Source organism: Diceros bicornis, chromosome 41 (genome assembly GCF_020826845.1).
Source record: "Diceros bicornis minor isolate mBicDic1 chromosome 41, mDicBic1.mat.cur, whole genome shotgun sequence".
Taxonomy (NCBI): domain Eukaryota; kingdom Metazoa; phylum Chordata; class Mammalia; order Perissodactyla; family Rhinocerotidae; genus Diceros; species Diceros bicornis.
The window spans coordinates 6,726,804-6,848,699 of record NC_080780.1 but is presented as its reverse complement, the minus strand read 5'-3'; the positions used below and the strand labels follow the sequence as shown (position 1 = coordinate 6,848,699).

The 121,896-nt window shown below is 43.1% G+C and overlaps 2 protein-coding genes and 1 long non-coding RNA gene across 4 annotated transcripts; 2 read left to right on the top strand and 1 right to left on the bottom strand.

Annotated features, from left to right (window-relative positions):
• Positions 1 to 306: 306 nt before the first annotated feature.
• Positions 307 to 83,987, top strand: DDC (dopa decarboxylase). The gene is made up of 13 exons (XM_058534798.1): positions 307 to 529; positions 3,896 to 4,009; positions 6,491 to 6,610; positions 13,331 to 13,465; positions 16,604 to 16,747; positions 48,256 to 48,322; positions 53,837 to 53,931; positions 58,681 to 58,748; positions 69,515 to 69,591; positions 75,058 to 75,077; positions 77,206 to 77,304; positions 79,420 to 79,521; positions 83,774 to 83,987. The coding sequence occupies exons 1-13, from the start codon at positions 329 to 331 to the stop codon at positions 83,972 to 83,974; spliced, it is 1,443 nt and encodes a 480-aa protein (XP_058390781.1). The 5' UTR covers positions 307 to 328; the 3' UTR covers positions 83,975 to 83,987.
• A 6,565-nt stretch (positions 83,988 to 90,552) lies between these two features.
• On the bottom strand, positions 90,553 to 94,772 carry LOC131400087 (uncharacterized). Its single transcript, XR_009217291.1, has 3 exons — positions 94,349 to 94,772; positions 91,361 to 91,444; positions 90,553 to 90,934 (listed from the first exon to the last, which is right to left on the bottom strand). It is a non-coding gene; the product is annotated as an uncharacterized LOC131400087 (long non-coding RNA).
• Positions 94,163 to 99,800, top strand: FIGNL1 (fidgetin like 1). Of its 2 annotated transcripts, XM_058534796.1 has the most exons (3): positions 94,179 to 94,249; positions 96,554 to 96,642; positions 97,009 to 99,800. In XM_058534796.1, exon 3 carries the CDS (start codon positions 97,019 to 97,021, stop codon positions 99,050 to 99,052), a length of 2,034 nt encoding a protein of 677 aa, XP_058390779.1. In that variant the 5' UTR covers positions 94,179 to 94,249; positions 96,554 to 96,642; positions 97,009 to 97,018; the 3' UTR covers positions 99,053 to 99,800. The 2 variants fall into 2 exon arrangements, with proteins under 2 accessions (XP_058390780.1, XP_058390779.1); XM_058534797.1 differs by lacking the exon at positions 96,554 to 96,642 and having other exon boundaries at positions 94,163 to 94,249.
• Positions 99,801 to 121,896: the final 22,096 nt, after the last annotated feature.

Here is a 121,896-nt window from a genome sequence, read left to right as displayed (position 1 = left end):
ATAAATGTGTGCTTCTAGTCCGTTTTACTGACACAGACAATGAAAAATGATGAGGCATTGTCTTCAGTTGAATAGCAGGTGAATACTAGAATAAGCATTTTCCTGCCGTCTCCAAATTCAGTGTCATTTCCACCCCATCCAGACATGGAAGAAAAGTGCTCCCAACTTGGGATCTGGCGGTCACCAGGGTATTTGGGTCACAGCCCAGGTGGCCCTAGCAGTCAGCTTGCTTGGAATTGCCCCACTCCAGTTTAAAAGCTGTCATGGTTGCCAATCGATTTCTTTTCTCTCTCTGTGTAGTTTTCACCTCCAACCAAGCCCAGTCACCATGAATGCAAGTGAATTCCGAAGGAGAGGGAAAGAGATGGTGGATTATGTGGCTGACTACATGGAAGGCATCGAGGAACGCCAGGTCTATCCCGACGTGGAGCCTGGCTACCTTCGCCCCCTGGTCCCCACCACCGCCCCCCAGGAGCCAGACACATTTGAGGATATCATTAATGACGTCGAGAAGATAATCATGCCGGGGGTAAGTCTATGTCCAAGATCAGAGAACGGGAGCGCTAATGTAGCACCTACTGGGCATCGGGCATTCATATGCATTATTTCACTTAATCCTCACAACTATCTCATGGGAGACGAATTTTATCATTTCTATTACGGCTGAGGCAACTGTGGCCAGAGAGAGGTTAGGTGATCAGCCTAAGGTCACACAGCTAGTAAATGTTGGAGCCAGGACTGCAGCGCAGATGGTGTGGGCTCCAAGGGCAGTGAGTGTGCCTTCCTCACAGCCCCCTAGATCAGTCGCCTGCCCTGAGACCCTGATACATGAGAAAGTCATCATATGACCGTTGGAGGAAACGAACCTCTGGTGGCTGGTTTCAAGTACGCTAATTGCTCAAAATAAAGAATATTCCTAACCATTTTGTGTTTAGCAGAGAGTAAATCGCATGAGTGGAGGAAATGTTTTATTTACTTTATTTGAGAACAGGCATGTGGTAGTGCTTCTGCCCAGAGCCTCTTGATCTGAAGCCAGTGAGTCACAGCTCAGCATGCGGTGCCCAGAGGGGCCGCAGACAGGAAATAAGAGGACCCCGGAAGGTTGTCCTCAGAGGAGAGCAGACTCTTTACATTCAAAGGAAACTCGCTGCACTTTATGGTCCACAAGAAGATTTTCCCTGACAAAGAATTCACCGAAAAGCCCGTATGTGAATGTGGCAGGAGGGATCTCTGATCCTCGAGTCCACTCCTGCATTTTCAGATGGGACACAGAGGCCCCAGGTCACAGAGCCACAGACCACGGGGCGGGGCTGGGCCTCAGGCCCTCGGACCTCGTGGATCCATTCCTCAAGACCAGAGCACCTCTCTCATAGCTGCTGCTCCCGTCTCATCCTCCCAGGAAAGTTTCCTTTGACATTTGTGCTTTGAGTGAAGCACAGGATTCCAGTTCTCGCCTAGAGGTTGTGCAAATACACTAAGCTGCTGAGCATCCCGCCCCTCCAGGGAGAATTGTGGTTAAATGTCAGGCAGAGGGGGGCCTCGTCTGTTCTGCTGCCTTACCAGATACCGAAGGCTGGGCAGCTTAGACGACAAACATTGACTTCTCACAGTTCTGAGCCTGGGAATCTGCCATCAAGGTGCCGACAGATTCGGTTGCTGGTGAGAGTTCACATCCTGGCTTCCCCCTGTGTCCTCATGTGGCCTTTCCTCCTTGCAGAGGTCCCACCCTCAGGATCTAACCTAACCCTAATCACCTCCCAAAGGCCCCGCCTCCAATACCATCACCTTGGGGATTGGGGCTTCAACATGGGAATCTGGGGGGACACAAACATGCAGTCCAGAACAGGGGGAATATGGAAGACTGTGGAATTTGACATCTTCCTGCTTTGATAGACGAGGCGTTCCCTGCACAGAGCTGTGCTGGGAAGTGTAAGGGCTTTAGGGCAGGGTCTCTGGGTGGGAATTCGAGCCCTGACACTTGCTAGCTCTGTGATTGCAGGGAAGGTGGAGAAGCTCTCCAGGCCCCACCTGCAGAGGGAGGGTAGGAACATCTGTCTTGGGGGTCTTAGTTGAGTCTTAGTTGAGAACGATGCAAAGGCACATATGTCCCCAGGCAAGAACCACTCTTGTCCTTTCTTAGGTCTTAGGGTGGGTAGGGAGGGGACACAGTGAGGGGCCTGCAGGTGCCTGAAGGGGAGGAAGGCCCAGGGCCGCACCCTCACTCCTGTGGGCCCCTTAGAAGCATAGAATATTATGCTTTCTAAATGCATTGGCATAAAGATAAATATATTAACATTACAGATAACATTTTTTTCTTTAACCAGAAAGTTCGTTTTTGTTTCTGATTTAAAAAAAAAATTAAAAGGTTTTCTAGACCCCTGAAAGTATCCTGGGCCCTGGCCAAAAGGCCTGCTGCTCCTCGTGGTCCTCAGCCTCACCACCAGCCTCTCTCCCTGAGCCCGCCAACCTCCGACTGTGCCGAGCATCTCCCTCTCTCCAGACCATTCCCTGGCCCTTCACCGGCCCACAACTTCACCTGCCCTGTCCCTCTGAGATGCCCACTGCCCCTGGCCACCTCCCCCCCAAAACACATAAGCTGAATAGCTTGGTCTTCTCCGGGCTCCTGAGTATGTGTGCATCCCTCACCTCTAGTACGCCAGGAGCCTCTGTGCTGACTCCTCATCCTCCCAAGGGCCTTCCCTGCCCTTGCCCTGCAGACGTGGGCGTGGCTGCGTTGCAGTGACCTCGGCTTAAGTCCCCATGACCGCACAAATCCTGCTGAGCACTCTCAGTTCTTGGAGAGTTCCCAGTCGGCTACCTTCGCAATCTGGGGATCTCTCGTCCAACATCTTGACAATGGACAGTTAACAGCTATTATCAAGGAAGAAATGTTTGCATTTTGCCCCAGACTATGAAAATGATTAATGTTGGGAGAACCTCTCTACAGCCTTGGGGATGCTGGAGAAGGTTAGAGGAGGAAGAAACACTGGGTTACTTGTTTTGCTTTTGTCTGAGGCGAGGTTGGAGTTCTGAGAGGAGCAGTCAGTCCCCAAGGTAACCCAGAAAGCCCGAAAGGCTGCCAGACTTCCCAGACTTGCCGTCCAGGGCGCTCCCAGCACACCTGCAGTTGATGTGCGCTGCATGAAGAGCACCGAGGGGGGAAGACGGGGAGCGGGGCGTGTCTCCTGCACACGCTTTAAGGTGTTACAACCCCAACTGGTGACTGAATGACAATCCCTGTACCTTCTCTCCTCCACAGATGGCTGGGAGGGTCTTAAGGGCTTTACTCTGTTCTCACATAACAGGCATGTCACCAGCAAGAACAAATTAAAGGAGCAAAACTGGGCCCCACCCCCATTTTCTCTCCCCCTCGATCTTCTTCCCACACTCTGAGATGTCCCAGCCTGTCCTACGTGACCACTCTTAGATCTTCCCCCCAGCCGGGCTTGCAGAGCTCCTGGCCCCAAAACAGAGGTGTCCTTGCTCATCCTCTCCTCCTCCTGATGCCCCAAGTGGCCTCACTGCTGTCCTGGCTTCAGGCACCCCTGCAGGGCTGGGCGACTGAGGAGACATGAGATCTGGGGGATGACAGAGCCATGCTTGGCTGGAGGGGACGGGTGGTACAGGAGAGTGAGGAGGGGGCGGCAGTAAGACCAGCTGGAGAAACCTTGAAAATCAGGCCTTTTTTGGAGCAGTTTTAGGAAAACCAGTCTTCTAACACAAAGAGATGGGGCCTCAGGCATGGCTCCTTCACTGACAAGCGGCCGCTGGCCAGAATTTAAAACACAGTGTTGTTTTTAGAAACTTCATTTGCTGTGGCAAAAGGAGGGTGCTGGGGCCTCCACTGGTGGGGCTGGCTTCCCTTGCACCCAAGTGACCGCTCCATCTCCCACAGGTGACCCACTGGCATAGCCCCTACTTCTTCGCCTACTTTCCCACAGCCAGCTCATACCCGGCCATGCTTGCGGACATGCTGTGCGGGGCCATCGGCTGCATCGGCTTCTCTTGGGTGAGTGTTGGGGTGATCCTGGGGGGTCCTGGTAGTGGTGGGGTCTGGCCATGGGGATGTGGCATCTGTACTCATAGGACGTGAGCAGGTGACAGTGCCACCTGTGTGAGGGGAGAAGGATTCAGCCCTGGAGAGGGTGCCTCATAAAGGAATAGAAATTTGGAACACAGGGAAATAGGGAGAGTCTTTTCTGGAAAGGTATCAAAAACCAAAAGCCAATTCTGCACAGCAGTGCTTTTTCAGAGGGACTTGGTATGAATTAAAATTACAGTCCAGGCTGGAGTTTCTGCAGCCCATGCCTGGGCATCTGCATTTCTATCAAGCAGCCCAGAGGATTTTGGTATAATCTGCAGAGAAACACAGCTGCCTATGTCCCATCCCATCTGTTCTCAGGCAGGGCTACTGCCCCGAGAGAGGCTCCAGCCCATCAGAAGTGCCAAGAGATGCAAAGCAGGCAGCTCGACAAATGGCGCCAGCTCCTGCGTGCACACCGCCAGCCCAGTTCCACCTTATCTGGGGATAAAATGCCTAGAAAGGTCTCTGCTGAGAAGGGCAGGCTGGGCTGACTCTGCCTTGTGGCTCACTGCTCCCAGCACAGTGCTACAGGGAAGCTTCCTGCCTTCCCAAACGCAGAGTGCTCAGAAGTAGAGCTGCTGCCCACTGTGGCAGGGTCCCCGGGCTGCCCACACTGTGGGGACTTCTTCAAAAGCCAAGATCTGATCCAGAGTGTCCACCTGCTTGTGCCTTGGGGCTGAGTGGACTCATGGGTGTTGACTCATGCTGAATATGGGCTTAGGCATATAAAGGAGATGTTGGGTTAGGAATGCACAGCACTGAGCAGCAGGACCCAGCAGAGCTGACCACTGCCCCCTGCACTGTGCCTCCTGCTCACTCTTCTTTAGGCTAGGGTGTCAGCAGCTCCAAGGGGAAGGGTTGGAGGGGTCCTCGCCGGTTTCCTGCTGCAGATGTCTGAGCTGCTCCTCTGTCAGGTGCCCCGAGGCCTCCCTCTCCACTGGGAGACAGAAAGGGCATAACAAATGTGTCCTTGGTGACCTCCCTTTGTCTCTGCTGGGCACACCCCTTCTAAAGGACATTTTCTTTCATTGGATACTGCAACAGATTTTGTTTAGCTCTGCTGGTCCAGAGCTGTCCTGTCCCTTCAGGGTGACTTGGCATCTATCCTACTGTGTCTATTCTTTTTGAGGACAGTCTGATATCTCTGGGGCCTTGGAAGGCTACCTCGCTGTCTCTAGGCTGCCCTGGCCGAGACTTGGGTCCCTAACAGCGAGTGCAGGTTCCTATGCCTGGAATACAACCCTCTGGATGGGACTGACTAGCAGGAGAAAGTGCTGCTTGTTCTCACGAGCAGTGTGTCATGAGCTGTGTGCACGAGGAGGCAGAGAGCACTCCCGAGCACCACAGTGAGATCCACAGGGAGGTGGAGGCTCAGTCCATCTTCAGGTGGGGCCCAAGGCCAACATGCCTCCCCCTGTGCAATGAGAGGGGAGAGTCTGCAGAGCACCATCTTGAGAGCCTAAAAAGCAAGGTCCATGATCCATGACCTGCCAAGCGGCTCCCAGAGGATTCAAGCGGCCCAAAGCCCACGTCCTCAGTCTAGTCTTATTCCATTCACTTGTGACTATGGAGGAAGGTCCACCAGTAAGCCTTTCTAGATCCTTCTGTAAATAAACAAATGGCTAAATGAGCCAGCAGACAGTGCCAGTGTAGCACAGCACAGTGGAAAAGTTTATTATTACAGGCTATGCCTTCCTTCCCAACCATTCTCGCTTGAGTCTTGGTCAAGGAGCATATGTTTGAAACTTGTTTCAGGCATTTGAATAGCATCTGAGATTGGGCAATTTTAATCTGGGGTTCCGTGGAAGATTAAACCCTGTTGCTGCTCTCAAAATTCTGCAAGACCTGGCCCCTTGCTCTGGCACCAGCCCCTAGAGAATTGGAGTGGAGAAGGGTGGAGAGAAGAGGGTGACATCTCCAGAGACCCAAGTCTGTGGGTGGAGGACACGAGGTCACCAAGAGAGGCGTGCAAACCCTTGCATCCAGTGAGCACATCGCGTCCTGTGGCTGACATGGGATCTGGGAGTGTGGTTCCCCCTGTTCTCCAAGTGCGGGAAAGAGGAGGGATCTTCTGTGTGCCAAGCTCTCAGCACCACATCTGCCCAGAGAGGCCCTCAGTAATGCCTTAGAGCTGCTGGGAGGGAGGGGTCCTGCTGCCGTGCCCCAGCTGGGGGTCCAGTCTCCGCCGCTGGACCGGGGAACTCTGTGATGGAAAAGTACACCATCACATTAATTCCACCCAGGGATAGGCCTTTTGAAAATGTTTAAAACCTTTTGTTAAATTGATAAAATCTAAGTGACAGAAGTAACAAAGTTATCCTCTTTGTCATACCCCTTTGTAACAAGCTGACAGGAAGCTGAGGGCAGCTGCCCTGTGGGTAATTCCTTTCCTCCCTCCCACGACAGGCTGCAAGCCCGGCGTGCACAGAGCTGGAGACAGTGATGATGGACTGGCTTGGGAAGATGCTGCAGCTGCCAGAGGCGTTTTTGGCTGAGAAAGCTGGAGAAGGCGGTGGAGTGATCCAGGTGAGGCATGAGGCTGGGGGAGTCCAGCTTTCTGGGATGCATGGGTTCCACATAGGGACCACCGCTGTAGGTGGGAAAAGAGGCCCTTGTGCTTCTTGTTGCATCCTCACATCTCTTCCGGAGAATAAGCGGAGATGAGCTGTTAGGAGAACTCTGGATCTGGATTTGGATGCCGGTGCCGCCTCTCACTCACCCTATTTACGGTAGGTAGAGCAGTGGTTATCACTTAGCAGGTGCGTAGTAATAAAAACAACTGACATTTGTGTTGTGTTCCCTGTGTCCAGCCACCATGCCTGAGTGCTTTTCAGGCTTTAACTCATTTAATTCTCCCAACAACATTCTGAATTAGGGGCTATTTTAATACCCCGATTGGACAGGTGAGGAAACTGAGGCACAGAGCAGTCAGGTAACTTGCCCATAGGTTCCCAGCTGATAAGTTCTAGAGCTGGGGTCTGAGCCCACATCTCTCTGATTGCAGAGCCACGATCTTCACCACCAGTCAGGGACGTCCTCAGTAATAGTCGCAGCTGTGACCATGTGTTTTGAAGGCTTCTAGAAAGTGCTCCATCTATGGGAACCAATAGTTCACCTAGAGATGCTGCCTTTTCCAATTTAATTCATTCTTTTCACTTGACATGTACCGTTGACAGCAACCATCAGGGGACATGACAGACACAAATGACAGTCACAGTGGAGCATCTGTTCCACCAGGGTCTGCAGGACAAATTCCACTAGGAAGACGGGTTTTGTGCTTTTTGTTATTTCTAGCGTGGAAGATGCACTCTGTTGAGCCCACCACCCTCCCTGATATTTTTCTCATGTCAAGTAAACGATACTAATGTTGGGAAAGCAGTGTTAACTTCGGGGAAAAAAAGGATTTCCTTTTTCAGATAGCAACTTCTCAAAGGCTGTGAGAATTCATTAAGGCAGCTATTATTCTGCCCATTCCACTGATGAGAACACCGAGGCATGAATGCCTTTGTATGTGATCACCTGGCAGGGCCAAACTAAACTAGGAAGCAAGCTCCCAATTTCCAGTCCTGAGACTGCTCAACCAGACCAGGATTTTTAAACTCCCATGTGTCAGTTTTCTGTTGCTGCTGTAACAGATTTTGTGGCTTAAAAAATACAAACTGGGCCGGCCCCGTGGTGTAGCCGTTAAGTGCGCACGCTCCACTGCTGGCGGCCCAGGTTCAGATCCCGGGTGTGCACCGATGCACCACTTGTCAGGCCATGCCGTGGCGGCGTCCCATATAAAGTGGAGGAAGATGGGCATGGATGTTAGCCCAGGGCCAGTCTTCCTCGGCAAAAAAAGAGGAGCATTGGCAGATGTTAGCACAGGGCTGATCTTCCTCGCAAAAACAAAAAAACAAAACACAAACTTATTGTCCTACAGTTCTGTAGGTCAGGAGTCTGACAGGGGTCTTATTGGGCTAAAATCAAGGTTGACACCTTGGAGGATCCAGGCAAGAATCTTCCCTTGCCTTTTCTAGTTTCTAGAAGCTTCCCACATTCCTTGGCCATGACCTCCTCCTACATCTTCAAAGCCAGCAGTGTTCCTCTCTCTTCCCCTTCTTTCATAGTCACTTCTCCCTCTGACTATAGACGAGAAAGGTTCTCCTCCTTTAAGGACCCATGTGATTAGATTGGGTCCATCCATATAATCCAAAATGATCTCCCCATGTCAGTGTCAAGGTTCTTAACTTCATGTCAGTTCAGCAAGGTCCCTTTTCCCACGTAAGGTGAATATTCACAGGTTCCAGGATGAAGACATGGACATCTCTGGGGGCCCTTATTGTGCCGCCCACATGCAATATGTGTCAGAGCCGTGGAGGGAGTCCCAGACTCCACCCCTAGAGATGCAGACTTGACAGGTGTTGGGGGGCCCAGGAATATGCATTCTAATGTGTGCCTCAGGTCTTTCTGACGTAGAGAACCCAGACCCACTTTGATAACCAGGCCATGTGCCATGACTGACGGCTGACTTCTCTGTGGGCAGCAGGCCAAGGTCACTAGGCTCAGACCATTCCCTCTGTCCTCTCCTGCCTCACAGTCTTTGGTTATCACACTTTCTATCCTACATCAGTGATTCTGAGTGGGGAGCTGATGAAAATGAAACGTTAGCCATGTTGTAAGCAAAGCTTCAATATGATACTGTGAACCGGACTTAAACACAGCAGCAAATGCCAAATATTTCAGCTCCCTTGGACGGTTTTCCTCTTGTCAGAGGTCATGCAGCCCGGCCAACCTCCTTGGCAAAGACCACACACAAAGAGAAGATGTCCACGCGCCCTTCTGGCCTTGAGGAGGGAGGCTGCTGCACAGGGTCCTCCACATCCCCGTCAGCTGCACCTCATGTTGGTGGAGGTCGGGCAGCTTTCCAATCTCCAGTACACTTGTCCTGACTCTCCAGGGATGCCACTGGCATCCTTCTGTGGTGAAGAGCAGAGCCGGCTGTTGACAGAAGAGAAAGCAGTAACAGTGAGGCAGAAGGAGAGGGTGCTGGGGGCTGGGGGCGCTTTGGTTTTGAATTCTGTTTGACTTGATTCCAGGCCTGGAGGTGACTTAACACTTCAACAGCCTAGATGCTTGCAGCAGACTCACTTTGCCTTTGTAATTCCACACATGTTACTAAGATCAACTTTTTTCATTTGTTCCATTCTTTTGACCCCACCTCCCAGCGTTTGTAAACCCTATTAATCCGAGACTCAGCATTTCTTCACCCGGGACGTTTTTCTTCTCCGACACCTTAGTTATAGTTCATGGGCCACTTCTGCTCTGTTTCTCAGGAGCTTCAATTATCCACAGTTTGGGTACCCCTTCCATAATTTCTAGCTTTATTTTGTTATTTTCCCCTTTCTTGTCACTTTCTATATTTTGGAGGAATTTCTCGTGGTTTTCTTTACATCGTTTAGTTTTCCACACTGCCAATTTATTGCCTTCAATGTCAATTTTGGTTCTGTTGTTCCACTTAAAAAAAAGTATTGTCCCCTTTCTACTTGTGAAAACTGGGTGTCCATTTTAAAAATAGAAAATACTCAGGAACTTTTTGGGGCATACTTCCTCCCAGTATTATTTCAATACCTCCGAGTGTGTGTGTGTGTGTGTGTAAACAAAATTGGGATAATACAATACACACACACAGATTTTCTGTTTGGTGTTTTAGTTACTGTTTATTGTGAGCATTTCCCATTCGAATATTCTTTGAGAATATCATTATTTCATGATTTCTATGATATGTCACAATTTATGTAAATAATATATGAGATACTTCTGCTGTATTGATTCTTCTCTCTTATAAATAATATTTCAGAGGACACTTAGGATGAGGTGCAACAATCTAAGGTCATCAGCCTCCTTCTGGAGCTCTCCTAGTTGAGTCCATATTCACCATTCATGCTCCACCAAAAATCAAAACAAAACAAAAATAAAAAGAGAGTGTTTCTAGGTCATCAGATCTTACAACTCAAACAGTTTCAACATTCAGTTCTTTTCAGCAGCCCAAGATGATTCCTCTAATTTGATACTTCTCAAAAATCTTACAAATACCCCGTAGTCTAAGATGTGTCTATTATAATAATAGTTACTTTTCATTGAATGCCTACTCTGAGCTAGGCTCTGTGTTGGCTTATTTCTTGTGCTTTATGTTATCATTTTTCAGCCTCCAAATATGGATGAGGATTGATTGCATTATTGACAATCTTTTCTGTAGATGAGGAAACTGAGGCCCCGAAAGGTCGTGTATCACGCCCAAGAGCACAAGCTAGTTAGAGGCAAAGCCAGCACAAATGCAAATGGGACATATGAGCGTTACACCAGCTCACCCCTGACCGTTTGCATGGGTTAGAGTCTCCAGAGGTGTGCATACTGCCACGAGTTCAATCTTTCAGTTATCTTTTCTTTAAAGACAATCCCATTTTCCAGAGACAACGGAAGGCCTAGCATTTGGTTGGGAATAATCCTGGCACCTCTCGGCCCAGGATTCAACACAGACCCCCTTGGAGCCCAATCCATTCAGTGTGCTGGATGGAGGCAGGCAATGTGTCTGTGTTAGCAGTAGAAGACCTGCCCTCCCCGGCTGACAAGGCTGATTATCCATAATTTTCAAGGCCCCAGAGAGCACCCAAGCTTGGTGACAGCTGTGGGGCCCTAGCTGGACACTGAGCGCCTCAGAGCTGTAATCGAAGCTGCCAGGCATTGGCTCAGTGACGGGCATCTGAGTTAAATGGCAAATCAGCCTCTGAGCTGGACAAACAGGGCCGCAAAAATGGTCTCTTAATTGGGTTTGAAAGCTCTCCTGGAAGAAAAGCCAATTTCCTGCTGTCTGTGGGGTGACACTTGAAAAACCCAGATGAAAGGACATGTCTGCTCACAGCATCAGCAGCCCAGCGTCAGCCCCACCAGCGCTTCCTTCTGCCTCTTAGCAGGCTTGCCATGGCAACGTTTGTCTGCTGCTATACAGCAAAGGTATCATTATGCTCTCTTAGCACAAGAGCAGTCACCCCCTACTCCTCCCTCCCTAAGATCTGCTTCCAACAAACGGCCGAGAAACCCGCTTGTCTTCCGGCTCCCGTCGGCCAAACCATGCTGTCGGCCTCGGAGCTGCTGTGTTCTCGATGCTCCACTGACAATTTCTTTCATTGGGCATTTTTTTTTTTAAATCGCCTTGTTGCCTGAAGGAGGTGAGTTTTCTGTCAGGATGTGGACAGAGCCCAAAGGAAAACCCATAGTGACTTGGCATGGTGACTGAAAGCCTTCAGTTAGAATGTGGTTCAGAGAATGAAAGTTTTGAGGGTACTGTGAGTTCTAAGGTCTCAGACAGGGGTTTAGAGAAGGGGCCACAATGCCATGTGACTGTTTGGGTGGGAACATGGACTCTGGTCCCAGGAGCTGTGCCTTTCAATAAGCGTTTCACGTTCCATTTCCGTTGAGAACGAATGGGGCGATTGACAGATCCATGATACCAGAGGTGGGCTAACGGGAGGACAGCGGCCATGCGGGAGGGAGGAGTGTGAAATCCAGTGCCTGCCCTCGCGGAGCTTGGGTTTCACGGGATAGCTGAGTTAGCTTTGCCAGCCCAATTTCTTTAACCATATCCAAAGCCATTTGGTCTAAAACCATATCTAAAAGCATTACTAATGAAAATATGACTTGAATAAATGTAAAACCCATTTGAGAGGCTGAATTAAGACTATATACATGTGTATTTGTGTCTATGCGTTAAAGCTACAGAACTATGGGTAAATGCATTTATCTTTAAATTTCCCGTCTTTCCAAAGGATGTGAGTTGGCTTAAAAGAATAAGTAAAGGCATTAAAATGGCAAAATAAAATAGGATGTCAGGATCAATGAAGGGAGAATAGAATGTTAATGAGAGAGGTTGACCTCTCTAGTTATTTTATTGTGTATTTCTCTGTAAACCTCTAAAATCTTATAAATCTCTTTCTCATAGTCAACAAAAAGCTACCCTCTTTTATTTTTTCTCTCTAATGTTAATACTGTTCAGTTCACGGGTTTCTTCAAGGATTCACTTGACTCGGTGATCATGAGTGGGGAGAATGGGGGAAGGGAGGCCCCACCAGCCTGAAGAGACGGATTTGGGCTCACTCCTCGCCATGCCACTCACTAGCCGCTGACTTGGGGCAAGTTAGTTAACTTCTCTGAGCATCAGTTTTCCACCTGAAGAAGACAAAATTTAAAAACAGGATTATTTTGCAAATTAAATGGGATAACATGGTGGGTGCTGAATTCATGCTCTTTTTCACCCACTCCCAACCTCAGAGGAGTGAAGTTTGCACTATTCTGTACTACTTTGCCAAAATAAGTTGTTGACATTAGTTGTATTCGTTTTCCAGGGCTGCCATAACAAAATACTACAGACTAGGGGGCTTAAACAACAGATAGTTATTCTCTCACAGTTCCGGAAGCTGGAAGTCTGAGATCAAGGTGGCAGCAGGGTTGGTTTCCTGTAGGCCTCTCTTCTTGGTGTATAGACGGCTGTCTCCTCACTGTGTCCTTGCGTGAACTCTCCTCTGTGTACAGGCACGTTTGAGTCCTCATCTCCTCTCCTTACACGGACACCAGCCAGAGTAGATTAGGGCCAACTCTGAAGACCTCATTTTAACTTAATGTTCTCTTTAAAGATCTTATCTCCAAAAACAGTCACATTCTGAGGTAATGGGGGTTAGGACTTCAACATATGAGATTTGCGAGGACACAATTCGGCTTATAACATTAGTGATTGAGGGAAATCCTCCAAGGCAATTTCTGAGTCTTGAGGAAAAAGCACTCCATTTATAAACAAATACAAATTTCTCTGTCCAAGTTGCTATGCGTGCAGAGCTGGGCTTAGATGCTGGTACCCTGGGATCCATCTCCTCCTCCAATAGACATAGGAGTAGCACCTCCTAGGCCAGACTGTAAGGATTGCGTGGGAAAATGCCTGCGAAGCAGGTCTCACCATACCTGGTACCTGCTAAGTGCTCAGAAATGCTGGCTATTCTGTTACTTGAAATAGACAAAACAATGTTGAAATAATAAGAGCTAAAAGGTGGGAGCCACAGGTTTCCGATGTTTCCTGTGCATAAGAGAACGAACTTTGCAATTTCAGATTCATCGTTTAAGAAAAATATGGAGACCCAATAATACGTCTCCCAACAGTTTAGATACTGATTCCTTTGCTGCACTCTGAAGCTCATTTCAACCTTTTCTTTGACTTAGGGAAGTGCCAGTGAAGCCACTCTGGTGGCCTTGCTGGCCGCTCGGACTAAAGTGACCCGACGCCTGCAGGCTGCCTCTCCAGGGCTGACACAAGCCGCCATCGTGGAGAAGTTGGTGGCCTACTCCTCGGATCAAGTGAGTGTGTTGGCTGTGTGTGTTGTCCTGAAGCCCCACCGAGCCTCCAAGATCCAAATGTTTTGTTTCATGTCAAATCAAAACACAATAAAACTATGCAGCCTCATTTCAAATCCAGGAACAGTTCCTCTGATATCACTAAGACGTCTATAGACCCCTGTACTAAAGAGAAGGAAGGTGTGGGTTGCAGGTGAGGACTTAGTAAATCAAGTTGAAAAGAAAATAACTGTGCTGCAAGATTGCCATGCCTGGCTCTGCTGCCAGTCCCACCTGCTCTGGCTTACAATGAGGTCTGCTAGGCTACCTCCAGAGTGGCGTGGTCGAGACCTTGGACATGGGGCTCAAAGACCTGGGGTCATAGCCCAGCTCTCTGGCAAATCATGTAAATTCTCTGAGGCTTTTTTTTTTTACCATCAAACAGGGACAAAAGCCCCTGTGTTGCTGCTCAGCCAGCTGGTGGCTGAAGTAAGACAAAGGAAACGGAGGTGATTAGTAAGATTTAGAGAGCTCTGCAAGTAGGAGCATCTGGTAGGATTCCATTGACCGGCCCACTCGAAAAAGGTTAAAAAACAAAAAGAATTGCGTGAGAAGGAGCAGAAGGAAAGAGAACTGAGCAGCATGCAGAAAGTAACTCCATGGGGGAAATTATAGTCAAGAGGGCACAAAAAAGTGTACAGTGTACCACGCTCAAGAGTCTGGATTCCACGAGGAATAGCTGATTCAGCTTTGCTGACTTATTCATCTTTAATGAATTTCTTAAGCCAGGCATTTCAACTGTGACAGCTTTGTCCTAGTTAATAAAGATAGATACGTAGCCTGAAATAAATAGAGTGCTTATATTTCGATGCTTAATCAGGAGGATTATATCTCTCTGTGTGTATTCTAACTCCATGCATTAGTGCTACCTACACATGAAGAAAATTATTCATTTATATTTATACTTCCTTGGTTCCCAGAAGGACATGAGGAGACTTAAAAAAATGCACCTGTCAGTACTCAATAAATATATGTTGAGATAAGTTGCTATGAATGTTAGAATGTAGCCTTTCCAGAGGGCGGTTCTGTGAGGGAATCTAGCCCCAGAGAAAATGATTTGTGATGTTTTCTCGATTCTCCCAAGAAGGGTGTCTGGCTAGTAGCATTCTAGGTGCACAGGAGTTAGGTGAATTCATTATACCCAGTGCGTGGCCTTGGGCTCCAGGGCGTAATTCTTCTGTGGTTCTCCAGTACGGTTCCCCAGGAGCGGGCCTGACGCAGGGCCTTAGGTGTTCGCCATTCGTTGAGAGGTGCTCTCTGGGGAAACCTGTAGGAGTTAGGGAAGCAGGATGAGGCAGGGAAGGAGCAAGCAAGGATGTGGTCTCTGGGAAAGTCCAGTTGTAGCCTGGTGCATGGGGGCTCCACTGCTGCATGAACCACCACAGAACTGCCCCTCCTCGTGGCAAGGAGCCCGCCTTTCATACATCTGCACAGTCAGTCCTGTGGGGGTGGGGGAGTGGCAGGGTACAGAAGGCAGCTCTCCAGAGAAGGGGGCAGCTGGGAGCCATGATCAGCCAACATTCACTGCAACTGGGGGTGGACACCCAGGCCACACCAAGCGGGCCTGGACAAGACACAAAAGGCTTCTATTCCAGGAGGCAGGTGCACGTGAAGAGAACCATCTCTCATGGACAATCTAAAACACCAGTGGCTTTAGTGACAGCCCCCGTTGTCACTGCTCCCCAGGCCCCTGTCCATTGCCACACCAGCCCTCCTGAGACTTCTTACCTCTGATTGCCTCATCCTGAGTCAAATCTACATTTCAGGCCGGCGTTAACCCCAGGAAGCATAGGGTCAAGGTGTTGGCTGTAAATTTATAACCTGACCATCTCAGTCCTCATCTGAAGTTGAAGACAATGCACAAAGTTCATGAAGAGAACAGCTTCCTGGAGTTGTCATAAGTTTCATAGGTGATTCTAGAGCCTCACACGAGAAGAGGAAGAATAGCTTATTAAGTGCCCTCTACACCAGGCACCCTACCAGGGCTTCACGTTGTTATCATTTTTACAGCTAAGCTTTGCCGTGAACATTGGTTATTGTCTCATGGTGCACATGAGGCCGTGGAGGTTCACTGTGCTAGCCTGCTGGGGTCACAGGGAAAGGGCCGGAGTCTGCCCAGGCCTGCACGGCTCCAAAGCCTGCACTTCCTGCTAGGCCCGCCCCCTCAGCCGGAGGTTGACCATTGGGAGCTGCACCGCAGCAGCAGCAGTGAGACCCCAGGACAGGGTCAATCATAAGACAGTGATGGTGGGGGCTGGCCCAGTGGCTTAGCGGTTAAGTGCGCATGCTCCACTACTGGCAGCCTGGGTTCGGATCCCGGGCATGCACCGACGCACTGCTTCTCCGGCCATGCTGAGGCCGCGTCCCACATACAGCAACTAGAAAGATGTGCGACTATGACATACAACTATCTACTGGGGCTTTGGGGGGAAAAAAAAGGAAGAGGATTGGCAATAGATGTTAGCTCAGAGCAGGTCTTCCTCAGCAAAAAAAAAAAAAAAAGAGGAAGATTAGCACGGATGTTAGCTCAGGGCTGATCTTCCCCACAAAACAAAAACAAAAACAAAAAAAGACAGTGATGGTGGGGGCTGCAGGGCAGAGGGTGGTGACTTCAGTAAGAGTTGGCTCTCCTGGGAGTCCCTGAGAGAGGACGGGTCTGCCATCCAGTGCTGGTGCCATGTCTTGGCTTCCTTTCTGCACACACTGTTTACTGAGCATCTGTTTGCCGAGCTTGGCCGCCACGCTCGCTGCCCAGGGCCCGCAGGGAGAGGCGGGGCCCGGATATGAAGGCAGCTGTTCTAGCTCCACTTCTGGGGTGTGCTTTCCAAGATCTCACTGCTTGCTCTAGAGTCAAACCAGGGAATGAAAAACGTCACCAACATTAACCCAGCACTTTGCCTTCTAAGTGTCTGATTCATTAAACTGAAAAGCAAGATTCCGCGTGACCTGAAACAACTCCAGGAACGACGGTGCAGGGAGATGGAGGAAAGGAGAGTACTTCTGCCTCCGTCAGGAGTGAAAGGAGCTCCCTGCAGAGCCAGGGGCTTATAGCTACATGTGGAGCTCGCCCATGCGAATCTAACTATGCTGCTTTCTTTCCAGGCACACTCTTCGGTGGAAAGAGCCGGATTAATTGGGGGAGTGAAATTGAAAGCGATCCCTTCAGATGGCAAGTTTGCCATGCGTGCTTCTGCCCTGCAGGAGGCCCTGGAGAGAGACAAGGCTGCTGGCTTGATTCCTTTTTTTGTAAGTTCAATAGCACTTGCTGCACATGGAGCCGTGGGAGTATCTGAGCCCGGCCTGGGGTGGGATCAGGGGTGCCAGGGCCACTTTCCAGGCTGCTTGGTGGTCACAGGCCAGGTGGTACGTACACTGTTAGCCTTCCTCAAGGAGAGGAAGGCTGCAGGAAGACTCCATTTATTTTCCCTTTCGCTTGCGTTAATCTCAGAAAGAAGGAGGCAGAGAACCCCAGCCTGGAGGATTCTGCTCCCTGTTAAAAGTGGCACCATACGATGGCCCCTTGACAGCCCTTTGTGCCTTGAGGAGTGTATGGACGAATGAACTGTGTTAAGAATAAAAGAAGGCCTCGCCGCCTAGACCCGTGTTCTCAGTAGATGCTGACTAGTCATGTTTTTTTTTTTTTTTTGCTGAGGAAGATTGGCCCTGGGATAACATCTGTGCCCATCTTCCTCTACTTTATATGGGACGCTGCCACAGCATGGCCTGACAAGCAGTGCGTCAGTCCGCACCCGGGATCCGAACCTGTGAACCCGGGGCTGCCACAGCGGAGCAAGCGAGCTTAACCACTACGCCACTGGGCTGGCCCCAAGACTTGTCATTTGTGAGACGTGTGTTGCAAGCAAGCAGTAACTAATTATAAAATATCTAACTAGCCAGATAGCAGCTGATTTTCTCGTGCACAGAGAGGCATTTTCCAGTGGGGAAGGAATAGCTGGCATTGTAGCTAGGACCGGGCCTTGTCATACCCAGTGTGGCCATGGCAACGCGTGGTGCCTGGGACTGATGCTTCCTGTGTGAGGGCAATTAAAAGGTGTGATCGCAGACCAGCCCCGGGCTCACCTGCTGCACTTTGTAGTCACCTGAGGAGCTGTGAAAAAATACTGATGCCCAGGCCCTGTTCCAGTTTAATTTTACCAGAATTTCTAGGGATGGAGCCAGGCTGGAAACGTTTCACAGCAACTTCAAGATCCTCATATGCATCCAGGGTTGAGAAACACTGCCCAGGTGGACACCCTTCAGTATCTGGGCATTTCCTAGTTGTTAGAGCATTCTAGGTTTGAGAGACTTTATGGACCACATGTTAATAACATCCACTGCATTTACTTATAAGTAATCTTTGAGACAAGCTTTTTTCCTCCAAAAAATTGTTTTGGTCAATTCACATTAACTACCACTTGTTGAATATCTAACGCGTGACTGGGGAAGGCATGGACGGTACTATTTTGTACAAAATTTGATCCAGATTCAAGGTGTCCCCACAGGAATCAAGACCGTAAACAAATAACTGTCACGCATGAGGATCAACAAGCTTCAGAGGTCGCACGTAGAATGGCTGATGGCCGAGTCATTTTGGCGGGTGAGGCAGGCGTCAGCCAGCGGATCCAGGCTGAGCTGTCACCTTCCCCAACGTCTGTCTTAGTCACCCCACACTGCTTCTTTTTCTCGATTGCGTGTGTTACCGCCTGACACACGTATTTATTTTTACGTTTGTTTGCTGTCTTCCTCCTCCTGTCAGAGTGGGAGCTACGTGAGGGAGGGTCGGTTTAATCACAGCTCTATTCTCAGCTCCTGGAGCCTCTGCCTGACACTTAGCGGGGCTCAATAAACGTTTGTCAAATAAATAAAGATTTGGAAGGAAGATCATTCCAGGTAGAGGGAAAGGTTACCCTTATAATTTCCACACATAATTTCACCACAATGTGGAAGGATTCTATTTAAACGAGGTAAAATTTTTTGGACCTATACCACCAATATTAAGACTCACTAGACTGGCCTGTCTAGGGAAAAAGAAATATGTTGAAACACACTCTTTTAGATTGAAGAATGAAGGCAATGGAGGAAACATCATATGAAATGATGAGAAGACTTTATTTTATAAAAATTACAAAACTCGTAAACAAGATTAAAAGACAAATGCTGGCAATTAAATACAGTGTATATTATAAAGTAAATCTTAAAAAGAAGGCTTATAAATCAATAAGCAAAAAGGCAAAGTTCCGCTGGGAAAACAGACAAAATATATAAATAGTTGGTTCCAAATTCAATCACAAAAAAACAGTAAGAACATAAAACCAATTCCAACCCTCCAATAACCAAAGAAGTGCAAATTAGTCCCTGAGAGAGGTATGTTAAACCCTCATACTGTGGGTGTAGGTATGTCCGTTTCTTCTTTTATATCTGTCGAGTTTCATTTAACATACTTTGAAGGTTAGTGACCGGGTGCGTGGGGATTTAGAATTGTTATTTCTTCCTGGTGAATGATCCGTTGGCCGTTAGGAAATGCGTTGTCTCTAACAATGCTTCTTTAACTGACTTACCTATAATTACACTAGTGTTCTATTGGTTAGTGTTCACATGATGCATTTTTCCATTCTTTTACTTTCAACCTTATTGTTCTCTTATATTTAAGGTGTGTCTCTTGTAAGTGGCATATGGTTGTTGCTGTTTTTTTTCCTACTATTTGTGTATAAATCCCTCATGATAGTTGTTCTCTATTTTGTCCGTTTACACTGAAGGTAATTATTGATCCATTAAATGTGTATCTACCATCTTACTATTTGTTTTCTCTCCGGCCCACCTCTTATATGATTGTTTTTTCTCTTCTTTCTTGCCTTTTCTTAGATTAATCAAATGTTTTATATTATTCCATTTTCTTCATTTTTAGCTTATTAGTTTTGTATTCTTTTATTATTATGCCTCCCCCCTCACCTTTTGTATTATTAGTCAGACATTTTAATTTTACATATACTCAAAACCCCATGAGACATTAGTGTTATTTTATATAGCAAATATTTATTTAGATAAATCTACCTATTTCTCTTTCCGTTGATCTTCAGTCCTTCCTGCATTTTCTTATTTTCATCTGAGATCCTTTTCTTCCATCTTAAAAAGTCCCTTTAGAATTTCTTTTAGGGCCGGCCCCGTGGCTTAGCAGTTAAGTACACGCACTCCGCTACTGGCGGCCCGGGTTCGGATCCCTGGCACGCACCGACGCACCGCTTCTCCAGCCATGCTGAGGCCGCATCCCACATACAGCAACTAGAAGGATGTGCAGCTATGACGTACAACTATCTACTGGGGCTTTGGGGGGGGGGGGAAGGAGGAGGATTGGCAATAGATGTTAGCTCAGAGCTGGTTTTCCTCAGCAAAAAGAGGAGGATTAGCATGGATGTTAGCTCAGGGCTGATCTTCCTCACAAAAAAAAAAGAATTTCTTTTACATTCTGTTTAATTATCTCAGTTCTTATATTTCTGAAAATGTCTGTATTTTGCCTTCACTTTTGAAAGATATTTTTGCCTGGGCTGGAATTCTAGGGAGGAAGCTATTTTCTTTGGGCACTTTAAATACATAAGTCCATTGACTTCTTTCGTCCACGATTTCTGTTGCGATGTCAGTCATCAGTCTTAGTGTGGCTTGTATGAAGATAATGTGACAATGTGACTTTCTCCCCTGGCTGCTTGTAGCATTTTCTTTTTGTCTTTGCTTTTAGGCAGTTTTACTATGATGCAATAGAATTGTTTTCTTTGGCTTATTCTGCTTGGGTTTCACAGAACTTCTTGTATCTGTAATTTTTTGTCTCCCATCAGCTTTGGAAAATTCTCATCCATTGTCCTTTCCACGTTTGCTTCTGCCCATTTTCTCTCTCCCCTCATTCAGAAACTCTGATTACACACGTTAAATCTTTCCACTGAGGCCAAATATCTCTCATGCTCTTTTACATGTTTTCCATCCATTTTTTTCCCTCCATGCTCAGTCTGACCTATTTACAATTTACCAGTTCTCCCTTTAGCCATGTCCAGCTGATAAATGAATATATATTGTTCTTAATTTTAGACATTGAAAAGTTTTAACTTTTTATTTTGAAATAATTGTCAGTTCAAGGAAATTACAAAACTGGTGCACAGAGGTCCTTGTGCCCTTCACCCAGTTTCCCCTAGTTGTTGCATCTTCCATAAGTATAGTCCAATAACAAAGCCAGAGCCCTGCTACTGGTGCAATGTGTGTGGATAGTCCTACGTCACTGATCGCATGTGTGGATTCATGTAACCACCACTGCAATCAGAGCACAGAACTGCTCCATCACCACAAAGACCTCCCTCATGCTACCCATCTGTGGTCATTCCCACCTTCTCCTCTCCCACCATTCCTAACCCCTGGCAACCACTAATCTGTTTTCTCTCTCTACACTTTTGTCATTTTGAGAATGTTATATAAATTGAATCATAAGGCACGTGGCCTTTAGAGATTGGCTTTTTTCGCTCAGCATAATGTCCTTGAGATCCCTCCAAGTTGCCATATGTGTCAATAGTTGGTTCGTTTTTGTTGCTGCCCCATACAGATTTGGTTCCACATTATTGGTACCACAGTTTGTTTAACCATTTACCTTTTGAAGGACATTATAGTTGTTTCTGGCTATTACAAATAAAGCTTCCATGAACATCCATGTACAGGTATTTGAGTGGACATACATTTTCATTTCTTTGAGATAAATCCCAACAGTGCACTTGACGGTCATATGGTAGTTATACGTTTACTTTTTATTTTTTTATTTTTATTTTTTCTGAAGGCTGAAGACTTTTTTTTGTTGCTGAGGAAAATGAGTCCTGAGCTAACATCTGTTGCCAATCTTCCTCTTTATTTGCTTGAGCAAAATCTCAAGATTTGCTTGTGCCAGTCTTCCTTCACTTTATATGTGGGTTACCACCACAGCAAGGCTGATGAGTGGTGTAGATCCGTACCCGGGATCCAAACCTTGGATCTGAACCAGGCTGCTGAAGTGGAGCTCACTGAACTTAACCACTATGCCACAGGGTTGGCCCTGTATGTTTACTTTTTAAAGAAACTACCAAACAGTTTTGCAGAGTGGCTATACCATTTACATTTCCACTAGCAATACATGAGAAACTCAAGCAAGGTCTTTGCATCTTCACTAGTATTTGTCACTATTTTTTTTTTTTTTGCTGAGGAAGATTAGCCCTGAGCTAACATCTGTGCCAATCTGCCTCCACTTTATCTGTGGGTCGCTACCACAGCATGGCCAACGAGTGGTGGAGGTCCACACCCGGGATGTGAACCCGTGAACCCGGGCCACCGAAGCAGAGTACACTGAACTTAACCACTATGCCACAGGGCCGGCCCCACTATTTTTAAATTTTAGACGTTTTGATAGGTGTGTAGTGATACCTCATCATGGTCTTAATTTATGTTTCCCTGATGACTAATGATGTTGAACATCTTACCATGTGCTTTTTTGCCAACCATATATGCTCTTCAGTGAAATGTATCTTCATGGTTTTTGCTCATTTTCCAAATAGACAGATGCATTATTTTTAAATGAATAGACTTTATTTTTTAGAGCAGTTTTAGGTTTAGAGGAAAATGAGCAGAAAGTACAGAGAATTCTCATATACCTTCTCATTCTCTACTCTCCAGTTTCCCCTATTATTAACATCTTACATTAGTGTGGTACGTTTGTCATAATTGATGTACCAATATCAATTGAAGCCCATAGTTTACATTAGGGTGCACTCTTTGTGGTGTACTTGCTATGGGTTTTGACGAATGTCAAATAACATGTACACACTATTTCAGTATCATACAGAATAGTTCCACTGCTGTAAGAATCCCCTGTACTCCACCTATTCACCTCTCCATCTCTCCAACCTAGCCACTGGCAATCACTGATCTTTTTACTCTCTCCATAGCTCTGCTTTTGCCAGAATGTTATTTCTGGCAATCATACAATACGTAGGCTGTTTGTATAGGCTCCTTTCATTTAGCAACATGGATTAAGGATTCTTCCATATCTTTTAGGGTCTCTATAGCTCCTTTTGTATCACTGAATAGTATTCCATCTTCTGGATGTACCATAATTTACTGAAAGACCACCTATGGAAGGACATCTTCCTTGCTTCTAAGTTTTGGCAATTATTTAAATAGTGCTATAAACATTTATGTGCAGGTTTTTGTGTGGACATAAGTTTTCAACTCATTTGGGTAAATACCAAATAGTGCAATTGATGGATCATATGGTAAGAGTGTGTTTAGTTTTATAAGAAACTGCCAAATTTTTTCCCAAAGTGGCTGTACCATTTTGCATTTCCACAAGCAATGAATGCGAGTTTCTGTTGCTCCACATTCTCACCAGCATTTGGTGTTGTTACTGTTCGGGATTTTGGCCATTCTAATAGGTGTAGAGTGGTATCTTAATGTTTTAATTTTCAATTCTCTAATGAGATATTATGTTGAGGATCTTTTCATATGCTTATTTGCTATCTAAATATCTTCTTTGGTGAGGTGTCTGTTCTGCCCTTTTGCCAACTTTTTTTTTCCCTGAGGAAGATCCGCCCTGAGCTAGCATCTGTGCCAATCTTCCTCTATTTTGTACGTGGGTTGCTGCCACAGCATGGCCACCGATGAGTGGTGCAGGTCTGCGCCTGGGAACTGAAACCAGGCTGCTGAAGTGGAGTGGGCCAAACTTAATCATTAGGCCAGGGGGCCGGCCCCTTTTGCCAACTTTTTAATTGGATTGTTTATTTTTATTATTGTTGAGTTTTAAGTGTTCTTTGTATAGTTTGGATACCAGTCCTTTATCAAGAGACATGTTTTACAAATGTTTTCTCCTGTGGCTTATTGTTTCATTCTCTGAAGTGTCTTTCACAGAACAGAAGTTTTTAATTTTAAGGAAGTCCATCTTATCAATTTTTTCTTTCATGGATTATCCCTTTGGTGTTGTACCTAATTATTCATGGCCAAACTCAAGATGATCTAGATTTTCTCATATAAAATTTCTAGGAGTTTTGGGGCCAGCCCCGTGGCCAAGTGGTTAAAGTTCCACAAGCTCTGCTTCAGTGGCCTGGGTTCGTGGGTTCGGATCCCAGGCGTGGACCTACACCACTTTCCAGCCATGCTGTGGAGGTGTCCCACAGGCAAAATAGAGAAAGATTGGTACAGATGTTAGCTCAGGGCAAATCTTCCTTACCAAAAAAAATAAAAATAAAATTCTAGGAGTTTTATAGTTTTTCATTTTACATTTAGGTCTATGATCCATTTTGAGTTAATTGTGAAAGATGTAAAGTCTGTTTCTAGATTCATTTTTTGGCATGTAGTTGTCTAGTTATTCCGGCATCATTTGTTGAAAAGACTATCCTTTCTTCATTGAATTGCCTTTGCTCCTTTGTTAAAGATCAGTTGACCGTATTTGTTTGGGTCTATTTCTAGACTGTCTACTCTGTTCTGTTGATCTATTTGTCTATTCTTTTGCCAATACCACATTGTCTTGATTATTTTAGCTTTTTAGTAAGTCTTGAAGTTGGATAGTGTCAGTCTTCTGACTTTGTTATTCTCTTTTAAAATTGTGTTGGCTCTTCTGGACCTTTGGTTCTCCATATAAACTTTAGACTTGGTTTGACAATTTCCATAATATAACTTTCTGAAAATTTTAATGAGATTACATTGAATTTATACGTCAAGTTGGGAAGAACTGACATCTTGACAATACTGAGTCTTTTTATCCATGTACATAAAATATCTTTCCACATATATAGATCTTTTTGACTGCTTTCATAAGTTTTATAGTTTTCATTATATAGATCTTATTCACATTTTCTTAGATTTATACCTAAGTATTTAATTTTTTGATGATAATATACATGGCATTATGTTTTTAATTTCAAATTCCAATTTTTCACTACTGGAATATAAGAAAGCAATTGACTTTTGTATATTAAACTTTTGTCCTCCACTTACATCAAGGGCTAGATCATCTAGATAGAAAGTCAACAAAGAAATAGCAGATTTAAACAAAAAACTAGAGCAGATGGACTTAATAGATATATATATAGAACACTCCATCCAAAAACAGCAGCATACACATTCTTCTCAAGTGCACATGGAATGTCCTCAAGGATAGACCATATATTGGGAAAGAAGGCAAGCCTCAATAAATTTAAGAAGGTTGAAATCATATCAAGCATCCTTTCCAACCATAATGCTATGAAACCAGAAATCAACTACAAGGAAAATCTAGGAAAGTGACAAATATGTGGCGACAAATAAACAACATGCTACTGAACAAGCATGGATCACTGAAGAAATTAAAGGAGAAATCAGAAAATATCTGGAGACAAATAAAAATGAAAATATACCATAACAACTCATATGGGATGCAGCAACAGCTGTCCTAAGAGGGAAATTCATAGCAATATAGGCCCACCTTAACAAACAAGAAAAATCACAAACAAGCAATCTTAAATTATACCTAATAGAATTAGAAAAAGAACAAACAAAGCCCAAAGTCAGCAGAAGGAGGGAAATAATAAAAATTAGAGCAGAAATAAATGAAATTGTAACAAAAAAACAGTAGAAAAGATCAATGAAACAAAGAGCTGGTTCTTTGAGAAGATAAACAAAATTGACAAACTCTTAGCCAGACTCACTAAGAAAAAAAGAGAGAAGGCTCAAATAAATAAAATTAGAAATGAAAGAGGAGAAATTACAATGGACACCACAAATACAAAGGATTATAAGAGAATACTATGAAAAAACTATATGTCAACAAATGGGACAATCTAGAAGAAATGGATAAACTCTTTAGACTCATACAACCTCCCCAAACTGAATCTGAATAGACCTGAATCAAATAGAGAATCTGAATAGACCAATCACAAGTAAAGAGATTGAAACAGTAGTCAAAAACCTCCCCAAAATAAAAGTCCAGGACCAGAGGGCTTCTCTGGAGAATTCTACCAAACATTCAAAGAAGATTTAATGCCTATCCTTCTCAAACTATTCCAAATAGTTAAAGAAGATGGAACACTTCCTAACACATTTTACAAGGCAACATCATCCTGATCCACTCAAAGACGACACAAAGAAGGAAAATTGCAGGCCAATACCACTGATGAACATAGATGCAAAAATCCTCAACAAAATATTGGCAAATGCATTAAATACAGCAATGCATTAAAAAGATCATACAGGACCAGCCCCGTGGCTTAGCAGTTAAGTGTGCATGCTCCGCTGCTGGCGGCCCAGGTTCAGATCCCGGGCACGTACCGATGCACTGCTTCTCTGGCCATGCTGAGGCCGCGTCCCATGTACAGCAACTAGAAGGATGTGCAGCTATGACATACAACTATCTACTGGGGCTTTGGTGGAAAAAATAAATAAATAAATAAAATTATTAAAAAGCTCATACACCATGATCAAGTGGGATTTATACCAGGGATGCGAGGATGGTTCAACATCCACAAATCAATCAATGTGATACACCACATTAACAAAAACCACATGATCATCTCAATAGACACAGAGAAAGTATTTGAGACATCCCACAACTATTTATGATAAAAACTCCCAATAAAATGGGTATAGAAACACAGCAAAGGAAACCATCAACAAAAGGAAAAGACAACCTAACAATTGGGAGAAGATATTTGCAAACCATACATCTGATAAGGGCTTAATCTCCAAAATATATAAAGAACTCATGCATCTCAACAACAAAAAACCTACCAACCCAATTAAAAAATGGGCAAAAGACCTGAACAGACATTTCTCCAAAGAAGATATACAGATGGCCAACAGACACATGAAAAGATGTTCAAAATCATTAACTATCAGGGAAATGCAAATCAAAACTACAATGAGATATCACCTCACGCCCGTCAGAATGGCTATAATTAACAAGACAGGAAACAACATGTGTTGGAGAGGATGTGGAGAGAAGGGAACTCTCATACACTGCTGGTGGGAGTGCAAACTGGTGCAGCCACTATGGAAAACAGCATGGCGATTCCTCAAAAAATCAAGGATAGAACTACCATATGATCCAGCTATTCCACTGTTGGGTATTTATCCAAAGAACTTGAAAACACCAATTTGTAAAGGTACATGCACCCCTGTGTTCATTGCAGCGTTATTCACAATAGCCAAGACTTGGAAGCAACCTAAGTGCCCATCAAGAGACGAATGGATAAAGAAGATGTGGTATATATACACAATGGAATACTACTCAGCCATAAGAAATGATGAAATCCAGCCATTTGTGACAACATGGATGGACATTGAGGATATAATGCAAAGTGAAATAAGTCAGAGGGAGAAGGTCAAATACCATATGATTTCCTTCATTAAGTGGTAGATAATAACAACAATAAACAAACACATAGGGACAGAGATTGGATTGGTGGTTACCAGAGGGGAATGGGGGGGGAGGGAGAAAGGGATAATTTGGTACATGTGTGTGGTGATGGGTTGTAATTAGTATTTGGGTGGTGAACATGATGTAATCTATGCAGAAATAGAAGTATAATGATGTACACCTGAAATTTTTACAATGTTATAAACCAATGTTACTGCAATAAACAAAAAATTTATTTAAAAAATGGGTATAGAAAGAAAGTACCTCAGCATAATAAAGGCCGTATATGATACACCCACAGCCAACATCCTACTCAAAGGGGAAAAACTGAAAGCCATCCCTCTGAGAACAGGAACAAGACAAGGGTGCCCACTCTTGCCACTCTTATTCAACATAGTACTGGATGTTTTGGCCAGAGCAATTAGGCAAGAAAAAGAAATAAAAGGTATTCAAATAGGCAATGAAGAAGTAAAATTCTCACTGTTTGCAGAGGACATGATTTAATATATAGAAAACTCTAAAGAATCCATCAGAGAACTATTAGAAATAATCAACAACTACAGCAAAGTTGCAAGGTACAAAATCAACTTACAAAAATCAGTTGCAGTTCTATACTCTAATAACAAACTAACAGAAAGAGAACTCAAGAATATAATCCCATTTACAATCGCAGCAAAGAGAATAAAATATCTAGTAATAAATTTAACCAAGGAGGTGAAAAACCTACACAATGAAAACTATAAGATATTATTGAAAGAAATCAATGATGACATAAAGAAATGGAAAGATATCCCTGGGCATGGATTGGAAGAATAAACATAGTTAAAGTGTCCATACTACCTAAAGCAATCTACAGATTCAATGCAATCCCAATCAGAATCCAATGACATTCTTCGTGGAAATAGAACAAAGAATCCTAAAATTCAAATGGGGCAACAAAAGACCCCAAATAGCTAATGCAATCCTGAGAAAAAAGAATAACTCTGGAGGCATCACAATCCCTGACTTCAAGATATGCTACAAAACTATAGTAATCAAAACAGCATGGCACTGGTACAAAAACAGACCCACAGATCAATGGACCAGAATTGAAAGCCCAGAAATAAAATCACACATCTACGGACAGTTATTCTTCAACAAAGGAGCTAAGAACATACAATGGAAAAAGGAAAGTCTCTTCAATAAATGGTGCTGGGAAAATGGGAGAGCCACATGCAAAAGAATGAAAGTAGACCATTAGCTTTTGCCATACACAAAAATTAACTCAAAATGGATCAAAGACTTGAAGGTAAGACCTGAAATCATAAAACTCCTAGAAGAAAATATAGGAAGTACACTCTTTGACATCAGTCTTGGCAGGATCTTTTTGAATACCGTGTCTACTCAGACAACGGAAACAAAAGAAAAAATAAACAAGTGGGAATTCATCAGACTAAAGAGCTTCTGCAAGGCAAAGGAAACCAGGAACAAAATGAAAAGACAACCCACCAACTGGGAGAAAATATTTGCAAATCATATATCCAACAAGGGGTTAATCTCCAAAATCTATAAAGAACTCACACAACTCAACAACAACAAAACAACCTGATCAAAAAATGGGCAGAGAATATGGACAGACACTTTTCCAAAGAAGATATACAGATGGACAATAAGCACATGAAAAGATGCTCAACATCGCTAATCATCAGGGAAATGCAAATCAAAACTACACTAAGATATCACCTTGCACCCGTTAGAACGGCTTTAATCACCAAGACAAAAAATAACAAATGTTGGAGAGGATGTGGAGAAAAGAGAACCCTTGTACACTGTTGGTGGGAATGCAAAGTGGTGCAGCCACTATGGAAAACAGTATGGAGATTCCTCAAAAAATTAAAAATAGTAATACCATATGACCCAGCTATCCTACTACTGGGTATTTACCCAAAGAACTTGAAATCAACAATTCAAAGTGACTTGTGCACCCCTATGTTCATTGCAGCATTATTCACTATAGCCAAGAAGTGGAAGCAACCCAAGTGCCCATCGACTGATGAGTGGATTGAGAAGATGTGGTGTATATATACAATGGAATACTACGCAGCCATAACAAAAGACAAAATCGTCCCATTCACAACAACATGGATGGACCTTGAGGGTATTGTGTTAAGCAAAATAAGCCAGACAGAGAAAGACAAACATGGTACGATTTCACTCATATGTGGAAGATAAACTAACACATGGACAAAGAGAATTGTTTAATGGTTACCAGAGGGGAAGGGGGTTGGGGGGTGGGCACAAGGGGTGAAGGGGCACATTTATATGGTGACTGACAAATAATAATGTATAACTGAAATTTCACAATGTTATAAACTACTATGACCTCAATCAAGTAAAAAAAATTAAAAAACACTTTTTGGCCTGTACCTTGTTATAATTGCTTATTAGATCCAGGAGGTTTTTGGTTTTGACTTCTTTTTTGGTTTATTCTTTGGGATTTCTATATAGGCAATCATGTCATCTTCAACCAAAGACAGCTTTCTTTCTTTCCTATCAACATTTATATATTTTATTTCCTTTTATTGTTTTATTTCATTATTGAGAATTTCAGTACGATGTTGAATAGGGATAGTTAGAGCAGACGTCTTTGCCTTGTTCCTGATCTTAGTAGGAAAGCTTCTGTTTTCTCACTATTAAATATAATGTTTGGTTTTTAATAGATATTCTTTATCAAATTGAGGAAAAGTAATCCTACTTTGCTAAGAGTTTCTATCATGAATAGATGTTAGATTTTGTCAACACTTTTTCTGTATCTATCAATATGATCATGTGATTTTTCTTCTTTAGCCTTTTGATATGATAGGTTATAGTAATTGATTTTCAATGTTGAATCAGCCTTGCATACCTGGAATAAATCTCACTCGGCTGTGATGCGTAAACTTTTTATATATTGTTGGATTCAATTTGATATTTTGTTGAGGATTTTTGCATCTATATTCATGAGTGATATTTGTCTATAGTTTCTTTCTTATAATGTAATTTCTTTCTTAAATGCTTAGTAGATTTCACCAGTGAACTCAACGGGGATTGTTGCTCTCTGTTTTGGAAGGTTATTATTTTATTGACCAATTTCTTTAATAGATATAAGGTGTCTTAGTCCATTCAGGCTGCTATAACTAAATACCACAGACTAAGTGGCTTATGAACAACAGAAATTTATTTCTCACAGTTCTGGAGGCTGGAAATCCAAGACCAGGATGCCAGCATGCTCGGGTTCTGATGAGAGCCCTCTTCTAGCTGCAGACTGCTGACTTCTTGCTGTGTCCTTATATGATGGGAGGAGCTGGGGAGCCCTGTGGGGTCTCTTTTATAACAGCACTAATCCCATTCATGAGGGTTCTATTCTCATGACCTAAGCACCTCCCAAAGGCCTCACTTCCTAATATTATCACCCTGGGCATTAGGTGTTCAACATATGAATTTAGGGAGGGTAGACAAAAACATTCAGACTGTAGCATAGGACTGTTGAGATTGTCTATTTTTCTTTGTGTGAGTTTTTGTAGATTGTGTCTTTCAAGGAATTGGTCCATTTCATTTAGGTTATCAAATTGGTGGGCATAGAATTGTTCATAATATTCCTTTATTAGCCTTTTAATGTCCATGAGATCACTAGTGATGTCCCTTCTTTTATTTCTGGTATTAGTAATTTGTGTCTTCTCTCTTTTTTCTTTAACCTGGTTAGAGGTTTCCCATTTTTATTGATCTTTTCAAAGAAAGAGCTTTTGGTTTCATTGATTTTCTCCATTGATTTCTTGTTTTCAATTTCATTGATTTTTTTACTCTAATTTTTATTATTTCTTTTCTTTCACTTACTTTGGATTTAATTTGTTCTTCTTCTTCTAGTTTCCTAAGGTGGAAATTTACGTTATAAATTTTAGATTTTCTTTCTTTTCTAATATATGCGTTCAATGCTATAAATTTCTCTCTAAGCACTACTTTCACTAAATCCCACAAATTTTGATGTCATATTTTCATTTTCATTGAGTTCAAAATATTTTTTTAATTTCTCTTGAGACTTCTCCCTTTGACGCATATATTATTTAGAAGTGTATTATTTTATCTTTAAACATTTGGGGATTTTCCAGCTATCTTTCTGTTATTGATTTCTAATTTAATTCCATTGTGATCTGAGAGCATATTTTGTGTAATTTTTACTCTTTTAAATTTGCTGAGGTGTGTTTTATGGCCCAGAATGTGGTCTATCTTGGTGAATGTTCCATGTGAGCTGGAAAAGAATATATAATCTGCTTTCATTGGATGAGATATGAAGTATTTTAGAGACGTCAGTTAGATCCATTTGATTGATGGTACAGTTCAACTGCATTCTTCCTGGTTTTCTGCCAGCTGGATCTGTCAATTACTGATAAAGGAATGTTGAAGTCTCAAACTATAAGAGTAGATTCATCTACTTCCCTTTAAAGTTCCATCAGTTTTTGTTTTCTATACTGTGATAAACCACCTAATGACATTTTGGTCAGCAATGGACCACATATATGATGGTGGTCCCATAGGATTAGTACTAGATAGCCTAGGTGTGTGGTAGGCTATACCACCTAGGTTTGTGCAATTACACTCCATGATGTTTGCACAATGATGAAGTTGCCTGAAGATGCATTTCTCAGAACATATCTCCATCGTTAGGTGATGCATGACTGTATTTTGATGATCTGTTGTCAGGCACATATACATTAAGGGATTTTGTCTCCTAAGAGAACTGACCTCTTTATTAAGCTCCTCGTAATAATTCTGATAATTTTTGTTGACCTGAAATATGCTTTGTCTGAAATTAATATAGCACTGTCTGTGTCTTTATATTTAAAGTGGATTTGTTGTAGAAAAAACATAGTTGGGTCTTGTTTTTTTATCCATTCTGACAGTCTCTGGCTTTTAATTAGTGTATTTAGACCATTGAAATTTAAAGTGATGATTGATATAGTTGGATTAATATCTACCATATTTGTTGGTTTCTATTTGTTTTCTTTGTTCTTTGTTTCTTTTTTGATCTTCTTCTGCCTTCTCTTGTTTTAATTGAACCTTTTATATAATACCATTTTTCTCTCCCTCTCTTGGCATATTAATTATACTCCTTTTTTCACTCTCTTTAGTGGTTGCTTTTGAGTTTGCAGTACACTTACAACTAATCCATGTCCTTTTTCAAATAGCCCTATACCACTCATGGGTAGTACAAGTACCTTACAGCACAGCATTTCCAGTTCCTCCTGCCCGTCTCTTACAACATTGCTGTCATTTATTTCACTTACTTGTAAGCGACAATCCCTGAATATACTGTTAATATTATTGTTTTGAACAAACTGTTATCTGTTAGATCAGTTAAGAATAAGAACAATAAAATATTTTACTTATCTTTATTTATTCCTTCTCTAATGCTCTTCCTTTCATTACGTAGATCCAAACATCTGACCTATACCATTTTCATTCCTTCTGAATTATTTCTTTTAACATTTGTTGGAAGACAGATCCATAGGTGACAAACTCCCTCAGATTTTATCTAAGAAAGTCTTTATTCCTTCTTCACTTTTGAGGGATAATTTCACTAAATACGGAATTCTAGGTTGATGGGTTTTTACTTTCAGCATTTTAAATATTTCTCTCCACTTTCTTTTTGGTTGCATGATTTCTAAAGAGAAGCTCACTGTAATTCTTATCCCTGCTCCTCTGTAGGTCAGGTGTTTTTTTCCTCTGGCTTCTTTGTTTTCTATTTTCTGCAGCTTGAATGTGATATGCCATGTTGTAAATTTTGTGTTATTTATCCTCCTTGGTATTCTCTGAGCTTCCTGAATTTCTGATTTGGTGTCTATCACTAATTTTAAGAAATTCTCAGTCATTATTGCTTCAAATATATTTTCTTTCCTGTCTCTCTTTATTCTCCTTCTGGTATTCCCGTTACGCATATGTTACACCATTTGTATTTGTCCCACGATTCTTGAATATTCTGTGCTCTCTTTTTCATTTTTCTCTTTGCATATCAGTTTTGGAAGTTTCTCACTGACTCCTTTTTCAGCCATGTCCTGTCTATTGATGTGTGCATAAGAGGCATTTTTTATTTCTGTGACAGTGGGTTTTTTGTTTGTTTGGGTTTTTTTGCTGAGGAAGATTCACCCTGAGCTAACATCTGTGCCAATCGTCCTTTACTTTGTATGTGGGTACTGCCACAGCATGGCCGCCAACAAGTAGTGTAGGTCCATGCCTGGGAACTGAACACAGGCTGCTGAAGCAGAGCATGCTGAATTTAACCACTAGGCCACGGGCCCAGCCCCTGTTACAGTGTTTTTGATTTCTAGCATTTCTTTTTTATTCTTTCTTAGGGTTTCTATGTCTCTTCTTACATAACCCATCTTTTCTTGCATGTTCTCCACCCTTTCTATTAGAGTCTTTAGTATATTAATCATAGTTGTTTTAAATTCCTGGCTTGATAATTCCAATATCTCTGCCGTATATGAGTCTGGTTCAGATCTTTGTCTGTTTATTCAAACTGTATTTTTTGTCTTTTAGTATGCTTTTTAATTTTTTGTTGAAAGCTGGACATAATGTACTGGGCAAAAGGAATTGAGACGAATAGCTGTTAGTGTGAAGTTTTATGTTCATCTGTCTAGGAGTTAGACTGTGTTTACTGTTTGTTATAGCTATAGATGTCAGAGGCTAAAATTTTCTTTGTTGTCTTTGTGTCTCCCCTACTGTCTTTGGGGTTCCATAGAGTCTTTTCCTTAAATAAGGTCTCTGATGTGCTGTTTTATCAACTGTATTCCCTTGTTATCATTCAAAAGCCATGTTGATGTGGTGGTACAATGTGCAGCAGGGGAAGTGTTCTTTATCTCCTTAAGTCCTATGATTATTTCTCAGTCTTTTGATGAGCCTCTGCTCCTGGGCTGTGACCTTCACTAGTACTTCTCAGTCACTCACCTGCACCTTAAGGTGAGACAGAAAGGCTTACAAGGACTGGAGTTGGGTATTTTCCCTTCTCCCACTTTGAAGGCTAGCATGAACTGGAGTTGCTTATTTCCCTTCTCTCAAGTTGATGAGCCTTTAGTAAATCCCCAGTAGGTTAGGCTCTGACAGATAGTTTCTTTTGAGGGTAGGCCTTGTTTAGAGGAACCAAATGCCCTGGCCATATTTCAAAATGTCTGCTTTCCCCCTTCCCTGCCAGAAGCATGGGAGGATTTTCCTCCAGTCTTCACTGTGATAATCCATTAGAGCTCCTGGAGTTAAAACTCACAAAAGTGTGGGCCCCCCCTCAGACTGGACCTACCTACCCTGGAATTTTTCACTCTCAAACTTGTCCACATGGAGCCTCCTGCTATTAGTCAAGTACAGTTTAGGTTTTCCTACCCCTGAACTAGTTCCTGCAGATATTTCTGCTCATGGGTTTCTGCTATGATTCTCTGTATCTGCCTGTCTCTCTCCAATTTGAGGGGCACTGGTTTTGCCCTGTGACTTCAATTCTCTGATGAATCTAAGAAGAGTTGTTGATTTTCAGCTTTTAAATTTTTTCGTATTGTGTTTACATGAGTGATGACTTCCAAGCTCTTTACATGCTGGACCAGAAACTGGAAGTCCAATTGATTATTTTCTCACTGTTAAGTTTTGAGAGTTCTTTATATATTTTAGATGTGAGTCCTTTGTCAGATATGTGGTTTGCAAATATTTTCTCCCAGCCTGTGGCTTGTCTTTTCATCCCCTTAATGGGGTATTTCACAAGACAAAAATTTTTTAATTTTGATAATATCCTATTTATTGATATTTTTCTTTTGTGGATTCTATTTTTGGTGTCATGTATATGAACTCTTCAACAAGCTCCAAATCCTGAAGATCTTCTCTAATGTTTTCTTCTAAAAGATTTATAATTTTATGTCTTATATGTAAATCTATGATTCGTATTGGCTTAATTTTTATACAGTGAGGTCTGAGTTTCTTTTTTTTTTTTTTTGCCAATGGATATCCAATTGCTCCATGACCATTTTTTAAAAGACTATCCTTCTTCCATTGATTTGCTCTTGTACTTTTATCAAAAAGTAGTCGGCCATAATTGTGTGAGACTATTTCTGGTTCTCTATTCTGTTCCATTATTCTGTATCTGCATCCCTCTAACAATACCACATAGTCTTGATTACTGTAGCTATTTAAGTATTGAAGTCAAGTAGATTGATTCCTCCTACTTTTTTTCAAAATTGTTTTAGCTATTTTTTTTTAAATCCAGCTCTGATGTTTTTTTAATTGACAGCTTTTTTTTTAATGAGAGAGGTGTTTTTGTTTTTGAGGAAGATTGGCCCTGAGCTAACATCTGTTGCCAATCTTCCTCCTTTTTTTCCTTTTTCTCCCCAAAGCCCTGGTAGATAGTTGTATGTCATAGCTGCACATCCTTCTAGTTGCTCTATGTGGGACGCTGCCTCAGCATGGCTTGACGAGCGGTGTGTAGGTCCACAGCCAGAATCCGAACCAGCAGACCCCTGGCTGCTGAAGCGGAGTGTGTGAACTTAACTGCTGCACCACCAGGCCAGTCCCTGTTTTAACTGTTTTAATTTCTTTGACTTCTATATACATTTTAGAATAATCTTATCTGTATCTACCAGTTATATTGCGAGGATTTGGGTAGGGATTCCATAAACCTATATGTTAATTTGGGGAGAATTGAAATCTTTACTGTGTTGAGTCTTCCAAGCCAAGAACATGTGGTATGTCTCTCCATTTGTTTAAATCTTCTTTGATTTCTTTCAACATACAAGCCTATACATGCTTTATTAGATTTACACCTACATATTTCTTTTTTTTGAACAATTGTAAATGCTATTGTATGTTTAATTTTGGTGTCCTTTTGTTTGTTGTAGCTTAACGAAATACAATTAATTTTTGTATGTTGGTCCTATGTTCTGTAACCTTGCTGAATTTACTTTTTAGTTCTAAGAATTTTTTTTTATGGATTCTTTGGAGTTTTCTATGTAAATAATCATGTCACATGCAAATAAGTACAGTTTTATCTCTTCCTTTTTGATCTGTATGCATTTTATTTCCTTTTCTGCATTCTTGCACTGGCTAGAATTTCCAATACTATGTTGAATAGCAGTGGTGAGTGTGGACATTCTTATCTGTTCCCAATGTTAAGGTAAATATATTTAGTTTTTCACCATTAAGTATGATGTCAGCTGTAGGTTTTTTATAGATCTTCTTTATCAAGTTGAGAAAGTTTCTCTCTATTCCTAAAATTCTTAGAATTTTTATCATGAATAGGCGTTGAATTTTTTCAAATGATTTTTCGGCATCAATTTATGTGATCATGTGGTTTTCTTTGTTAGTCTGTTAATAAGGTGTGTTACATTGATTGAATTTCAAATATTGAACCAGCCTTGCATCCTGGAATAAATCCCACTTGTTCATAGCCTATAATTCCTTTTATATTTTGCTGGATTCTAAATGCTAATATTTTAAGGATTTTTGCTTCTATATTCATGAGTGATATTGGTTTATTGTTTTCCCTTTTTACTGTCTTGTTCTGGTTTTAATATTAGGTTAGTATTGCCTTCATAAAATGACTTAGGAAGTAGTTCCCTCCTCTTCTGTTTTCTGGAAGAGATTGTATAGAATTGATGTTAATTCTTGTTTAAACATCTGGTATTATTCTTCAATGAAACCATCTGGACCAGGAGATATATTTGTTGGGAGAATTTTAAATTGTTAATTCAATTTCCTTAGTAAGTATAGGTCTATTCAAATTATCTATTTCATAATGAATTTGTTGTGGTGGTTTGCAATTTTTGAAGGTTTGATCCATTTTATCCAAGCTGTGAACAAATTTGGATAAAATTGTTTATAGTATTCCTTTACTACCCTTTTGACGCATGGGGTTTATACTGATATCTCCATTCATTCCTAATATTTATCTCTTTCCTCTTTATTTCTTTGTAAGTCTTAATAGAGTTTTGATCTTTATAAAGGATCAGCTTTTAGTTTCATTATTTTATTCTATTTTTTAAAAATTTAATTTATTTCTGTTCTTATCTTTATTACTTCTTTTTATCTGCTTGCTTTGGGCTTATTTTGTTCTTTTTCTAGTTTCTTGAGGCTTAGATTGTTGATTTGAGACTTTTTTCTTTTCTAATGTAAGTATGTAGTGCTACAAATTTCTGTGTCAACACTTTTTTAAGCTATGGTCCACACATTTTGATATATTTTGTTTTCATCTTCATTTAGTTCAAATACATTTAAAAATTTATCTTGAGGCTTCCTTTTTGACCCATGGGTTGTTTTGAAGTATATAATTTTGTTTCCAAGTGTTGGGAATTTTCCCTGTTATATTGACATGCAGTTGTTTAGAAGTGTGTTATTTCCAAGTGTTTGGAGATTTTCTTTACTATATTTCTGTCATTGATTTCTAGTTTGATTCCATTGTGGTCATAGAACACATTCTATATGATTTCAATTAAATCTTCAATTTATTGAAGATTTTTTATGGCTCAAGATACAGCCTATCTTGGTATATGATCCATAGGTGCTTAAAAAGAATGTGTATTCTCCTGTGGGGTGGAGTGTTCTACAAATGTGTATTAGATCCTCTTGGTTGATGGTCTTATTGAGTTTTTCTGTATCCTTGCTGATTTTCTGTCTAGATGTTCTGTCAATTATTGAAAGAGGAGTATTATAGTATTTGACCAATATTGTGAATTTGTCTATTTCTCCTTTCAAATCTATAAATTTTGGATTCACAAATTTTGCAGCCTTTTTGTTTGGTGCATACACACTAAGGATGAATAGGTCATCTTGATTGACTCTATTATTGATTAATATCCTTTTCTGCTCTGATAATATTCTTTGCTCTGAAGTCTACTTTATCTGATTTAATATAACCACCACTTTTTTTGATTAACGTTTGCATGATATATTTTTTCAATTATTTTACTTTCAAACTACATATATCATTATATTTGCAGTAAACTGAGGCATTTAGACGGTTTATATTTAATGTAATTATTTGTATGTTAGGCCTAAGCCTGCCTTTTTAAAAATTTTCTGTTTGTTCTCTCTGTTTTTCGTTTCTCCATTTTGTTTTTTCTTCCTTCCTGTTGGCTACTTGAACATTCTTTAGAATTTTATTTGGATTTATCTATAGATTTTTTGAGCGTATCTCTACAGCTTTTTTAGTGGTTGCTCTAATTATTATATTATATACATGTGACTTATCAAAGTCTACCGGTGTCATCATCTTACCAATTTGAATAAAAACTGACGCATAACCTTCCGTAGTTCCTTTACACTTTCCCATGTATAATATAATGGTTTTAAATATTGCTTCTACTTCTGTCGAGAACCACATCAGACAGTGTTATACTTTTTTTGCTTCAGCCATCAAATTAAAATACTGAAGAGAAGGAAAGTCAATGGTACTTACTCATATTTTTGTTATTTCCATTCTTCATTCTTCCTTCTCAATGTTCCAAGATTCCTTTTTTCTTTTTTATCATTTTCTTTTTGTCTAGATAATTTTCTTTAGCCATTATTAGAGAAGTCTGCTGCTGAGAAATTTTCTTAGTTTTTCTTCATCTGAAAATGTCTTAATTTCCACCTAATTGTGAGGGATAATAAATATTAAAAATTTTAATTCTAGACTTTTCATTTGATTCCTTTAATAGATTCTTGTTCTCTGGTGAAATTTTCCATCTTTTTTATTGAACATATTAATCATAATTATTTTACAGTGCATCATCTGCTAACTCCAATGTCTGTACATCTGTGCATCTACTTTCTATTTTTTTGTTTCTCTTGTTCTTCTAGTTCTGTTTCTTGATATAGCTGGTATTTTTTTCAGTGTCAAACATGGTGTATAAAAAGTTATGGAGATTTTGGGTTATGTTATTTTTCTCTAGAGAGGACTCACCTTGGCCTCTGGTAGGAAGCTATAGAAATGAAAGACTCCTTTAAGCCAGGAAGCTATGGAAATGAAAGACTCCTTCAAGTCAGCGAGGGTCTGAGCTTGCACACAGCTGCGCTCTGGCTTCCTCAACTCTGACTACCTCTGCTTTGCTCCTCTTCCCGTCGTGTTGCCCTCCTAACAGTGTGGTGTCTGCCAGGGCCCCTTGTCATCGGTAGGTCTAGACTCCAATTTCTGTCTTCCCACTTCATCAGACTGTTGAAAATTTTGCTTGGCTTTTCATCTCTTTTCTTGCTTTTCCTCTTGGCCTCTTTCTTTCTCAGCGCAAGAAGTAGAAAATACCTTGATGGGCAGTGTAGTGCAGCACCTCAGGAGCAATTCTCTGAATCTCTTTCCTGCTGGCATCTTGGCCCCTCAAGTCCTCGCTGTCACGGCAGGCTCAGGCTCCAATGTGTCTCCTGCCCTGGGAAGTTCTCAAAAGCCCTGCTGGCCTCTCGGCTTCTACGCCAGGCCCTTCACCTCACGTCACAGCCTCTCAGCACAGGGAGGCTTGAGAATCAGCACAGGCCCAGAGGGGAAAGTAGTGGGCAGAATGTCAGGCTCACTAGTGAGTTTCGCTTCTCTCTTGGATCTTGGCTCCTCAATTCTTGGCTGCCTCTGCAGTTCTTTGATGCCTTCACTCTGATGTGGTTTGGATTTTCCAGCTGCTTGTTCTGGAACTGGTAGTTTGCTATAAGCTTCTTCATCAGTTAGCTGAAAGCTAAACTGGAAATGCAAATTAAAACAATGGTATATTATTAATGAAGAAAAAGTTTTGTTTTTAAAATTATTGTATCAATTTTTCTTACTATAAGGGTATTAATCACCTCATAAAATTTGATAATCATAGGAGAATCTAAAAAGGCATATAAAAATTAAAGGAAAAACGCCTTTACCATTTTGGTTTATATCCTTTTAGACTGTTTCTCTGCACACATTTACATATAGTTATTTTAAACAAAATTAAGATCGTGTTGTGGACACTGATTTGTAAATTTATTTTTTCACTTCATATATTATGAGAATTTCTTCAGGTCCTTATATATTATCTCTCTCTCTCTCTATATGTGTGTGTGTAATACACACACACACACACATATCCATGTAATGTAAATAAGTGAAATATAATGCCTTTGAGAGGAATTCAAATATATACATATATATTCTAGCAATATCCTAGTGTTAAACATTTGGGTTATCGATCTTCTATTCTTTCTGGTAGTTACTGGTGCATTTAAAAAATTAATTAATTAATTAATCTTACATCTGTCAGTAATTCCTTAGGAACAATTACTAGTGGGGGAATTGTTTGATCAAAAGTATAGTTTTTCCCAAGGCTTTTGAAACTGCCATATTCTTCGCCAGAAAGGTCACACAAATTTACCTCAAAAGTTGCTTTATAAAAGTTATTAAAAATATTCTAAAATAGAGACTTCTACTGAAGGAAATCTAATGGTGGTGATATTGGTGAGCAGGAGACTGTTGTATTATTTATTAGGAATTTCCCCTGCTCCCTTTTGCCCATTTTTGTGTTCTCTCATTAGAATCTAAGTTTTTACTTACATTAAAATTCATGTTTTAATTAAAGTTGTATATACACCTGGCTTCATAGTTAATTAGTTCTGTGTGTCCTTCAACAGTAACACCAAAACCAGGGGTCTACTGAACAATACCATCCTCCTCAGCTGTGATATTCCCTCTCCAAAGTCAATAGCTTTAATCTCTTTTAGTATTTTTTTCTTCATCTTTGATAAAAATTCAAATGTATGTAGTGAGTAATACAACGATATAGAAAGTTGTAGGGATTCTGAGAAAGAAGGAGAGAGAAATTTGTCTCTTCTTTCCAAATTATTTTATAAAATATAAGCTTTCGTGGTCTGCGCTCAGGAATCATTAGAAAATAAGTTTTGTTATCTCTGTTGTTCAGATATTTTCTATAAAAAGTTATACTAAAAACACATACATATTTATCACATATTTACGATTCTACACAAAGGAAAGAAGAATCGAATGCTCTCATGATTCCATGATGGGGTTTCAGAAGACGGTGTGGTCTTTCACTTTGGCCACTACTCTGTGCCTCTGTGTTTACGAGTACTTTGAAATAAAGCATCATTTGTGAGATCTTCAGGGTGCCCAAGGCCCTTGTTGGGACATTTTATATATGTCGTTTAGGAGGCATCTACATTGACTACGTTTTATAATCCTCATTTGTGGGCTCTCAAGCCAGATGTGGACAAATCCATGGCCTTAGCAGTAGGTGCCAGATCCTTCCACTCATTATATTTCTAAGCTTATCATGATGGAATATGCAACAATTCCATGTTTATTCACTTAGTCAGTCATTCATGTGACAAATATTTATTGAGCATCTGCTACCTGCCGGGCCAGTGGGTACTGAGATGAAGGGGGGCTCTCAAGGATCTTATTGGCTAGATGGAGACGTTAAGTGAACGGTCGTTTGCAACAAAGTACAGTGTGATCTGTGCTAGAAGCAATCTCAGCAATTTCACTGTGGGAAGATAGGGTCAGGGAAAAGTTGCCACAGGAGCAATAGTCTTGAAAGAGTGAGGGATGGAGGTCAAGAGAAGGGGTGTGGGGGCAGCTTAGGCAAAAAAAGGCTTCTAGTGAAAGGAAATAGCAATGACAATCTACTGTATCCCAGCCCACTGACGCAGAGAGAGAGTTCAGAACTTGTGAAGGCAGTAAAGTGGGCAGGTTGCGCTGTGATGTGATTCCAAAGCTCCTGTTTCAATCACTGCATCGCACTGCTGTCCTTAGAAGGGCAGGGAGAGAGCCACTGGCAGGTCTGAGCAACTGTGAGGGTCTTCATTGCCTGGAGATGAGGTGAATGGCGGGATGTAGGAGGTGGGCGGTGAGGAGGCCATGCAGGGACCAGCACATGATGATGATGGGCTTTTCCGTAAGAGCAGTGTGCAGTCACTGAAGGAGTTTTAGGCTGAAGAGAGCCACGACCATATTTGTATTTTCACTGTGCCGAGGGGCACATTATGGGGCTGTGAAGCCCTGGCACATAGAGCTTCATAGTGAAATGTGCCTCAAGTTGTCCATTTTAATAAAGGCCTAAAATTGGGGTGATTTTTTTCAGTTTGCATCAGTTCGAAGTTACCCTATAAACATAACATTGCACATTTGACACATTTGAATGGCTTTATTTGGGTGGGAACGGGGGAAGTGGAGCTGCTGTCACTCTCATGGCCTATCTTACTGATCCTTCAGCCGTTATGAGTGGTCATTAGCAATTAACGGGCAACATGTGTAGAGATTATGAATTATTTTAGAACGTTACTTATTTGAAAAATATTCATTGAGTCCTATCAGAATCTGGATTTGCCTGTGGGTGTGTATTTATGATGTAAAAGTTACTCATCACGTGTGTCAGGGCAAAAAAAATGATTAAGGATGGTTGGTGTGATGGACAGATTGGTGAGAGGTGAGACAAGAAGCAGAGAGATTAAATCCTCTGTGACAATTAGTTGAGGATTGTGAGGATGTGAATGAAAATCATGGCAATGGATATGACATGAAAGGAATGGATTTGAGAAACATTGACGAAGGAATTGGTAACTAACTGAATGCAGGAAGTGAAGGAGGAGATCAGAATGACTTCCACATCTCTCCCTTAGATGGTTCTGCTATTCCATTCCTTGAGATATGAGATATAGAGAGAGCTAAGAAAGAGAAGGAGCACAGGCTTGGGAGAGAAGATGATAAGCTCATTCTCATACAAGTTGAAGGTTTGCACATCTAAGCAGAGATGTCACCCAAGATAGTTGAGTTCACATAAGAAGAGAGGTCTGAACCAGACACACAGATGAGTTTGGGTGGTTCCAATGTCACTGGGAATGATGAGGCAGCCCACGGAGTCTGCTTGAGAGAAGAGGCCTAGGAGAGAACACCAACAGCTAAAGATGGGTCGAGAGAGAGGAGCCCAGGAAGGAAACTGAGAAAGAGAATCAGGGAGGTGGGGGATCCAAGCCCCACAGGATAGTGTCCTGAAGGCAGGAGATGCTGAGTGATATTAGGACTGACAGATGCCTTATTTGTTTTGCTAAGAGGAGGTAATTGGTGAACTTCGTAGAAGTAGGTTTACTAGGGTGGCCGGGGTGAAATTCAGATTCCACTGAGCTAATGAAGGAATGAGAAATGGAGGAATAGATTTCTTTGTAAAGAAGTTGCCTGTGAAGGAAAGGAGAGAAATAGTCAGTGGCTGTAAGGGTGGGACAACGGAAGGTGTGCTGAAATGAAGGCTGATGATATTTATATGCTCAAGTGAAGAAGCCAGGTGAGAAGGAGAGAGACAAGTATTGAAGAGAAGACCACACCTTTATCCAGAGCAACAAAACCAAATTTTTATTTATTTATTCATTTATTTTTGCTGAGGAAGATTCTCCCTTAGATAGCATCTGTTGCCAATCTTCCTATTTTTTTTTTTTTTTTTTGCTTGAGGAAGATTTGCCCTGAGATAACATCCATGCCAATCTTCCTCTATTTTGTATGTGGGTTGCTGCCACAGCATGACTGATGAGTGGTGTAGGTCCATGCCCGGGATCCAAACCCATGAACCCAGGCTGCTGAAGCAGAGCACACTGAACTTAACCACTATACCAAGGGGCCGGCCCCCAAATTTTTATTTTTTTAAAAGAAGGTGGGGCACTCAATGAATGCACCACTGTTGGAATTTTGCTCTAAAGACCAAAATTCCGGAATATATTTGGGGCATCTGTGACATTCTGCTGACAGAAACCACAGACAAGGGCCAGTCCTGTGTTTTGGAGCAGAGGGAAGTTTCCTGGCTCATCCGTGCACACGTTCCTACATTATCAAATATGTTTCCTTCAGACCACCTCCTGTGCCAGCCCCTGGGGCTTTGTAAAGAGCCATGGTCCCCTTCTTCATGGGACGGTTCTTAGCGGGAAGACAAATGTGTTCCCCAATCTTTGCACCATTTGATGAGAAACTATGCACGCAGATGAGGGGTAGAGGGTGCGTGCGCTTAGCTCTGTAGAGGGGATCAGGGAAGGCTTTCACTAACAGATAACACATAAGCCCTGCCCTAGAGGGTAGGCAGGCAGCGCTCATGAGGGACGTGCCTTTCTTGTTGAAGAAAAGAGTACTGCAGAGGTAGAGCTGTGCAATATCACAGCATAGTCAAGGAGCGGCAGCCGGTTTGTTAGTTTGAACAGGCAGCCAAGAGACAGTGAAGCCAAAGAGAGGCCCGCCCAGACCGGTAGGGGCTGTAGCTTTCCCTTTGCCTTATTGCCCTGTTGTTCCGTTGAAACTGTATATCTAGTGGTTATAATTCTGCACACGCATAATCACTCTATGCACAGTTCTGAGATGCAGACCCTTAGCCTTCACTACATTCCCAAAGGGGTTGCAGACCCCTCAAACTTCAAGACCCACTGCTGACAGCAAGGGGCACATTTGGCAAGTTTGAACCGAGAAAGCTGAATCTCTGCGCCTCCATGAACTCGCTTGGGGCTTGTGACAGTTTCCCTTTCTTCCTTGTGATATTCATCTTCTCTACTTGATAAGGTCAGGCCAAAGGCAGAGGGCTTTGCCTGCGAGGCGCATATCTGAGCAAAGCAGGCCGGTTGACAGGAAGGAAGGCAGGAGAGGAGGCTCTGCCTCCAGAAGGGGATGCGTACTGGGCAGTAGGAATGCCGCCGCGGGCTCTTGGAGATGGGGCGCCTGCACCGTCCCCCTCCCTCCCTCCTCCTGCACAAATTTGATTATGCCTCTGCAGAGCGGCTGAAATCAGGTTAGCGTCACTGAGCTGAGCTGGGGTAATCAGAGCCCCGAGCAGAGCAGGTGCTGGGCTTTAAAGTGGCTTCTGAGAATTAGGACAAGCTGACTCTTAGTCATCTAGAACACTGAGCACACAGGGAGGGCCTTGCCACCTCGCCAGCCTGGCACATCCTTGCTGAGAGCCTGGATCACTACCCTCTCCCATGGGCCTCCCTTGTGGGCTGCCAAGGGCTTGGGTTGGTTGGAAAGGCCTCTGGCATGGCCCTGGGCACTGGGTCATTTAACTGGCAGGACAAGAAGTGCTAACCACACCTGGGTTCACATCTTGGTCTGCTCCTGTCTGTCCTGAAGGACCCAGCTTCGGGGGTCTCACTTAGGTCAACTGTAAAGTAGGGATCACACACGCATCTTGTAAGGTTGTTGTGACGACTGAATATAATATCTGCAAAGCTCCCAGCGCCAGGCCTGGCAGAACAGGCCCTTGGAAAATATCACCTATTCTTATGTTCAACGAAGGCCACTCCAAGGACAAGGCAGGATTTTATTGTTTTTATAAATATGCTCCATGCCCAGAGCAAAGACGTCAATAATCACACAAAAATCTAAGAATAAAGGTTTATGTTAACCAAAATCTCATCTTAAGAGATAAGCAGTATTAATATTTGGTGAACATCATTTTAGACACTCTTCTGTGCACACAGTAATAGGCAGAAAATAATTTTAACAAGAGGATATTTAGGGCCGGCCCCGTGGCTTAGCGGTTGGGTGTGTGCGCTCCGCTGCTGGCGGCCGGGGTTGGGATTCCGGGCGCGCACCGACACACTGCTTCTCCGGCCATGCTGAGGCCGCGTCCCACATACAGCAACTAGAAGGATGTGCAGCTATGACGTACAACTATCTACTAGGGCTTCGGGGGGAAAAAAATTGAAAAAAAAAAAAAGGATATTTAATATATGTGTACTTTTAAAAACAGAAGTTATTGCATTTAATTCAATTCCGATTTAACTGAGGAAGATAAGATGATACTGAAGGAATTGCCGACCTACAGATATGTCATTCCTAAGAGACTCTGAAGATGAAGAAAATAAATTGCAAGCAATATTCAGTGGTTGAATCATCCTGTGGTTTTTCTAAACTACATAATTTTTACTATTCTTTTAAGAACATAGACAAAGCATCTTAACAGTCCCATGCTCTACCCACTAAGCCAGGCGCCTTAGACAAAGCACTTTGGTATTTAGTTATGTATCAGGAAGAAATTGCAAATACCAGAGAAAAATACCACACTGACTTGAATTCCCATTAAATTACTCATCTTGTCAAAATGTAGCAAGTGTGGAGAATGCTTGAAGCTTGAAATGGGGAGGGCGCGCACAGAGGTGAAGAGGAAGAGGGCCGAGGGCGCCACGGAAGGAGTGGAGGCGCGGAGCTGAAACTACTGAGACCTCACAGACTGGGCAGGGCCCACGTGAGGTGCCCTGTGTGATGCCGGTGTGACACAGAGCTGGGCCTCCAACCCAGCTCTTTTTGTCCCAAGTGCTTGGCTTAATTGTCTGTGTCTTCATCGTGCCTTTTTATTTTCTGTATTTCTGATGCTTTGACATCTCAGGAGCCCTGCTGACTCTGGAGGGACTGTGCCTCCCCAGGCGAGCCAATTCCTAGAGTTAGTAAAGGACGGGCCTGCAAGTGAGACTTTCGTACGCAAACCAAGCAACCCAGAGCCCATCTGGCCCACTGCGTCCTGTATCAGGCTATTACATTCCAGGCCACTATCCATCTGCCCTGATCACCCCAAGGCAGGTACCAGACAACCAGGGACGGCCCCACACCCCACAGCCCGCTGAAACAATTCACATTAGCCAATCTTAAGCCTGCTTACCCTGCCTCACCCATTCCTTCCTGCGGAAACTCCAGTAAAGGCTCTTGCCCACGGTTTCCCCTCACTCCTTCTGCCTCCCAGTCCACCCTGGTGCTTCCCTGTGTGGCCTTGCGCGGAATTGTATGCCCCCTCCTCTTGGGAGCTGCAAGGATAACATGCTGTTTTTTCAATGGCAATAGCCTCCTGAGCTGTTGACCTTGCCATACCTGAATAAGAATAAAACATTTTAAAACATTGTACCTGCTGCTCCTGAGAGAAACCCCTTTGGGAGCCTGAGTCCCCTTGGTGACACCCCACTGATAGCTGAGCCCTGCCAGAGTGCAGCCAGGACCTGCTCTGGAACCACTTCCTGCCACTGGGCAGGGACAACTCTAGTCCCCAACCAGGACCACTCTCCAGTCCAGGTGACTGTGCGAGCAGAGGGCCGGGGCCTGTCAGCTGAGCCAACCAGAGGGCGGATATGATGCCCCCCTGGCAAGAGCACGTCACTCTCTCTGAGAGGCGCATTTGATTTTCAAGTCAAAGTCAAGTGGTTGTAAGTGAAATGGAACCAGAAAGGCCTCCAACCCGGTTCTCAAGTTTGCTAGATTGAGTCTTTCACCTCTCCATCTCCATTCTCAGGGCACGTAGCATTGCTGTGGTCTTAGTGGGGCCTCGATAAAGACTGCCCAGACTGAATGAAGTTTCACGCTCGTCACATGGAAGGAGAAATTTCATGATCCAGACAGCACCCGGCATCATAAATCGATTAGGCTTGTTGGTTTTGTAAACATAATAGGCTTTTTGACCATTTGGAGAGAGTTTGCATTCCGCACGTGTTTCAGCACCTATTCCGTGTGCAGCAAAGTGAAAATTCCTAGCAATACAAAGAAAGAAGATGCAGACCTTGGTTTCAAGAGCTTCGTGTGTCTAGAGGGAGAGACAGCCTCGTGTGTGGGAACGACACAAGTCAGGTTGTGCACGTGTTATCACAGCGCTACCAGGTTCTCAGAGAGCAAGAGCCAGCCCCGGAATACTGGGGCCGCAGTCTCCAGACCAACAGCGCAGAACGCTTTCTCAGAACACCCCTCTAAGAGTTATTTTCAGCCTCGGTAGGGCTTTCTGATGGATCTCGTTAGGAGAGCAATCTTCATCTTTTGAGAGTTGGGGTTAATCTTTGGGAACAGTATGGTTCAGAGAGAGATAGGCAGCAGATGAAAGCCAGTGAGTGATACTGCAGGTCAAACTCTTGGGGTGGCTCTGAATTGACCCCAAAGGCTGTTCTAGAAGCACATTCTACAATGTCTTGAGCAGGACCAGCCCTGCTGGCATGCGTATTACTGCCCGTGTGCTTGCTCTGCACTCTGTGTGCACACACACACCAAACTAAGAAAAAAACGCAGACTTTATACTTCATGGAAGGAATGGTAATCTTATAGTCATTATATGTACTTCCATGAATCAAGCAGAGCACAGGAAACGCTGCCCATGTGGTCTAGGGCTTCATTTTTGCCTCTGCGCCCCACGGAAATCTTGTGCAAACGCTGTTTCTAAGCACAGCCTAGTTTTCTGTCAGCAGATCTGTTTCTCTCAACCCGTATGGTGCTTCCATGCAAATGTTAAATATGCATTCACAGATTTCCCTCTCCATCTAGCAGACTTCACTGAGAACCACATTAGAGTCTCTGCCCCCCCCCCCGGGGGGGCCATGGTTGTGCAGGTGGAGGTTACGGGAGTGACTAAGACGTGGGAGCTGAAAAGGAGGTCTGCTTTTCACTCTACAGGTGGTGGCTACCCTGGGGACCACATCTTGCTGCTCCTTTGACAATCTCTTAGAAGTGGGTCCTATCTGTAAGTATCGAATTAAATTTTCTTTTGGAAAATGTTCTCAATATGTAGGAACTTTGGTAGACCTTCCTCTTTGGGCTCTCCTCCTCCATAATATCAACCTAACATTATAGTATATCATGTGTCATAATATAATATATATTACTATATATTTATATATAATTATATATTAATAAAAATATATTATAATATTAACATAATAAAACTTGATATTATGCTGGTTTGCCAAACTTGCCTTGTATTTGCAGTAACACAAACCCCATTAGCTTAATCTTCACAAACTCAGAATTTGGACTAATCTAATTGGGCTAATATATGTCAGACAGTGGTATCAGATTGCCAGGCTCTGTTGCCCCGTTGAGGAGAATAAATTCTTCAGACTCTTAGAGCAAGCACCCTCGCATGAGGCTGGTGTACATGCACCACGTGAGAATTATCTGTCCTAAAATTGTCTTCTGGCGTATCCTTTTTAGCCTTCTTGGAATTACTGAATGTAGTTAAGCAAATTGCTTAAAGTGATTAAGCAAATCAATACAAAAAACCTGGATCTCTCCAAAGGAGACTGTGCTCTACGTGTTTTACTGGGCCCCTCTCACCTCCTCCCTCACTTAGAGCCCTTAGGTTTTCTCATAGAGATGAGAATTCAATGTTTTCAAAAGGTAAAATGTGAATAAGCAGCTATGTTCCTAAAGTTTCCCCTTTAACATGTGGCTCCGGAAACTCAGCAGACCTGGGAGGGCTTTCTGTGACTGAGACCTCTCCTTAGGCAGTGGCACCGGCTCACGGACCTCCCCTTTCTCTGTCACTCAGGGAGTGGGAACACTCCACTCCCACAGCTGCTGCCACGAGACGGTGGAGCTGATCACCTGAACGGTCTGGGTGTCACCCGGAGGCTGTTCAGGCCCTCAGATCACACATTTGTGGCTTGTGCCAGATATCATGGTAACTGCTGGCGCTGGCTCACTGCCGGTCTGCATAAACCCAGCACGTTTCTCTCCTCTCCTAATCCGGGGTCCGCCTGTGGTCATACCTGGGAGAAGGGACCGTCTTCTCCCATGCCGAGAGCCCTGGGGTAACAGCCCTGGCCACAGAGCAGCTGCGGCGCAGCCCAGGCCCACCGCTTAAAGCCACATGCCTTCAGTTCTGAGCTTCATTTCCCCATCTGTAAACGGAGAGGAAAACAACACTTGTAATTGTAAAATGAAACACTTCCCTCACAGGGCTCTTTAGAGGATGAATTAATGCACGAAAAGTGTGTGAGACAAAGGTAGTGTATCGCTCGTGCTACGAGGAAGGTGGTGCCCATGACCAGCCCTGCCAAGTGGCTGAGGGTGTAGATTTGCCCATCCACACGGGTTTTCGCTCCACCATTTATGACCTGTGGCAGACATCTGTAAGAACAGCTGGCAGAAGGCAGTCAGGCATGGCCTGGGGCTGGGGAGAAGGGACAGAACTGGCTGACTCAAGACTCCAGCCATGGCGTTGGCCTTGTCAGCTGCAAACCCTTGTCAGCTGGGCCAAGCTGCTTGGAGCCCCCCTGACTCAGATGTCAGGCTGAGAACTGGATGTCCTGGACCGTGGTCGGCTCATGTAATTCCCGAGGCTATTGGATTTAGAGGGCTGAGGTCTTCTGCAGGGCAGAGACCACACAGCCTTGTGGTCTCTGGAGCCCCAGGGCTGGCCGCCTGCTGGCCCAGGGAGATGACAGCCAGCGGGAGGCACCTGTCATTCTTGGCCCACCGAGAGGAGCCAGCATGGGCTGTTTGCTGACCTGGAGCTCCCTCTGCTCCCAGCTCTAGGGGCTGTGGGCAGAGCTTGATTTGTGATGTGTTTGGTGCCAAACACAGAGGCTGTCCTGCGGCTGGCTGAGGGAGCTGACACGGGTGAATGCCCAAGCTCTTCCCCTCACTGCAGAGTTCATACATGAGGGGAGTTTTGACAATTGTATATATTACTGATGATGCTATCGCTACCCATTAGTAGCAAGCACCTGTTTACCCACTTTCCCTCCTCTGACACCATTTACTTGACTATCTTCACATATTTAGCGTTCTTCAACTTCCAACAGGACTGTTCTGGGATCCTGAGCTGACCTTGTTCTATGGTATGATTAGAATAAACACTAAAATAATTCAGATAAATTATTCATTCACCATCATTTGACCAAGAGGACACATCAGAAGATGGTTTTCTCTAAACTGCTGCTTTAGAAAAGGCATTTTCTTTTTAGTTCCTTTTAAAATGATCTACCAGAGAGACTGTTTCAATTGGTCCACTTGGACTGATCAATTGAATTTCCTGGCAGGTTTTACTGAGAAGACAATGAGACACAGGAAGCAGAGAGTTGAAGGCAGACAGGCAGGAGGTGTGAGAGTGGGAAGCTGAGGGCAGGCGTCTCGGGGAGTGCGGGGGGGGGGGAGCGCGGCGGCCCGGCAACCACAGCCCCCTCCGGTGACGCCAGGATGGCTGGGAGAGGGATGCAGCTGACGAGGCAGCGAGGCCTGGCCGCTGCTGTTCATGGCAGCCTCATAAGGAAACTGGCGCTGGCAGCAGGAGAGGTGTGGAAGCTGCCCCTCCCTGTTGGAGACATCTGAAAGCTCCCGGCTGAGGTGGCCTTGCCTCACGTGACCTTGTTGACCTTGTCCTGGGGCATGCAACTCCCGTGCTCTGGCCTCAGGGAGTCAGTGCCTGCCAGACTCCTAGAGACGCCTGCAATACGCAGAGGGGCCCGAAGGCAGGTCGCGCTGTCGACAGATCACATATGAGACTCGAGATGCAGAGGTGGTGACATGGCTTTTTACCTCCCGATGGAAAGGAGAGAAGCCTATTAGGAGTCTACTCTCCATGAGCATCTATAAGTTCCTTCTCTGGGAGTTTTAGACCAAGTACATGGTTAGAGGGAACCCAGTCCCTCAAAGACCACCCTTGCTTCTGACACCAATTCTGAGTTCAGAGATTCCCCAAACCACCCTCAGGTTTGACAATCCGCCAGAAGGGCTCACAGAAATCCCTGAATGCATACCCATGGTTACACTTTATTCCAGGTAGGAGACACATGGGGCAAGGGAGCTTCTGGTCATCCTCTCTTGTGAGGTCATGGCTGGCTAATTGCCCCAGCCAAGATGCATGACGATATGCACAGAGTGAGTACCTCCCTGCCAGGGAAGCTCGCCCGAGCCTTCAGTGTCCAGAGTTTTATCGGGGCTCAGTGACACACTGCCCACATGACTAACCTTCAGTCTCCGGGCCCTCCCGAGGTCCGGCTAATACCTGTAGTCTCTAGTTCCTCCAGAAGTCAGAAGTGATGTGGCATGGCCCAAAGCCCCCATTACAAATCGTGTTATACCCTCTGGGGGCCAAAGCCCCAGGCAGGAAAATACTCCTATCAGGCAGGGCATTCCAGGACCTAGAGGTCACCTCCCAGGAGCTGATGGCAAAGGCCAGGCCTCTTTTGAGATAAAGTTAATTCTTCACTGCACACCTTCCTCTGGTGCCCCCTGAGGCCCCTCGGTCTTTCCCTACCCACTGCCCCTCCCCGGGTCTTTGATGTACTCTGGAGTGACCGAGCCTTGGGGGTTGGCATCATTCTGGCCCCCTTCTGGGGGTTCTGGGCCAGATCTTCTCCCCTCTGTCTGTCCCAGAGAAGGCCTGGTTAACACTGATGGTTGTGGTTTTTACAATGTCTTATGAAAGAAATATTCCCTCTCATGAGGGTGATGGCTAAGGGAGGAGGACATAAGGGGTGACGGAGAAAGAGAAGCCTGTCTGCCACTTGTAGATTCTGTCCCTCTCCTCCCGCCCTCATGGCTTGTGTCTTTTGTGACTCCTCTGTGCGTTCAGACCCCAGGATCTTGCTCTGCCCCCTCACCCCTCATCTGACAGTCCTGAACTGAACACAGACATGAGCATCTCAAATTCCACCAAAGTGCCCCTAATAGAACATGGGGCTCCCTCACCAACGGTCTGGGACCAGCCCAAACAGCCCCGCGGAACGCAGAGACTTGCTCTGAGATTTTATGCCCATCTTGTAAGTGAATCTGAAGTTTCCCTCGACCGTACAGCGTATCCGAGCTACAGCAACAGTGGCTGTCCTGTCGTTTCCAAGGAGAAACTCCATACCATCCTAAGGCTTGTGCTCTTTCTGGTTCACTGCCATGTCCATGTGGGGCTCTGCGGGCACCTGGTAAGGCTTGTCCACTTGAGGGGATGAACCCAGACTCTCTTCACTCATCAAACACGCTTCAGTTTGTTTGGCCTCAATGCACCATGATCCTCCGTGGCAATATCACACATGCTTGGGACACATTTGATCTCCATCCAACCATGGGCTTTAATCTCTTCAATCCTGAAGATCAAACTGAATTAAGGCTTTGAAATTCCTCTTCCAAGTTTTTATCAGCGAGTGCAGAATTGTCATCACTCCTCATAGTATCATGTATGATTAACCAGCATCATGTATGAAAAAGGGAACCATGAGCCCATCAATCAGCACAAAGGCACTTGGCAGGTGCTGACTAATCCCTCCAAGTGGCCCTGACCCAGTGCTCCTGGGGTGGCATCCTTACCTGTAAGAGAAGGACCCTGCTCCCTCTCGGAGATGCTTGTGTATTTCATGACCGTGCTAAGTGGGCACTTAGCTGAGGGAGAGAATAACCACGATGAACACATGCATTTCTCACTAACTCTGTGTACAGGCACATTAGCAATGTTCTCTCACTGATCCCTCAAGGTATGGGTGCTATTTTCCTCTCCCTTTGCCTGGGAGGAGAATGAGGTTTCTAGGAGGGAGATAAGGCCATACAGTTGCTGGGCAACTGGAGGTAGGAGTTGAACGTAGGTATGTTCAAATCAAAGGAGTGCATTTAAACAGGACAGTCTTCCATGTCCAGAGTAAGACTCGGTCCCTTCCTGCAAGGCTATCCAGTATGGTTGGAAAACAAAAGTCATATGCAGGAAAGGAGCCAGGGATGATTTCAGAAATCGTAAAATAAATGACGACACTTTGTGTGGGGATGGAATGGGGCAGAGGGAAATCAGTGTGGATTGTCTACTGGAATCTTCCTCAAGTGATGTTTGTGGGGAAGGACTCTAGAACGGATGAGCCAAGAGAATCTGGAAGAAAATTCCAGGTGGGTGAGATGGGGGAGGGCAGAGAAAAGTGGTGTAACTGGGATAAAATGCAGGCAAATAAGCCTGCAGGGGTTAGGGTGTGCTGGTCCCTTAGAGCTGTGCTGAGCAGAGGAGCAGTGCAATTGCTCCATTTCCCTCATCTTTCACGAATTCACTGAGTGCTGGGTCTGTGCCAGGCACCATGCAGGGCCAGTAGCACATGACCTCTGCCCTCAGCTTCATCGCCTTCAGAACAGAGGAGCCTGTTAGGGAGCCAGAAATCAGGCCAACCAATGCTCTTGATCGACTACATACAGGAAGGGCGCTGGGACAGGACGAGGCCGGTCATCAGACCCCATGTGACCAGGGCATCCATTTGAGAACTCACAAGTCTCTTCCGGACTTTAGGTATCAAGGAGGACATGTGGCTGCACGTTGATGCTGCCTATGCGGGCAGCGCCTTCATCTGCCCTGAGTTCCGGCCACTTCTAAATGGAGTAGAGGTGGGTGTGCTCTTAATAAGATCATTTTTTAAAAGCACTATGTTATCAGTGACTTCTTATAAAGATGTGACATGCTATTTTTCACTGTTGTGGTTTGTTTCAGCAAATTATTTTCAAACCAATTTCAGTGATTATTGGAAATTATACCTCGTTGTGACAGAGGTTGAGAAACTTCCTGGCCATACAGCTTGTCTTCTCGAAATGCACCTGATGTTTACAGCTCTTTTCCAGTCTGCACAAATCCTGGGCAGAGCTGTCATGACAGGACAGATTTTAGCTTATAAAACTGTGGGAAAATATTTAGGAACAAAAATAAAATCTTAATGCATTTCAGAAGGAAGAGTAACTTAAAATTCTGACCCGCAGTTCCATACAATCTGGTTCAATATGATAGTCATGTTCTGACCCTGCAACTGAACACGCCATTCACCGTAACAAATATTGAATGAGCAGCTACCAGCACAGTCAAATGTCCTATGCCACTTCCAGAATTTGTAAAATGTGGCCTGTAATGCCAACTAAAACTCTTCTTTTGAGAAATAGCCATCAAAATTATCAACCAATTCTCTGCTTCTCCACAGGGCTGCGTAATATAACATGGTGCAGAGTTAACACAAAGAAATGACCTTATGAATGTGCTCTGATGTGTTATTTCAGACTCAACCAGGATTTTATTGTTGGAGGCAGCTCAAGAGCCAGGAAGGTCCTCCTCACCAGGAACTCAGATATAAGTGCAACAATGAATCCAGAGAGGCAGATTTGGGAAGGAGATAATAAACCAGAGGAGCACCGGCATTGGCTTTGCGTTCAGAGGCGAGGGATTTCATGAGACCTCGCTCCTGCATGGTCCAGGGATTATGAGCACAGTCTTTGCATTAGACTGTCTATCTGAATCCCAGCTTTACTCTAGGACTAGCCGGGTCCCTCTGGGCAGGTTCATATCCTCTCTACACTTCACAAAATGGATTTAGTAATGACACCTCCTTTGAGGGGTTGTTGTAAAGATCAGAGGAGTTAATATTTAAAGGGCTTATAAACAGTGTCTGGCACACAGTAAGCACTGTGCATGCATTAGATGCTATTATTATTTTTCACCATGGCCTGCGGAAACTGTCCTTCAAAACCTCTCTCTGCTCATATCATGCTGCCAATCAATTCTCTAATTACTAATTTGGATTCTCATAATGCCGTAATACCAGAAAAGTGGGGGTCAGCGGTGTAGAATACAAATGTTTCCATCTTTGGAAAGCATAATCCCCTTACTACTAATAAATAAAGTAGCATTCTGGTTTATATCTCCATCATATTCATTCATTTATTCACTCATTCATTCAATGATTGCTTATTGATCACTGAATGTATGCTAAGGCTTAGATCAATCCTGGGGGGGCTGGGAAATGGAGTTTCCAAAGGCCTCTGTAAATACTTGGGGTGGGTGCAGTGTGTGAGAAGTTCTGATAATGGATGCTAACCCCAGCCCTCTGCAGTACACTGCTGATCTGCTGATAGCTTGTGTTGTTGGGTGTTTGGTGCTGGAAACGAAGAATAAATCTCTAGGCCATATAAATACCTTTTCTAATGGAGATGATACACATCACTAGGGATGTCTCCCTTGCAGGCTCAGGGGAAGAAGGGCAAAGCGTTCAAGGGGATTTTTGTGCCTCCCCTCAGGGCACGATCGGGGCCAGATGCTCCTTCTAACTCTGAGTAGCAGGTTTAGGATTTCACCATCTTTTCCTACTACAACTCTTCTCATCCCAGGGAGCCAACAACTTGAGGTTTCACCTTTCATAGGAGGTGCCTAATTGTCAGACCACCACAGCGGCGGGCACTGCAGTGAGATCATATCAGCAGCAGACAGGATTTCATGCCCAACAATGAGTCGTTCCCATTTTCCCGCATTATTGCCGACTCTCGTTCCCTGCCTGGCGGGGGCCTTGCTGCTCAGCTGGTCAGATAAGGGGCTATAATATCCTGTCCTGGCCCTTCCCTGGAGATAAGAGCCTTTCTCTGTCAGCAGGAGGAACACAGCGCAGCTGGTAATGAAAGACGTTTAAACAGACCAGCCCCCAGGAGGGAACTAATAAAATTCCCAACAAACAAAGCAGTTCTTTCACCTTTTATTTCCTTTTATCAACAAATGAAACTCCTTGTAATATCCTGTTTCTTTCTCAAAATTACTTTTATTGAAACCTGGAAGGAAATGAGTCTGCTGCCCCAGAGTGCACTGTGAGGTTACCATCAGCTGAGCAAGTGTCTCCCTGCTGGCGCCCACCTGGCCCCTGAGCTGCCTCCTCAGTGCTCATCCTTCGAACCAAGTAGAGAAGAGTTGTCACAAAGCCTTGGGAAGATTTCAAAATTTCCCATTAGGACATTCAGCCAGACTGGGGCCTTACGATGGCCACTGCCTCTATTTCTGCTTCAGTCGTGGATTTAGCCATGTGGCCGTATGACTGGCCCTCCAGCTGGACCCAGATCCTGTTCATCAGCCAAACGAGAAACCAGGGCATGCGTTTTGAAAAATGCAAGAACTCACCACTTATGATAGCTCAGTGAACATGCAGAGTACCCTCCTTGGCCACTCTTACTAATTGAAATCTCTTATTCTCTGCTTGAAAATATGGTGGCACCTAAAATTGATGAGTGATGCTAGCACCAGTTGGTGGTGGTTGTTACCCACCGGCTTCCAACAAGGGGAGCTGTTATTGTTAGGAGTACAGTGAACTTGGATCTTGTCTTTAAAAATAAAGAAGAATAGGGACAGCCCGGTGGTGTAGTGGTTAAGTTTGCACACTCTGCTTCGGCGGCCCAGGGTTTGTGGGTTTGGATCCCAGGCATGGACCGGCAGACCACTCGTCAAGCCACGCTGTGGAGGCATCCCGTATACAAAATAGAGGAAGATGGGCACAGCTGTTAGCTCAGGGCTGATCTTCCTTAGCAAAAAGAGGAAGATTGGCAACGGGTATTAGCTCATGGCCAAGCTTCCTCACTCACACACACACACACACACACACACACACACACACACACACTAAATAAATAAATAAATAAATAAATAAATAAAATATTTAGGTAAATGAGAAGAGTTGTTGACCTAGCATGTCAAGGTTGATTAAAGAACCAATCGATTAAAAGAAAACTGAGGTGATCCTGGTTACTGTAGGTTAGTTAGGAAATTTTCACTTTTCCATTCTTTATGATGATACATACATTCTGAGAACTTTGCAAGTTCGTGAAGCTGAAAGAACTGCAGGCATAAAGTATTTCATAGGCCAGATCAGTACAATTTCCAGACATAGTACACGTGAATTAAAACTCTGATTATTCCAAATAGCCTAGTAGTTTGAAATATACTGTGGATACATTTTATGTGACTTTAGACTATAGAAATTTGAAAGTATGCAACATAAAATATTAATAACATCTCCTTTTATGAGGAAAAGTAGAACTATGAATCTTCCCAATTAAAAATAAGCTGGGGCTCGCACGGTTTCAAAACGGGAGATCCCATGGAACTGTGAACTGAGTTCATGTTGCTGCCAGGGGGTTGGTGTCACCTCCTGGGTGACAGAAACCCCCCACACCCTTTGTTAGCTTGGTCTTGGATTACGCTTTGGGATTCTGAATGATCCAGGGTCCTCAAAATGCAGCCCTTGATTTGAATGTGATAGCCTTACACCAAATGAGGATGAACACACAAATAGCAGGAGGTGTTAATGGGAAGGTTCTAGACACTATCTCATTCCAATCCCTCACTTACAAGTTCCTGTAGAATTTCTGCACCGAGGGCCCTTGGCTAGACATGCAAGAACTAAGGCCAGCATCTGGGGCTTACTCCAAACCCTGTGCTCTTTCCATCACAAAAAGAATGAGATTCTTCATTTCACTTTCCTGATAAACACTTTCTGGACATCATCTGGGCACCTGGCGCTGTGTCTCAAGGACTGCCAGTCAGGCCCATGAGTCCTTGACCCGATGGCCTTCATGCCCAGCGGACCTCAAGCCTTGCTAGTTCTGTGGGGTGCCCTGCTGCAGGCCCCTCCGTGGCACAGCCCGGCCCAACTCTGCGAGTCCCTGCCCTCCACCTCTGTGCAGAGAGCCTGGTTTAAGGCTACCTGACGGTCATTTTCATATTGCATTCTGATGGCTGCTTTCTTGTCCCATTTCCCCACTTAACTAGGAGCTGCTGGAAATCAGTAGCCCTGTTTTCATTCCTTGGTTCCCTGGGGCCACCACCTGGCTGGCTTTACAACCACAAATCAGCAACATTTGCACGGGAAGATTCATTCCATGTCAGGAGTTATGCTGAGGAGCTCGTGGCGGCAAGTTCACGACTTCTCCACAAAGCAGATAGTCCCACTCCAGGCCACAGGGAGCAAACAGTTGAGCCGGGATGCCAACCCCCATTCTCTGACTCCGAAGCTCTCCTCCTCCTGCTGTGTTTCAGCCCAGAATCAGATCTATATTAGCTTCACGTTTCATGGGGAATGATTTGTTATTCCAACTTGAAAATGAATAAAGAGAGGCTCCGAGAGGTCAGGTGGCTGCCCCAGAGAGCTCCCAAGCGCAGGCCTTCTCAATTGACCCTGTGCCAAACCTCACGGTCTCAGGTACTTATTCTCCTCTGCGTGGTCTCGCTGTCTTTCATTTGAGAATACAAACTGTTAATTGTTATGTATGGAGTCTTGTTTTATAACTGAACAATAACAATTAAAATGTCTTCTTTTCGTTTTTATTATTCCTTGGCAGTTTGCGGATTCATTTAACTTTAATCCTCACAAATGGCTTTTGGTGAATTTTGACTGCTCTGCCATGTGGTAAGTTTCCCTGTGCGTCAGATGTTAATCACCCTGTACCCACTGCTCTTTAGAATAGTGGCTGATATGAAAGAAGCTGGCAGGTGAGGAACCAGAGCTGGGGGAGCACATGCATCACGTGCTCACTACTTGCTTCTGTTTTCGAACCATAGGTGGAATTCTTGGTAAACAGTTGCATACTGTTATCTAGAACATACTATTGCAATACATTGGCAAAAGAAAAGAGAAGACTAACTGAGAAAATCAGTAATTTGATTTATCTACCATTAACAAAAACAACGCAAGGAAATTTCAGTACATATTTCTAATTCCGTTGCTTCTGTGTTTTTATCCTTAGATGTGTAACAAATCTAAGTCTAAATGCTTAAAAGCACTTGCTAAGGAAAAACAACAGTGATTCTATTTGCTAAGAAGTTGCCCGGGAATTCTTAACAGCAGTGCCACACTCACGTTGGTTATACTTAGAGCAAGACAAGGAATTCTGAAATGAAAGTGGATGACGTTCCATGACACGGGTGATGTTGAAAGAAACGACTGGGGTGGCACGGAACACTGGACAGTAGTTCTGTGAAATTTATTCCAGTGAGAAGTTGGTTAATCAATCTTAGGACCAAGAGGCTTTGCATGAATTTTGTGCAAAATTGTTCAGTATGGAATTACATATGTAATTCAGTATGAATGGTTTTTCACCATAGAAGGGTGAGGAGACAGCTCCCACACAATCCAACTGAAGTCGGTTCTCCCATAGACCAGATAGTCTGTTTGCCCTTGCACTAGTTTATCTCAAGATAAACCACATTTCCAGTGCTTTACTTCTGTTCAAATCAAATTCTCTTTTTCAGTCTTTTCTCTAAACTTTCGATAGCTGATTTTAAAACCAATTATTATATGGGCATTTCAGACTTAACTTTGTGTGAAATACTCATCAAAATTGATAAAAGCTATACCTTCTATGGACATTAGTGTTCTATTGTGTTCGTGTGGTTGTGTTTGTCTATTTTACCTAAAGTGCAACACTTTAAGGATAGTTTATACAGTGTGTCAAAAGTCCCCATTTTCAAACCTTAATTTGGACTGAAATGTAACTCTGTTCTGCTGGGGTATTTGGTCAGCTGCAAAGACTAAGGGAGGTGGAGGTCAGATTGTGGGTCCAGAGCAGCCAGCCCTTCACAGAGCCAGCAGGGGTCCCAGCAGAGAGCCAGTGGGAGTCCGGTCCGGGAGGCCTTTGTTTTGTGAGGGGTCGCTGGCCTCCTAGTGCAAGTCACACAGCAGCCTTAGTTGTCGGTGAGGCATCTGGCAGAGAAAGCCACAAAACCGGCCCGGACCGAGGAGCTGCGGGCTGTTGGGGGCTGCAGTGATGGTGACCGAGAGTGCCGCCGGGCCGTGCTGACCAGAGGAGGGCTTGTGGTGTGCCGTGACGTTTTACTCATCACTTGGGTAAAAAATAATATCAGAAATAGATGCTTACTGAGCGCTGGTGAGTGCCGGCTCCCTTCAACGCCCTTTATGTAATGTAGGTCGCTGGACCCCCACAGCAGCCCACGAGGAGGGTACTGACATTATTGCCCCCTCCTACAGATGGGAACCTAAAGCCATCAGGGATCAAAAGTATTTTGCACCACCGATCTATGATCCCAATGTTGAGATAAGGATGAATATAATAAATGTAGCATCCTGCACTTGGGTCCAAAAAGCTGGTGAATAAGTAAAGGATGAGAGAAAATGTGCTTTCTCACGGAGCGTGGCCTGGCTGCCACAGACACTCAGGAGTGGATGCGACGAGAGCTGGCGGCTGTGTTTTAATCTGTCTCAGCAGGGTCCTCCCTGGCATCCTGCGTTCACATCAGGCACCAGCCTGCAAAGGGAAATTTGACAAAGTGGAGGTGACATACAGAGGAGACGAAGAAAATACAGAAATGAGGCAGTGTTGTTTGGAGAAGGGCAAGAGGACTGAGGGTTATTAGCCTGTAGAAAAGAATTAACCACAAAGCCATAAGACACAAGAGTGGCCCCCAGTATGTAAAATTTTGCTGCAGAGAAGAGCGATTGGTTATCTCCTGGAGGTGGAAATGAGAAGCGTTGTCAATATTTGACGAGCTTCCTACCCGCCTGAGGGTTTGAAAGCCAAATAAATCAATGAGTAAAACTTTAAATTATAATAGAGAATGTACTTTCTCTCTCGAGCTAGTGGGGGTGCTGGACAGAATAATTGTCAAGGACTTTGGGGTGATTTCATGCATCTGGGAAAATCAGGTCTCTCCCAAACCCAAGGATTTGTTCCATGATATCATAAAGACGACATGAATGATGACTGATAGAATTTCATTTTGAAGGATTTGTGTTTTAACATAAAAATTGCTCGTATCTACTGTTTTAGGCAGAGTGCTTATATTACCTCGCTGGGGCGGCTCTAACCAAGTACGGTGTACTGGGTGGTTTAAACAACAGAGACTTATTTCCTCACAATTCTGGAGGCTGGAGGTCTGAGACCAAGGTGTGGGCAGGGTTGGTTTCTCCTGCCTGAGGCCTCTCCCCTCCGCGTGTAGATGGCCATCTTCTCCCTCTGTCCTCACATGGTTGTCCCTCTGTACGTCTGTGACCAAATTTCCTCCTCTTATAAGGACACCAGTCTTATTGGATTAGGGCCTAGACATGACTTCATTTAACTTAATCACCACTTTAAAGACTCTGTCTCCAAACCCAGTCACATTCTGAGGTCCTGGGGGTCAGGGCTTCAGCATAGGAATTTTAGGGAGGGGACACAATCCAGCCCATAACAGTGCTCATAGGAAATGACTAGTCTAGTTAAAGCCATAAGGCTAATATTTAGGGATTTAAATCAGGTCAGCTTATTTTAAATTTATAATCTTTAGTATGCCGTCTACATCTGATTTGATTGATTCTCATCACGCTTCTGTTTTCTTTTGATCTCACTGTACCCTAAGAGCCCTCCCGATTTGTTGTCCCTACACAGAAGTTGCTCTCCCTCCGCGCAGGTCCGGTGTTGAGTACTGCCCTGCCTGCAGGGGGCGTGAGGACCAAGCCCTCCCACACCCGTCCAGACCCCACCCCAGGAGCTGCACCGCAGCGGTGCTCTTGGAACCGTGTCTGCTTTGGGGCAGCCTCCTGCAGACCAAGAACAACAAGGGAGGCAAGGGCACAGGTTAATTGGAAGGGATTCGGTTTTGAGCACCGGGGCGCCGAAACTGAGAAATATTGTCCCTGGGCTCGCCAAGTCTCAGCCACGGACAGCGTTTCCAGTAAATAAAATAGAAGCAAAGTCAACGAAGAAACTAAATAAAATGAAATACGGGCCAGTGCAGATTGAAGTCCATGTGATGAAGAGATTCGAGGGAAGGGCTTAGGAAGGGAGAGGAGAGGGGGTCAGGTGAGAAGCTTGGGGAACACCTGGGAGCTGGAAGGTCGAAAGGAATGTGCCAGGGAGACACCTCGGCGGGCCCATACCGTCATTGCCCAATGGTTTGAGACAGAGAGGTCGGGTAAAGCGTATGTGATGAAGTGGCATTTGACAGAGGGCTGCGTGAGGGGCGAGACGAGTCCGTGCACAGACCCTGCGGCGGAGGCGCGCACAACAGGGACCTCGGCACAGGAAAGCCACCGAAGACCATTTCGTGTAGCCCATGTGGATTTAAATTTCTTTTCAATAAGCTACCCACTTTTAAAAGTTGGTGTTTTTACATCAACATGCAGCTTTTTAACGTTAATGAGAGCCCTTGACAGCAGCATTTCCGTAGGTGAGTCGTGGCTGCGGGGGCTGAGCACCTGGGCGGGGCAGGTCTTCCCACCCCGCACCGCGCCCCGGGCCTCCGCCTGCAGTCACGTGCTGGCCGAATCGTGGTCCCTATTTTATGGACCAGGCAACCGGCGTTCTGAGATGGTTCATGAATTTGCTTATAGACAGACAGCGATCCGTGCCAGAGCCACAGATACAATGTTTGATGGCAATAGGGGTGATGTTTTAAAAAAACAGTACCGACTAAAAAGAGTCAGAAACAGGATTATGTATCTCACAGGATGCAGATTAAGAATAGTCGCAGGCAAAGCAATACACGTTTTACAAACACATACAAACGAGAGGGCGCACAGAGAACACACTGGAATTGTTCCAGATGAAAAGAGAAGAAATTGGAGAATGAAGAGCTGTTTTTTTGGTGTGAATGAGGCAAAATCAGGCCCCAATTCTGTTTCCACTTTGTTTAAGCTATCACTTATTCCACTTTCTGAAAACAGTCCTGGATTTTAGCCCAGGCATGTACAGCCTACAGGCCGAAGACGAATAGATGGACCGCAGCATCCCTATCCTACTCGCACGGCAGCTGCTCCTCTGCCCACGTGAACTGTGGGTCTGCTGAGCGCGCTCAGTCTAGGTTGGGTAGCCTTCATCTTTGCGGCGGATGCAGGGACAGGCAGGCAGCACTTTGCGACAGGGTGGCAGGGAGTGGGGAGAGAAGGAAGGCTGAGAATTTACTCAGAGGCTTTTTTGCACTGTCCTGAATATCCATGGAATCAACTATACATATTGTGCTATTCTAAGAGGTTACTGCAGTAAAATGAGGTGTCCTAACATAGACGATAAGGACGGTGTAAGAACCGAATTTCAGAACAGAACCAGCATCTGTCTACACCCCTAAGAGTTGAAAACAGGCAAACAATCCTAAATAGTGACCTTTCTATCGAAGTGTTTAAAGATTTTGCTAATACAACAAGATATAATGGATTATTTTTTTATTGCTCTCACTGGCTTTTTTGTATTCCTTAAAGTCAGAAGTGTCTCTCTTTTGTTTAATGAAATTTTACCAATGGTTAGTCCATAATTTAAACACGTTGGTTATAGTCTCTGCGTATTGAAATGGCCAAGATAATTGATGTTTCTAAAACTTGCAATTTTTACCAGCATAGTAAATACATTTCATAATGATTTCATATTCTGTTCATAAGCTTTTTACTGTTCACTTGGTATTTTGAGTCTTTTATATGTAAATATGAACCATTCTGCTCAGACCTTACTGTCTTTTTAATATCAGATCTTCTTCAAAGAAAGCCTCAAATTCCACACACACCCACGGCATGTTTTATCTACCCTTAAAAAGAGGCTTGATTTTTTCCAAATAAAATTAAATTTTTTCACAAATAGTTTTATAGCTTTGGTATACTTCTGTGACATTTTTTTTTTAATTCAGTTATTGGAAAGATTGTTAATCACTCTACTTATAGTAAGACTTGTTTCCAGAACTTGTTTTATAAGCATTAGTGTACAGTTTTCTACATATCTTTTTGGTTTCTTTGCACTTTGGTCCTGGTGCCTTTTAGTGTTTTGAAGCCTTTCTAGCTCTTACTGGCACCAAGAGGTAACAAGAGTTATTCAGTGAGCCTTACACATTATTGTAGATTTTTCTTTTTTTTAATGAGGAAGATCAGCCCTGAGCTAACATCCGATGCCAATCCTCCTCTTTTTTTGCTGAGGAAGATTGGTCCTGAGCTAGCATCCGTGCCCATCTTCCTCTATTTTATATGGGACGCTGCCACAGCATGGCTTGATAGGTGGTACGTTGGTCTGTGCCCGGGATCCAAACCCTCGAACCCCAGGCCACTGACACGGAGCACGTGCACTTAACCGCTTGTGCCACTGGGCAGGCCCTATTGTAGATTTTTTTAAAAGGCCACTTAAGAAGCCATGGTTTCAACACAGCACAGGAGTTCCAGTGCCCTCATCCCTTAGGGCCATCCCTCAGGAGTGTGTCTGATGACAGGAAGAGACTTTCCTCACCATGAGGCCCGTATTGTGTGAGAGGACTCTGGTGTCTAGGAAGGATGTTTCTATGTGTGTATGTGTGTGTGTGTGTGTGTGTGTGCACATGTCTATTTGTTTGTTTATTTGTTTAAATGAAGTCTTCTTCTTTGTAATATCATTAAACTTTATAAGGAAAAGCAAAGTTGGTACCTAAATATTGAAGAGCAGCCACCACAGACCCATTGCAGTTGCGGGGCAATGAATAAAGCATGCTTAATGGGACACTGGAAATACCAAGAACTGAATGAATCTAAAGCCACAGCAGAACTTGTGGCACGCGGCTGGAGCAGGACTTAGAGCACAGACTGCAACAGAAAAGACGCAAGCCAGGAGACAGTGAGCCAAGAGAATGATGAGCCAGAAAATAAGGAAGCTAGAAAACAGCGACAGAATAAACCCCCAAAACTAGAAGGAGGGAAATAATAAAGATTGAGAGACGTTAATGAAATAAAAGATAAAAACAGGGTAGAGTGGATCAACAGAGCCATGTGCTGGGCCTTGACCTGCCTTATAACATGGACGCTCTCTGGAGAGATGGATCAAGAATGGAGGAGAAGACAGAGGTAAACTGTAATCGCAATATAGGAAGGACAGAACCACAGATATTGCAGAGATTTTAAAAAATAGTAAGGGAGTACTATGAATAACATCATGCCAAAAATTGCCTGCAAATGTACGTATTCAATAACTACAAAAAATGTGTTACAAAAACTGATTCCAGAATAGATAGAAAACATGGAAAATTTTATAGCTGTTAAAGACAGTGTGCCAGTAGTTAAATTTTTGCACGACAGTAATCTCCAAACTCTTTGAACAGCGAGTTCTATCAAACTGTCAGAGCATTTATCAGTCCAATCATGAATGTAACTCAAAGAGAACAACAAGGAGGACACATGCCCTCCATCCCATCAGGAAGTTACTGTAGGGCATAGTGGTTAAATTCACACGTTCTGCTTCGGTGGCCTGGGGTTCGCCAGTTCAGATCCTGGGTGTGGACATACTCACTGCCATCAAGCCATGCTGAGGTGGCGTCCCACATAGAAGGACCTACAACTAGAATATACAACTAAGTACTGGGAGCTTTGGGGAGAAAAAAGAAGAAAATAAAAGAGGAAGATTGGCAACAGATGTTAGCTCAGGGACAATCTTCCTCAAAAAAAAAAAAAAAAGAAGTTACTGTAACTTTGATTCTAACACCAGATGAGAAGCTGAGAAAGAAAACTACAGAACAAGCTCACAAACTTAAATGTGGAAATTTAAGTCAAACATGAGCAAATAAAATTCAATGATATTTTTAAAATAAAGATAGTATATCATGACCAAAATGTGTTTATTCCAGATATGCCTGGGTGGTTTAAAAATATTAGAAGATTTTTAAATGTCATTCACCATGTTAATGGTAAAGGAGAAACATTAGATGCAGAAAAAGAATTAGTTAAATTCAACACCCATTCAGGAAAAAAACTCTTAGTAAAATAGGAACAGAAGAGAACTTTCTTAATCTGATTAAAAATATCTACCAAAAAACTACAGTAAACCTATTCTTAATGGTAAAATATTAGAAGCACTCCCTTTAAAATCAGGAAAATAATAGGATTCCCATAATCCCCACTTCTTTTCACCATTGTGCTCTTCTAAGGTGCATTGTAAGAGAGGACAAAGAAGTAAAAGTGTGAGAATTAGAATGGAAGCCATAAAACTCTCATTATTTTCAGATGATGTGACTGTCTGCAATAAAGAGAATCTTCGATGAAAGTATTATTGTTAATAAGATAACACAGCAAGATTTCTAGAATACACAACATTTTTTAAGGTTGCACATAATTTTTTACATATACAATGAACAGTCCATATAATTTTTTAAAAAGAAATATTCCTTATAATAGCAAGAAAAGAGGTAAGATGACTATGAATAAATGTATCAAAACTTGTATATATTTTATGAAGAAAATTAAACAAATTTTTGGAAGCCATTCCAGAAGTCCTAACTGAAGGGAGTGGTGTGTTTTCTACGTGGAAGGCAGAGTCAGTGTCAGACGTCAGTGCAATTCTAATAAATATCCTGGCTGCATATCTTTGTGGAACTTGATAAAGCTGAGCCTAATATTTACATGGGCTCAGAATAGCCAAGAGAATAGTGAAGAAAAATATGGTGGGAATCATGCCTCATCCAACATCAATGTGCACGTGAAGCAGCAGTGATTGAGCCAGCATAGCGCCAGCATGGCACAGACCGGTGGAGATGAGAAGAGAGAGCCCAGAAACAGCCCATAGGTGTCTAGATTAGCATTCCTACTGTTTACAGAATTTGCACGATCCAATTTTCAATGCAGAGACAAACAACCTAACAGAAAAATAAACAAAAATTTTCTCAACAAAGAGGAAACAGGAGTGGCCTCTTAATAAACACAAAGTTACTCATTAGTAATCAGAAATGAAAATCAAAATCACACCGAAACACTGTCAGTTGTTGAAAATAAAGTCTCTCCACACTAAATGTTGGCCAGGACATGGAACGCAGGAGCTCGCCGGCTGCACAGCCTTGGAGACTAATTTGGCACTGCCTCCACCCAGGTAATGGACTTCGTGCCTTTCCCTGACTTGTTCCATGACTAGACACGTGTCCCAGAGGCACGAGGAGTGTTCATTCAGCATAGGTTGTCTAACACAGAGAGAAAACAATAGGAGAATGGATGAATTATGATCTGGTCATGGGGTGGAGTCCAGTGAGGTAGTAAAGATGAATGAATGGCAACTAACATGGATGAACGGGTAGAAGCAAGCTCATGAGTATATTTTTGAGAGAAAAAGGAAGTTATAGAAAATACACAGAGAATGATGCCATTTATGTTTAAACAACTTTTGTTTATGTTATGTTTAAAAATGTGCAAAACAATACTACAGATTGCTTAGGATTTTGCACAGAAAACTCTGTGGGAGTGATAAACCACATGCAGCCTGTGGTCTCTTCTAGGGGGTGGCAAGGGCAGGGATACCCATGGAGGATTTAACCATGTGGGCAAGTTTGGTTCATAAGCAGCACAGTGGACACATTATTATTTATCCCTTTTTGCATGGCTTTAACACTACAGAATATTTTTTAACTAAAAAAATAATAATAATAACTGCTCCAAGATCATTGCTGGTATCAGTGGGAAGAGAGGTGCGCTCTTGATTTACAAGGGGCAAAGTTCTACTGAAAGCAATAAATACTTCTACCCGCTTCTCTCTCTTTGTCCTCCTCTCTTTAAGGCTAAGCAGAGAGCTTTCCCTAGTACAGAGACCCAAAGGAAATTCCTCCAGTTGCTCCTCACACAATGCCCATGATGCAACAAAATTCCTGTATACACACACCTAACCTCAGGTGCGATCCATTTTCTTCCATAGGTCAGAGAGAGAGTATGCACTTGACAGCTTATTATTGCTTACTGACACAGTCTGTCTTTTAACCCTTTGAGGAAATAACGCCTCAATTACCTTTCATAAGTAAATCTAGCCTCTTTCTCTGTCTCCTCATTGGTAAGCCACGTCCTAGCATTCTATTTCGTGCTCACTGGGTTTTATCTTTCGGGGACTTGCACATTATATTTGCTTTCAAGCCTAAGCTACTGTCAGACCGACATTTCTTCTCTAGTGTGCCCCTAGAACACTCTATTTGCCACAAAATTGCGTTGAGATGGTGTTCACGCTGCCAAATGAGGCGGAGAGGCGATTATCATAAAGCTCAGACCCTCGAGTCCCAGTCCAGAAGAGAGTTTTGACTTGAGTTGTCCAGGCTGACCATCACTACCGTGTCCCGTGGGACAAATAGGTGTAAAAGGATTGAGTCTGAGGACCTGTGGTTGCAGCCGGCACTGCCTTCTCACCACCAGCCCTCTGTTCGTCCCACACACACTATGATGCCAGTCAGGCCAGGGGCTGGGCTAGGCCTGGAGGACAGAGAGGAATAAATGCTAACCTGCTGGGTTCTTCTCCTGACACCAACTCTCCAGCTCTCCAGACTCCAGCTGGTGTCCCACAACTCGATGCTGACACTAACTACCTGGAGTTGGCACAGACCCCCCAGGTTTAAGGGCTCAGTCCCACAAGCCAGTCACAAGGAGAGAGTCCTGGGTCACCTGCACTTCTGTCCAACTTGCCTACAAAGTTGGGGCTTCCCACAACCCCTCCCCTTCAGGTTCGATAATTAGCTAGAACAGCTCATAGCACTCAGGAAAGCACTTCCCTTGCATTTACTGATTTGTTATAAAGGATACAAATGAACAGTCAAGCGGAAGAGATGCATAGGCCAAGGGAGGGGTGGAGTGGGGGGCACAGAGCTTCCCTGGCCTCTTGGGGCATGCCTCCTTCCCAGCACCTTGATGTATTTAGCAACCCAAAAACTCTCTGAACTTCCTCATTTAGGGGCTTTTATGGAGGTTTCATTGAATCGGTATGATTGATCAACTCGTTGGCCGTTGGTGATTAACTCAATCTCCAGACCCTCTCCCCTCCCGAAGATTGGGGGAGGTGGGGCTCAAAGTTCCACCCCTCTAATTAAGACTCAATTTTCCTGGCAGCCAGCCCCAACTCTGAAGATATCTAGGGGCCCCCAGCCACCAGTCATCTCATTGGCATACGAAGGACACAATTATCAGTCCAGAGATTCCAAGCGTTTTGGGAGCTGTGTGCCAGGAAGCAGGGACAAAGACTAAATATTTATTTTTTATTAACACCCCCTCCACCCCCGCCAGGTGCTTGGAGCTCTGGAAATTCATGCTGTGCTACAGTGAGGCCAGGGGTGGTAGGAGCACAGACAAGGGGGGCATACGTGCAGATTGGGGTCCCAGGGAGGGGTCCTGAAGCAGGTGTGTCTAAGCTGAGCCAGGTGGAAGACGGAGCCGGGTACAAAGGTGGCATAGTCCCGTCTGAGGCGCTGGCTTATTAAGCTCCATCATTTGTTCTCCAAAACCAGGGTGAAAAAGAGAACAGACCTAACGGGAGCCTTTAAACTGGACCCTGTCTACCTTAAGCACAGCCATCAGGACTCTGGTAAGATGCTGTCTTTGCTTTTTGCCGTCTGTTTCGGGTTTTGTTCTCGTCAGAGCCACATTTGAAGTGCCTAAGAGCCAGAGATGAAGATTCAAGTCCCTGGAGACTGGCCCAGCGGGCACTGGGTGTGACGAGGTCTTGGGCACCGTCAGTGGAGCCCCCATCCAGAACTGCTCAGTGCAGGAGCACTGGGGGCCCAATGGGGCCAGGAGGGGCACGCATGACTTTCAATACCGGTGGCGTGGACATCTCCAGCATAGAATCTTTGAAATAGTGACTGAAAGAGAGTGAGCATCTGCTTATGTCAGTACCACCAGGGAGAAGGAAAGGAAATGAAGAAAGTTGGGCTGGGGGTATCAGGGAGTGAAGAGAAAATTGATGACACTGGGCAGGATTGGTGCACAAAAGCCACCTCAGCTGGTGGGTTCGTAGACCTGCTCTCCTTGCGTGGCACTGGTGACGTGACAGTGAACGAGGCCCAGCCCCTGCCTGCGAAGTCTGGTGGGGAAGTGACGGCAGCAGCCTGCGGTGGGTGACTCTTGGAAGCCACGGTGGGGATGCAGTGTGGCGAGGGGGCCTCCAGTTTGGCCTCCAGATGACGAGGGCAGAGAGAGGACATGGCCAGGTGTTTGAGTCATGGTGAGGAGCAGAACTTTCCCTGGTACACAGAGATGCTGGAGAAACTTCTCCACTGCCTCCTCAGGAAACGCCCATCTGTGATGCAGCACAATTCCTATAAAACGCAAAGTAGCTCCTTTCGTCGTATGGCTACTGTCCATGCCCGTAGGCCGTGGCCAAAAGTCAAATCATAAGTTAGTACAGGCCGGGCCCTGTGAGGGGCAAGCGGAGTGGAGATCCAGATCTCTGAGATTCTTATCAAAGATAAAAATCTGATATTTAGAATGATCCCAGTGATACAAAAGTTTTTAAAAAATCATGGAATGTGAAATTGCAGAATGTGAACAGTACTTACATCTGGATGGTATAATTATTTGTGAGTTTTCTTAATTTTCTCTGCATTTTTAAATTTTTACGAACACCGTAATTAGAAATATTTGTAAGTGTCGATGTTCTCAGGTGTAGTGCAGACACGCGTCCCGGTAGATGGCCCAGCAGGTCCCCATTTGGGTTGCACCTGCCTCCATCACACAGAGACAGGATTCTTGGGTCCACCTGGAGCGGCACCTGTCCGTCCTCACCCATCAGAGCCTCTGGGCTGCAGCCCGGGCTCACAGCCTGCTGTGCCAGCCTCACCTCGGTATTTCCCCACAATCTGCTTCTACCGCTCTGCACTGGCACGTATTTTTCCCCTTCTGTAACTTTACTCAGCCAGAAATACCCTCCCTGGTGCCTGCTTTCCCTACCTGTTAAAATCGTATAGATCTCTAAAAACTAATCATTTAACTAATAATTAAAAAAAAAAAACCTTTCAGATCAATTGAGATCCTGATCAAATAAAATGTGTGAGGGCAACGACCTGTGCAGGTTTCCTCCACCACATTAATTATGCTCACTTTAATCCACCCGCTAGGGCAGCTATTTATACGTTTGTCTTCCCTTGTAAGGCCCTAAGCCTCCCAATGCAAGAGAATTATCTATTCACTTAGGAAGCCCTCACGGCCGCCAGCACAGTGCCCACGTGGGCTCCTGGTGGACCCATGAAGCCCGGAGAGGGAACGAAGGCCGAGTCTTTGGGAACGTCTCTTGTCTTCATTTTAAGTTTTCTTAGATAATAATGGATCCATGGGACCATAAAATGTCAGTGATGGAGGGAGCATTAGCAATCCCTTGACCAATCCCTCACTTTATTGAGGAGGAAAATGATGTCATTTTGACACTAGTGGTGGGGTGCTCAGCAGGGCGACGGAAGCTAAGGCATCACTCCCCCTCACCCAATCCTCCGCAATCTAAATGCTCACCTCCCAGCAGCCAGCGTGGTCTTGATGAGAAGAAGGTCAGACCTGTTCTTGCCTTCTTAAAACTGCCCACTGGTTTACCGTGCACTCTGGATAAAAACACTCACAATTCTGCTCAGTTTTGCTCAGAACCTAAAACTGCTCTGAAAATAAAATCTAGTTTTTAAAAATGGAATTGCCATGAAACAATGCAAAATTATAAACCCAGTGCCAAACCTCTTATATTAAAAAAATGTATTTCAGGGGCCGGCCCGGTGGCGCAAGCGGTTAAGTGTTGGCGCTTCCCTGCGGCTGTTCGGATCCCGGCGCGCACCGACACACCGCTTGTCAAACCATGCTGCGGCGGCGTCCCATATAAAGTGGAGGCATATGAGCATGGATGTTAGCTCAGGGCCAATCTTCCTCAGCAAAAAGAGGAGGATTGGCAGATGTTAGCTCAGGGCCCATCTTCCTCACACACACACAAAAATGTATTTCACGTCTGAATAATAAAAACCTCAGTAATCATGACAGTTAATAAGCACAATGTTGCTCTTGAATGATGAAGTAATTCTCACAATCAGTTTAAGCCAAGGGTATCTGGGTAAAGTTTATTGCTCTAGGGATACAAAAAAATGTATAATTTTATTCCACTTTTATAGAAAGGCAATTTCCTATTGAAACATTTGCTATGGCTGTTAGAGACAAAAAAAACTTATTTATTTGTATTTTTCCCTAAAAAAACTCTATAAATCAACAAAAGCAGTGGGCCATTTTGCGTTTACTAAGCAAATCACCAAAAATCACCTTGAACTTCTATGGCCAGTGAATATAAGGGTATATTTTGTCTGGGAGGATTTCACTCTAGTGCTGCTAAGCCTTCTGCAATTTGAAATGAAAACAGGTTTAGAGTGCTTTTTTTAAAAAAGATCCTTTCTATTCAATAAAGAAATCTCTTCATTATTGAACTGTTAAAAAACCCACAAGGCCCTGGTGGCCTGGCCTGCCCCTCACACCACACGGCTCCGGCTCACCAGGCCGCAGCCTGCTGCCCTTCCTGGGGGTCTTTAGGGTGCCTCCCTCTCATCACTGAGATGCAGGATAAAGGTCCCACGGGGGGAAGTCTGCCCAGGCCTGTCTCTCCACATAAGCAAGTGCCCTGCGCTCAGTGGTCCTCCGCTCACTTCACCTGGACGGCTCCTTCATGGCAGGTGACTATAGCCGTGAAGCCATCTCGCTCACTGTTTACTGTCCTCCTCTTGTACAAGCACCTAAGATCCGTGTGGGGGACTGTTGCCCTGCTGCTCCCGGCTAGAACAGCACCTGACTGGACCAAGGGAGTGGGCAGCAACATTAGGAACAGCAGCAGCAAGAGCGTACGGTACAATATGTTCCCACGTTGGTTGTGCACTTTTACATATGGCGTCTCATTGGACGCATGTCAACCAGTGGTAGATATTGAACTAGGACCAAAATAAATGGGATTCTTTTTTTTTGATAACAGAAAATTCTGCTGGTGACAGGGAAAAGTGGCCACATCTGTTATATAGACTTTTCAGATAAATTCTTTCAATGTGAAAACTGTACATTTGGAAAATGGAAAAGAGTAAATGGTAAGCAGGAAAGTTCCCATAACGCACCACCCAAATGCAGACACTGCTGATACATGGTTGTGTTTCTTGCCAGTCTTCTCTTATGCATTGTCTGGTTTCATTGTTTTTATTACTATAAGCCATTTGCAAATTTAGAAGCTGCTCACCCCACATATTTTATGTAATTGTGAAGACTTACGAGACACGTAAAACCTGTTAGATAATCCGCAGTATGAGTCAAACTATCATAGTAGGAAATTGCTGGCAGAGGGCTTTGGCATTCTTGATGTTAACAGCAAACACCTATACAGGAAAGCTTCTAACTGAACCACGTCTTCACTCAGTCCTTAAGGAAGCAGTTTCACTGAGCCCAAGATGCCATCTTTCACAAACCATGTTGTTCGGTTGTAGAAGCCACTACATCTGAATCCTTTTCCTTAAAACTTTAGTTGTAGCATCCAATAGAATTTTCTACAGTGAAGGAAATGTTCTATAAGTCAGCACTGTCCTATATGGAAGCCACTAAGCCACATGTGGCTATTGAGCACTTGAAATGTGGCTAGTCTGACTGAAGGACTCAATTTTTAACTGTATTTAATTTTAATTAAATTTAAATAGCCATATGTGGCTAGTGGCTATAGGGATGGTACAGTGATATAAACTAAAAAGGAGAGTCATTCATTTATCTTCATTCACGGTGCCATCTGGGTTTTCAACAAATTCTTATGGAGTGCTTATTACATGCCAAGTTTGCTTTTGGGTGCTGTTATTTTATTTCTATTGGCATCTATGACTCCCTGTCAGGTTACTTCTGGTGACTCTGCTGTTGATGTCTGTTGGTTAACAACCTTGTTCCATACGGTGTAAAGAAGAAAGTGTTGGTTCGGAGTTGACATAGGCTGTGTGATTTTGGGCTTCCGTTTCAGGGTCACTGATAAAATAAGGAGGTTGAGTCTTGCAAAAAGGCCCTGCACGTTCTTCCATCTCTACTATTTTATGATCGTAATTGAGAAAACACCTGGTCTTTCCAGATGGCAGTCAGGGAATCATAACAAGCTGTGACTTTAGATTTTCTTGTAAATATAACATAGCCCGTCTGCACAGTGGATCAAGAGCGGTCTATAAGAGTGGACAGTGGATGGCATTAGGTGGACACCTTGCTCCAGCTGACCCTGGTGAGGGCCTGCTATGGCCATGCCGGTAGCCGCTCTTACCTGGGAAGTGGGGGACACTAAGAGCCACAACGTGCCTCGTCTGGCCTACATTAGAGGGTCAGATGTCAAAAACCTAGGACTGCAGCACATCTTCATAATTCCACCATATTCCTTGCCCAACATCACCACGTAGAAACTCCCATCTGTGAGATTCTTCATCCAGTGTTCTTTCCACCACATGATGCTGAGATTTACTGCCTTAGACAAGAGAGGAGACGAAAATGCAAACCAGGCATTTTCATAACCACTGTAAAGCCACTGAATCGAGGATAATGAAACTGACTTACTGGGCATCTGGTTTGTGCCAGACAATGGATCAAGGTCCGAGAAGACGGACATGAACACCCATCAAGAGTTTGATTCTTTTTTTATATTCTAATCACTCTGTATATCAAATTCACCTTTCCATGCATGAATGAATGAATGTTGAAGGCTTTACATGATTTGAATGCCCATTTACTATTGGGCACTAGAAGAAATCTCAGATTTTCCTGCTTATGTAACTGCAGAAAGCAAGACAAATGGGAGTCCATTCAGCGTTTAGCATTTCCAATTTGTTTTCTGGGCATACTGCCCTCCAGGACCCTCCCAGAATCCGTTACCTTGGAAAGTGCCGCAAAGAACACCCAGCCCCAGCCTTGGGCAGTCTCATGTCTGGTTTGGGAGATGAAGGATGGGACACAAGAAATTTACCTTTAAGAAGAGAAGCATTAGGCATGTAATTAACCAATGTGTCTAATGGTTTCTTTTTTGTCCCTTTTCTAGGGCTCATCACTGACTACAGGGTGAGTGGGAGATCTGTCTCACCGAGCTCCAGGTCTGTGATAATCCAAAATGTGAATGCAGCTGGGTGCCGTCATGGGCTATAGCTCCTGCTGCCTCCTGTTCCTCTCGTGATCAGGATCCCACTAAAGGACACCTTCTAACTGGGTCCTAACAAGCAAATCAGACCAGGCAGTGGACAGCTCTGCTGAGCTCACCCACTGCAGATCTCAGGTCAGGAGGAAAAGATCTTGCCTGTGCTCCTTGAAAGGGGACAGGGACTTTTGCACTGATTTCCCTGTCTATTGTGCACTATGGCTGCTTGCCTGGAGCCAGCATCCCAAGGGCAGGAGGAGAATGAAGAGTCAGAGCATCGAACAGCAGCCTCTTAACTGGCTGCTCTGATGGCAAGCCTCGTGCCTAACCAGGAGCTGTGGGCTGCTCTGGCAGCTTCTCAGAGATGAGCAGGGCCCCATACCGCCTCCCTGGACCCCCAGGCTGCCGAGGGAGACAGAGGTATGGACAGTCACACATGCCACGAGGATCAGTCTGCACCCTTCTATGAGCTGCCGTTCTGAGACAGATCTGGAACATCTCACTCCTCTCTGATGGCTGTTTCTGGCCTAAGGGAAAATGTCCTAAATCCCGTTAGCTAGTCTTCTGATAGTCCAGCTTTTCCTTAAACCATTTCTTATACTTGATGATAATGAAGTCCCGGGCATCAAGTGCTGGCAGCTTATGAGTCGTTTGTCGTGGATAGACAGCTCACATTTGGCCCACCTGCTGTTTTTAAAGGACCTGTTTCCAGGCAGGTGTGAAGAGTTACAGCAGCCGGCCCGACTGACATCCACCTGGCTTGTGAGATCCCCACAGATAATTGTGCTTTATGTTCTGCTGCCCTCCTAGAAAGAGACAGGGGATGGCACAGAGTGTATTCTCAGCAAATATTTCATGGGTAATGAATGCACTTTGTGAAAGATCGAATAAAGAGGATGGGGAAATTATTTTGGAGCAGAGGGTCTTCTAAATACTGATGCACATAAATTAGTCTTTAGAATACCATCTTGATAAAGTCGGAGAGGCCATGTGGGACAGATTCAGGGCATCCCCACCAGGAAAGAACACGTAGGTTGGCGGGTTCCTGAGTGTGGCGGCCTTGTCTCTGGCGTCCTGGGCGTGTAAAGGGCCTGGGGCACCAGTATTTCCCTGTGGGCTTTGTTCCTTCCATCCTCTCCTCACTTTTGAGAGAGAGACCACATTCACATAACTTTTATTACAGTATATTGTTATAATTGTTCTATTTTATTGTCAGTTATTGTTGCTAATCTCTTACTGTGCCTAATTTATAAATTAAACTATCATAGGTATGTACGTATAGGAAAAAACATAGAATATATAGGGTTCAGTACTTTCCACGGGTCAGGCATCCACTAGGGGTCTTGGAACATATCCCCCATGAACAAGGTGGGGAACTACTGTCCTTATTTTCCCAAACAGCCCCTTGTTCTTCCCCTCTGTGTCCTTCTTCCCTGCTTGAATACATCCACAACCAGTGGAGGGTCACACAGCATGTGGCGTGCCAGTCAGCTGACGAGTTCAGGAGAAACTAGGGAAAGCTTACTTGAGGACTATGTTGGTGATGTATTTTCTAGTGACAGTGTCTTGCAGGTCATTCTATGGTGGCTAGTGGGTCAGGAAAAGAATCAAGATTGCTCTAGAAAATGGTGCAAGAACCTCATGGGGAAGACACAGCAGAGGGGGTGGGCCTCGACTCCCTCTTCCCTGTGGATGAAGAAACCAATGAAAGGACTCCCCGAGCCCCCTGGGTTGTAAGCTCCACGGGCTCAGCCACACCGTCCCTGCCTGCTTATGATGGCACTCAGCAAACGTCCATGGAGTGGACACAGTGTCTCCCAAGTCAACAGCCTGTTCTGTCCCCATCTGTCTCGGAGCTTTGCAAAGAAAGCCTCTTGCTGTGGGAACCGCTCACTCCACTGTCCGCTTTGCCATCCAAGATGGGGCATAGCAGCCAGAGGGCTTGGCCTCCAGGGAGTTAGCTGCCTCCAGGAGAGACAGGGAGGCCAATCAGTCACAAAGGAAACTAGCTCTTAGGACGTTCCTCACTGATGTGCCCTTTATGCTTTATTTCAGCACTGGCAGTTACCGCTGGGTCGTAGATTCCGTTCTTTGAAGATGTGGTTTGTTTTTAGGATGTATGGAGTCAAGGGACTGCAGGCCTATATCCGCAAGGTGACTTTGTGTTCATTATTTGTCGGGGTAGTATTAGGGAGGTCGTAGACTCTAGAAGTGAATTAAGATGTCTTAATAAGCAGATATATGCTAAGGGCTAGTTTGGGCTATTGAGATTAGGTTATTTATAAGATGGTCAGCGCATGATTACGGATCTTTTAGACATTTCCATGAAGACTACAGGTTATCAGCCCCAGGACACTGTCACAGCGAAGATACCACGTAGCTGGCACTTGAGCCACATCTCGATGACAGCGAGGTCCAGTCAACAATGGCAACAGTGAGGACACAGGATGTTTTTCTCCAAAACCTGCCAGAAAAGAGAATCTTAGAGCTGGGGTGGGATGGATGTCATCTAGCCCAGTGGTTCTCAATATGTACCTGCATGACCTTCATCTCTCGGGGTGGGTCCCAGCAACCTCTGTTTCAATGAGTGAACCAGGTAGCGTGATGATCGCTAAAGTGTGAGAACCACTGATCTACTCCAAGCCCCATTACTTGCTTTTTGTTCCTAACCAGTGAGGAAACTGAGGCCAGAATATGTGCTGGGACTTGCGCGAGGCCCACCATTTAGGCGGCAGCGGCAGGCCTGCTGAATTCCAGCTGGGTCCCTCCCATCCTGGTTTCTCTCCTCAGCTGTGGCCCCATCCTGATGGACAGAGGTCCTCGGGCTTCACGGGAATGGGGCAGGCCTGCGGGTTCCAACTCTAGTGATAGTGACGAGCCAGCCCTTGATTTTAAGTCCTGGTGCGGCAGCTTAGCGTGCTGTGCAGCTGTGGGCGGAGTGGGATGGCGCCAGGCCCCTTGTCTGTGACAGGGCATGTGGCAAGTCGTCCATTTGCAAGCGTTGGCTCAGTGCTTGTCGAATGTCACACACTGGCGTCTCTCTACCCTGCAAGGCTGTTGTGGGGAAACATGGGCTCTGTAAATCACCGGAGACTCTATGTGGGGGTACCAACTAGGGAAAGGAGTGTGTGTGTGAGTTTATGGGTCAGAGAGCCCCCTCTCCCCATTCAAGAACACGCTCTCAAATGTAATGAGGATTCAGCTTTGGAGAAATAAGGCGAAAAATGATTCCAGCCGTAAGCTCAGAGACAACTGGATGTAATTAAGCTGCTTCATGTTAAAAACCCTCCATGCCTCGCTCTGAGGGCCCGCGGTCCTGTCTCACAAGGAGAGTACACGGATGGTCAAAGCCAGTCCCTGGGCGGGTGTGTGGCTCCTCCAGGACCCACATGGCAGGGCGGGGGGAATCACCTGCCAGCACAAAGTCTTTGGCACCCTCTAGTGGCACCAGATTTATTATGCGACTGGGAACGGTTCATTTAAATGGTGTTTCAGTCCCAGCAACACTTGGAGCAGGGAGGCTTCTGCTCAGATACTCCCTGAGCTCCCGCAAGCGAGAGCAGCGTGCGGGATGCCTGGGTTTAGAATGAGCAACACGTGCACCTAGACCACAGAGAGCTTGTTCTCAGATCGCATATTTGAATCAGCTTTTGAACTTCATAAACATCTAGAAGTCAAATAAGGTGGTGAGTTCAGAGAGAGGAAGGCAGTTCTTGAATGTGACAGGGACTGACGTGATTCTCAGCTCTCGCTGGCAAACGCTGTAGAACTGAAGCTTTGGCGTTAGGCAGCTGCGTTAGAATCACAGCTTTGGTTTCCTTCTCTGCGAAATGGGTGTACTCACGGCATCCCCTGTGTTGTGGGCTCTCATGAGGATGCATGGTGCAGCACGGGGCACTCGGCTAACACAAGGCTGCTGCTCAATAGACGTGAGCCACTGTCTCTTTTCTAGAATGTTTAAATACCTCTTCACAATGTTTATTCTAAAATTATAAAAGATGGTTTTGGGGGGATTAAAACCAGGCCCCTGAACAGAAGAAAATTGTAGTTGGTGTTTTCTCTGAAGACACTAGCCCTTTCTGCATGGTAACGAGTTTCTGCTCCACCTGTGCGGGGACAGCTGGTGAGTGAGTGACATAAACACCTGAAGAAAATGTCTAAAAGCATATAAACAAATTATAGATGTGCAGTCTAATAAGGTTTTCTAGGTCGTTAGGTTCTACATTAAGTGGTGATGAGAAACTCAGACAGATTCCCTTCCCTTTCAAGCATGTCCAGCTGGCCCACGAGTTTGAGTCTTTGGTGCAGCAGGATCCCCGCTTTGAAATCTGTGCGGAAGTCACTCTGGGGCTGGTCTGTTTTCGGCTAAAGGTATGTTTAAGTCTATTTCAGTCTTCTTCACTTTCTTTGAATGTGACAGAGGGGAGAAGAGCATTCATTACTTCCATGCTCAAAACTTGCATTAACTCCCCAGAGACCATGAAATTCAGCCCGGATTTTCCAGTCTGCTCTTCACGCCTCCCGACTCTGACTCCACCTAATTTCCTGCTATGCCCTGCGTATACTCTTCTCTATGAATTGTTCATTCTTCCTCAATTGTACGCAGACTTCTTGCTTGTGTAGGCCCTTGGCCCTAGAATGCTCACCATTTTCTCCATCCATCCACCTCTGCCACTGGAATACTGAGGACTGACTTGTCTACGGCCCACTAATCCAAGGGTTGTCCCTGGACCAGCATCAGCATCACCCAGGAGCTGGTGAGAAATGCCAATCCCCAGCCCAGACATGCTGACTCTGCAGCTTAACTAGACCCCCAGGTTGTCGGTGCACATACAGGAGTTTGAGCAGTGCTGGTCTGTAGCACTCTGTTGTTCTGTTGCCTGATGATGAGGGGAAGCTGGCCTGGATGGCTGAGGGCATAAGCCATCTTCAATGGGAATCATATTGCATTTCTCAAAAGGCCCCAAGATGTGCTGCACACACGTAACTTAATCTCCCTTGTGTAAATGAAGCTGGTAGAGAACCTAACAACCTGACCACTTTTGAGCTAGCTTTCCATTCGCAGAATCTCCCCTTTCTGCAAGGGCTCCCTTTCAAATCCAAGAAAGCAATCAGGAGAAGGAGTGATGGGCTCAGGTGCACTGTCAAGGAGCTGCCAATCAAACGCGGCCTTCCACTTACCGTTTTCTTTCCCCCACTGATTCTTGGAGCTTTGAGGTGCTGGTGAGAACCAGTCATGGAAAAGCCTGGAAGCAACAGAGAGATAGTAGAGTTCTGACACAAGAGCTGGCGAGGGAGACGAGAGCTCTGTGCAGGGCATCAAGTCGTGAGATCTGAGAGAAAGTGTGCAGAGGAATAGAGAGCGTGCTCACACTCTGGGCAGACATGGGGAGACACCTCAGTCACTGGTGTCCCAGGTGCGTGGTCCCCTGGAATGACCAGATGTGGCAATTCAGTCAGCATTGGTGTTAGCATTGTGCTTTGACTTTGCCATTAATAGTGGTTTTGTTTCTTCGTTTTTAAGGCCAGTGTTCTTACAGGACATTTTTAAAAATTTTTTAATAGTTTTATTGAGAAATTACTCACATACCATGCACTTTGTCCATTTGAAGTATACATTTTAACGATTTTTAGTATATCCATAGAGCTGTGCAGCCATCACCACAATCTAATTTTTGAACATCTTCATCCTTCCCAGAAGAAACCCCACCCCCATTAGCAGTCACTCCCTGCCCCCTCCATCCTTGGGGGCCACTGATCTGCTTTCTGTCTCCATGGATTTGCCTATTTTGGGCATTCTTATGAATAGAATCATCATTATGTTGTCTTTTGTGACTGGCTTCTTTCACTTAGTATAATGTTGCCAAGGTTAAGACTTTTATTTTCTTCTTATAATTCACAATGACACCAAACTCACCGGTGTATGGTCTCTGTCCTCTCTTCTCCTGTGCAACATAGCAAGCCCAGGGTGCTTTTCAGCTAACAAATGTTTCCTTTTGTGAAACTTACCTTGTTACTTCTATTCCGTGAATCCAGTTTCTTCTTGAGGAAGCCTATTATTCAGGCATGATGGTTCATTTTTCTGCTTCTACATCTACCATCTTGTCATTATTTTATTCCCTTTGTCCCATTCCTCTCCAGTCTGGATTTCAAGTCCTCTACATCATCTATTGTTTCAACATATATATGGTCTTTCTTTAACTTAAAGCAGATAAACTGTTCCTATTGCATAATTGATTTCCATTCACTCCATCCTCTTCTCAACGAGTCCTCCATTGATCTTGTTCTGCATCTCGCTCAGCCTATTGTTCTCCTCCTCCTCCTCCTCCTTCTTCTATCTCAGTCTATTTTCTCTGTTTGGCTCTTTGCCTCTATTTAACAGAAAACATATCTTGTCCAATTCATTTGAAAATGGTACGCAAATTTTTCCTAAATAATTTGCTTTTATTTTCAGCACTATATAATTTTCAGATTTTTGCTCTTAGGCTAAGTCTTCCTAGTAAAATTCCATTCCCTTTGTATCATAATTTCTTCCTTCTGTATCCTCATCCTCAAATAGGACAAGCTTTGTCTAGACCTGGTATATGACCACAGTTTCTGAATTGCCTTTGGCCCATTCACTGTCCCTTTGGGGGCCAGTAGGAGCCCCAGTCAGGCCCACAGCCAGTGTCTGGGTGGATTTGCACAGGTCTGAAGCCAGTTTCCAGCATCTAGCAGGTGTTCATCTGGGCAGAACTGGACTCTTCTCTTCCCACTTGTCCTTCCTGCCTCTTGACTCTCAAGACAAAGCGAGAACACAAACAATACAATCCTGTGAGGGTCGCATCACCAAGGATGCAAGGCCCCACTTCCAGCCCCCTTCTACATTCAACTATATGGTTTATAGGGGGTGGAGTGGCTGCCTGGAAACAGAAGAAAGACTGAGAGGAGTTGGGGGAGGAGCATGAGAAGGGGGAGGAGGATGAGTGACGAGACTGACTGCCGAGGGAAGCAGCTCCTGGCAAGGAAAGAGATGGCTTCCCTGTTTTTGTGTGATACAGGTTTCCATCTGGTCCAGTTGGTGCAAGGGCTGGCCCTCTGGCCTGAGGCTGATGGGCTGCTCTTTGCCAGAGGGAGAGTCCACCAATGGTCTCTTGCTCCTATAGTTCATGGGCAATTTTCCCAGATTCTTGCAATAAGTTGACTATTAGGCTTCATTTTCTATGTTGCTGAGACTTTCTTCTATGTATTTAACGGAGACCTCCTCACTGGTACCACTAGAAACCTCAGTTCTGCTTTTTAAGCTCATCAATTTGTAAATAACATATCTAGGAATCTTCATTTTTTCTTAAAGAACCTGGTCCATGGAAGGGTCTCTTTGTTTTTTCTCCCTTCCTTTCTTCCCTCCCTCCTTCCTTCCTTCTTTCTTTCTTTCCTTTCTTTTTTCTTTTTATTTATTTTTTTATTGAGGTAACATCGGTTTATAACATTATATATATTTCAGATGTACGTCATTATACTTCTATTTCTGCATAGATTACATCATGTTCTCATGTTCACCATCAAAAGACTAATTACAATCCATCACCACACACGTGCCTAATAATCCCTTTCGCCCTCCTCACTCCCCCCTTCCCCTCTGGTAACCACCAAACTAATCTCTATCTCTATGTGAATGTTTGTTGTTTTTATCTTCTACTTATGAGTGAGATCATACAGTATTTGACTTTTCCAACTTATTTCACTTAGCATAATACCCTCAAGGTCCATCCATGTTGTCACAAATGGCTGGATTTCATCGTTTCTTATGGCTGAGTAGTAGTCTATTGTGTATTTATACCACATCTTCTTCATCCATTCATCCCTTGATGGGCACTTAGGTTGTTTCCAAGTCTTGGCTATTGTGAATAATGCTGCAATGAACAGAGGGGTGCATGTATCTTTACGCATTCGTATTTTCACGTTCCTTGGATAAATACCCAACAGTGGAATAGCTGGATCATATGGTAGTTCTATTCTTAATTTTTTGAGGACTCTCCGTACTGTTTTCCATAGTGGCTGCACTAGTTTGCACTCCCACCAGCAGTGTATGAGAGTTCCCTTCTCTCCATATCCTCTCCAACACTTGTTGTTTCCTGTCTTGTTAATTATAGCCATTCTGATGGGAGTGAGGTGATATCTCATTGTAGTTTTGATTCGCATTTCCCTGATAGGTAATGATGTTGAACATCTTTTCATGTGCCTGTTGGTGATCTGTATATCTTCTTTGGAGAAATGTCTGTTCAGACCTTTTGCCCATTTTTTAATTGAGTTGTTAGTTTTTTATTGTTGAGATGTATGAGTTCTTTACATATTTTGGATCTTAACCCCTTATCAGTTATATAGTTTGCAAATATTGGAAGGGTCATCTTTTGACAGCACATTAGAACACCAAGAAATGGTCTCGTAGGGAGAGGCTGCAGTCTTTTAGAGCCATGTAACTATTATTTAGTTGAACTTTTTACCATTGTAAGTGAAAGGCAAGTGGCAAGGTCACTTCTTTCACTGATAGGTTGCAGTATTGCCAAGTGCTAGCCTTTGTGATTAGTTGAATTTTTGAATCCTTGGAGAACTGAGCACAGCTCCTCTCCCTCAATCTCTTCAGGGTTCCAACAAACTGAACGAAGCTCTTCTGGAAAGAATAAACAGTGCCAAAAAGATCCACTTGGTTCCATGTCACCTCAGAGACAAGTTCGTGCTGCGTTTTGCCATCTGCTCTCGCATAGTGGAATCTGCCCACGTGCAGCTGGCCTGGGAGCACATCAGAGGGCTGGCAACTGAGCTGCTGAAAGCAGAGAGGGAATAAAAGGCGGGCCGGCTGCAGGTAAGCTGCCGTCCCAGCTCCGTCATTCAACGCTGCTGGGACCAGTTTCCTCCTCTGTAAAAAGACAACACCGTACCCTGTTTGGTTTGGGGAAGGGAAAGGAAGATACACTGTAATGATTCTTTAGACACTTAGATTTTTACTTTGTGTTCTTTTATATGAGACTATCAATTTTGTATCTTTATAATTTCCCCTTAGATTTCTTCAGTGTTCACTGAGGCAACTTACTATCATAATAAGCTTATATAATAAATTGGCAAACTGTAGATAAATGAAAATTAATGAAAATATTAAGAAGGGAATTTGGCATGACCGATGATTTACTGTCAGGAAGGACCAAATTCTTGATGGTTCAGAGGAAGGATACGTTTAGACTGTTGGGCTTCTTGCAGTTGTGAGGGATTTAACACTGCATCAGTGAGAGAAACTCTGAAGAGAGCATGGGATAAGTTGGAAGGAAAACATTTTACACTAATGCACTGTTGGCAACAGGAAGGCTATTTAAAGTTATGTCTGTTGGAACCACAACAATCTTACAAACCTTTTCATTAGGTTATTTTAAGAATGTCATTCCATTGGAGTTTGCTCACCTTCTTCGTTTCGGTCTTTTGTTTTCTTTCGCCCCATTTTGGGGGAGGCGAATGGTGGACATACCTCTGTGATCATTCCCCTTAACTTCTGCTTTTCTTTCTCTCTCTTCCTTGGCATTTCTCCATTGCTTGTTTATCATAACCTGTGGGGGATGAGGAACCTAAGTGTATGATGTAATTTATCTTACTGATTGCATGCAACTTTATCTTCTTTGCTCTAAATTTTAATTGTGAATACCTGAACTATTACAGTGCTCAAAAGTCAAAAGTTAAAAGTTGCATTTCATTTATGTGAAAGGCCTATCCATGGCTCCTGACCTGTGAGGTCAAAGATCCACTCTCTCGGTCAAGGCATGTCCTGAAACACCAGGACCTTTTCCTGGCAAAACAAGCCAGGACCAGAAAGGTCCACTGTTCGTAAGCTGAGGGGGACCACCCTGCCCAGAGCAACTCCCAAGTTATAGCTTGAGCATGTCTGGAAGGTACTGGGAAGAGGCTCATATTTTCAAATTATTCCATTGCTCTACGATAAGACTCTGTGTGTGGGGAAGGAGGGTGGAATAACTGCTGTAAGATATATACAAAACAAAACCATATCAGGCGAACACTCCTGATTAACATTTCTGCAACCTTGTGTTTGCACATATCTCATTAGGATGTATCATATCATGATCTTATTCCTATATGCCCACAACGACACAGAAAGAGACGGTAGCTCTGAAAAAGATCAGAAACAAAGACACCTTTCTTTCTTTCTTTCTTTCTTTCTTTCTTTCTTTTCCCCCCCAAAGCCCCAGTAGATAATTGTATGTCATAGGTGCACAGCCTTCTAGTTGCTGTATGTGGGACGCGGCCTCGGCATGGGCGGATAAGCGGTGTGTCGGCGTGTCGGTGCGCACCCGGGATCCAAACTCCGGCCCGGGATCCGAACTCCGGCCGCCAGCAGCGGAGCGCGCGCACTTAACCGCTAAGCCATGGGGCCGGCCCCACAAAGACACATTTCTAATAGAAGTCACAATTACTGTGGAGTCATTATACTGTCGATGCAAAATAACCAATAACCATTCTATAGATAAGAGAAATAAGGTGAGTTTACTTGAGCCAGAGTGACGATTATAACCCAGGAAGGCCTTAGAAAGCGTTCCAGAGAAGCATGGCTTTCAGTACAGTCTTATATCCTTTTAGAACAAAGAACGTGCATTAAACACACCCAGGATACATTTTCATCAAAGTTTCAAAGAGGTATTTAGTTGCAAATTAGCAGGTCAACATGACCCTGAGGTCAGGAAAGGGACTAATCCAGGCATTACTGATAGGGTGTTACCAATGGGGCGTAGAAGGGGAAGTATGCATTATCTTAAGAGAGTGCATTCTTGAGGTTGGTGTCAAGTAGGCAGACTCTGAACTCACCTCCTTCCATGAACACAACAAATTCACAGCTACTCTTAGAACAATTACCCCTGAGAGAGAACTGAAAACTGGATAAAAAGATAAGTCCCGCAACAAGGGACAATCCTGCCCGAGGTGGAAGAGGCAGAAATTCCTTTCTGGAGAAGAAAAAAGCCACCTTCACAAGCTGCAGCACTCATGGCTGCCCAGGAGCAACCCAAGGGTACGCAGTCTTCCCTGGAGGAGTGGGAGATCTGAGTCGGGGAGCCTTACCGCTAAAAGCATCTTTTGGTCTCAGCACAACTGAGACAAGTGTCATAATATCTGGCATTGCTGTCTACTAACAACAACAGAGAATACCCCCAGAAAAGCTATGGACATGAGGGAAAAAAAGTTGGCTCTTAAAGGGCCCACGCACAAATTCACCCCTTTCGGAAAGCAACCTAAAATCACCAGAAAGAAAGGTGCACAGTCCTTTGGTGAAAAGAGACTCACCTGATAGGCTCTGGGTGCATCTCAGTGAGAGGTGAGATCTCTCCAGGGACTGAGACATTGGTGGCAGCCATTATTGTGACCTAGTACAGGCATGCTGATAGAGATGCTGGCAGATGCCATTGGAGTTCTTTCCCTGGCCTGCTAGCCCAGGGCCTGCCCCACCCACTAGAGCACTGATTTAATCCAGCTCAGCCAGGGCAGGCAGCCCCCCCTAGGGTCTGGCTTCACCCAACAGCAAGCCCTTGGGCAACTGGTGGGTCTGCATAGGCTGGGTGCCTGGATCCCCTACAGCCAGGTGAGTGGGTCCACCTCTGCAGGAGAGGGTGTGCGTGAGGAGTGGGTGGAGTGTGTGGGGCCTCTGCGGTGGGGCTACTAGGTCTGCTTCAGTGGGTCGGGGCATGTGCAGGGGGGTAGGACTGTGTTGACAAGATGTGTGGCCCTGTGGGTGGTGGGGCTTGTCAGCTGCAGAAGACTTGTGCTTCTGAAACAGCCACACAGGGGATCGGCCCCACCTTCCAAAGCCTGAAGTTATTGGGTGCTCCTGTGCTCACTCAGCTGCAACCCTGAGAGAGCTGACAAGAGCCTTGCAGGCCAGAGGCCTACAGCAATTGTAAGCCCCTGAGCCTAACAACCAGCCACACTGGAGGCCTACTCACTTAACAGAAAAACCACAACAGGATTGTGCTATTAGACCTTGCAGCCAACTGTGCTGGGGCTCCCCACACCTGATAAAGTAACTGAAGGGTTCACAACAACCACACGCAGCTGAGCAATATAACCAGGGGGACAGCCCAGCCTCCCCGGACACCTGCAGCAAGAGCAACCCTGCCATAACAGAAGGACACATGTAGCCCACACAGGGGTCACTCCTGGAACATCTGGAACTGGTGACAAGAGGGAAGCACACTGTTGGGCCTCATAAGGCATCCCTTACATAAGGCCACCTCTCCAAGATCAGGAGATGTGGCTGACCTACCTAATACATAGATATAAGCACAGAGAAAGAGGCAAAATGAGGAGGCAAAGGAAGAAATTCCAAATAAGGGGACAGGACAAAACCCCAGAAAAAGAACTTAATGAAACAGAAATAAGCGATCTACCTGACAAAGTGTTCAAACAAAAAGTCACAATGATGCTCACTGATCTTGGAAGAAGAATGGATGAACTCAGTGAGAACATCGACAAAGAAATGGAAAATATAAAAAAGAACCAATCAGAAATGAAGAATACTGGAAATGAAAAATTCACTAGAGGGACTCGATAGCAGAGTAGAGGATATAGAAGAATGGATCAGTGAGCTGGACAAAAGACTAGAGGAAATCACCCAAGCTGAACAGATAAAAGAAAAAAGAATTAAAGAGTGAGGACAGCCAAGGGACCTCTGGGACAACATCAAGTGCACTAACATCTGTGTCATAGATGTCCCAGAAGGAGAAGAGAGAGACAAAGGGGCAGAGAATCTATTTGAAGAAATAATAGCTGAAAACTTCCCTAACCTAAGGAGGGAAACAGACTTCTAGGTACAGGAAGCACAGAGAGCACCAAACAAGACAAACCCAAAGAGGCCCACAACAAGACACATCATAATTAAAATGTCCAGAACTAAAGATAGAGAGAATCCTAAAAGCCACAAGAGAAAGGCAACAAGTTACATACAAAGGAAACCCTATAAGGCTATCAGCTGACTTCTCAGCAGAAACCTTACAGGCTAGAAGAAAGTGGCATGATATATTTAAAGTACTAAAGGAAAAAACCTACAGCCAAGAATACTCTACCCGGCAAGGTTATCATTCAGAATGGATGGGGAGATAAAGAGTTTCCCAGAGAAGCAAAAATTAATGGAGTTCATCACAAAGAAACTAGTCCTACAAGAAATGCTAAAGGAACTTATTTAAGGGGGAAAGAGAAGACCACAAATAGGAAAAATTTATCTATTTCCATGGTACTAGGGTAATGGATAAAAAAACACAAAAAAAGAGGTTAGATATGATATCAAAAACATAACATGTGGGAGGAGAAGAGTAAAAGAGTTGAGCTTTTAGAAAGAGGTCAAACTAAAGAGACCATCAACTTAATACATATTGCTGTATACGTAGGTTATTATATATGAACCTCATGATAATCACAAACCAGAAACCTATAATAAGAGAATGCTTTCTTTAATGGCTAAGCAGATGTACAATGTATGTTTGATAGGCTATAAGTCAGGCTTTTTAGTTCAAGCCAAATCAGTTTTGAACCTGAATAGTTACCTCACGTACCTCAATATGTAAAAATTTCTTGTCAATACTTGCTATCAATTCAAAAGGTAAAAATAAGATTTAATGTTTTTAAGTATAGGATACAATTGTAAGTCATAATGCTCATATCTTATTTTGGCCAGATTAATTAGAGCAATGAAAATCTTAATACCTTGGCTTTATTTGTGCTTATTTGAAGTTATCCTATCAAATCCACATGGTCATAGTTCTGAGAGAAAGAAGGAACTGTCCCTGCTTTACAGAGGTAAGAAACTGGGCACAGATTCTAGCTGACCATGATAAAATGTGTTATACAGAAGCCAGATTGGCAATAAAAACTCATTTCTTCCAGCTCAAACTCCTTTACCTTGCACAGTCGCCTCCATCTCACTGGAGAAATAGAATATTCCTTCTCTGTGTTCAAATGAGAAGTATACAAAATTCAGATTCTTTCATTTTTTGAATGCAGCCATATGTTCATGTTATTTTGTTCCCTGCAGAGATTGAAAGTTGAAAAGAAGAATCTCTGAAAACTGGAATGAGAGGAAAATATGTCTTCCCAGCTCCATGGAACCAAGCCTATGTGTGGCCTCGCAGTTCTTCTCCAAAGTTATCCAGAAGCTTGTGATTACGTCAGCTCAGTCTCTCATCAATGAAGAAATATTATGTGCTACATGAAAAGTTAATCTCAATGGATATAGCTTCTATTCATTATTTGGCTGTGGGTTTTGTTGATTAAAAAATTACAGGTTTTTTGTGCTCTTGAAGTTGTCATCGGTGGGAAAGGTTTATTGAAATATTTTCCAGGGCAATCTATGATTATGGGACTTGAGATTATACCCGTGGTCTTTAAATTGTTACATCATGTGGCTCAATGCTTAATAAACAATTTGAAGTGCAATGGTTGTTGTGTCTGGTAAGTATCCTGCTCTACATTGTACCACATTGATTGTTGTTATATGGACTTATCCTTTCAAAATAACCAAACATATGGCATCCTTGGATATTTTTAAACAGTATTCACTTATTCAACAAACGTTTATTGAGTGCCTATTATATGCCAGGCACTGCTCTAGATGTATTAATAACACACACGTTTTACTTGGAGATGACTTCAACTTCTGAAGAAATAAATTCAGAACTAAGACACAACCAGAGACCAAGTTCTACTCATGTGATGGGGAAAACTCTAACTTCTGGTGCCTTCGTTTCTTCAGCTACTCAGTCCATCTGCCCTATGGTACTATAATTAATAAACAACTGAAGAGTGCGCTTGTATACATCAACACCAATAACATGTAGTATTTACCCAAATAGCCTATCTTGATTTGAAACCATTTTTGCTCTTAGATACATGTGTATTTTAATCCCAAGATTAGTTCTTGTCCTTTGGAGACTACAGAATTATCAAAAGCATTCTCAGAAAGGATCCTTGGGTTATTAATAGGTATTTTTGAATTTCAAAGACCTCTGACATTTATGCAAATGTAATTGAATTATCTTACCTGTTTTTCAGAAATCTGAAAATATATCTGATGCCATGTAGTCCCCATCTTATTTGGTTAGGTCGTTTGTTCTCTACCCATCAGTGAACCAGACCTGACTTCCATCATGGCGTGGGGATGTGGGATGGGCCACTGGGACCCCCTGGGACCACCACATTATGAGCTGTAGAGTGTTAAGCACTCAGATCATTGAATTGAGGCTGAGGTGCCTAATAAGATTAGGTTCTTGAGTAAAGATTGCTATAAGGAAGGGCTCCAAGATGAGCCACTAAAGTCACCAATGCCAGCCCTTAGCCGTTTTGGAGTGGGTCCATCCAGGCCCACCCATAAATGTACTTTGGGAAGACAGCTGAGATTTGAGTTCGAGGCAGGAGGCTCGGCATCAGGTGAATATAGGGATGCTGCTGGGAGACATGCACAGACAGGGTCCAGGACGTTAGCTGAGTCTTGGCCCCTGACTCTAACCAGACCTGCTGGAACAAAGCACCACAAACTAGAAGGCTTAAAACAACAGAAATTTATTCTCACAGAGTTCTGGAGGCCAGAATCCTGAAGCGAAGGTATCGTCAGGGCTGTGCTCCCTCCAAAGCCTCCACAGGAGGATTCCCTCCTAGCTTCTTCCAGCTTCTGGTAGCCCCACACATCCCTTGGCTTGTGGCTGCATAACTCCCATCTCCACCTCTGTCTTCACATGGCCGTCTTCTCTGTGTCTCTTCTCTTCTTCTTTATAAAAACATAAGTCATATTAGATTAGGGTCCACCCAGTAAGGTTCATTTTAACTCCACTACTCTATTACATTAGGCAAAACTCCTATTCCATATAAGGTACTTTCACAGATACCAGGTGTTAGGACTTCAACATATCTTTTTGGGGACATAATTCAACCAACATACAGTGTCAAACTGGAAGCACCTAGAAGTGCTGACTCAGGTTGGTAGTGAGGTTCTTGAGGAAAACCACCAAAGCATTGAGTTCCCTCCCGCTCTGCCTGCCTCATTTCAGGAAAGGGGTCCATCTCACCACTCATCAGCTCTGTTTATGATGGTGATGTCAGAGGAGTTTCTTCAAAGCCCTCATTCAGTATGGCCAATGAAAATCTTTTACTGGGATCATGCATTTCATTCACTCCAGGCACACACACGTCTTACTTCTCCAACGGATGCAGAAATTCATCCTTTGATCCTCGATCCTCATTTTGTCTTCTTCCTTACCACTGTTAGGGACCTGAAAGGCTTGAAATCAGTCAGAAACCAGCCACACTCAGGAACCCCACCAAGAAGGGAGTAACTCTTGTCCTGTCTATTTCCATATCTCCTCAACTCCATCCTACCACCTCCCACATGCACCGACAAGCACATCTTTTTGAAACTTATATAACGTAACTCTCCTGGCAGACAACAATGCACATTATTTGGGGCCATATTCTCCCTCTGCTCAAAAACAAATGAGATCACTGAAGTGTTCACTGGCATTTATTTGAAACCATGTTTATAATATTCATAAATATGGAAATGAGCAGCCATCTCCCAGAATCACTCACACCAAGAACTGGCACTCGGCTGTAAGTGAAAACTGCTTCCCTTGCAGGTTCAAAAATTCTCCTCAGGAGAAGAAAGAACACCGTCTGTGGTCTCAGAGGGAAAGTTTAAGATCTGCATAGCTCAAGCACTAAACTCTTATGTATTACGCTCAAGTATTTAGGACAGTATTCTAAAATATCCTATTTGTAAAGATGAAAAAGTCTTGGTATGGCGTAAGAATTTGAATCTTGAAAACAGCCTTAATAGTAGGAATAAATATAATATAGCATCATAGCTTCTGTTGAATGTCTGCCAGGTGCCAGCTCCTGCTTTGATAATTTAAGTAGCATGTCTCATATTGATTGTAATCCTTGTAATAGCACCCTGAGTTAGAGAAGCTTATTCTCGTTTTATAGATGAGGAGGAGGCTGAAGTTCAGAGAGGGCACAGAAGTGGGTTATGCTTTTGCCAGCTATGCAGGAAGAGAAAACTGCTGGATTGGGGAATGCTTTTGTAACAAAGGCACAAATGTGAAGTAGCAATGCTAGTGTCACTTGTTGGAAAAAAGCTAACTCTGGCAACCACAAATGTAATTCAGTATTTGAGCAATACTCTTAGGAGGCTAAGACAGTGGTTCATACGAATTCTCCAAAATGCCATCATTAAAATTTTGATGATGAAAATCACCAAAAATTGCTAATTACCCACATAGTATTTACATGGTGATTTCTAAATATAAAAGTAGAAAAATAGCTAGTAAACACACAACTGAGTTGGCCTTGAGAGAAGTTTTCATTTTCATTCTACATATTTTGGGTAATTGCAATAATTACAAAATTAGTTAACAAATTATGAGCAATTACAGTAAAAGTCTTTTACTAAGCCAAGAATTATGAGCTGTTTTCACTGTAACCCGTCTATTTTTTAAAATATATTGTCCAATCTCTTTTATTTGGTGCCCATTTAAAAAATTTTTAAAAGAAAGGTCTTCAAAAACTTTTTGCCTCACATTTCTTTGGATCCTGCATTTAGCTGTCATGCGTTGGTAGTTGCTACTGCACAATTAGTTATTTTCCCCATCCCCTGCATGAGATATTCCCTTCTCGGGAACAGAGAACCATAGGACCCAGTGAGCCAAGGAGTGGAAGAGGAAGGCTACTGGGGCTTTCTGGGAAACGGTTTCTTTCTTTTGCCAAGAGAGACAACGGTCCTTCCCCGATTTGGCCCCTTCTTGCTTTAAACATGGTTCTGTGAGGCTGCGTTCCTTGGATTGTGGGGGCCCTCTTCGACAAGGTGACAAGCCTGAGGAGGAAAATCCACGGGAAGCAGATGGCAGAATGGGAAGATGGTCTTTCATGACATCCTTAGGTCCTGTCATCAGACCTGGAACTGCCAACTTCTGGACTTAGGTGACATGTTTTTGTTATTTGGTCTGAAAACGCAATTCACTAAACTAAATATGGTTCTGTTCTCTGAAGCCTTGCTCCAGAACAAAGTCCCAGGTGTAATGGAGAGCTTTTCACTTCCAGGAAAGTGTCCCTAAAGAGCGCAGGGCGGGAACAGAGATGTGCTGGCTGGGGGGTAATGTGAGCTGCGGGACTCCGGCGGAGCAGGCATTCCAGTGCCCTTCCTCTGTCTCAAAAGCGCACGTGGATCGCGCAGGGCGCTCTATTCAGACCTCTCAGGCGGCGACTGACCTTCACCGAGCACCCACCTGGAAAGGCGCTGCGTGAACTGACGGGGGGCCTCAGCGCCGGTCTGGCCGTGAGAGGCGGCGCGGCCCACGGCCCCGCGCGGCCCGGGCTGGGCTCCGACCGCGCAGGCTCCAGCCGCCCCTGAGCGAGACGCGCTCACCCCTCCGCACGCCCATCGTCCAGCGGCCCCGGGCTGCGGCAGGACCGCGGGCTCCCCACGCGAGTGCGGGGAAGGCGCGGTCTACGCGAACCGTCTGAATTTAGCTCAGCTCTAAGCGCCTCCGCGTCTTTATTTCGGAGGACTTGAAAAATGAAGCATAGGCGCAGGGAAACGAAGACAGCTCAGCACCTCAGTAAACCCGTCCTTGCCAGACAGCTAAGCCAGCACGTCTCCCTTAGCAGAACATCTGCTCTCAGCCTTCCTCAAACGGCAAGGGCCGGAGCCCGAACCGCGGCCGGCGCCCGGGAGCCCCGCCGCGACACACCCCTGCGCCGCTGGCACCGCGCGACCCCGTCTCGCCCCCACTGCCCGCCTCCACCGCGCGCTCTCGCCCCGCCCTTGACGCGCGCGCGCCAACTTGTCTCGTCGCACGCACACAGCACGCTCGTCGCGGGCCCGAGCACGTCAGCAGCGCGCAGGCGCATATCGGTCCGCGCGCTTTTCGGGGGCCGCAGGTAGGCAGGGAGACGGGGAGGGGGGACGCCAACGCGAGCCGGGGCGGGGCTGGGGCTGGAATTGGCGCGACCTGGAGCTGGGAGTCGGGGACCCGGAACGTAGAGGGACCAGCCCGGCCCCCGGGGGCCGCCCAGAGCGCCGGGCGGGGTGAGGGTCTTCCCAGGCGGCCTGGCGGAAGGCCGGAGTCCTAAAGTGGTTCCTCGCGGCGAGCGTGCCCTCGGCGCCCGTCCGTCTTAGGTGGCTTACCTTTTAGGGGAGGGGGCCTTGGAGGTTCCGAGGAAGGCGGTTGAGGGGGCACCCCTCCCAGCGTGGGGACGGCGGGCGGGGAAGGCCGTCCCGGCACCCTGGGCTCCAGGTGGTCGTTCCCAGGGCCGGGGCCTTTGTCGGACACACCGAGCCTTCCCTCTGACTGGGAAGGTGGTAGTCATGGTCTGCGCGGGCTAGAGGCCACCGGGTTCTGGGCCACGCGCCACTCACAGCCCAGCGGGGGACCCCAGACAGGCGTCCACCTCTGATCGGAAAGGAGGCGGGTACTGCCCTTCGTGAAAGGGCGATTGTGAGGAATGATAACGAGTAACGCTGTCGAGTGTTTTCTGCGTGCTGAGAACTGTTTTGAGTGCCTTGCAGAATTAAAACCCCGTCAGGGCCGGCCCGTGGCTTAGCGGTTAACTGCGCGTGCTCGCTTCTGGCGGCCCAGGTTCGATCCCTGGTGCGCACCCACGCACCGCCTCTCGGGCGATGCTGGGGCCGCGTCCCACATACAGCAACTAGAGGGATGTGCAGCTATGCCATACAACTATACTGTGGCTTTGGGGGAAAGAAAATAAATAAAATTTTTTTTAAAAAAAGCCCCTGTCAGCTAAGAGACGTAGAGAACTTAAGAGATTTACTCACGGTCATGGCTGGCAGGCAATAGAGCCAGAATCCAAATCCTGTGCTGTGTCTGGGAATTAGAAAGTTCCATAAAAGGCCTGCACAGTGTCTGGCACGTGGAGGAGCTCCGACCAGTATTTTAATAGCTTTTATTCCAGTGGATACCCTATTCTAGATACTGGGAGAATATAAACTTAATAGAAAACAGTTGCTACTTGCAGAAGCCAACTGTCTAGCTAAAAAGACAAATATCACATTCCTACAATAAACAAAACTATCAAAGAAGATTGAAATGCAATTCATATGTCAGTGCTAATTAACGATTTTTAGATCTAGGGAAGACCATAAAAGTTAAAGTCATTGATCAGTGCTGGATAAACAGTTGTTTGGTTATCCCTATCTATATTTGTTGGATAAATGATTGAGTTCAGACGAAGAAGTAAGACTTGGGCGACGAATATTGAAGAAAATCGTGAAGGTGGAAAAGAAAGGAGGGTGTTCTGGGAACACCCAGAACTTGGAGCTGTTGGAAGACTCCCAGGACTGCAGAAGGTCAAGTGCCATGAAGCCATGGAGGGGAAGGATGTACATAGTCAAAGAAAGTTTGTCATAAATGTTTTCCAAGTCACTTCACTTCCAATTTTCCTTTCCAGTAGTGCATAAAAGAGATTAAGTTAAACTGGTAGAGTGGCGAGAGGGATGAAGTGCTTGTCAGGAAATACAAGTTCTAGTTTTGACTCTAGTTTATCTTTATAGCTTTAAGCAAATTACAATCTCCCTGCATCTTAAGTTGGTTTTTTTCAGCAAAGATGTATGAACACCTACCTAGAGTGTGACAGATACTTTGTAGGGCATTAGGGGAGATACAAAGCTGTATTAAACATGGCTCTTGTACTAAAAGAACCTGCTGATTATTAAGCTATATTTACAGGTAATTTGGAAGGTGAATTTTAAAATACATGAGTTCTTGGTTTTTGCTTTATTGCAGTACTCTTAGGAAACTTAAAAGTTTCCTTAGAAGTTTTTCTTGTAGATTGGCAGGTAAATTCTACACATCCAACAACAAGGCACATTCATCTGCAATTCTTTTTCAATAATTATTACTTAATGTAAGGAGCCCTTTAAAAACCTGAGAGAAGACATCTAAAAGCACTTCACTAGTAGGTTGTTTAGCTTGTTCTCATCACTTAGCATGACAGTTCACTTTTTAATACTTCATGTGAAATTGGGAAATTGTGAGGGCATCCTGTTTTGAGTGCTCATTCATGAATAAGTCCTTAAAAACATTTAGTGTATGATAGTGGTTCATATTTACGATCCATGCCCCTGTGACCTTTGGTAATAGCATCAGGGAGCGTTTTGTACACGGCAAACGGCAAAACGCGCACAGCACTTGGAGTGAAACTCCTTGTGTGTGAATTCTGGCACCACTGCTAACTGGCTGTGATCTCGAGTAAGTTTCTTAACTTTCATCTTCAGTTTCTACATTTGTGCAGTGGGATGATTATAGTAGTTTTCAGAGTATTTTCGTATTCATTATTTGATGTGATTCTCACAAGGATTTCTCTCACTTTACAGATAAAACTGAAGGCTCAGCAATAGTAAAAGGCTTGCTTAAGATCCTTCATCTAAATTTTCTTAGAGCCCAGACTTGCACTCCTGGCTTGGTTTGTTGCGTTTTGTTTCTCTATAGTTCCGTTGTTCATCTATTTTGCCTTTCTTTTGCTGATTAATTTTAAATCCTTTCCATCTAAATCTTATGAATATGCTCCCTATTGGCAGGGAAAATTACTGTATAAGTAAAACAGTTTAACTCAAAACATTATTAAGTCAAGTCTTTAATCTTTTGTATCTTGAATGCTTGAAATCTATGATTAACTAGATATTTCCCTTATAAAGGATCTATCCTTATAAATTAAAAGTCCAATATACCTTCCTTCAGATGAGAAGAGATTTAGAAAGTATATTTAACTTATTATATCTTTGTTTTCTTCTTGATGCTGATTCTTTTTCATTTTTGTCATTTGTTATAGAACCTCTAAAATGCAGGCCTCCAGCTCTAGGTCTGTGCACCTGAGTGAATGGCAGAAGAACTACTTTGTAATTACGTCTGACATATGTACATCAGGACAGAAGGCGGATGCATACCGAGCACAGATATTACGCATTCAGTATGCATGGGCAAACTCCGAGATCTCCCAGGTCTGTGCTACCAAACTGTTCAAAAAGTATGCAGAGAAATATTCTGCAATTATCGATTCTGACAATGTTGAATCTGGTTTGAATAACTATGCAGAAAACATTTTGACTTTGGTCAGGTCTCAGCAAACTGACAGTGATAAGTGGCAGTCTGGATTGTCAATAAATAATGTTTTCAAAATGAGTAATGTACAGGAGATGATGAAAGCTGGCAAAAAATTCAAAGACTCTCTTTTGGCACCTGCTGATACATCAGTAGTAATCCATAAGGAGGCCGTTGTCCTTGATCTTCCTAAATTTAGTGTTTGTGGTGATTCTGGGGAGAGTGACGCATTAACTAAGTCAGCTGGTGGTACAGTTAGGACCCAAGACATCCCAGAGAGCAGTCCTTCTTTGAAGTGCCCTCAGAATGCCCAGCCACCTATGGTGACTAACACCACCAAGATGTGTCCTGCATTTTCAGTGCCTTTTGGTGAATCAGCCACTGCAAAATTCCATGCCACACCATTATTTGGAAATGTCAAAAAGGAAAATAACAGCACTCCAAAAGCCAGCATAGGACTACATATGTTCTCATCTAATCAGTCTTGTTTTCCTTCTGGCTGTGAAAATCCATGGGAACGGAAAGCTTTTTATGGTTCTGGCACCATTGATGTACTTTCCACCCCAGTACTGAGTAAGGCTCTTACTAAAACAGAAGATAATGGCCAAAAGGAGGAAAGCAGCCTGCCTACTTTTAAAACTGCAAAAGAACAATTACGGGTAGATCAGCAAAAAAAGCACCACCAACCCCAGCGTTCATCAGGGTCTTCATATGGTGGTGTAAAAAAGTCTCTGGGAGCTAGTAGATCCCGAGGAATCTTTGGGAAGTTTGTTCCTCCTATACCTAAGCAAGATGGGGGAGGTCTGAATGGGGGAATGCAATATAAGCCTTATGGTGCAGGACCTACAGAACCAGCACATCCAGTTGATGAGCGTCTGAAGAACTTGGAGCCAAAGATGATTGAGCTCATTATGAATGAGATTATGGATCATGGACCTCCAGTAAATTGGGAAGATATCGCAGGAGTAGAATTTGCCAAAGCTACAATAAAGGAGATAGTTGTGTGGCCCATGATGAGGCCAGACATCTTTACTGGTTTACGAGGACCCCCTAAAGGAATTCTGCTCTTTGGTCCTCCTGGAACTGGTAAAACTCTAATTGGCAAGTGCATTGCTAGTCAGTCTGGGGCAACGTTCTTTAGTATCTCTGCTTCCTCCTTGACTTCTAAATGGGTGGGTGAGGGGGAGAAAATGGTCCGTGCATTGTTTGCTGTTGCAAGGTGTCAGCAACCGGCTGTGATATTTATTGATGAAATTGATTCCCTGTTATCTCAACGGGGAGATGGTGAGCATGAATCTTCTAGGAGGATAAAAACTGAATTTCTAGTTCAATTAGATGGAGCAACCACATCTTCTGAAGATCGTATTCTGGTGGTGGGTGCAACTAATCGGCCACAAGAAATTGATGAGGCTGCTCGGAGAAGGTTGGTAAAAAGGCTTTATATTCCCCTCCCAGAAGCCTCGGCCAGGAAACAGATAGTAACTAATCTGATGTCCAAGGAGCAGTGTTGCCTCAGTGAAGAGGAAATTGAACTGGTTGTACAGCAGTCTGATGGATTCTCTGGAGCAGACATGACACAGCTTTGCAGAGAAGCTTCTCTTGGTCCTATTCGCAGTTTACAGACTGCTGACATCGCCACAATTACACCAGATCAAGTTCGACCGATAGCTTATGTTGATTTTGAAAATGCTTTGAGAACTGTGCGACCTAGCGTGTCTCCAAAAGATTTAGAGCTTTATGAAAACTGGAACAAAACTTTTGGTTGTGGAAAGTAAATGGGACACTTGAAATTAAAAGATGGCATCTTTGTAGTACACTCTTTTCCATTTTTTAGCGTAGGAAATTAGGAATTTATTAATTGTACTTTTAGTGTATATTCTCAATTCTCTGCCTTAAGTAGAATAACAACAGCTCAAGTTTGACGATTGACCTAGCCTATGTTAATATGAGCTTTATTTTTCTTCCAGTTATTACCTGATGTGTAAGCTGATTCATACAAAATGAGAATGAACTTTTTATGTTACTAAGAGGTCTTTCTTTTGAAGATATATGATATGATGAATAGTGAGCTCAAATTGAAACTTTTTTAACTCTAATTTGTATATGAGGATGTATCTGATTTATATTCATCTTTTAGTGAAGAAAGTTTCTTCTGAAGACCACATGATTCTTAGTGTTGGCTAGTATAATGGTTTGCATTTGAAATAAAACATTGCTTACCATTGTTTTTAGATAGACTTAAGATCTCACCGAAAGCTGGAGTCAAAGTGCTAGTTTTTACTTTCTTCTGGTTTGTGACCTCTTACAGTTTTTTTTTTGCTTACCAGAACTAACTTGAATAAAAACATGTTCAGAAATAGCAAGGTGTAATCTAATATCAGAGACATATCCACAGAACTGAAAGGTGAAGAATGTTGTACTTTTCCAGGCGGTATATGATGTTTAAAATTAGTGTTTTATTTGACTCTACTTCACAGCCTATAGTATTGCTGTCTTTCAAAAATAAATGTTATAAAATTTTTATATTGGACTGTTCTGTTTTATGAATAGTACGTGTTCATTGTAGAAACAGTAGAAAATAGAGAAGAACAGAAAGAAGAAAATAAAAATCGCTGTTATCCTACCGCTTTTGGGAACACAACATTTGAGTATTGATTCTTCCAGATGTTTTATACAGGAGTGGATTGTATTATGTGTCCCTTTTGTAGCCTGCTTTTTCCTTTAAAGTATCATCATTATGTCCCATGTTAACAAACTTCAACATCTTCTCTTGTGTGACTGCCTAGAGTTCCATTGGACGGATGGACTGTAATTTAGTCAGTCCTCTTTTAGATGGCATTTAGGGCAGGACATTTGGTTGTTTACTTTTTGTTTATTGTAAACAAATATGTTGAGTGCCTTAGTGATCTTTTAAAATATATATATATATACACACACATTTCTTGTGTAAAATTCTTGGATTAAAGATCAGGCACACTTTTAAGGCTGGGGGGTATGTTATAATTTGTCTGGAGAAGCCGTGCCTGTGTAGAATTCCCACCTGTGCTGAATACAAGCTCCTGTTTACCCGTGCCATGCCACCACTGGGCATTATGCAGTTTTTGTTAGCATTCTTTTTGCATTCATTCATTCAAAAAATATTTATCAGATGCCAAATAATGTTCCAGGTGCTGAAAGTAGAGCAATGAACAACACAGACAAACAGCCTTGGTCTCATGTAGGTTACATTCAAGTGCTAACGTTTTCTTTTGAAAACAGTGCATCTTTGTAAAAAATGAAGTTTGAAACTTATAGTACGCTTAATAATTTAATGGGTTTAATAATTTAGATAGTTTATATACTTTAATTTTTATTCTTGGTCTGCCTTCTATTTTTATGCTCTTTTAAAAAGCTTTATTTTTGCAAATTTTAATTTTTCCCTTTGAAATATGTAATTGTCTTTTGTTAGAATTTGGATATTAAACTTCTTTAGTTTTTAACTATATCTTTTAAAATCTTAAAGCATTTCGCAATATTTATTACTGTCTTTGTACCTTTTCATTTCTATATAAACAACACTATAACCTCGGAGTCTTGGGTATTGATGTCAAGGAATTCTCTGCAGTTTTTCTTCCCTGATGTTTATTCTCTTCACAGATCACCTTGTCCCCTTGGATCTTACAATTATTCTAGCTATTTAGATTTATCAGCAGTCATCCAGTGAGTGTTAGTGGTTTGTTTACATCTGTAACTTAACATTTTTTATCAGTTTTTCTCAACAGCAACTACTGCCAGTCCTGACTTTTCACTCCACTGATCATCAGCCATGGGGCCACTTTCCCCTGTAGAACTTAGTTTAGATTATGTCGAAGAGAAAAAAATCTCGTTGGCTCAGCTCATCTTGGATTAGGCAGAGCCTATGTCTCTGTTAGAATGTGAAATGGCTCCTCCTGAATTAGGGTCTGCTCTATTCAGGTGAGACTCTAAACCTGAAAGGAATAATCAAGTAGGATATTTTAAAGATGGAAAGAAAGTTTGAGCCAGGGAGTCACTTGACAGTTGTTTCTACGTTGTATCACAGAGAGACATTCTCTCAGTACTTTGTGCTTTGGAGTATGTTTCTGAGGCAGTTGGGTAGGACATTTCCAGAAAACTTAGATTTGAGATTTCTTTCTTTCTCCACATTGTGAATTCTCTCTTGATTGGATATGATAATCTTGGATTAAATTCTTTCCTCCTGAGTGTTGTGTTGGTGCTGCACTGTCCTTAGCCATTGTTTCAGAGAAGTGAACACTAACCTGGTTTTTAACGTCTTTGAAAGATAATTTCCTTTATGAAAATATGCACACACATTTTACCAACACACATAAAATATTTGTGTATCAGTGATTAAAATTCTTGGTAGGAATACAGTAATTTATCTGAATTTTTAATATCAGGCCTTTTTAAGTGTTTCTATTATACACATAATTTTAATTTATGGTTCTTTTGATGTATATTTGGGAAAACCTATTCCAATCTTGGGTCTTCTCTCTCCTTCTTTTGAAATTCTTATTCATTTTCTCAATTCTAAAATATTTATCAAGTCTGCTTCCACACTGACAAGTTGATAAGGTGGAGTCATAGTGTAAAGGTCATGGGCTTTGGAACCAAATGGACCTGTTGGATTCTGGCTCTGTCATTTACTGGTTGTGACTATAGACTACTTAATTGTTAGTCTCAATGCTAAAATGAGAATAGTCGATACCTATCTTGTTGGAAAGTGAGGATTAAATACTAAAATACAGATTTAAAAGCGTGGTTCACAATTGCTAAATAATTTTGCATCTTCTTCTGTCCGTCTGCCTTGATTCTGTCTTCATTGCTTTGAAGGGTCATTTTCTTTTCAACTATTTCATTTGGTTTATTCTAACTCATTTTGCTTAATATTTGTGGTATTTGTATTTCATTATAGGTAGTACACTATCTAAATTTATCTTTAGTTTCATGGAGTAAATCTAATTCAACAGAAAGAAAGATATTTTTCTCTTCTTCTAGACTTCAGAATTTTTTCATAGGTACCAGATTATTATTTTTCAGTTACTCATCCTTAAGTGTTATTTGTTGGTCTCCATAGTTATTCCCCAGTGTTTTTAAAGGACACTTTGCAGCCCAAATCCAGAGATCTAATTGAAAGAGAGGATTCTATCCAGGTCCATGGCAAAAGGGCAGGTCAGATAAGGATACATATTTTAACTTCCTTCTCAGATTCCTGGTTCTTGACCTGAAATTTGGAGTTGGTGGTGAGCGAGCCAGGTGGAGCAGCTATTTAAAGTCTGCCCCAGCCGTCTGGTGAATGGAGGGAGGCTAATGAGAATGGATGAGATGTAGTCACCACTTTCAACTCTTGTCCTTAAATAAGACTTTTACCTTTTTCCAACACACAGTTTATGATGGAGAGAGCGTTGAGATGGGCATTAGAAAACTGCCGATGGGGCCAGCCCCGTGGCTTAGCGGTTAAGTGCGTGCGTTCCGCTTTTGGCGGCCCGGGTTTGGATCCCGGGCGCGCACCGACGCACCGCTTCTCCGGCCATGTTGAGGCCGCGTCCCACATACAGCAACTAGAAGGATGTGCAGCTATGACATACAACTATCTACTGGGGCTTTGGGGGAAAAAAAAAATAAATAAAATTATTAAAAAAAAAAAAACTGCCGATGACTCTGATCTTGGACAGTTTGTACATACCCTCTAAGATATCTGTTTTCTTAGCTATAAAGTGAGGATGTTGTATTAGATAATCCTTAATGACACACCCAGGTTTGCTATTCTGTTGTCAATTACCAAATATTAATTTATTAACTTGACAAGTGCTTACAAAGTACCAGGTGTTGGGCATTATGCTAAGTACAAAAAAATGTAATTACTTAAATGTTACCTGTTTAAGTGTTACTAATGTGGCTCATTATAGAAACCAAAAGGGAAAACAAGAAGACAGAGCTTTGGTAAGGAGTTAAGTCAGCATGATGTGCCACTGAATGTATGAATCATTTAAAAAAGGGAAAAATTAAAAAAATTAGGAAGTCCACTTAAGGTGGCATATTAGGCAGCACGCTGTAGTTAAGGACACACTTGACCTGAGGTGCTACGCAGTGGCTGGGCTCAGGGGTCTCTGCAGCCAGTAGCATGCTGGTGACTAATGAGGCCTGCCTGGGTCTTAGAGCTCTTGGAATGCATTTCTGCTCAGCAAGTTAGAGATGACTCAGGTTAAAAATAGGCAAGTGTCAGGGTCCTTGGATATGGCCAGGGCAACATCAATGCTTAAAATGCTTTTAGGATAAATTTCATTAGCTTTTTTTCCTCCCAGAACAAATTATTAGCTCAATAATGAAAGATATAGTATGGAATTTTCCATTTAAGATAGTGGACTAAGCCACACATTACCTTTCCCGCCCACATATGCAAAATCTTCATTGAAATGGAAAGGTAACAACTAAGACTAAATCCATTGCAATGTTGGAAAAGAGGGAAAATGCCGTTTTCAAATATGACATTTCGGTGTTTCTAGAAGTTACAAGGCAAATGGCATTGGGTTGTTGGAATCCCTGAGCTGAGACCTGCAATCTAACAAAGGCCGTGGGAAGGCCGGATGAGGTTGGTTTCTCAGGGCATGGGCTCTACCATAGCTCAGGGAGCAAAGCCGGGCCAGTGGACTGGATGCTGCAAGGATTGCAGAGACTTGTGCAGAGCTCCTGCCCCACTGTGTTCACATGGAGCAGCTGGGAAGTAGAGTTCCCTAAAGCAGGGAGTGGTTTACAGTGGCTTTGCTTTTTGTGGGCTCTGTGGCCTGAAAGTGGGACAGTGTGGTAGGTAACTTCTGGTTGCCACGTTAGACAAAAGCATAAGAGTTTGATAAAGCAGAGGAAGCTTCCAACGTACTCACTCCATCTCACTTTGTAACTTGTTACCTGCTTCTTCAGTTTTTAGGGGTCCACCTCTCTTCCTACAGTCTCTAAAGGGAGGTCCCACTTCTACGCCCTACCACTAATACACGCACGCGCTTGCACCGCATGCACACACTGTAGGGTCACAGAGGAGATCTTGCCCCACCATGGTTGGCGCATCCTTCCCATCCAAGGCCCTGCTGAGCTGTGTAAGAGACAATTGTTAAAGGAGCTTTCCCCACTCACCATGCTGATCAACTTGAAGTATAAATTAGTTCATGTAAAAATCCTCCAATAGATTCCCATTGAAATGAAAATAAAATCCAAATTCCTTCTTAGAGCCAAACATCATCTCCCTTCCCTCTCCTTATTTCTTACTGTGCTCCATCCCACTGGTCTTTGTTCTTTTCCAATATGCAGCAACCTTTTCCCCATACAGGAATTGTGGGCAGAATTCTAAAGATGTTCCTCCAAGATTCCTGTCCCCTGGTTATTCAATCAAACACTAATCTAGGCACTATTGAGAAGGGACTTTGCAGAGGTAAAGACAGTTGTGGGCCTTAAGATAGGGAGGTTATCCTGGAATATGTATGCATGTCCAATCTAATTACATGAGTTCTTAAAAGCAGAGAATGATCTCTGGCTGATTAGAGCAGAGGAAGGTAGAAGAAACAGAAGAAAGGTGTGGCAGAAGTGGAAGTCAGAGATTACAAGTGTGAGAAAGATTTGACATGCCATTACAGCTCTGAGATGTGGGGGCCCGTGTGCAAGGACCACACAGAAGCCTCTAATAGCTGACAGCGGCCCCAGCCAACAGTCAGCAAAGAAACAGACACCCTAGTCCTATAACAACATAGAACTGAATTCTGCCAACAACCTGAATAAGCCTGAAAGTGGACTTCCCCACAGAGATTCCACATAAGAGCCCAGGCCAGCTGACACCTTGATTTCAGCCTTGTGGGACCTAGCCAGAGAAACCAGTCTAGGTCAGACTTCTGACCTAGAAACTGTGAGATAATATATTTGTGTTGTTCTAAGCAGTAAGTTTGTGATTTGCTGCAGCAGCGATTGGAAAGTAATACAGGGAGAAAGGCTTTGTTCCCTGAGTTTGGAAAGCTCTTCCCTGCTTCCTCTCATGGTTGTTGCCTCATGTACAATTTCTTCAAAAAGGCCTTCCCTGACCACTGTGTATAAGGTAGCCTCACCAACTCCCAGCACATGTACACCTGTCACTATCATATCACCCTATTTTTTATTGGTGAATATCACTAACCATAATATTTTATTGATGCTACTGTCTTTTTGTTCCTAACCCCTCCTGCCCCCATATCACACACACTAGAAAGTTCCTTACAGCCAGAGACTTTCATATTCATTTCAGAACCACACAAGATTCATCAGACATCTTAGAAAACCCAGCAGCTTGAGAGACACCCAGAGAAGAAGAACAGTTCACGTCAAAGGGAACCATTAGTTCAGGAGACTGAGGAGAGCCTTGAAAACTGATTCCAGAAGACATGGTGGCCACAAAATAAAAATAGGCAGATATTATGATAGTTATTTATTGTTGTGTAACAACATTACCACAAACTACGTGGCTTAAAACAAATCACATTAATGATCTCACAGTTTCTGTGGGCCAGGCTTGGCTGAGTCCTCTGTACTGGGGGCTCACAAAGCTGCCCTGAAGGTGCAGTCTCACTTGATGCTTGACTGGGGAAAGATCCACTTCCAAGCTCATGTGGTTGTTGGCAGCATGCAGTTCCTTGCAGCTGACTGGACTGAGGACTTTGGTCTCTTGCTGTCTATTGCCCTCAATTCCTTGCCATGTAGGCCTTCCCAATATGGCTGCTTGCTTCCTCAAAGCCAGCAAGGGAGAGAATCTGCTAGCAAGACAGGCATTATAGTCATCTGCAATGTGGCAACACAAGTGACCCACCACACCTTTGCTGTATCCTATTGGGTAACGGGCGCCACTTAGAGTCTGTCCACCATAGCTATGAAATAAGGACTCAGGAAACAGGAAAAAGTTCTAAATGTCAAAATAAAAATCTTAGTGGAAGGACTGAATTTTAGAATGAAAGAGGCTGAAACCAGACTAGTAATATAGAAGAATAACTGGTGGAATTAATTCAGAATCTTAAGCAGAAAGATGAAAAGATGGAAATTAGGAGTTTAGTGGTATGAAAGATAGATTCCAGGAAATTAATATCCATATAATGGGAATTCTATAGAAAATAAAAAGGAGATAGGGGAGACAATAGTCACATTAATAAAAGCAGATAATTCTTCTGAGCTGTATACCTGAAGATTCATATTAAAAAAAAAGTCCATTGAGTGTCAAGCAAGAATTGAGGATGGGGAAGAAATACCGAGAAATATCTTGGTGTATTAGGGTTCTTCAGAGAAATAGAATCAATAGGATATATATAAATATATATGAGGAGATTTATCACAGGAATCCATTCACAGAGTTATGGAGGCCGAGAAGTCCCACGCTCTGCTTTCTGCAGACTGGAGATCCAGGAAAGCTGGTGCTGTAATACAGTCTGAATCTCAATGCTTGAGAATCAGGAAACCAATGGTGTAAGTCTCAGTCTGTCTGAAAGCTGGAGAACCAGGAGCACCGACATCCAAGGGCAGGAGAAGATGAATGTCTCAGCTTAAGCAGAGAGGGAATTCACCCTTCCTCTGCCTTTTTGTTCTATTCAGGCCCTCAACAGATTGGGTGATACCCACCCACATTGGTGAGGGTGGATCTTCTTAGTCTACTGAATCAAATGTTAATCTCTTCTGGAAACACCCTCACAGATGCACCCAGAAATTGGGGGAAGAGAGAGAAATATCAACTCAACAGGCAATTAACAAAAGACTAGTAATCAGAGTGTCATCATAGTGTCAAATAACATTGAATAGTAGAAAATAATGGGACAGTGTTCACAAAGTTCTGAAGCAAATAATTTTGAGATAAGAATTGTAGACCCAGGCTGTTAAATGTGGGACTAAAATGAAGTCCTATTTAGACACAACAAACCCCCAAATTATCACTCATACATTCTATATGGGAAAAGGAACAACAACAACAAAAAACCTCTTAAGGATGACTTAGACAAAATGAAAAATGAATCAGAATGGAGGTCAACAAAAGGAAAGATAGAGGATATAACTAACAGCCGTGAGCAAAGGAACCAGTAAATCTTAGGACTAAATCTAAATCATTTGTGAAAATATAACTTTAAAGTTTAAGGAAACTGTTAAAAAGAATTTCTAAATAAAGTTATAACATTAAAAATAATCCAAAACTAAAATTCCAGATGATTTCAACAAACAGGGGTGAGGAAAAACAAAAATAAAACACCTGCTGCTTTTTATGGTGTGTTTTGTTTTGTTTGAGGGAGTTTGGTATATATTTTGGTTAAGTCTTAATGTGGATTGAAAGCATCTAGGTTTAGGGGCAGGGCCCAGGGGCACTGAGGCTGAAAGGTGGACCCCATAGAAGCCACCTGATGAGTGATTCGAGGTGCAGGTATAGTGGGATGGGAGGGGAGGGTGGGGCGAACTCCCGCCACAGGACAGCAAGAGTCGGAGGGGACAAGAAGGCTGCTGGGTGAGGACATCTACAGGAACTCTACTTAAGCCACACGATTTATCCACTAAGCTTTTAGGAGAGTGAAGAAAACAAACAGTAGGACCACATCTCTTTTTTAAAAGGATAACATTGTCAGGAAACTAGACTGTTACTCTTCAAATAAGAGGATGAGAGAGACGAGGAGAGAGAGAGAGGGAAAGGCAGAGAGGGGGAGAGAGAGAAAGAAAAAGTGAGAAAGTCAGGATTTTAGAATAATATATCTATAGAGCACAGGGAGTTGTCTAATGTAAATTGTTATAAACTACAAAGGCTGTGAGTATTTAGAAGATAGGAATAGTACAGTGCAAAAACAAAATACATCCAGAGTCAGAACCCCAGCCACTGGGCCCATTCCTGGGCCATATGATGGATATGGAAACTGCGAATAATTAAACCAAGTAGAGGCAACTACAGTTTTCCCAGGAAAATCATCTCAGTAGCCATTTATCTCATTAAAGAGAGGAGACTGTCTGCTGTGTTTTCAGAGAATCACTGCTGAATCCTTGGGATGGAATTAAACTAAGCAGGCCTGGAATAGTCACAGCTGTTGTCAAGGCAGAATGATCAGAGTTCTAAGAAAATGATAACCAACACACCAACTCCGAACAGAGTAAAGTAATTTAAGTGCCTACTGTAAATGACAACGGGAGCCCTACCAAGAATTGTTACCCCTCCTACAATCTCTACGTCAGCGGCTCATGGAAAATAGTTTTTCTTTGTAGTCACAATTTCACTAGCCTTTCTTCTCTTGAGTGGGTTAAGAACATCTAGAAGAGGGCTGTTCAATAGACATATAGTGAGAACCACATACATAATTTTAAATTTGCTAGTAGCAACAATTAAAAAATAAAAAAGAACCAGGTGAAATTAATATCCCAATTACTATCATTCCAACATGTAATCAATACAAGAATCATTTATGAGATATTTTACATTTTTTTCATACATTTCATACTTTAAAATGCCGTGTGTATTTTACACTCACAGCACACCTCAGTCTAGGCGACCACATTTCAAGTGCTCGGCAGTCACATTGACTAGCGGCCGCATTGGACAGAGCAGATCCAGAGCACTGAATCATCAGCACCTATGTTTGTAGTTAAGTTAAGCAGTTTCCTTAAAGTGTTGTATACACACAGGCAGCCTTTTGAACTGGACAATAATTTAATTTCTATGCCTTTAGAGTTAAAATTGAGAGTCTGACTTCTGGAAGTAGTGAGCTTCACGGAAACAGACTGGCTCTTGTTCCAACAGCCCCTCGCTGTGTTACTTCAGTGCTGCCACAGATTTGGACGCTGATCTTTACAAGCTCTCAGTCTTCGTTGTTAGGCATTATGCTGCTCCCCAGGCTTATTCTGTCGTCTAAAATCATGTGACATGAATTATACTACGGAAATTATTGTTCAAATGAAAAGTTAAGTGGTATTTTATCTAAAGTAATTTAGAAGTACTTCCTATATATGGAGGGAGCAAAACAAAAGCTATATAAAAAGAGGAATGCTTGAAAAAATGAGATTATTGACATAAATTTTCAATTAAAAATATCCCTAAAATTGTCGATATTGAAGTTTGGAACTCACAAAGTCGTGTGTATTTAACATTGCATTTTAACTTACTGTATCATGTCCTTATGTTCTGCTTAATACCTGGGGTAAATGACTGCAAATATTAATGAATGACTATCAACTGCTTCATGTGAAATAACTCCTTTAGAATAAATAACAAATATTTATTCAATAAGTATTGATTAAACATCTAACTAAATATGTAATATATGTATATTTAAATATATGTATATGTATATTTTAAATATATGTCCCATTTAAATTAAGGTAAAAATAAAACTAACATATATATGATATATGTGTGTGTGTATGTATGTTTAAATATGTCTGTCTAAAATATAAGTGCAAATGTTAGTAAAATAGAAACAGGACATAGATCAGAAAACTTCCAAATCACATAAGAAAAAAAAAAAAGAAAACCTGATCAATCCAGTGAAAGAGAAAAAAAGATTTTAAAAAAAGGATGAAGACAAAGAAAATAAAGCTTAATAGAAAATTGTAAATAAGATGTCATTAAAAAGATTAAATATCTCAGGGTCACAATAAATGCAAAGAACTCCTTGATTAATAAATGAAGCCTCATGGATTAGGTAAAAAGGCAAAGTTCAATTATATTATCTTTGTAAAATGAAACAGAAATGTTGGCAGTAAAGGGATGGAGAGAGAGAGCAGAAAAGTGATTCCTAACAGAAGAGGAATCAGGTGAAAAGCAATAAACCAGATCAGGAAAAATACCTTATGCTGATAAAAGTTTACGACACTTTATGCCAGTCTTGAGCCTTTACACACTCAGCTAAAAGCACCAAAGTGAAAAATTAAAAATTGTTAAAATACTAGCAAAAATGTGAAAATACAGCCAGTGCCCAGTAACGACTGGGAGAACAGGGCCTTGCCACACACTGTTGGGGGGCTGGGTAAATCCAGCCTTCTGGAAGGCAGCTTATCATATCCACCAAAAAACGATTCCACTTTTAGGCATCTATACTATATATAAAAGTCCACTGAAACATTTTAATATATGAAAAAATAGCCTAACTATGCATCCATGGAGAATTGTTAAATCTGTCCCATGGGGTTTTATGAAGTGGTTTTTGAAAATCAAGTAGATACTATGTACACACTGATAGGGAGAGAGCTCCAGGCCATGTTGTTCAGTGTAAGAACCAAGCTGTACACTAATTTATATATGTCTATGTGTAAGTAAAGGAATGCAAAAACTCCAGACGGATGCACAATAACAAGAACGCTTACCTCTCCAGGAGTAGGAGTTGGGGGAAGTGGGGAATTTCCACGTCTGACTTGACACACGCAATATAGTTGTTTTGTTTACAACAATAATGTACTTTTTTTGTCATTTTTATAAACTCAAAGAAGTAGTATTTTTAAAGTATTGAACATAGCTTTGTTGAATAATTAAACAGAGTTTTCTTTTCTTGTAAGAGCCATTGGGCTTGTTAGTAAGTAATGGAGAGGCAAGGGGTGAGAATTGAAAGTCTCTATTATAAATTCCTCTTAGAAAACATTATGCATTGCATATGGAAAACAGAGCTTAAAAAATGATGACCAAACAGTAAATAAATCTTTAAAAAACAAGTTGAAAGTCTCCATGTTTTGCACATATATAAGATTGTATTTGGAAGTAAACCTCGCAGAATCAGAATCCATAGCAAATAGTCATTCATCCAACTCCAAATTGAGCAAAGCTATCAAAATTGCTTTAAAAAGTAGCTGTGAGGCAAATGCAGATTTAATCTGCATTTTAAGAAACTGAATGTTCAGAAACCCATTTCACAAAGGAATCTGTGAGCAAGCAACATATATGCATAACATTACATCTGTGATTACAGAAGTGGATAAATTCTATTTTATCAGAGTTTGGGGTGCAGAGAATGTTGAGCTCTGACATCTGGAAGAAACGGCATGGCAATACATATGCTGCTTCTGACCCAGTGGAATGCCAAATGTATGATAAGCTTCTGGAGACATAATTTCACAAAATATAGAAGATTGCTGTAAAAACTAGGGCCTGATTGCAATTTAAGGGAAATGGTGCAGATAAATCTATTTTAATGGATAACCTTAGTAGATGCAAAATAAATGTCAACACTTCATTATTTATTCCTTTCAACCGGTCCAAATTAGAGTGGAGAATGCATATAATATCCAGTCTGCAATTGTACACATAGAAATGAAAAAAAAAATTTGTTTTTCCTAAGCCATTTTAATTCTTTGGAAGAACCTAATCTTCTTGTATAATTAATTTCAAAGTCTGTCGGACTTTCTCTTTCAATTCCGCTACACAATCTGTGGTGCACCTTTTGTACGTGATGTTACCTAGGCCATCAAGTGACTCACCACTGACTGCATGGAGTTCACAAATTTTCTTTTGATCAAGTGAGTCTTTCTGGACTCTAAAGGTCAATATTTGTACTCTGCAAAATATAGATTAGTGAGATTGAAAACAGACAGAGATCTGCCAGGCATCGCTGCGAGGTCCCCAACCGAAGTACCTCCAAAAGGCTGTGACACCTTACATCTGTAACTCGTGGTTTATTGAGCAATGTTATTAAGTAGTGAGCAAGGCTAGTCTTTCCTGCGGCCCATGCAACAGATAGATTACGAAGGAACTAAAAGGGAAAGTAGAGTTTTACTACTTAAGACCCTCCTAAAATTCTACCCAAGTCGAGGAATCAAGTCATAGCTATCTATTCTAAGAAATGGGGAATTCAGTATCGTATTTCCTTTATTGGATTAAATGTGCTAACTTATGTAAAACGTAGTACACACTTTATAATATTCTAAAGAAAATATGACAATTTTAAAAAGTAAGGAAACAAATTCCCTGATAACTTGATAAATGGTATTATCAGCTTAAGATACATGAGCTCCTCTAAGATTAACCGTAACTTGACACAGGAGAAAATGTATTAAACAGACAAAGCTGAATTTTGCGTGAGACAAAAAACCAATACATTTTCTAAGGTAATCATAAAAATATGTACAGGCCCAGGGTCGAAAAGTAAAACAACTGAAACTGGATATTTTGAGTATAAAACTCTAGAATATAAAATTCTAGGTACTCGAATTTAAGAATCTTTGTGTTCCTTGTCTCTTCTTAATGTTCTCTGTGTTTTATTTCTTTTTTTCTTTGGTGAGGAAGATCAGCCTTGAGCTAACATGCATGCTAATCCTCCTCTTTGTGCTGAGGAAGACCGGCTCTGAGCTAACATCTATTGCCAATCCTCCTCCTTTCCCGCCGCCCCCCCCAAAGCCCCAGTAGATAGTTGTACGTCATAGTTGCACATCCTTCTAGTTGCTGTATGTGGGACGCGGCCTCAGCATGGCCAGAGAAGCGGTGTGTCGGTGCACGCCCGGGATCCGAACCCGGGCAGCCAGTAGCGGAGCGCACGCACTTAACCGCTAAGCCATGGGGCCGGCCCAGAGGCTGATAATGTTAACAAGAGACCCTGAAATTCACTGACTTCAGCTCCTGACTTAGTAGAGAGTGTGAAGTGTTTCCTGAGGATCAGCAGCACTGGCACTACGTGGGCCCCACTCCAGACCCACAGCATTGAGCGCCTGCAGTTTAACAAGTTTAACTTCACAGAACCTGGGCTAAATCCACAGTAATAGCAGGTAAAACACAAATACATTCTCCTAGAGAATTAACTAATCCTTGGGTGGATCTGTGAGCCTATGCCCCAGGAGGACATTAAAAGGACACAGCGATCCTTTGCCTTTTCCCCTGTTTCGGATAATTTTCCGCAACAATTATTATCCCCATCTTACAAATGAAGAAGGAGACTTAGAGAGATTCTGTAACCTGACTACCATAGTCGTATCAACCATTCAACCAATGAATTCAAGCCCATTTAAACCCGAGTCTGAATTTAGAACCAAAATCCTTGCTAAATATCTTCCCTCAGCTGTTAGTTTCAAGACTTCTCATCTTGGTGGTTCATTGTCTATTTTTATCTGTACTATTAGCAGAGTGAAGCAGAATGAATTCAGGAACTATTCCCTCTTTTACCTTTAGAATTACTATTAAATACGAGGAATGTGACTATTTCTAGGAAATCCTGCATATGCGGTTAAACATTTACGATTTTGACAATTTGTGAGGGGCCCCAAATTCCAGGGCAGGTGGTGATGTTAATTGTGCTGAGGCATAGATTTTAATGGGTGTGTGGTGTGTGGTGGCCAGTTTTCTAGCCCCAAGGTGAGCCCAGCATAAAGGATGCCATTGGCTTCACTAACCTCCCCTCCTCATTCCTCAGGCATGTTGGGAGGACACCATTTGTGTTGGTACTTGTGAAGCTGGGACTTGTTACTCTCCTTTGGCGGTATTGCTCATGAATGTCAAGGGCCTACTCTACTCTAGGACATGGCTACCCACTAATCATCAGAGGTCATCTGTTTGCTTTGATGTTCACACATTCCCAAACAAACAATTCATAGAATAGACCCAAAATCTTCGAGCATCAGGGGGTCTTCCAATTCCCAGGATTCTGGGAATACTTGAATATCTCCAATGACAGAGAATTCAGTACCTCCTAGGCAATCCTGTACATCTTTTAGCAATCCCTCCCTCGCTATTGGAAAGTTTTTTTCCCATCCTATGATTTTCATCCACTGTTGCAGGTCTGTTCTCTCAGTTCACATGGAATCAAGTCTCACCCCTTCTTCATAGTCATTGATTAAATAAACATTTATTGACTATTGCTGGTGTCAGTGGGAATACAATGGTTAATGGGACATGGAACCTGTCATAAAGGAACTTACAATCCAGTGAGACCAACTGACCAAGTGCAGAAGTGATCGAGTCCTGGGGATGGTGTCTCTCAGCACACTGTCTTCTTTAACTAGCATCACCAGTCTCTCCAATCCCTTGTCATGTAGCAGGATTACCCACCCATGCCACAAGAAGGTTATCGTTCATTGGGCACATGAGTGTTCCCTATAATGTGACAAACTGGACACCATACTCCAGATGTCCTGGTCCATCTTTGAATCCAGACAGCCAGAGAGCTGAGTGTCCGGGCCAGGTTTGACCTCTGTCTGAGTCACGTTTAGGCATCAGGCCTTTGGCTTACCTTGAGTGGTCTAACAAGGAAAAGCCTTGAGAATCCTGTGAGGCAGAAAGGGTCTTTCTGAGGACATCGTCCACTGTGTCGATGGTCCTTAGCCCGGGCTGCACCTGGGCAGCTTTTAAAAATACAGATTCTCAGGCCTTACTCCCAGACACATAATTTAATTGGTTTGGCATGGGTTCCCGAGCATTGGTATTTTAAAAAGCTTACCAAGTGATTCTATTATGCAGGCAGGGTTGGAAACTAAAGCGTTACGAATACAAAGTGTTGCAAATTAAAGTGTTCACATTCTTCTTATTTGAAGTTCCGGTGGAGAGGTCTGAATGTTGTGTCTCCTACATGATGAAACTCTTGGAACTGGTCACATTCGCCAGGGGACTTAGATCCCTTAGCCTACACACATCCCTCATTTTAACCATCTGTTCTAATTTGCATTAGCTCTGGTATTGGTTTTTAAAAATAGTTGTGTTTTATTATATATGTGGAAGGATGATTTTTGAGGTGTTCCGTTGTTTTTCTCTCTCTTTTCTTTTTTCCCTTCCACCAGCAGGGGTATTTGAGATAGACTTCTCAAGTTCACTGAAGAAAATAGGATGTGAGGAAAGAGACGATGCCTGAGGAAAATATGGAGAGAAGAGGGATTCTCTTCAGACAAACGCAATTTCTCCCTGGGCTGGAGGAAGAAGAAAGAGAGAGATCTGAGAGATCCACTGTTGTGGCTTTTTGGTGATGCCCTAAGTAGAGGACAAGGCTTCAGAGGGAGAGAGCCACGACACAGCAGGAAGGATGGACCCAACATCACCAATGATTCCTCAGCTCAGCATGACCAGAGCAAGAGAGCCGGCACAGCCTAAGGATTCAAGGAGAGGCAGTCCGGCCAGGCAGACGGCAGGTGCTCAGGGCACTGCGGGAGGCCCCAGGAGCTTGGGACTGCACGTGGCAGGTTCCCCAGTTTGGCTTCTCTGCTAGCTCAATAAGGCAGGGCCTGGACATAAAATTAAGATGATTCGTTAAAAAAAAAAAAGAAAGGAAATGTGATTTCTTACACATCTGATATTGAGGATTAAGAATTTTCCCTGTTATATACTTAAAATCATCTCAAAGGATTTCTGAAATGAAGCAAGCCATAACTCGACAATTAAGTAAATAAACCTAAAAAGGAAAGCCTGCACCAGATGTGGTCTGTGAGTTCATCAACTACCTCTCTCAGGCCACAGCGATATGTGCCCTAGCTTATGAGTGCTCTCACCCACGTCAGCTCTGAAGGCCCTGAGGACCCAGCTTTTCCCAGAAAAGCTCTCGGAAAGAAGGGGCAGCTTCAGAATAATTTCATCCCAGTCAGCCACCATAATGTTTTCCGGTTGTCTAAAAACAACTTAGTGAGGTATAATTGAAGTGCAGTAAACTGCACCTATTTAAAGTGTACAGCTTGAAAACTTTTAATAAATGCATACACAGGTGGAATCACGACCTCAATCGAGATAAAGTACCACATCTAACCCCGAAGTGCCTCCCGCCCTTCAGTAATCCCTTTCTCCCATCCACGGATCCCCCCACCCCAGGCAGCCACTCAACTGCTTTCTTCGTGTCTAAGACATCTTTGCCTAACTCAAGAGCACAAAGATTTTCTCTTAGAAGTTTTGTAGTTTTAACTTCTACGTTTAGGTCTATGATCCACTTTGAGTTAATTTTGTATAAAGTGTGAGTTATGGATGAGGATTAATTTTTGTTTGTACATGGATATCTAATTGTTCCAGAACAATAATTTGAAACCCTCTCCTTTCTCACTGCATTGCCTTTATACCTTTATGACAATCAGTTGTCTGTATGTGTGCAGGTCTGTTTTGTTTCATTGATCTGTTTGTCTATCATTATGCCAATACTATACTGTCCTGATTACTCTATTTCTGTAACAAGTTTTCACATCAGGTACTGTTAGTTCTCCCACTTCACCCTTCTCTTTTCAAAGCTGTTTGTCTATTCTATGTCCTTTACATTTTATATGAATTTTAGAATAAGTTTGACAGTTTCTACCAAAACAAAACAGCTGGGATTTGTCCTGGGAATGCCATGAATCTATAGATTAATTTGTAGAGAATTCACATCATAACAATATTTAGTCTTCCAATCCACAAAGTATATCTCTGTTCTTTCCATTCATTAGGTGATAGTTAATTTTTCTTAGCAGTGTCTTTTAGTTTTCAGTGTGCAAGTGGTTCACACCTTTTGTTAGATTTATCTCTAAGTAATTAATACTTTTGGATACTCTTATAAATAACAGTTTAAATATCAATTTCCAATTGTTTGTTGATAATATATAGAAATACCATTGATTTTGCATGTTGATCTTGTCTCCAGCAATCCTGGTAAACTCACAAATAAGTAACTTTTGTATAGATTCCATCAGATTGTCTGTATAGATGATTATGTTGTCTGCAAATAAAGGCAGTGTTACTTCTTCCTTTCCAATCTGGATGCCTTTATTTCTTTTTCTTGCAATAGTGCACTGGCTATAACCACTAGTCCAGTTTGAAGGAAGTGGTGAGACTGGACAAACTTATCTTGTTCCTGATCTTAGGGGAAAAGCATTCAGTCTTTCACCATTAAGTTTGATGTTAGCTACAGGTTTTTCACAGATTATCAGGTTGAGGATGTTCCTGTTTATTTCTAGTTTTCTGAGAGTTTTTATTAGGAATGAATATTGTATTTTATCAATGCTTTTTCTGCATTTATTGGGATGATCATATGATTTTGCTTTGTAACTTGGTTAATATTGTGAATTGTTATTGATTTTTGATTGCTAAATCTGTGCTTTCCTCAGATAAACATGACTTGGTCATGATTTATTTTGCTTTTTTAAAATATATTGTTGGATTCAATTTGCTAAAATTTGTTTTAGAATTTTTGCATCTATATTTTTGATAGGTATTAGTCTCTAGTTTTCTTTTCTTGTAAAGGGTTTCTCTGATTTTGGTATCAGGGTAATACTGGTCTCATAGGATAAGTGGAATTGACACCCTCCTCTTCAATTTTCTGGAAGGGTTTGTGTAGTGTTTATATTATTTTCCTTAAATATTTGGTAGAATTCCCCAGTGAGGCCACCTTGGCCTGGAGGTTTCTTGTAGAAGGGATTTTATCTATAAATTTAATTCCTTTAATAGATATAAAGATATTCATGTTCCCTTTAGCAAGCTTGTAGTTGATATCTTTTTAGAAATTTGTCTTTTTCATCTGAATTGTCAGATTTACTGGCAGAAAGTTGTTCATAATATTCCCTTATGCTCATTTTAATATCTCAGAATCTGTAGGAATGTCACCTCTCTCATTCCCAATATTGGTAATTTGTGTCTTCTCTCATTTATCTTATCCATCTGGCTGGAGATGTGTCAATTTTATTGATCTCAAAGAACCGTTTTTGATTTCACTGGTTTTTCTGTTTTCTGTTTCATTGATTTCCAGTCTGATCTTTTTATTTTCTTTCTTTTACTGACTTTGGGTTTAATTTGCTCTTCTTTTTCCAGTTTCATAAGGAAGAAGTTGAGCTTATTGATTTGAGGCCTTCCTGCTTTTTTAGTATAGGGTTTAGTGATACAGATTTTCCCCAAATACTCCTGTAGCAGCATCCTTAAAATTTTGGTGTGTTATTTTTTCATTTGCATTCAGTTCAAAATACTTTACAGTTTTCATTGTGTTTTCTTCTTTTGCCCAAAAATTACTCAGAAGCATTTTTTTTAACATATCCGAATATTTGAGGGCATAGTAGAGATCTCTCTGTTATCGATTTCTAATTTAATTCCATTGTGGTCAGAGAACATACTTAGTATGACTCGAATACTTTTCATTTCATTGAGACTTGTTTAATGGCCCAGAATATGGTCTATCCTGGTAACATTTTATTTTTTTAGTGCAGGTCTACTGGTGACAAATTTTTTCAGCTTTAAACGCCTTATGTTGTCTTTATTTTGTCTTTGTGCTTGGAAGATGTATTTGCTGGGTATAGAATTCTAATTGACAAGATTTTTTTTCTTTAGGTATTTAAAGATGTTGGTCCACTCTTTTCTGGCTTGCATTGTTTCTGATGAGAAATCTGATGTCATCTTTGTCTTTGTTTCTTTATATACAAGGTTTCTTTCTTTCTATGGCTCCTTTTAAGATTTTTTATCAATAGTTTAAACAATTTGGTTATCATGTATCTTGGCATAGTTTTCATTATGATTCTTGTTGAGCTTCTTAGATCTGTGGGTTTATAATTTTCATCAAATGTGGACAATTTTCAGCTATTTTCTTTTTTCAAAATTTTTACCCCCTCCCCTTCCTTCACGGACTTCAGTTGAACATATAACAGGTTGTTGAAGTTCAGACTCTCTTTTTTCTTTGTATTTTATTTTGTTTAGTTTCTATTGCTATATGTTCAAGTTCACTAATATTTTCTTGTGCAATGTCTAAGCTGCCATTAATCCCAGTCAAATTTTTTTCATCCCACACATTGTAATTTTCATCTGTAGAAGTTCTATTTGCATCTTTTATACAAACTATGTCTCTTTTTAATCTTTTGAACATATGGAATACAGTTACGGTAATGGAATAAATGATGGAATGATGTGTTGTCTGATAATTCTAACATCTGTGCAATTCTGGGTCAGTTTTGATTGATCTTGAGGGATCATATTTTCCCACTTCTTTTCATTCCTGATAATATTTTATTGGATGCCAGACATTGTGAATTTTACTTTGCTGAGTGCGGGATATTTCTGTATTCTTAGAAATATTCTTGAGCTTTTTTCTAAGATGCTGTAATTTACTTGGAAATAATTTGATTCTTTCAGGTCTTGCTTTTAAGATTTGCTAGGTGGGAACAGAACAGTGCTCATTGTAGGACTAATTATTCCTCACTACTGAGGCAAGACCCTTCTGTGTACTCTACCCTGATTCCTTGTGAATCCTGGCTGGGAAGAGGCACTATGCATGCATGTGCTGGCCATTTCTCAGCTGAACATTCAAGGAAACCCTCCGTGGATCTCTGGGAAGTTCTGTCTGTATGCAGCCCTCTCTTGTCTGGTACTCTCTCTTGCTTTCCTTAGACTCTTAGCTCCACCTCCTCAATTCAAGGAGTTTGTCAGGGTCTGCAGTGTCCTCCTCTCTGTGCTGCTACATGGAATCTCTGTCAAGTCAGTAAGTTGAGTCAATCATAAGACTTGACTCATTGGTTGTCCCTCTTGCAGACATCACTGCCATTCATTGCTTTATGTGTATTGCCTTGAAAACTATTGTTTCTTGTGTTTTGACCATTGTTCTGTTTTTTCAGGCAGGAGGGTAAATCTGGTTCCTGATAATCCGTCTTGGCCATTGGCAGAAATTTAGATTCATTAATTCTTCACCCTTTAAAGTAATGGAAGTAGTACTGGATGATTTGTGTCAATTTAGTTGCCCAATCAAAAATACAAGAGATTAATCATAAAGGAAATAAAAAATTCCCATGGAATAATGCCTTGTTTCTCAATACTTAAAGTAGATGAATTAGGATCTAGCTACTCCAAAACGGATGTCTGTTTTCCCCACAGCTCTCCACAGTTGGATGTCCATCTGAAAGCTGAGATTGATTCAATTCCAGGCCAATTTTGATAATTAGATGACAGGATATAAATATCTCTGAGGGTGTGAAAAAGAGTAGGAGGCTGAAAAATGATTGGAAAGGAACCTACCTCTCCTTGAGTGTCTTCTTTGTGCTGGGCACCAGGCGTTTCCTAAGCCATCTCATTTCATCTTCACGACAACCTTTCAAGGCAGGAATTATTATCATCCCAACTTCACAGATGAACAAATGAAGGCCCGCAGACGGTAAGTAGCACACCCAAGCTCACCTAAGTCTGGAACGTGAGCCCAGATCAGTCAGCACCCAGTGGTCACTCTCTTTCATCCACACTCTACAGGGTAGCCTCTCTGATTATGGTCAGTGGAGACTGAAGCAGTAGCAGCAGCAGCAGGAGGCAGAATCAAGTATAGCAGATCAGAATACACTATCCCAAAATGTCCCCCTCTGGCATAAGGATTATTTTGAGCTGAAGGCAATTGAGAAAAAGCAGATACAGGACAAGCTCTCTGCCCTCCCCCTACTGACCTGAAAGCAGAACATAAATTCTCCTTGTGAAGGTGTCCTCCCACCTTTGATGCTAGGAAAGCGATAACAGTCATATCACTGGGGATGACATGGCAGCAAGAAAGAGTCTACCCAAGCACACCTCACTGACTAGCCCTTAGCTACCATCTGTTTCCTCATATATTTGCCTTCTCACAAATTGCAACTCCTAGAATCTCAGAGTCCTTTCCTTTGTCCTTTACTTCTCTTAAAATTTGTCTTCCTTTGTCTGAACGGTACAAAAGCCTCCAAGACTAGCCATTTCTTTGGGGGTTTTCTCTTCTTTCTATGAAGTCCCCCAATGCCATGTAAAACTTTTAACATCAAATAAAATTGTATGCCTTTTCTCAGGTTGATTTGTCTATTGTCAGTTTAATTTGCAGAGCCAACTACTAAACTTAAGAGGGTAGAGGGAAATTTTTCCTGCCCTATCAAGACATCAGAGATCTTGGCTCCAGGAACCTGGAAGCCAAGGGGTGAAGGAGCCAGCAGTAAGAAGCATTGTAGTCTGAGCTACGTCCTTATTGCAGGTGAGCTCCTTATATTCCTCGTTGAGGACAGGGCGGAGCTCAATAGAGGTCAAGGTGGGACGCCAGGTAGATATAGAATAGGAGTGTCCCATCAAGGTTAGCAGGGTTCTGGGCCAGAGTGAGGACCTCACCACAGCTCTGCTCGGTGGGGGAGATCCCTACTCTTGGCATTAACAGAGTTTATGCAAGGATTGATTTCAGGAGGCATAATCACTGAATAACAGATTTAAAGGGTAATTTGAAAAATCAAACCATAAGCAAATGATACGGATAAAATTTACCTGGTTGCAAGCCTGTTTCCACCCGTAACCGGCTAAGTCACTGCGGTACGTTTTTACCACCCCGGGGCTCAGCTTTTCCCTCTCTCGGTGCAGGAGTTGGGCTAGGTGGGGCTGTAGAAAGGCTCTCCCCCAGCTGGTGCAGCAAGACCTCCTCCCTGAAACACGAGGTTGGTTGTCAGCTTCATTTGTTCTGTCCCAGCTGACATTCTTTCACCACTAGATGGAGAGCTACTCTCAGGTTTCCCCAGGCTCTGGGCAGGTCCCGGAGGCGGTTGTATACATCTCTTTGAATTCTGATACCATTTTAAGGAGTTCCAACTCAGATGTTAGAAAATTTTCAGTTAATTAATTTGCTAAGAAGCCCAAATTTGGGATTTCCTTACTTTTGTCAATTTTAATGTGCTGCAAGTTAAATTTTTTAAAAAATTATGCTTAATGAATTGGGTTTTCAAACTGCTCTGGCCTGTATTTATTACCAGGAGCAGAGCC

Excerpts from the sequence above, each read along its gene's own strand:
- DDC (XM_058534798.1), top strand. The coding sequence starts at position 329 with ATGAATGCAAGTGAATTCCGAAGGAGAGGGAAAGAGATGGTGGATTAT. Across the intron at positions 75,078-77,205 it reads GGCTCATCACTGACTACAGG|CACTGGCAGTTACCGCTGGG; the intron begins GTGAGTGGGAGA and ends GCTTTATTTCAG. Across the intron at positions 77,305-79,419 it reads TGCAGGCCTATATCCGCAAG|CATGTCCAGCTGGCCCACGA; the intron begins GTGACTTTGTGT and ends TTCCCTTTCAAG.
- FIGNL1 (XM_058534797.1), top strand. The coding sequence starts at position 97,019 with ATGCAGGCCTCCAGCTCTAGGTCTGTGCACCTGAGTGAATGGCAGAAG.